The 112,218-nt window shown below is 48.2% G+C and overlaps 1 protein-coding gene across 5 annotated transcripts; it reads right to left on the bottom strand.

Annotated features, from left to right (window-relative positions):
• Positions 1-3,737: 3,737 nt before the first annotated feature.
• On the bottom strand, positions 3,738-92,184 carry LOC127581276 (forkhead box protein N1-like). 5 transcript variants are annotated; one of them, XM_052035496.1, is made up of 10 exons: positions 92,129-92,184; positions 91,719-91,921; positions 51,480-51,651; positions 39,024-39,202; positions 27,393-27,521; positions 24,749-24,873; positions 21,679-21,775; positions 14,180-14,387; positions 10,821-11,264; positions 3,738-4,131 (listed from the first exon to the last, which is right to left on the bottom strand). In XM_052035496.1, exons 3-10 carry the CDS (start codon positions 51,532-51,534, stop codon positions 3,878-3,880), a joined length of 1,491 nt encoding a protein of 496 aa, XP_051891456.1. In that variant the 5' UTR covers positions 51,535-51,651; positions 91,719-91,921; positions 92,129-92,184; the 3' UTR covers positions 3,738-3,877. The 5 variants fall into 5 exon arrangements, with proteins under 5 accessions (XP_051891456.1, XP_051891461.1, XP_051891457.1 ...); XM_052035501.1 differs by lacking the exon at positions 27,393-27,521; XM_052035497.1 differs by lacking the exon at positions 91,719-91,921 and having other exon boundaries at positions 92,129-92,145.
• Between the last annotated feature and the right edge of the window lie 20,034 nt (positions 92,185-112,218).

The following is a 112,218-nucleotide window of genomic DNA, read 5'->3' as shown; positions in this document are numbered from 1 at the left end:
ACTCCCACCAGGGGAGGTGCTCCCCACCCCAGTGGTCTACATTCTCTCTGCTTCATTTGGAACCAGTTCCCTTCCCCTCCACATACTGCATGGACCCTGCCAACTGTGCTGAGAAACGTCACCAAACACCAATTTACTACAACATAACTCAGTTCCAATTTTTATTGAAGAAAATTTTATTAGCTACCAGGAAATAAAGTTCATACCATTAAGGTGGACACTCCTCCACCCCTTCCACTGTTGGGAACACCTGGCCCACAAATGACCACAGCTCAAAGGGGACATTGTTTTCTTTGCTTCTTGGATTAATTAAACAAAGCAGTGTTCTCACACACCTTCTGTCTCACATACCTTCTGGCACAGTAGTGTAGCGGTTAGTGTAATGTTATTACAGCGACAGTGACCCAGGTTCAATTCCTGCCGCTGTCTGTTAGGAGTTTGTACGTTCTCCCCGTGTCTGCATGGGTTTCCTCCGGGTGCTCCGGTTTCCTCTCACATTTCAAAGATGTACGGGTTAGGAAGTTGTGGGCGTGCTATGTTGGCGCCGGAAGCGTGGCGACACTTGCGGGCTGCCCCCAGAACACTCTACGCAAAAGATGCATTTCACTGTGTGTTTTGATGTACATGTGACTAATAAAGATATCTAAAATCAGCTCCAATCAAGCTGGTCACCACAGTAACCCTTTACACACCGGGGGTTTCTACATTGTATGTTGCATCTCCCACAACTTGTTGTTTAATGAACAAGGTAAGCTGGAAAGAGTTCAGAAAAGATTTACGAGGATGTTGCTGCGACTCAAGGGACTGAGTTACAGAGAGAGGTTGGGCAGGTTGGGACTTTATTAATTGGGGTGTGGAAAATCGAGGGGTGATGTTATAGAGGTGTGAAATCAGGAGGGGCATCAACAGGGTGAATGCACACTATACTTTTCCCCCAGGGTTGGGGAGTCAAGAACTAGAAGGCACAGGTTTAAGGTGAGAGGGGAGAGATTTAATAGGAACCCGATGGCAGCTTTTTCACCCAGAGTGCGGTGGGTATATGGAACGAGCTGCCAGAGGAAGTGGTCGAGGCAGGAACATTATCAACATTTAGAAGACACTTGGATACATGGACAGGTCCATGGATGGGAAAGGTTTAGAGGGATATGGGCCAAATGTGGGCAAATGGGACTGGCTTAGATGGGAATCTTGGTCGGCATGGACCAGTTGGGCTGAAGGGCCTGTTTCTGTGCTGTATGACTCTATGTCTAAGGTAGAATGCACGATATCTAGCTGTGGGGGGCAGTAATGGTTGGTGGGACAATAATTAGCCCTCTGACTTGTTACTGCTTGCACAAGTTGGGTGCTGACATGTCCTTGTGTCGGAGAAGGAGGCCGTTCATTGTGTGTAATCAGACCCCTGATATCGGCCGGGGATAGCGTGCTGACAGTGGTTTGTCTCTCCTGCCAATGGACTTCTCGGTGGTTTGAAGAACAAAACAGTTCTCTGCTGCGTCCTGCCCGATGTTCATCTCTCAACCGCCATCACTGAAACAGGCCTGATTCTGAGATTGGGACTCCTGCTTCGACACTCCTCTGCCAGGGGAAACACCCTCCTCCCCTCAGCTCCGAGAACATTGTGTTTCAGTGAGGTCACCTCTCATTCTGCTAAACGCTGCAGAATGTCAGCCTGGCCTGCTCACTGTGCTTGTACCACAGACCTGCCATCCCATGAACCAGTCTGGTGAACCTTCACCGTCCCTCTCCGGAAGGTGGAGTCATTCAATCAATGAGTCACACAGCAAGGAAACAGGCCCTTCGGCCCATCACTTCCATGCTGACCAAGCTGCCTACCCGAGCTGGTCCCATTTGCCTGTGTTTGTCCCACATCTCTCTGAACCTTTCCCATCCACGGACCTGTCCAAATGTCTATGTTGGAATGTTACCGCCTCTAGCAGCTCCTCTGGCAGCTCGTCCCACGTACCCAGCACCCTCTGTGTGAAAACGTTGCTGCTCAGGTCACCTGTAAATCCTTCCCCTCTCACCTTAAACCTACACCGTCTGGTGTCAGACCCCCCCCCTTCCCCGGGACAACAACCGTGACCTCTCACCCCATCTTTTTTAACTTTCCACTTTAGCTTTATTGCAGTCGGGGCAGTCGTGTGCTCCTCCTGCAGGATGTGGGAAATCAGGGAGATGCCCCGTGTCCCTGGTGACCATCCTGGGGGAAGTGTGTCCGGCTGCAGCTCCTGACTGACCCCATCCAGCCGCTGGAGCTGCAGTTGGACTCACTCAGGGGCATCCGTGATGCTGAGGGTATCATAGACGGGGCTTTTATGGGGGTACAGAGGGTGTAGGGAGGGTGGAGGTGTAGGTAAGGGAGGGCGAGCTGTGTTGTAGATCAGGGAGAACATCACGGCTGCACGTGGAGAGGACATCCCTGGGGGATCATCCAGTGAGGGTGTACGGGTTGAACGGAGAAGTAAGAATGTGCTGAGATCTTTAATGGGATTGTACTGTAGGCCCCCCAGTAATCAGCGGGAATTAGAAGAGCAAATACGTAGTGAGATCACAGAACAACAGGGTTGTTGTAGTCGGTGATTTTAACTTTCCAAACATCGACTGGGAATGCCATAATGTTAAGGGTTTGGATGGGGAGCAATTTGTTAAGTGTGTTTACGAAACATTTCTCAATCACTGTATGTGTGGGATGTGAGGCACCTCGGTTACTGGTCCCTGCACCGTGGCCCCCACACTGAACCTGCCCATGGTGGAGGTGGAGACCGGGACCTTCCCGGGTCCCCGGAGCTTGACACCGGCCACCTGAACAGGTTGACCAGCCCCTCACTCACTGCCGTGTCAGGGAGGGACGTCACCTCCAGAGGTGCTGCAGTAATGAAGCCAGGGAGCTCACGGCCAACTCCTTCTGCAGCTGGGAGCGAAAAACTGCAGACATTTCATCCAAGAACATTCCTCATAAAACCCTCAGTCAGCTCCCTCGATTGGCTGTAAATAAGGAGCTTGTCCTGCACCGTGATTGGCTATGTTCAAACACCGTTCTGCATCTTGATTGGCTGTAAGGTACTTGTCCTGCACCGTGATTGGCTGCGTCTCAGCATTGTCCCGCACAGTGATTGGCTAAATAGAAGATTCTGTCCCATATCCATCCCCGTTGTTGCAGCCTCGGGGGGCGGGGTCTGCGGGAGCTGACGGTGCCGGCGGGGCGGGGCGGGGCGGGGCGGGGCGGGGCGGGGCGGGGCGGGGCGGGGCGGCGGGTCGGGTGCCGGCGGGGGGGCGGGGCGGGAGCTGACGGTGCCGGCGGGGGGGTCTGATGGTGCCGTCGGGGGGGTCGGGTGCCGGCGGGGGGGCGGGGCGGGAGCTGACGGTGCCGGCGGGGGGGTCTGACAGTGCCGGGGGGGGTCGGGGTCTGCGGGAGCTGACGGTGCCGGCGGGGGGGTCTGATGGTGCCGGGGGGGGGGGGGTCGGGGTCTGCGGGAGCTGACGGTGCCGGCGGGGGGGTCTGATGGTGCCGGGGGGGGGGTCGGGTCGGGGTCTGCGGGAGCTGACGGTGCCGGCGGGGGGGTCTGACGGTGCCGGGGGGGGGGGGGGGGTCGGGGTCTGCGGGAGCTGACGGTGCCGGCGGGGGGGTCTGATGGTGCCGGGGGGGGGTCGGGGTCTGCGGGAGCTGACGGTGCCGGCGGGGTGGGGGGGTAGTCTGACGGTGCCGGCGGGGGGGTCTGACAGTGCCGGGGGGGTCGGGGTCTGCGGGAGCTGACGGTGCCGGCGGGGGGGTCTGACGGTGCCGGGGGGGGGGTCGGGGTCTGCGGGAGCTGACGGTGCCGGCGGGGGGGTCTGACGGTGCTGGCAGTGGCGGGTCTGCGGCCGCTGTGTCACCACATTACACCAGTGCTACGGGGGTGCAGCCGGTGTGAGTGAGCTGGGAGCGCGACTTGCTCCCTGACCCGGGACAGCCGGCGCACATCTCCGGCAGCCGGGGGTCGGCCGGGCCGCTGTCGCTACCCCGGGACTGAGTGACTGCAGCCATGTCTGTCCAGCAGAAGGGAAGCAGCGAGGGGCTTTGGGGTGACATTGCCGCCGAGACCAGCGGGTCGAGGGTTAAACTGTCAGCCTTCAGCACCTCCCACAGGTTACCTGCAAAAGATATCACAGCTTAAACATAGGGACGTTTAAGAGACTCTTAGACACACGAATGATAGAAAAATAGGGGGCTATGTGGGAGGGGAGGGGAGGGTTAGATAGATCTCAGAGCAGGATAAATGTTGGTACGACATCGTGGGCTGAAGGGCCTGTACTGTGCTGTAGTGTTCTATGTTCTATGAATCGGCAAAGTTGGTGATACTGGGAGTTTCCACAAAATCCAGTAGTGCAAATGGTTCAAATTAACATCAGTAAAGGTATTACGATGAGATGGACTCTGACTTCACGATCTGCCTTGTAACCTTGCACCTCAGTGACCTGCCATTCACTGTACAAGTCCTACCCTGGTCTGACTGTCCAACATGCTTCACCTCACACTTGTCTAAATTGAAATCCATTTGCCATTCCTCAGCCCATCTCCCTAACTGATCAAGATCTCTTCGAAATTCATTGTAACCTGCGTCACTGTCAACAAGACCCCCAAATTTAGTGTCGTGCCGTGTACATTCATATCCAAGTCATTTACATACATAATGAATAACAGAGGTCCCAACACTGACCCCTGAGGCACCCCACTAGTCACAGGTCTCCAGCTGGAAAATCGACCTTCAACCATCACCCCCTGCTTCCTGTCATCAAGCCAATTCTGAATCCCATGTGACCTAACCTTCCAGATCAGCCTGCCATGCAGGACCTTCCATACAGACAACATCCACTGCCCTACCTTCATCTATCCCCTTAGTTACCTCTTCAAAAAAACTTCAAAAGATTTGTCAGACATGACCTGCCATGCACAAAACCATGCTGACTATTCCTGACCAGGCCTTGACTATCCAAGTGATGGTAGATCTTGTCCCTCAGAATTCCCTCCAGTAACTTCCCTACAACTGAAGTCAGGTTCACCGGCCTGTAGTTCCCTGGCCTGTCCTTGCTACCCTTCTTGAACAATGGAACGTAGACATTAAAAATGTCAGCCGTCTCCTTCGGCTCCACACATAGGCGGCCCTGATGCTCCTTAAGAGAACCTAGTCTCTCCCTAGTCACCCTTTTCACCCATTTTAAACCCAAATTAACCTATCCGTACATCTTTGCAATGTGGGAGGAAACCGGAGCACCCGGAGGAAACCCACGCAGACAGTGACGGGAATCGAACCCCGATCGCTGGCACTGTAATAGCGTCGTGCTAACCGCTACGCTACCGTGCCACCACACTCTGCCTGCTGAATCCATCTCATACCCTCTTTTTGCCCTCCTGATAAGCCTGGTCTTAAACTTTTTATATTAGTCGAGGGATTCATTCGTACCCAGCTGCCTAAACGTGACGTATGCTTCCTTCTTTTTCCTGACTTGATATATCTCCTCAGCCAGGGTTCCCTGAACTTGGTATGTCTACCCTTCACCTAACAGGAACATGCTGCCCCTGGACTCTTGATGTGACCCTTTTAAAGGCCTCCCACTTGCCAACTGTTCCTTTGCCTTTAAATAGACCACAGCTAGATCCTGCCTAATGCCCTCAGAGCTGGCCCTGCTCCAGTTCAGGACTTTAACCTGTGCACCTGTTCTATCTTTTCCCATAACTATTTTAAAACTAATAGAATTGTGGTCCCTGGACCCAGAGTGCTCCCCAAATGCCACTGCAGTTACTTGGCCTGCCTCGTTCCCTAGGAGGAGGTCCAGTGTTGCTCCTTCCCGAGTAGGTTCCTCTATATATTGCATGAGGAAACTGTCTTGTACGCACCGCACAAATTCCTCCCCATCCAGGCCCTTTGCACTCTGAGATACCAGGAATATTGAAGTCTCCCACGAGCACTACCCTACTATTCTCACAACTATGTGCAATTTCTCGACACATCTGCTCCTCAAGTTCCCGCTGACTATGGAGGGGGTCTACAATATAGCCCCACCAAGGTGACCATCCCCTTCTTATTTCTAAGTTCTACCCAAATGGCCTCGCTAGATGATCCCTCAAGAATATCCTAAGCACTGCTGTTATGTCCTCCCTTATCAAAAAGGCAACACCCCCTCCACTCCTACTGTTCCTGTCACACCTAAAGTATTGGTATCCCGGAAAATTGAGCTGCCAGTCCTGCCCTTTTCTCAGCCATGTTTCTGTTATGGCCACAATATCCCAGTCCCTAAAGGCAATCCGCGCCCTCAGTTTGTCCGCCTTACCTGTTAAGCTACGTGCATTGAAATAGATGCAGTTTCAAGCAGTGGTCCTATCTGCCCTGTTACAATGAACATGGCTATCCTGATTGCTGGGCTTATACTCTTTGGTTGCTGCACGTACCCCTGTCTTCTCACTGACTTCGCTCTCTCGAGTCTCACCCCCCTGCCAATCTAGTTTAAACCCTCTCTGGTGGCAAAAGCAAATTTCCCCACTAGGATTCCCCCCTCTGGTTCAAGTGGAACCTGTACCTTTTGTACAGGTCGTCTCTACCCCAGAAGAGATCCCAATGACCCAAGAACCTGAATCCCAGGTTCGCCCTCTCGCCCCCTTTATTCGCAGTGTTCTCTCTGGCCATCAGTTGCTGGGTTTACACAGCTGCTTCACCAGCACCCTGCATCTCCTTTACACACACTCAGTCACCAGTCTCCATGTTCTCCAGTTGCAGTTGGGGGGGGAGGGGGGCGGAGCCAGCAGATTTTTTTTAAAGTTGTGTGATTGGTTGAGTGTGTGGCAACTCAGCCAATGAAAGGAAGGCAGGGTAAAGCCGAGCGGCCATTGTGAGAGTGGGCCAGTGTTGGAGTGACCATCTGAGGCTTTGGCTCAAGAGGCTTCGGCGAGGAGGCACAGGCGGGTAGCAGGTAGGAACAGGTAAGGATTTTTGTAGTAGTTAAATAAAAAAACATCAGATTATAACTAATTAAATAAAGTAGGGATGCAGGATCAGGTGATGTGTTGTAGCTGCATGATGTGGGAGCTGGGGGACCCCTTTGTGGTTCCTGGTGACCACATCTGCAGCAAGTGTTGGTTGCTCAAGGAACTCAGGCTCAAAGTTGATGAGCTGGAATCTGAGCTTCAAACACTGCGACGCATCAGGGAGGGGGAGAGTTACCTGGGCGCTGTGTTTCAGGAGGCAGTCACACCCATTAGATTAATTACTTCAAATTCGGTCTGTGGTCAGGGACAAGAGGGTGTGACTGCGAATTAGGCAGATTGGGGGGATCCAAGAGGTGGTGCTGGAGGAGCCTCAGCCCTTGAGCTTGTCAAACAGGTCTGAGATTCTTGCTCCCCGTGCAGATGAGTTTGGGAGCTGCAGGAAGGATGAGCAACCGAACTGTGGCACTGTGGTTCAGGGAGTCACTCAAAAGGGGGCAGGGAAGAGAAATGTAGTTGTAATTGGGGATAGTACAGTCAGGGGAATGGACACAATTCTCTGTCACAAGGATTGAGAGTCCTGTGTTGCCTGCCTGATGCCCAGGTTCGGGATATCTCATCCGACCTGCAGAGGAATTTGGAGTGGGAGGGGAAGGATCCAGTTGTCGTGGTCCATGTGGGTACCAATGACGTAAATAGAACAAGGAAAGGACATCAAACAAAAGAATATCAGAGATAGGAGCAGGAGTCGGCCATCTGGCCCATCGAGCCTGCTCTGCCATTCGATAAAATCATGGCTGATCTGGCCGTGGACTCAGATCCACCTTCCTGCCTTTTCCCCATAACACTTAATTCCCCTACTGTGCAAAAATCTATCTAACTGTGTCTTAAATATATTTAATGAGGGAGCCTCCACTGCTTCCCTGGGCAGAGAATTCCACAGATTCACTACTCTCTGGGAAAAGCAGTTTCTCCTCATCTCCATCCTAAATCTGTTCCACCGAATCTTGAGACCATGTCCCCTAGTTCTAGTTTCACCTACCAGTGGAAACAACCCTCCTGCCTCTATCTTATCTGTCCCGTTCATAATTTTTTATGTTGCTATAAGATCCCCTCTCATTCTTCTGAATTCCAGTGAGTATAGTCCCAGACAACTCAATCTATCCTCATAGGCTAACACCCTCATCTCCGGAATCAACCCGGTGAACCTCCTCTGCACCGCCTCCAAAGCCAATATATCCTTCCTCAAGTAAGGAGACCAGAACTGCACGCAGTACTCCAGGTGTGACCTCACCAGTACCCTGTACAGTTGCAGCATAACCTCCCTGCTCTTAAATTCAATCCCTCCAACAATGAAGGCCAACGTTCCATTTGCCTTCTTGATAACCTGTTGAACCTGCAAACCAAACTTTTGCGATTCATGCACAAGCACTCCCAAGTCCCTCTGCACAGCAACATGCTGCAATCTTTCACCATTTAAATAATAATCTGAGGTTCTGAAAAAGAGGTTCTGCTGATGGAATTTGAGCAGCAAGGGACTAAATTAAAAAGCAGAACCAAGAAGATAATCTCTGGATTACTACCTGAGCCTAAATTGGCACAGGGTCAGTAAGATCAGAGAGTTAAATGTGTGGCTCAAAGATTGGTGTGGGAGAAGTGGGTTTGAATTCGTGGGACATTGGCACCAGTATTGGGGAAGGAGGGAGCTGTTCTGATGGGAGGGGCTCCACCTGAACCATGGTGGGACCAGGGTCCTGGCGAATCGCATAACTAGAGCTGCGGATAGGGCTTTAAACTTAATAGTAGGGGGGTGGGTTCAACAGGTTGGAAGAGTATGGATAAAGTAAAAGGGAAGGAGAGTGCAGGAGAGGTTACTGCAGAATAAAAAACAAGTCAGAAAGTTTAGAAAGGGATAAGAATTTAACTTCAGGCAACATGGAGACAAATTTGAGAAGAAGGGTGGTGAATACAGGACTGAAGGTGTTATATTTGAACGCATGCAGTATACAGAGCAAGGTAGATGAGCTTATAGTGCAGTTAGAAATTGGCAGGTACAGCATTGTGGCCGAAAGAAGATCACAGCTGGGAGCTAAACATCCAAGGATATACATCCTATCGAAAAGACAGGCAGGTGGGCAGAGGGGGTGGGGTGGCTCTGTTGGTTTTCAAAAAAAAGAAATCAAATCCTTAGCAAGAAATGACATAGGATCAGAAGGTGTAGAATCCTTGTGGGTAGAGTTAAGAAACTGCAAGGGTAAATAGACCCTGATGGGAGTTATATACAGGCCGAATAGTAGCCAGGACGTGGGGTACAAATTACAATGGAGATAGAAAAGGCATGTAAGAGAGGCAATGTTACGGTGGTCATGGGGTAGGGGGGATTCAATATGCAGGTGGACTGGTAAAATCAGGTTCTCACTGGATCCCAAGAGAAGGAATTTGTAGAATGCCGACAAGATGGCATTTTAGAGCAGCTTGTGGTCGAGCCCATTAGGGCAAAGGCAATTCTGGATTTCTGCAATGAACCAGATTTGATTAGGGAGCTTCAGGTAAAGGAACCCTCAGGAGGCGGTGATCATTATATGATAGAATTCACCCCGCAGTTTGAGAGGGAGAAGCTAAGATCGGATGTATCGGTATTACAGTTGAGTAAAGGTATCTACAAAGGCATGAGAAAGAGGAGCTGGCCAAAGTTGATTGGAAGGTGACCCCAGCAGGGATGACGGTAGGACAGTTCCGGAGGACTGGAAAATCGCAAATGTCACTCCACTCTTTCAGAAGGGAGGGAGGCAAAAGACAGGAAATTATAGGCCAGTCAGCCTGACTTCAGTGGTTGGTAAGATGTTAAGAGCCCATTATTAAGGATGAGGTGTCAGGGTACTTAGAAGCCATGATAAAATAGGCCAAAGTCAGCATGGTTTCCTTAAGGGGAGATCTTGCCTGACAGATCTGTTGAAGTTCTTTGAGGAAGTAACAGGCAGGATAGACAAAGGAGAGTCAATGGATGTTGTTTACTTGGATTTTCAGAAGGCCTTTGACAAGGTGCCGCACATGAGGCTGCTAAACAAGATAGGAGCCCATGGTATTACAGGAAAGGTACTAGCATGGATAGAAGATTGGCTGACTGGCAGGAGGCAAACAGTGGGGATAAAGGGGGCCATTTCTGGTTGGCTGCCGGTGACTAGTGGTGTTCCCCAGGGGTTGGTGTTGGGTCCACTACTTTTCACATTATATGTTAATGATCTGGATGACGGAATTGATGGCTTTGTGGCCAAGTTTGCGGATGTACAAAGATAGGTGGAGGGGCAGGTAGTGTTGAGGAAGCAGGGAGTCTGCAGAAGGACTTGGACAGGTTGGGGGAATGGGCAAAGAAGTGGCAGATAGAATACAGCGTAGGGAAGTGTATGGTCATGCACTTTGGTAGAAGGAATAAAGGGGAAGACTATTTTCTAAATGGAGAGAGAATTCAGAAATGGGAGTTGCAAAGGGACTTGGGTCCTAGTGCAAGATTCCCTAAAGGTTAACTTGCAGGTTGAGTCAGTAGTAAGGAAGGCAAATGCAATGTTAGCATTCATTTCGAGAGGACTAGAATATAAAAGCAAGGATGTAATGCTGAGGCTTTATAAGGCATTGGTCAGACCACATTTGGAGTATTGTGAGCAGTTTTGGGCCCTGTATCTAAGGAAGGATGTGCTGGTGTTAGAGGGTCAGCAACAGCTGGTGTGTGTGCATGAGAGGAGGGCTGTTCTCAGCACAGAACTCCTCTCCCCTTGTGACCACATCTCTCTGTGGGTCCAGCAGCTGGTTTTGAACCTAAGCCTCTTTAACCCAGACATACAATTGGCCTGAAGCAGGAGTTTACCTTGAAGTTCAAAGTCTACGAGGCTGGGATTCAGGGCGTCGATGTCTGTGCCAGAGTCTCCTTCCATGGGGATGTGCTGTACATCCCTGGCCACAGGGTGCTCGGTATGCAGCAGGCTGCTGATGTCAGGAATGCTGCCCACCAGTGGGCTGTGAGCTGACTGGGAAGGTTCCAGAACACCGTCAGCCTGGCCTCTGCTTGGCTGAGGCTGGTGAAGCTGAGGCATGGTTTGGCTCCTCCCTGCGCTGGTGTTCACCTGAGCCCTGCCCTGGCAGTGTGGGTGAGGCCGAGGGTCGGGCGGCAGGCACTGAGGTTGGATGTGGCCCAGACCGGAACGGGACGTGTCTTGGGCGGACAGCAGTGTTTCGAGGTGGACAGGGGGTGGCACCATCACTGGGGACCTGGTTCTGTCAGCTTTTTCTCCAATCAGTCTGTCCAGTTGATCTGTTGAGACAGTTGAATGTAATTGAATTATTACATGCAGGGACACTGTAACTCCCCACTCCCCCTCCTTCCTACCCCCACAGTGCCAGTTACCCACTGCTCACTCTGACCTCCCCATACTGTTCAATTAGCAAGAATGAAGCAGGTTACACACTGGGCTTTATTTCTGGAGGATAGAATTGAAAAGTAGGGAGCTTATGTTAAGTCTGTATTTGACTTTAGGTAAACCTCACTTGGAATGTATAAAATTCCTGGAGGGATCAACTGGCTGGACACAGGAAGGGTGTTCCCCCTGACTGAGGAGTCCAGAGGGGCCACCAGACAGGAGTGATGTCTTAAATTAATATTTCTCATCTGTGTTTACCATGGAGAAGGTTGAGGAAGCTGGGAATTCAGGGAGAACAGTGACGTCCTCAAACATAACAGAAGGGGAAGTGTTGGCAGTATTGAGGCGCATAAAGGTGGATAAATCCCCAGGGCCTGACCAGTTGTATCCTAGGACGTTGTGGGAAACCAGGGAAGAAATTGCTGGGGCCCTGGCAGAGATAATTGCTTCATCGTTGACCATGGATGAGGTGCTGGTACACTGGAGGGTAGCAAATGTTGTGCCTTTATTTAAGAAGGGCGCAAAGAAAAACCTGGGAAGTATAGACCAGTAGGCCTAACATCTGCGGTGGGGAAGTTACTGGAGAGGATTCTGAGGGACAGGATCTGCCTTTGGAAAGGCAAAGACTGATTAGGGACAGTCAGTGTGGTTTGTGTGTGGGGAATCGTGTCTCATGAATTTGATTTTAGTTTTTTGAAGAGGTGACCAAGAGGATTGATGAGGGCAGGGTGGTAGATGTTGTCTACATGGACTTTGACAGGGTCCTGCATGGTCCGGAAGGTTAGATCACATGGGATCCAGGGTGAGTTCACCAGTTGGATACAAAATTGGGTTGGTGGTAGGAGGCAGAGGGTGGCAGTGGACGGTTGTCTTTCACACTGGAGACTAGTAATCGGTGGTGTATCACAGGGATCAGTGCTGGGTCCACTGTTCTTTGTCATCTATATTAATCATACAGGTGAAAATGTAGGTGGTTAGTAAGTCTGTAGATGACACCAATGCTGGTGGTGTGGTGGGCAGTGAAGAAAGTTGTCTGAGGTTACAGCAGGATCTGGATCAACTGGGAGAGTGGGCCAAGGAATGGCAGATGGAGTTTAACTCAGACAAGTGCAAAGTGATGCTTTTTGGAAGTTAAACCAGGGCAGGACTTGCACAGTGAATGGCAGGGTCCTGGGGAGTGTTGTGGAACAGAGAGACCTAGGGATACATGTACATAGTTCCATGAAAGTGATGACACAGGTAGACAGGGTGGTGAAGAAAGCTTATAACATGCTCGTCTTCATTAGCCAGGGCACTGAGTACAAGAGTTGGGACGTCATGTTACAGTTGTACAAGGCGTTGGTGAGACCGCACTTGGAGAAGTGTGTGCAGACTGTTTTCCCTGGAGCGAAGGAAACTGAGGAGTGACCTTCCAGATGTTTACAAAATAATGAGAGGCATAGATAAGGTGGATGGCCACAGTCTTTCTCCCAGCGTAGGGGAGTCTAAAACTAGTGGGCATAGGTTTAAGGTGAGAGGGGAAACATTTAAAGGGGACCTGAGAGGCAACTTTTTCACACAGAGGATGGAGAACGTGTGGAACGAGCTGACAGAGGAAGTGGGTGAGGCAGGTATGATTACAATGTTTAAAAGACACTTGGACAGTTATATGGGAAGGTTTGGAGGGATACGGGCCAAATGCAAGCAAATAGACTAGTTCAGGAAGACAAAGTTGGCATGGACAAGTTGGGCCGAAGGGCCTGTTCCTGTGCTGTATGACTGTGACTCCGTGAGAACCAGGGGTCACAGTCTCAGAATTAGGGGTCGGCTGGTCAGAGATAGAAGTTCCTTCACTTGGAGGGAGGTGAATCTTCAGAAGTCTCTGCCTCAGAGGCTGCGAAGGCCCAGTCACTGAGTTCATTTAAAACAGAGGTAGATAGATTTCTAGATATGAAAGGAACCAAGGGATTGGGCAAGGCAAGAAAGTGGTGTTCAGGTCAAGATCAGCCCAGGCTCGAGGGGCTGAATGGCCTCTCCTGCTCCTATTTCTTATGTTCTTATGGAGTGATGCAGGGGCACTAGAGAGGGGTGAAGAAGGTTTCCAAGGATGACACCAGAAGGGTGGGATCACCCAGATCAGCAATGGATGAACAGTCAGCTAACAAACGTCGTTAAAGGGAGGTGGGGAACAGGACATCCTCTATACCCAAAGACAGTGAGTGTGGAGCTCCCTCACACTGGGAGAGGGGAGTGTGGAGCTCCCTCACACAGGACAAGGGGAACGATGCAGCAACGTGGTGATTGGATCTGCTGGATTTAAGGACAGGTACACAGGGTCCCACTGAGAGGCAGAGGCGGAAGTTGGCAGGGCACTGACAGGGCCCTCCCGGACCAACATCACCACCCTGAGCCCTGCACTGCATTGTCAGCTTCGTTGTACAGGCCCAAAATGCCACTGTGTGCCAGGTCAAGAGGAGAGGATCCAGGAGCTGCTCACGTCCTTCCCCCTGTCCAGCGACTCCCGGGCATGTCCGAAGGTGAAGTTGGACCGTGTGGGGGTGACACTGGAGGCCGAAGATCAGGACACGTGGACCGTGTGAGCACCACCTCACTAAACCACACAGGGGACCTCCTGCCCCACGTGGATCAGTCTGTGGTTCTACTCTGAGGCCTACTCTGAGGCCTACTCTGAGGCCTACACTGGCCTCATCAGCAGCCTCAGAATGCAGAACCAGAGTGGAAGGGGGTCACCCTCAGGCCTGAGGGAGTGCCTGAGCTCGGGAACACTGTGGGACAGGTAGTGGCAGTCTGGCTGCCTGCTCTCCCTTGCCTGGCTTGGCCATGCTCTTCCTGACGGCCGCAGGGTCCTTCCTCCTCCACTTCTGTAGCTCCTCCTGCATCTTCTGCACCTTGCTGGGGTTGAGGGCCCACAGACAGCCCTTCCTCGAGTTGCCCCCAAACTTGTTCTCCACCTTCTCAAAGCACTTGTTCAGGGAGAGGTTGTGTCGCACGGAATTCTTCCAGCCATCCGGTGCGGTCTGCAACAAGCCGGGACACAAGGAGGCCATTACTTCACCGGGCTCAGCAGCCCCCTCCCATTGGTGGTAGAAGCCGGGGGTCAGGGCCACCGCCAGTCACAGGCATCACCACAGTGTGTGCCAACGTCCCCAGTCACAGCCCACCCCTGGCAAGGGGGAGTGAGGGGTCCGCAGCGAGCTGCTCAGCTGACCTTTGAGGCTGGAGGTAGGGTGGGGTTGATCATGGAGGCAGGTGTTGAAGGTGGGGCTGGTGACGGGACAGTTGTCAGACTGTGGGGTCAGGGTTGGGGTGGGGGTAGGTGACAGGACAGTGGGGTCAGGGTTGGGGTGGGGGTAAGTGACGGGACGGTGGGGTCAGGGTGGGGTTGGGGGTCACGGTTGGGGTGGGGGTAGGTGACAGGAAGGTGGGGTCAGGGTTGGGGCGGGGGTAGGTGATGGGACAGTGGGGTCAGGGGTGGGGGTGGGGGCTGGTGATGGGGGTGGAGTCAGGGTTCCATTAAGAGTTGCGGGTTGATTCACTTCCCAGGATCTGGGTGCCCATCCCTCCTTGCCTCACATTAGAAGGTGGGTGTGAGCTGCCTTCTGCAACCACTGGGGTCCTCCCGATGGAGCTGCCCCATGGTGCTGTTGGGCAGGGAGATGCCGTGATGATGAAGGTCAGTGGTACGTTTCCTAGGCATGGCAGTGAGTGACTGAGGGAACCTGTTGGGGTGCTCACAGACTCAGAGAGCACAGGAAGTGACTCTTCAGCCTCTTGTGTCCGGGTCACCTTCCTGTGGAGTGGAGAATGTTTGGGGGGGAACCTGACAGATGTAAGAGACACCGTGGATGGTGAGAAACCTTTCCCCGTGGAGAGGTGTCTAAAACTGGATGGCATAGACTGAGGGAAGGAGGTAAAACTTCAAAGAGGATGTGAGGAAGGGGAGTTGGATTCTGGAGCACCCTGCCAGGGGGAGGGGTGGGGGCAGAGACCCTCACAATGTTTAAGAGGTATCCGGACAAGAACTTGAATCACCATTTCATTGATGGCTGGTCAATGGGCCCGGTGTAGATCTGTAGTTGGTGGTCGGCATGGACAGGATGGGCTGAAGGGCCTGTTTCTGTCCTCTGTGACTCTTACCCAGCTTTAAGCTCACTAAAATGATACCTTCTCTATTTCAATGGGACTTTGTTCTTGAATTCCACCAGCCCCCAGCCTGAATTCTCCAACAACAACTTTCGCTCCACTGAACATAGGTGAGAAGATTCATTCAAGACCTGACGGACCTGTCACCTTCCCTGCTTGTACAGGTCGCATGTTTGGGAGGTTGTGTTGGAGTAGCCCAGTCCTGGACAGTGCAGCCTGTAGATGGCACACACAGCCACCACTGTGCTCCGCTGGTGAGGGAATGGATGCTTGCAGCGCCAGTCGACCAGTTTGCTTTGTCCTGAGGCTCTGAGTGTCTTTGAGTTGATGGAGCTGAATTCACCCAGGCAAGTGGAGAATGTTCTGTCACACTCCTGACTTGTAACTGGTAGAAAGGAGGTGGGTCACTGTCTGCAGGGTCGCTAACCTCCGGCCGGCTCCTGTAGCCACGGTGTTTATGTGGCTGGTTTGCTGGAATTTCTGGTCAAATGGTGACCCCAGGATGTTGACGGTGGGGACTTGGTGATTATAATGACGTTGAATTTTAAGGGTAGGTGGTTAACTCTCTCGGGATGGAGATGGTTGCTGTCTGGCACTGTGGTGTGAATGTTATTTGCCACTAATCAGCCAGTGCCTGAATGTTTGCTGTGTGCAGGGACGGGCTGCTTCACTTGTGGAGGAGTTGTGAATGGAATTCAACATTGTATAATCATCAGATCATCCCCTTCTGATGGACAGAAGGTCGGTGATGAGGCGGCTGAAGATGGCTGGGCCCAGGACACTGCCCTGAGGAACTCCTGCAGTGATGTCCTGGGACTGGGGTGATTGATCTCCGACTCCCACACCCACCTTCCTCTGGGTGAGGTCTGACTCCAGCCCCTGGAGTGTTTCCCCTCGATGACCACTGACCTCAGCTTTACCCGGGGCCCTGGGTGCCACACTGGGTCAAACACTGCCTTGGTGTCCCCCCTCACTCAGCCCCTCACCTCACCTCCACCTCCTTGCTCACGTTTGGCTGTGATAAGGTCTGCAGCCAAGTGGTCCTGACAAAACCCTAACAGGGCAGCAGTGAGCCAGCAGGGAGTCAGCTGTTAGATAACACTGACGGAGAGGGAACAGATTGGGGGGTAATTAGTTGGATTGGCTTTGTCCTGCTTTTTGTAACAGACATATCTGGGCAATTTTCCACGGTGTGAGGCAGATGGCAGTGCTGTAACCGGACTGGACTTGCTCAGCAAGAGGCACAGCTAGTTCTGGAATGCAGGTCCTCAGTACTACATTGTCTGCTCCTGTAACCTTTGCTGTACAGTATATGTGGCTCTCAGCCACCTCACACAGAATGGATCTAACTCTGTGTGCAGTGCTCACACTGTGACCTGAATGGTATCTTATGTAATATCTCTGCTAATAAACCCCACAGGCCTTTTTAACCTGTCCTGATACCTTCTACTGTCTGTGGACACACACTCCAAGGTCCCTTTGTCCCTCTATCCTCCCACTTACTGTATCAGGAAGGAGGAGGATGGAAAGAGGCTTCAGGGGGATATGGACACACCAAGTGATGCAGGTGGGATATGGTGTGGAAAGATCACCTGCTCCAGTGCACAGAAAGAACAGAGTGTATAAGTGGTGGCAGATGCTGACATTCAGACAGACCTGGGTGTCCTTGTACGCAAGCTGCTGAAGACTAACATGTAGGGGCAGTAAACAGGGTACACGGTGAGCTGGTTCTCGTTGTGAGAGGGTTTGAGTACTGGAGTAGAGGGCTCTTACCAAACATACAGGGCCTTGGTGAGACTGCAGCTGGGGGTTGGGGTTCCATTTTGGTTTCCTTACCTCCAACGGATAGAGCTGCCACAGGGAGTGCAGACTGCTTCCAGGGGTGGCAGGATTGCAGTGTGAGGAGAGGTCAAGCAGGCTGAGACTGTGTTCTCTAGAGTTTCGAGGAGATCTCATTGAAACCTATAAAGTTCTTACAGGACTTGACAGGTTGGATGGAGGGGGGTGTTGCCCCAGCTGAGGGATTTAGAACCAGGGGTCAGTCTCAGAATAAGGGGTCAGCTGTTTAAGATGGAGGTGAGGAGAACTTCCTTCACTCAGAGGGTGGTGAATCTTTGGAATTCTCTGTGGGAGCGTTGTGGAGGCTCAGTCACAGTTGTTCAAAACAGCAATCGATAGATTTTGGGTCATGAACAGAATCAGGAGGTAAGTGGACAGTGTAGGAAGCTGGTGCCGAGGCAGAAAATCAGCCGTGGTCTTGGTGGACAGCAGAGCAGCTTGAGGGTCTGGAATACCCTCTCCTGCTCCAACATTTTATGTTCTTGTGCTCATCCTACCCAATTTTCCACACACATCCTGAGCCATGAGCTCTGGAATTCCCTCCCTAAAGCTCTCCATGTCTCTCATTTTCCTTTAAGTCACTCCTTAGAACCCATCTCTGTGACCATTGTCTGTTCACCTGCCCTTCCATCTCCTTATGTGGCTCAGCAATTGTTTGCTAATGCTCAAGCTCTGGTGAAGCTCCTTGGGACCATTTGCCAAGAGCAAGTGATCCATCGGCAGAGGATACAAAAGCCTGAGAACACGTACCACCAGGCTCAAGGACAGCTTCTACCCCGCTGTTGTAAGTCTATTGAACGGACCTCTTGTACCATTTATAAAGTGAACTCCTGACCTCACAATCTACCTCGTTATGAGCTTGCACCTTATTGTCTGCCTGTGCTGCACTCTCTCTGTAGCTGTGACACTTTATTCTGCATTCTGTTACTGTTTTCCCTTGTACTACCTCAATGCACTGATGTGATGAATTGATCTGTATGGATGGTATGCAAAACAAAGTTTTTCACTGTACCTCGGTACATGTGACAATAATAAACCAATTTAAATTCAGTTTATATAGGTGGGTTCATTACTGCTGATCCGAGCAAGCTCTCATCGTTAATTATTGTCAAGTGGACGCAGGGAAACTTGAAACCAAACTGGGGTGTGGGGGGAATGAATGCCCAGTGGTGATTCAGGAGACCACAGCAGCCGGCCATCCTGTGGTTCCACGTTCACCGGGCTAAAGATCATCACCAAGTGGCAATTCAGAGGGAAGGACCAGCTGGGAGCGAGTTCCTTTGCTTGAGGAGGCAAGGCGACTGACACACTGACGGGGGGTGCGGTCGACCTGCCTCTCAGTTGTGGTTGGGCCTGGATGTTCCTCAGTGTGGTAACTGAGCGCTACCTGCTGGTCACATAGAGTCACTGCAGCCACCCTGGACTGACCTGTGAACTACCATACATGTAGTTTGGTAGCACGCATGTCTGTAGCATCCTGAATGTGACTGATAACTGCAGAATTTAGCTGTGGTAACTGAGCTGTGATTAGTTCCACATATAATGCCTGTAAACAAGCTTCAAATCGACAGAGATGTTGAGTGAACACAGACAAGCTGGTGTTGAAGTGTGTCAGGTCCACCACAGGTTTAGGGGCAAATGAGGGGAAAGCTGGAGCAGCCACACCTGAGTCACTCATCTCCACCTATCACAGCCTCCCTTTGTTCTCGGCCCCTACCCTTCCTCTGAAACTTTCACTGTGATTCGAGTCCTTCTGATGACGGTTCATCAGCCTGAAGCATTAACTGTTCCTCGGGAGATGGTGCATCCCACTGAGCAGTGCCTCCAGGCCAGGGGTTTAGTGACGATTTCCAGCCACTGCAGGAGGTGTAAGGCCCAAACGTGGTCAGGGATGGTTTGTAAGAAGTTGGGAGAAATGAAAGATGAGGAGAGATTTAGGCAGAGCTTTGGGCCCAGGCAGCTGAAGGTTCGGCTGTGGGTGGGCCGACTGAGGGTTGTAGGGGTAGGGAGGGGAGGGAGGGGCAAGAGGGTGGAGGGATTTGAAAACAGGATGAGAATCTTAAGAGAGGGAGGCAAGAATGCCTCAAAGTAACCAAGTGAGGAGGTGACAGTGGAATGGGTGAGGGTTTCAGATGAATGAGGAAGGGCAGTGGGAGGGGGGAATGGGGCGGTGGGAGGGGGGATGGGGCGGTGGGAGGGGGGATGGGGCGGTGGGAGGGGGAATCGGGTGGTGGTGGGGATGGGTCGGTGGGTGGGGGGTTCGGTGGGAGGGGAATGGGGCGGTGGGAGGGGGGAATCGGGCAGTGGGAGGGGGAAGTGGGAGGGGAATGGGGCGGTGGGAGGGGGGAATCGGGTGGTGGGGGGGATGGGTCGGTGGGAGGGGGAATCGGGCGGTGGTGGGGGAATCGGGTGGTGGTGGGGGATGGGTCGGTGGGTGGGGGATGGGTCGGTGGGAGGGGGAATCGGGTGGCGAGGACATGGATACAGGATCTAAGCTCACCCCGGGGTGAAATATGACACCATGACTGATCATTCTGCTTGGGCCTCAGACACGTGCTAAGGGGAGGGAGGGGGTCAGATGAGGAATGATGACGCCCCCTTTGGTTGAGCTCTCAGTCGCTGTGATGTGCAAAAGTGCTGATCCTCTGGCAGTGAAGTCGCTTCACTGTCCACCACCAAACCCATTCCTTACTACATCGTGGAGCTGTAGATTCACAGAGGGGTACAGCAGGGAAACAGGCCCTTTGGCCCAATGGGTCTGCCCTGACCATCAGACATCCATTCACACTAATCCCACATTGATCACATTCTTTTATTCTCCCCACATTCCCATCAACTCCCCCAGATTCTACCCCTCACACACACACTGGGAGCAACTTACAGAGGCTAATTAACTCACTCTGGGATGTGGGAGGGAACTGGAGACCCCGGGGGAAACCCGCACAGTCACAGGGAGAACATGCAAACTCCACACAGACAGCACCCGAGATTGGGATTGAACTGGGCTTCTGGCGGTGTGAGGTGGCGGTGGTGTGAGGTGGTGGTGGTGTGAGGTGGCAGTGTGAGGCGGCGGTGTGAGGTGGCGGTGGCGTGAGGTGGCGGTGTGAGGTGGCGGTGGTGTGAGGTGGCGGTGGTGTGAGGCAGCGGCGGTGTGAGGTGGCGGCGGTGTGAGGCGGCGGTGTGAGGCGGTGGTGTGAGGCGGCGGTGTGAGGTGGCGGTGGTGTGAGGTGGCGGTGTGAGGCGGCGGTGTGAGGCGGTGGTGGTGTGAGGTGGCGGCGGTGGTGTGAGGCGACGGTGTGAGGCGGTGGCGGTGTGAGGTGGCAGCTATACAATCTGGGCCACTCTGCCACCGTGATCAGCTCAAAGGCATAGTTTTTCAAATCTTCTCCTTGTCTCTGGCTCCTTCAGGTTTGTTGGTGGTGGTTTGGGTGGGCAAGGACAACTACACGTGTAACCTCCCAACAGTGCTCCCTTTGAATGGGTCAACATCGGGGGACCACTGGGAGCTGGCTCAACCTGTTGAATCCCCATCCACACAGTGATGGGACCTGCTGCTCACCACAGTTTAGTGCAGGGAGGCAGAGCTAAACTCACAAGGGGGGTATAGTGTAGCAGAAATCCAAATGAGATATTGGTGGTGCTGCGGGGAGTGTGGAATGACTGGAACGCAACATGAACTGCAGAGAGAGAGCCTCTGTGTGGAGCAGATTCCCGATGTAAAGTCAAGGAACCTGACAGTAACTTCCTGCTCACCTGACAGTAAGCTGTGTGGTGATTTACCAGACTGGTGAATGTTACAGCAGCTGCTTGGGATCAGAGTTCTTCATTCTCTGAATATTATAACTGCTTGCTTTTTGCCTGATCTGTGCCCCACATCAAGATGTAGGGAAACACGAACAGTTGGAGGCTGTAATCTCACTCCACGCTTTGTACAATACTCTGTGGTTGCTTGTCCTTGCTGAGGACCCTCCTGTGGCTTCTGTCTGACTCCTCACACATAACCTACCACAACCGGCTGAGTTGAAATGTTTTTGGAAACCAATGGCTTGGATTTCAATGTAATTTTCTACTGTAAGACAGTTATCTGTGGCACTCACAGCCCATTGCTTGTGTCCTTGAAGGTCACTGCAAGGGGAATTGGCACCCAGGGCTTGGGGGTAAAGCTTTGCTGATGAGTTAATTTAGAAAGTTAAAACTGTTTTGTCAGATCAGAAGGTAAGGGGTGGAATCTCATCCTCTGATCAAAGAGGAAAGATGCTTCATTGCTAACACGCTGTGATAGTGGAATTCTCACAATTAGAACTTGGAGCGCGATGGTTCACCTACCTTAAAGTAAGGGAAATGCTCCGTCATGAAGTTGTAGATTTCACTGACAGGCAAGCTCCCTGTTTTACTGTTCTTCAGAGCCATGAAGATCAGAATGCTTGAGAGAAAAGCAAGGCAGCGCATGTTATTACACAGGACACACCCCCGTCCCAGCTCTCTGGTTCCCTCCCAGAGCCTCCTCCTGCACTTGACCCATAGAGCAACTGAAGAAACAGTGATGGGACTGACATAGAGACTGATCAGCCCTCTTCACAATTCCCACCACTCAAACACTCCAACCTTTTGACCAATCTGGTCCTTTCCTGAAAGTGCTGACCCCCTAACAAAGTGCTCCCTGGTAAGGTGTTCTCTCTGACACCTTGTTCCACCTTGATTAACATCGTCTGACCCTGTCATTATTGTATGTCATAGAGCTATACGGCACGGAAACAGGCCAACTCACTTATGCCTAACTGAGCTACTGCACTTTGTCTGCATTTGGCCCGTATCCCTCTAAAACTTTCCTATTTGTGTACTTGTCTAAATATCTCTTAAACACTGTAATTGTTCCTGCCTCTGCCACTTCCTCTGGCAGCTCGTTCCATATACCCACCACCCTCTGTGTGAAAAGTTGCCCCTTAGGTCCCCATTAGATATTTCAAGTCAAGACAAGTCGAGTTTATTGTCATGTGAACAAGTACAGCACAACGATGAGGTACAGTACGATGAAAAAGCTGCCCGCAGCAGCAAGTTGACCCTGGAGACAGGCCACGCTATTCTGGCAGTGGGCTGTAGAACACTCCTTATATGCACATTCTGAACTTTTAAATCTTTCCTCTCTCACCTTAAATCCACACCCTCTAGTTTTGGACTCCCCTACCCTGGGCACCTGTGGGGCGGCACGGTAGTGTAGCAGTTAGTGTAACGCTATTACAGCGCCAGTGATCAGGGTTCAATTCCCGCCACTGTCTGTAAGGAGTTTATATGTTCTCCCCGTGTCTGCGTGGGTTTCCTCCGGGTGCTCCGGTTTCCTCCCACGTTCCAAAGACATACGGGTTAGTAGGTTAACATGGGTGTAATTGGGCAGTGCGGGCTCATTGGGCTGGAAGGGCCTGTTACCGTGCTGTATACATAAAGTTTTAAAAGACCGTGACCATCCACCTTATCTTTGCCTCATGATTTTAAGAACCTCAGTAAGGTCACCCCTCAACCTCCTCCACTCCAGCCTCTCCTGATAACTCAAGCCCTCCAGTCCCAGCGACATCCATGTGAATCTTTACTGCACCGTCTCTGACTTAATCACATTCTTCCCATAGTGTGGTGACCAGAAGTGCACACAGTGCTCCAAGTGGGGTCTCAGTAACATCTTGTACAGCTATGACGTGATGGCCCAACTCTTATACTCAATCCCTTGTCCGATGAAGGCCAGCGTGCCAAACGCCTTCTTCACCACCCTGTCTACCTGTGTCACCGCTTTAAGGGAACCATGTACCTGTACCCCAAGGTCTCTCTGTTCTACAGCCCTCCCCAGTGCCCTGCATTCACTGTGCAAGTCCTGTCCTCATTTAATTTCCAAAAATGCATCACTTTGCACTTGTCTGAGTTAAATTCCATCTGCCACTCCTTGGCCCATTTCCCAGTTGACCTTCTGCCCACCACACCACACCACCAATTTTGGTGCCATCCACAAACATACTAACCATGCCACCTACATTCCCATGCAAATCATTAACACAGATGACAGACAACAGTGGACCCAGCACCGATCCCTGTGACACTCCACTGGTCACAGGTCTCCAGTCTGAAAAACACCCCTCCACTCCCACCCTCTGTCTCCTACCACCAACCCAATTCTGTATCCAATTGGCTAGCTCATCCTAGATCCCATGTGATCTAACCTAGAGCAGTCTACCATGCAGGACCTTGTTGAAGGCCTTGCTAAAGCCCATGTAAGCAAAATCTACCACCCTGCCCTCATCAAGCCTCTCGATCAAAAACCTCAATCAAATTCCTGAGACACAATTTCCCACACACAAACCATGCTGACTGTCCCTAATCAGTCCCTGCCTTTCCAAATGCAGACAGATGCTGTCTCTCAGAGTCCTGTCCAGTAACCTACCCACCACTGATATTAGACTCAGTGGTCTGTAGTTCACTGGCTTGTCCTTGCAGCTCCTCTTAAATAAAGGCACAACATTAGCCACCCTCCAGTCTCCCACTACCTCATCTGTGGCGAACGATGATACAAGTATCTCTGCCAGGGCTCCACCAATTACTTCCCTACCTTCCCACAATGTCCTGGGACACACGTGTCTCACTGTACCTGCTGCTGGTCCTCAGCCCAAGCTGTCACCTGAGATTCATCCATTCCAAAGTTCCCCTGGCTGCTCACCCAAAGCTCTGCCTGCACGTTAGCCCACACCTCGACCCATCAGGTACTCTGTGGTCCCACAGGGGAGGAACTCTGCTGTCTTTGCCCTGCAGACCAGTGTGTGACTCCAGATCCACCCCATGTGATAAACCCTAAACTGCCTTCTGAAGTGGCCGCACAAGCAGTCAGTGGGGGAATGGTCCTTTAGTGCTGACCCTGCTGATGATGCCAGATCCCTTGAAAGTATAAAAATGACACCAGCTGCCTTCTCCTCATCCCTGTGTCTCTGACCCACATTGGCTCCCGACACAGCGGTGCTTTGACATTAAATTATTCATCCTGTGTTCAAATCCCTCGGAGCCTCACTGATCCCCTTCTTCAGAACTTCTCCAGGGGCAGAACCTCAGAAGTGAGGACGTGCCCAAAGATTTGTGCAAAGTTATGGATTTCATGGAGCATCCTAAAATTGGCCTCCATCCTGTCTGGAAAACGTTTTTGAGCCTGTGAACTCATGGTTTAAATGCTGGTTCCTTTCCATTTCTTACACAGGCACTGGTCATACTGAATATCCAGCAAAGGAACAGACCACTTGGCCCACTTTGCCCATGCTGTCTCCTGAGGGTCAGCTTTCAGTCTCAGATTAGAATCAGTTGTTGCACAGAAGTCATTTGAACACAGTGACGGGCAGAAGGGTAGGTCGATCACTGGTGCTGACTTTACCTGTACGAGTAAATGGGCTTAGGGTAGAGCAGATGGTGTGGATCCGGGTTAATGTGAGGCGCAATCCTTTGGTAGTGGTACGGAACAGTTGGGATGCCCCCAGAGTAACCGGTGATGGCCGGGTACTGAAAAACAAAGACACAGACAATGATCAGAGTGTGGACGCAGGTAAATGACTGCCCTGGGTCTGCGTAGATCAGTGAATCTCTGGAACAAGAACGTTGACATCCTCACCTTGAAACTTGAAGTGGTCATCAATGACTTTGTAAACCTGATACTCTATGTTCCAACAGTCTTCTGGACAGCTTCCACTCCTTCCCGCAAACTCAGCCACTCTGCTGCCTGTATCCAAGCTCACACCAGGCCCCATTTGTCACCCCCCCCCACCACCACCACCATTTCCTGACCTTCATTGGCTGCCAGGCAAGTACGAACAACACTTTTACAGTTCTCATTTTTATCTTCAAATCCCACAATGGCCTCTTCCCTCCTCCCTCTGTAAACTCCTCTGGCCCCAAAACCCTGCGCAATCCCTGCTCTCCTCCATCCTGGACTCTGGTGTATCCCAATTTCCAATCCGGCACTGACAGCCATGCCCTCAGTTCCTGAGGCTCTAGGCTCTGGAAATCCTCCATTACTCATCTAACCCCCTCCCCCCCCCACTTAAAAACATGCACTTTGACCTGATACTTATTTATATGGCTTGGTCAAATCTTAATTGATAACAATCCTTAGAAAGGCGATATACAAATGCAAGTTGTTTCTGCTCCTGTGAACCCAGATTCCAGACAGGTATCTGAGAACAAGCAAACACAGTGTTGGGTTTAATGCAGTGGGCGCCTGATGCCGGGGTGACTATATTCCATTTCTCTGCTGTAATTCACAGCTGTAACTGTGCTCACAACAACCTCAGACTCCAGTCCCAGGTCAGCAGCCACGAGGAAGCAGGGGAAACCAGACAGCTGCCCTGGGATCAGCAGACTGGGTTGGGAGCCAGAACTGGGCCTGCTGGTCTCATTGCAAGCTGTGTGTATGAACAGGTTGGGATCCACCTCACCAATGAGGCCCAGAACAAGAAGGTCCGAGATATCAGGGGCTCCCAGCTGGGTCCTGGGCAGTGGGACACAGGCTAGAGGGAGATGCTTCACATTAAGATGCACAGGATCCATGGTGACTTGGTCGCTTGGATTCAGAACTGGCTTGCCCACAGAAGACAGGGGGTAATGGTGGAGGGGTGTTAATCTTGCTGGAGGTCTGTGACCACTGGTGTTCCACAGGGATCCATACTGGGACCTCTGCTGGTTGTGATGTATATAAATGACCTGGATGAAAACGTGGATGGGTGGGTTAGTACATTGGCAGATGACACAGATTGGTGGCGTTGTGGACAGTGTAGAAGATTGACAAAGGACACAATGGGATATCGATCAGTTGCAGACTTGGGCGGAGAAACGACAGATGGAACTTAATCCGGACAAGTGTGAGGTGTTGTAATTCGGAGATCAAATGTAAAGGGACAGTACACAGCTAATGACCGGACCCTTAACAGCGTTGATGTGCAGAGGGATCTTCATAGTCCATAGCTCCCTGAAAGTAGCTGCACAAGTCGATTGGGTGGTAAAGAAGGCGTATGGCATGCTTGCCTTTATTGGTTGAGACATTGAGTTCAAGAATATTGCAGCTTTATCAAAATCTTATTAGGCCGCATCTGGAGCACTGCTTTCAGTTCTGGTCACCCCATTACAGGAAGGATGTGAAGGCTTTGGAGAGGGTGCAGAAGAGATTCATCAGGATGCTGCCTGGATTAGAGAGCATGAGCTATAAGGAGAGGTTGGAAAAACTTGGGTTGTTTTCTCTGGAGTGACAGAGACTGAGGGGAGACCTGATAGAGGTTTATAAAATTATGAGAGGCACAGATAGAGTAGAGAGCTGGTATCTTTTTCTCAGGATGGAACTGTCTAATACTAGAGGGGATGCATTTAAGGTGAGGGGGTGAAGTTCAAAGGAGATGTGCAGGGCAGTTTTTTTACACAGAGAGCGGTGGGTGCCTGGAATGTGCTGCCGGGGTTGGGGTGGAGGCAGATATGATCGAGGCATTTAAGAGGCTGTTGGACAGGCCCATGGATGTGCAGGGAATTGAGGGGTACGGACCATGTGCTGGCAGGATTACTGTAATTAGGCAACGTTAGTTTAATTAATTCGAGACAACTTTGTGGGCCAAAGGGCCTGTTTCTTAGCTGTTCTGTTCTATGCTCACGTTAAAGCAGGTGGCAAAGGTTACTTTGTCCCTTGACACCTCCAGCCACTGCTGTAAGGACTGGGATGAGGTTGCTGCAGAGCTTGGGAAACTGGTTGGAGTTTGCAAATCACAGGCATTGCCTGGTGCCTGATCGATCTCAGGCAGAGGTCTTCACACAGATGAAATGTCCGAGCAGCTCAGCACCTGTTTAAGCGAGGGCAGCTGATGAGCAGCCGGAAATGTTGCCCCTCTGAACTGTACATCCTGTCCGTGTTGCACCTGACAGTTGACCAGTAGTAGGGACGACCTTTCTCATGGTCCAACCCCGGGCAAGGCCACAGCTTTCACCTGACCATTCCCCAACAATGTGATGGGCAGAGCTGGCTGTGTTAGTGCTGGGCATACCTGCTGCAGAGAGGGAAGGGAACAGTAGCCGTGTTGTGCTGGAGACTGATAGTGCAACAGCTCACAGTGCACCGTCTGCTCAAGGCTGTGCCCAGCGAGCGGTTTGGTCTCGTACTTGGACTTCTGCACCTGGAAAAGAGGCAGAATGAGTGACTCAGTTGTGGTCCCCTCTGGAGGAGGCAGTGATTGTGGGCTTCAGGAAGGGGGAGTTGGGAGAACACACACCAGTCCTCATTGAGGGGTCAGCGGTGGAAAGGGTGAGCAGCTTCAAGTTCCTGGGTGTCAACATCTCAGAGGATCTATCCTAGGCCCAACACATTGATGCAGTCATGAAGAAGGCACACCAGCGGCTGTAGTTTGTTAGGAGTTTGAGGAGATTTGGTCTGTCACCAAAGGCAAATTTCTACGGATGTACGATGGAGAGCATTCTGACTGGTTGCATCACCGCCTGGTATGGAGGCTCCAATGCTCAGGATCACAAGAGGCTGCAGAGGGTTGTAGACTCAGCCAGCTCCATCACGGGCACAACCCTCCCCACCATCGAGGACATCTTCAAGAGGCGGTGCCTCAAGAAGGCGGCATCTATCACTGAGGACCCTCACCACCCGGGACATGCCCTCTTCTCGTTACTACCATCGGGGAGGAGGGACAGGAGCCTGAAGACCCACACTCAATGATTTAGGAACAGCTTCTTCCCCTCCGCCATCAGATTTCTGAACGGTCCATGAACCCATGAACATGACCTCGTTATTCCTCTTTTGCACTATTTATTTATTATGTAATTTATATTAACGTTATGTCTTGCACTGTACTGCTGCCACAAACCAACAAATTTCACGTCATCTAAGTCAGTGCTAATAAATCTGATTCTGATTCAGATGGCAGCTCAGTCACACCCACACTCTGTGTCTATGACAGCCTCCAAACAAAGCCAGGAGAGCTTACCCTCTCCGCTGAAACATCTCGACTCAGAACCTGCTCCTTCCTGGTTTCAGGAAGTGAAGGGCTGAGAGCAATGCAGGAAAAACAAGAGACATGAAGTGGAGCCTAACCCTGGCAGTCCAGTTTCACAAGTGATTCTCTTTCCCCTGCATCGCAAGATGGCCCTGCCGCCGCTCCTTGTGGCTGCAACACTGCCTGGCCACTTCACCCCTGCGCAGCTGCTCACTTGTTCAACCATCTCTCTGCTGTTTCTTCTCCATCAGCCCGACTACTTGTTTGCCGGCTTACAAAAGCCTCCCGTTTTCGGTGTAAGCTGCCTTTACGTAGCAACCTTTCTGCCGGCTCTCGAACCTACGTGCTTCACTGTAATAGGCCCGGCCACGAGGAGGAGGTGGGTCCATTGGAATCTCTCTGGGCTCTTCAACAAACCTGTCCCCATTGGCTATGGACCTTGGTCACCACAGAAGGAGCAAGCTTGCCTGACGTCTCCCTGTTTGTGTGACTATGGTGACCAGCAGCTGGTGATGAGCTGGCTCACTTTGTTCAATTTAAAAATTTGTACTGGAATTACCTGGGATGAGACCACACCTGGAATATTCCTGTCTGGTCAGGTCCAGTCCGGTCTGGTCTGGCCTCCCTACCTAAGGAAGGCGATGGAGGGGGTGGCAGCAAAGGTTCATCAGGTTGATACACCAGGGGTAGCACAGTGGTGCAGACAGTACAGCCACTGCCCCACAGCTCCAGAGACCTGGGTTCTATCCTGCCCTCTGGTGCTGTTTGCACGTATTCCCAGTGATTTTTTGTTCTAATTGTGTTCTTTCAAAGATCGTGTATATTTTAAGTTTAATTAATGCTTTTCTTGTGAATGCTGCTTCTCTGATGCTGTGTACCTGTGATGCGTTGGTTTTTCATTGCACCTGTGCACACATGGACTGTGCAGATGGCAGTAAACTTGACTTTGACCCAGGAGCTCCGGTTTCCTCCCACATCTCAAACATGTGCAGGTTGGTAGGTTAAACTGGCTGCTATAACTTACCCTCAGTATGTAAATAAATGGTAAAATCCAGGGGGGAGGGTGTGGGGTGAGAACGTGGGGAGAACAAAATGGGATTAATGTAGAGAAACAAAGGTCTGCAGAGGCTGGGATCTGGATGAAAAACTCGATGATGCTGGAGGAACTCAGCAGGCCAGGCAGTGTCCGTGGAGAAAAGCAGGTGGTCAATGCTTTGGGTCTGGACCCTTCTCCAGGACTGAAGATAGGAAAAGGGGAAGCCCGATATATAGGAGGGAAAAGCAGAGCAGTGATAGGTGGACAGAAGAGGGGAGGCGGGGTGGGCACAGGGTGGTGATAGGTAGATGCAGGTAAGAGATAGTAACAGGCAGGTGCAGAGGAGGAGGGGAGCGCAGACCCACCAGGGGATGGGTCACAGGTAAAGAGAGAAAAAAGGGGGGGGGGGTAGAAAAAAGAGATAGAGGCTGGGAAAGGGAAGAAAAGAAGAGGCCTGGGGGTGGAGGGGTGGGGGGGGGTGTGGAGGGGTGGGGGGGGGTGGGGGTGGAGGGGTGGGTGTGGAGGGGTGGGAGGGGGTGGGGGTGGAGGGGTGGGTGTGGGGGGGTGGGTGTGGGTGTGGAGGGGTGGGGGTGGGTGTGGAGGGGTGGGGGGGTGGGGGTGCAGGGGTGGGTGTGGAGGGGTGGGGGGTGGGGGTGGATGGGTGGGTGTGGAGGGGTGGGGGGGTGGGTGTGGAGGGGTGGGGGGGTGGGTGTGGATGGGTGGGGGGGTGGGTGTGGAGGGGTGGGGGGGTGGGGGTGGAGGGGTGGGTGTGGAGGGGTCGGGGTGGGGGGGGTGGGGGTGGAGGGGTGGGTGTGGAGGGGTCGGGGTGGGGGGGTGGGGGTGGAGGGGTGGGGGGGTGGGTGTGGATGGGTGGGGGGGGTGGGGGTGGAGGGGTGGGTGTGGAGGGGTCGGGGTGGGGGGTGGGTGTGGAGGGGTGGGGGGGGTGGGGGTGGAGGGGTCGGGGTGGAGGGGTGGGTGTGGAGGGGTGGGGGGTTGTGGATGACTTAAAATGGGAGAATTCAATGTTCATGCCGTTAGGCTGCAAGGTTCCAAGACAGAAAATGAGCTGCTGTTCCTCCAGTTTGTGCTTGAAATTCTCCCGGCAGTGGAGGAGGCCGAGGACTGACATATCTGTGATAGTGTGGGAGGGGGAGTTGAAGTGACTAACAACAGGGAGATGCAGATCGCGGTTACAGACAGAGCACAGGTGTTCTGCAAAATGGTCTCCTCGTCTGCGTTTGGTCTCACCAGTGCAGAGGAGGCCACACTTGGAGCACCAAATGCAGTAGATGATATTAAGGGTGATATTAAGGGATTAACGTAGGGTGAGTGTAAATGGGTGGTTGGTGGTCAGCACGGACTTGATGGGCTGAAGGGCCTGTATCCCTGCATCTCTCCAGGACTCTGTGATCAATGGGACGGGGAGAATTGAGCTGTGAGGACAGGGTAAGAAGACCTCCTTAATTTGGAAGAGTGAGAGGTGATCTCACTGAAATGCACAAAGTTCATACAGGGCTTGACAGGATGGATGTGGAGCTGATGTTTCCTCAGGCTGGGCTGGTAGGACCAGGGGCTGCAGGCTCAACGTAACAGGATAGAGGGGAGAAGAAATATCCTCATCCAGAGAGCAGAGAATCTTTGGAATTCTCTGCAGAGGAGGCTCAATCACTGGGTATATTCAAGAGAATGTTTGATACTCAGGGAATCAAGGGATCTGGTGTTGGTACACAAGGTGATGCTGAGGTAACAGATCAGACATTATCTTTTTGGCAGGACAGACATGAGGGGCTGAAGGGCCTACTCCTGTTTCCACTTCTGATTTGCTGTGGAGACCCTCCTGAGGTTACAGCAGCAGAATTGTCCCTTCTCCCCAAATCTCACGTCCTGTCTCTCTGGTTCAGTCTTCACTCTTCAGCAAGTCTTTAGCAAGGCGTTTGATAAGGTACCCCATGCGAGGCTTATGGAGAAGGTGAGGAGACATGGGATCCAAGGGGACATTGCAGTGTGGATCCAGAACTGGCTGGCCCACAGAAGGCAAAGAGTGGTTGTTGAAGGGTTGTATTCTGAGTGGAGGTCGGTGACCAGTGGTGTACCTCAGGGATCTGTACTGGGACCCTTACTCTTTGTGATTTTTATAAACGACCTGGATGAAGAAGTGGAGGGGTGGGTTAGTAAGTTTGTGGATGACACAGAGGTGAGGGGTGTTGTGGATAGTTTGGAGGGCTGTCAGGGGTTACAGCGGGACATAGATAGGATGCAAAGTTGGGCTGAGAAGTGGCAGACGCAGTTCAACCCAGATAAGTGTGAAGTGGTTCATTTTGGTAGGTCAAATATGATGGCAGAATATAGTATTAATGGTAGGACTCTTGGCAGTGTGGAGGATCAGAGGGATCTTGGGGTCCGAGTCCATAGGACGCTCAAAGCGGCTGCGCAGGTTGACTCTGTGGTTAAGAAGGCATATGGTGTATTGTCCTTCATCAATCGGGGAATTGAATTTAGGAGCCGGGAGGTATTGTTGCAGCTATATAGGTCCCTGGTCAGACCCCACTTGGAGTATTGTGCTCAGTTCTGGTCACCTCACTACAGGAAAGATGTGGAAGCCATAGAGAGGGTGCAGAGGAGATTGACAAGGATGCTGCCTGGGATGCGGAGCATGTCTTATGAAAGCAGGTTGAGGGAACTCGGCCTTTTCTCCTTGGAGAGACGGAGGATGAGGGGGGACCTGATAGAGGTGTATAAGATGATGAGAGGTATTGATCGGGTAGATAGTCAGAGGCTGAAATGGTTCAGAGGCTTTTCCCCAGGGCTGAAATGGTGGCCACAAGAGGACATAGGTTTAAGGTGCTGGGGAGTAGGTATAGAGGAGATGTCGGGGGTAAGTTTTTTACAGAGAGTGGTGAGTGTGTGGAATGGGCTGCTGGTATTGGTGGTGGAGGCGGATACGATAGGGTCTTTTAAGAGTCTGTTGGATAGGTACATGGAACTGAGAAAAATAGAGGGTTATGGATAAGCCTAGTAATTTCTAGGGTAGGGACATGTCCGGCACAGCTTTGTGGGCTGAAGGGCCTGAATTGTGCTGTAGATTTTCTATGTTCTATGTTCACTTGGTGTCAGCAGGAGGAATCTCCAGTTAAAGTGAGGGAGAGAGAGAGACATGGGGGACCTCCCACTTATCGGTTTATCCCGGCTTTGTGAGGCTGCGAATTGATTGGCACACACATCTGGCCCCTTGGGAATAGTGAATTCCAAGCCAAGCAACCGCAACCTTATCCTTGGATTGCCTGGAACCACTTGTAGAAATCTATCCCTGGAGATTAGGTGACACACATTGTAGCCTTCTACAATTTACTTTCTAGCCAACATTTGCTGCAGTTGTCTCTGTAACCTGAATCTCTATCATCTCTCCTGCATCTCAGCAATTCAAATGGAAGGACTGAGAATGAATTCATTCACAGCCTCATTGCTCAGAGGCAATGTGAGTGTCTCACTGTACGACGGCACACAGCAGCATCACACCAGCTCATTGGCTCAGGGGATGTTGTGATTTCCCTTCGCTGGATCTGGATCTGACTCTCTCTTTTACTGGATTATCTCTGATTTTGTTCATTGAACCTTTCCTGCAGAACTCTAACCTGCATGGCAGATGTAATTTGTACTGGACATTACGCTTCTACATTGCAAAGGATGAACTCTTTGGTGAGTTTGCTGTGAGACCAAGAAGCTATTGACAGAGCACCTATGGATATTATGTTGTTAATGCAATTGATTAGAGCCAAAAAGGAAACCACCACGTCAGTGGAGTATTTATAGGCCAACGGATTGTGAGAGGCAGATTTAGGAGCAAGTATTCAAACATGCAGAACTGCAGAATGGTGATATTGGTGCACTATATCCTAATCAATTGGGTATCAATGTCAGAGAGAGGGGTAAAGGGGGAGACATTTCTGGCTTTTCAGGAGCTGGGCAAGTGCTGCTCACAGTCTCAACGCTTCCTTTGGACTACTTGAGTCAGCAACTTCCTGACAGAAGGATAAGATAAGACAAGATTTCTTTATTAGTCACATGTACATCGAAACACATGGTGAAATGCATCTTTTGTGTAGAGTGTTCTGAGGGCAGCCCGGAAGTGTCGCCACGCTTCTGGCGCCAGCATAGCATGCCCACAACTTCCTGACCTGTACTTCTTTGGAATGTGGGAGGAAACCAGAGCACCCGGAGGAAACCCATGCAGACACGGGGAGAATGTACAAACTCCTTACAGACAGTGGCTGGGACTGAACCCGGGTCGCTGGCGCTGTAATAACGTTACTCTAACCGCTACACTACCGTGACAGAGACACTCTTGATGCTTGTTCGGAAAGTTAGTCATGGGGTGACCTTCCTGTGGAAGGCAAGTGGTGACTGTCAATAAATGTCAGCTTTACCATTGCTACAACAGTTCCTCACCCACAGGATGATACACTAGACATCAGGCCAGCTACCGCTAACATTGGATCGGGTGTTCCTTGTAAATGGGAATACTGCCTCTATTTACTTTAATTATTTGGAATTATCCACTACCTTAACAGATTAAAGTTACTGCTAAACCAGTGAGGTGAATAGTGAACATTCCCACTACCCAGGCACAGCCCATGGCCTGGGTTACTGGGGCTGGCATTGTGCTCAAGCTGGTGGGTGAAATCCCTCTATACATTTGAGGCTCTGGCTGTTTGCCCATTCACAGCTCACTGGCAAAATTTGACTCACAGAATTGATCCTTTAAAGGTACTTGGTAATTAGAGAAATAGAAAGAATTTCATTTCTGGAGCATATTCACATCCCAAACCACTTTCCAAAAAATGAACCACTAACTAGAGGGGAGAGGATGTTTAATAATTCAAGAGGAAATAAGAGCACAGGATGGTGAGGGGGAAGCTAGCAAGCAAAGTGTGACAGGCTGGGGCAGAAAATAGAGACAAAAGTTTGCAGCATAGAGCAAATCCAGAGTTAGTAAGAACTATAAAAAAATCAAAGCTTAACTGTTTTTATTTCAATGCATGTAGTATTTGCAATAAGATGGATGTTAACAGCATAATTAGCAAGCTACGAGTTTGATCTAGTGGCTGTTATGGAGATGTGGATGCAGGTGTGGGACTTCTGAAGAACGGGGCTGGTGAATTAGTAACAGGAAACAGAAGTGGCAGATATGTTAGCTCAATTGTTTACATCAGTCTTCACCTTGGAGGATCCTGCAAATATCCCTAAGATAACAGATGGGCTCATTTCAAATAACGGAGGAAGTTGTAAGTATCCCAATCACAAGGGACAAAATGCTGGAGAAACCCCTGGGACTAAAGGTTGGCAAATTGCCAGGACCCAACGGCCTGCACACCATTGGTTGGAGTGTTTCAAACCTCCGGGAGGACACCAGAGGGTTGCAGAACAGTCAACATGACTCCCTTGTTCAAACAACGGAGGAAGACAGAAGGCAGGGAACTACGGTCCAGTTAGTTTAATATCCATGGTTGGCAAGATGCCAGAGTCAATAATCAAAGGGGAAATAACTACTGATTGAACATAGAACAGTGCAGGCACAGGCCCTTCAACCCGCGGTGTGCGTGCTGACCAGGATGCCAACTTAAACGGCACATCTGCCTGCACATGGTCTGCACCCCTCTAATCCCTACCTGTTCGTCTGTCTGTCTTAAACGGATTCCTCACTTAGGAGAGCTATACATAATCAAACCTACTCCACATGGTTTTATAAAAGGTAAATCATGTTTGATGAATTTGTTTGAATTCTTTTAGGATGTAACAGGGAGAGTTGACAGAGGGGAACCTGTAGATGGAGTGTATTTAGGTTTCCAAAAGGCATTTGACAAGGTGCCACATAAGAGACTGGTGCATAAATTAAGCTCTATAGAACTCTGGTTAGACCGCACTTGGAGTATTGTGTTCAGTTCTGGTCGCCTCATTATAGGAAGGATGTGGAAGCTTTAGAGAGGGTGCAGAGGAGATTTACCAGGATGCTGCCTGGATTGGAGAGCATGTCCCGTGAGGATAGGTTGAGCGAGCTGGAGCTTTTCTCTTTGGAGAGAAGGAGGATGAGAGGTGACTTGATAGAGGTGTACAAGATGATACGAGGGATAGATCGAGTGGACAGACAGAGACTTTTTCCCAAGGCGACAATGGCTAACATGAGGGGAGATAATTTTAAGGTGATTGGTGGAAGGTATGGGGGGGATGTCAGGGGTAAGTTTTTTACATAGGGAGTGGTGGGTGCGTGGAACACACTGCTGGCAGAGGTTGTGGGGGCAGATACATTAGGGACATTTAAGAGACTCTTAGATAGACACATGAATGATAGAGAAATGGGGAGCTATGTGGGAGGGAAGGGTTAGATAGATCTTAGAGCAGGATAAAATGTCAGCACAACATCGTGGGCCGAAGGGCCTGTACTGTGCTACAATGTTCTATGTTCTAAGAATCCGTGGTATCAGAGGAAGTGTGTTAGCATAGATTGAAAACTGGCTGGCACACAGAAAACAAAGTTGGAATAAGTGGATCCTCGCCAGTCTGGAGGGATGTAACCAGTGGAGTTCCCCAGGGATCAGTTCCTGACCCTCAGTTGGTCACTTTCTACATTAATGACCTGGAGCAGGGAACAAAGCGTAAGGTTTCCAGGTTTGCAGATGAAATGAGAATAGGTGAAGGGCCTGTTGTGATGAGGACACTGTGATTCTGCAGCACACAGATGGATTGGATGAGTGGGTGAAAACCTGGCAGGTGGAGCTTAATGTGGACATTGGTAAAGGAAATAAAGGCAGATTATTATCTACATGGGGAGAGACTGCAGATGTGTGAGCTTCAGAGGGATCGAGGTGTTCTGGTGCATGAATCACAAGAGGTTAGCTGGCAGGTCCAACAGGTGGTTAAGAAGGCAAACGGCATGTTGTTCTTTATTGTGAAGGGTTTGGAGTTTATGACCAGGGAGGTTGTGCTCCAGGTGTACAGGGGGTAGGTGAGGCCATATCTGGAGAACTGAGCACAGATATGAACCCCTTGCCTAAAAAAAGATATAGTAGTTGGGGACAGTCGGAAGCAGATTCCCCGGCAAACTATCAGCAAGCATGTAGCTGAAGTCCAGGAAACCAGCACATTTATAACAGCTCAGACCTGAGGAGTCCCTAATGCGTTGAAGATTCAGGACACATTTGTTCTCAGTTCAGCCATATCTTGAGGGGAGAATGGAGGAGAAACATCTGATACAGAATCAAAATTGTGACACACGCCATTCAAACATCGGGATACAGTTTGTGTGTTAGCAGCACCGAGCAAAGCTGACCTTTGGAGACAGAATGTTTGAGGGATACTGTAGGGAACTACAGATCAGTAATCCTGTCATCAGTGATGGGAAAGTTACTGGAGGAACTCTGAGATACAGGATCTACCTGCATTCGGAAAAGCAAGGACTGATTAGGGATGGTCAGCGTGGCTTTGTGCATAGGAGATCGTGTCTCACAAACTTGACTGAGTTATTTGAAGAGGTGACCAAGAGGATTGATAAGGGCAGGGTGGTAGATATTATCTACATGGACTTTAGCAATGTCTTTGACAGGGTTCCGCATGGTCTGGAAGGTTAGATCACATGGGATCTAGGGCAAGCCAGCCAATTGGATACAGAATTGGGTTGGTGGTAGGAGGCATAGGGTGGGAGTGGAGGGTTGTTTTTCAGACTGGAGGCCCGTGACCAGTGGAGTGCCACAGGGATCTGTGCTGGGTCCACTGTTGTTTGCCATCTATATTAACGATTTGGATGACAATGTAGGTGGTGTGGTTAGAACGTTTGTAGATGACACCAGAATCGGTGGTGTGGTGGGCAGTGAAGAAGGTTGTCTAAGGTTACACCAGGATCTAGATTGACTGGGGAAGTGGCCAAGGAATGGGTGATGGAATTTAACTCCGACAAGTGCCAGGTGTTGCATTTGGGAAGTTAAACCAGGGCAGGATTTACACAGTGAATGGCAGGGCCCTGGAGAGTGTTGTAGAACAGGGAGACCTAGGGGTACAGGTACATAGTACCCTGAAAGTGATGACACAGGTAGACAGGGTGGTGAAGTAGGCGTACGGCACACTTGCCTTCATTGGTCAGGGTACTGAGTACAAGAGTTGGGATGTCATGTTACAGCTTTACAAGTTTTTGGTGAGAGCACACCCGGAGCATTGTGTGCGGTTCTGGTCGCCCAGCTACAGGAAGGACGTCATTAAGCCGGAGAGGGGGCAGAAAGATTCACAACAATGTTGCCAGCATTGGAGGGCCCAAGGAGAGACTGGAACTGTTTCCCCAGGAGTGAAGGAGGCCGAGGGGTGACCTTACAGAGGTTTCTAACCAGGTGAGGGGCATAGATAGGGTGGATGGTCGCAGTCTTTTCCCAGGACAGGAGAGTCTAAAACTAGAGGGCAGAGGTTTAAAGTGAGAGAGGAAAGATTTAAGATGGACCTGAGTGATAAGTAGAGGGTGGTAGGTATGTGGAACAAGCTGCCAGCGGCAGGTACAACTACAACATTAAAGAAAGACACGTAGACAGAGAAGGTTTAGAGGGATATGGGCCAAACGTGGGCAAATAGGGCCAGCTCAGGTAGGCACCTTGGTCGGCACGAACGTGTTGGGCTGAAGGGCCTGTTTCTGCGCTGTGGACGCAGAGTAATCAGGACAAAGAGAGGTCTTGTGAAAATAGGAGGCAGAATCTGAAGTGTATACAGAAACACTTAATTCCACCGAGAGGAATGGAAGGAGTGTCAGGGAGTTCTGTGACGGTGTCTGTATTACAGAGGCTGATCCACTGGAGCCATGCAGAAATCACACAAGACTGATGAACTGAATCAAGAAGTGACACCTTTCTCATGTCATGAACTGAATGCACTGCCACCACCGACAGGAAGATCAGAGAGGCTCAGAAAACCAGTGACTGGTTTGTCACAGTGCAGTACAACATCCTCCACAGGGCAGTGATCGCTTGGCACTGCCCAACTACAGTGTGTGCTCCCTCAGGTCTCTCCTGGGGACAGTGTGTGCTCCCTCAGGTCTGCTCTGGGGACAGTGTGTGCTCCCTCAGGTCTCTCCTGGGGACAGTGTGTGCTCCCTCAGGTCTGCCCCGGGGACAGTGTGTGTGCCCTCAGGTCTGCTCCTGGGACAGTGTGTGATCCCTCAGGTCTCTCCTGGGGTAGTGTGTGCTCCCTCAGGTCTGGGCTCAGGGTTTCCGTGTGTCCAACATGTGCTCCTCCCCTCTGTGAATCATGCACCCATAACTCTGTGACTGCAAAGTTCTGCCCTGTGAACCACGACTGATGCAGTGAATTACTGGCTCAGATCATCATTGTGAACTGCAGGCTTCACAGAGTCACAAAACCAGATCATTTCCCCTGAACGACACCAGGTCTGGAACAACATGGGATACATTTTGAATGAACAAGTTCTGAGCTTCAGTTCCCAGTGTGGGGCTGCATTTGTGTTGGGGAGGGACAGGGTCTGAGGACTGGTCCGTCCCCGGCTGGAGAGGAGCTGTGGGATTGGAGGGGGTCTGTGGGTGCTGGATACACGGCTGCTCCCGAGGTGCCGGCCGGACTGGGAATGCCCTCATGTGCAGATCAGAAGTACTCACAGTGTGTAGAGGATGCCGCGGTGTCCCCACTGCTGCCGGTTGAGGGTCACCTTGCTGCCGGCTCACGAGGGAGTTGTCGTCCAACGACCCTGCCAGGTAGCTGATGTCTGTTGGACCATGGCAGACAGCACCATGCACGGACATCTGCTCCACCTGGGCAGCCGGGCTCACGACAAACCCTGCCGATAAACAAGCAAGCTTTATTTACCCAAATGTTCTGCCAGAGCTTTCTCCCCTTGCCCAACACATCCATTCATTGCTGCAGCACCTATCTGTGGGCACTAAACCCTCTGGGCACCAGACCCTCTGGGCACCAGATCCTCTGGCGCCAGACCTTCTGGACACTGGACACCAGACCCTCTGGACACCAGACCCTCTGGCACCAAACTCTCTGGGCACCAGACCCTCTGGACACCAGACCCCCTGGACACTGGACACCAGACCCGCTGGACACCAGACCCTCTGGCACCAGACCCTCTGGATACCAAACCCTCTGGGCACTAGACACCAGACCCTCTGGGCACAGACCCTCTGCCCACTGTCACCATGGAACCATGGAGATGTCTGTCACTCAGCCCTTGGCATCCATGCCAATCAAAGCAGGACTGTGGATGTTTCACCTCCAAAATCCCCATCCATTTCCCAACAGGTTGTGGCCCTTCTGGTGCTCCTCCGGGCCCTGTTTCCATGTGGGGGGTGGTTCTGGCTCCACCACCCTCTTGGGCAGTGGGTACCAGATCTCCAACACTTGTTGAGGGACATAATTTTTCTCAGCTTCCCTCTCGTCCTCCGTCGCTGCCCCTGTTACTGACCTCCCTGCTGAGGGGAGTAGGTCCTCACTGTTCCTCTTGTCCAGGTCTCCTACAGTCAGACCTCCCCTCAGTCTCCTTTGTTCCAGACAATAATACCCCCCCCTCCACAGCTGGGACAGTCTCTCCTCACACTGTCGGCCCCCAGGACTGGTCCCTCTCTGGTGCATCACCTCCCTCCCACAGTGCAGTGCCCTGACCTGCGCACTGTGCTCCGCTGTGCCCTAACCACTGACAACTCTGGCATGACCTTCCTGCTCCTGTGCTCTTTGCAAGTTTTCCATACACCACCATCCAGCTTCTGTCCGTCCTGCAACTTCCAGGGATTCAGGGACGTGGACTGTGACCCTCCTGTTCCTCTACACTAATCCTGTACTCTCTCATTATTTCCCCTCCCCAAATATTCCAGCTCACACCTCCAGACTGGATCCCGTTCCCCCACTGGTCCCACGGACCTCTTCCTGCAACCCAGAACCGCTCTCCTCACTGACAACCACGTTGCACATTTTAGGATCATAGAAACTTTTTAACTGTGGCCCCTCCATTCAGTCCAAGTTATTTACATGTACCACTGAAAGCCAGGGACTTAGGACCAAGCCCTGTGGAAAGCCACAGCCGGCAGCCCTCCAGTTACTCGAGTTCCCCGTGACCAGTGACTGCTCCTTCCTTTCACAGTTAAAACTTGCTGATGACTCCAATGATACATCTTTAGATCCAATTCCCCTCGGATCCCATGGGCTTTCTTGATCAATCTGACGGGCAGGATTTTGTCAGAGCCCATGTAGACTCCGTCACGTGCCTGCCCCTCACTGATGTTCCTTCTTACATATTCAAAAAATTCAACTGTTAGTCAGGCGGGTCTCTGCTTGAACAAATCCATCCACGCGGACTTTCCAAATCTGAGCGAGCCTGTCGGGAAACACAAATGGACACTGGGTGGGAACAGATCCCTGCTCCATTATTTACCTGTGTGGAGGGTTGTAACAGAGTTCAGGAGATAAAAGCAGCCAAGTGCGGGACGGAGAGGTGGCGGATGGAGCTTACTGCTGAGAAATGCAGAGTGTCACGTCTGGCAGGAAGGGTGAGGACAGACGATATACACAGGAGGGCAATCCCTAAAAGGTACAAGAAGAGAGTGGAGACGGCAGATGCTGGGATCTGGAGCTAAAAACAAACTGCTGGAGGAACTCAGCGGGTCAGGCAGCATCTGTGGAGGCAGAGGGGTGGTTGATGTTTCGGGACTGCTATTCTGCAGAGGCTGGGTGGCAGCTCTTGGACACCTCCTCAAACCTACCCTTGGACCATGACCCCACCAGGCCACTGTCTCCAAACCATCACAGATCTCATCACATCAGGAGATGTCCCCTCCACAGTGCTCCATCCCCGTACTACCTGCTTCTCTCTCCTCCCCAAGATCCACAAAGAGGACTGCCCTGGTAGACCCATTGTTTCCCTGCTGAACTTATCTCCTCCTACCTTGAATGACCTGAAATGTTGACTACCGTTTTGCCTGGCCCACTGGATTCCCCCAGCAGTTTGTCTTCTGTACAATAACAGAGAGAACTGGGGTTGTCTGTGCAAAGGGTCATAGAGCAGGTTGAGAACGAGCAGGTAGGGCAGGTGGACACAGCTCAGCAGGTCACGGAAACCAGCCTCTCCTCCACTACACTTCTTGCTGCCGTGGTAAAGCAGCTGACATAATCAAAGCCCCCACCCACCCCGGACATTCTCTCTTCTCCCCCCTCCCATCGGGCAGGAGATACAAAAGCCTGAAAGCACGTACCACCGGGCTTAAGGACAGCTTCTACCCCATTGCTGTAAGACTATTGAACGGTCCCCTAGCACAACAAGATGGACTCTTGACCTCACAATTTACCCCATTATGGCCTTGCACCTTATTGTCTGCCTGCACTGCACTTTCTCTGTAGCTGTTACACTGTATTCTGCATTCTGTTATTCTTTTACCTTGTACTACCTTGATGCACTGTGTAATGAATTGATCTGTATGAACGGTATGCAAGATAAGTTTTTCACTGTACCTCGGTACCTGTGACAATAATAAACCAATTTCCCAGTTTACCAAAGTGGTCAATGGATATGGGATTCTGCACGGCATAAACCAAAGATAGAATACATGAGCAAGGAAGTGACCCTGAGTCTGCAGGGCTGTGGGAGGGGAATCACTGGATTGATCCATGTCGCACCAAACCTGATGATTGGCTGAGTAGTGCCATGACTGTTCTGTGACTTCACCTACAACACAGCCGGTAGTTACTCTCTTTTCAAACACAGGCACTGGATAAGCAGCTTTGCAGACCTCCAGCATCACGACTACGGCCCAGGAGCACTGGGAAATGATGGCCTTTCTCTTGGGCTGCTTAGTTCCTCATAGAAAAACCCAATGAACGAGCAGCATCAACGTTACGTCTTGCGGGCTGCCCCCAGAACATTCTACACAAAGGTGCATTTCACTGTGTGCTTTGATGTACATGTGACTAATAAAGAAATCTTAAAATACAGATTTTGTCCAAGAGGAGGTAACAGATCACTCCTTTAGTTATCCAGTTAGTGCTGGGTTAGCTGAGGACAGCTCACTATAGCTGGTCGTGGGTCCTGGTTCCAAAGGTCTGTGCTTGCTGAGTCCTGGTGTATGTGTGCTGGTTGGGACCTGGACGAACATTCTCTTAAGTTCAAACATCCTGCTGCTGCTGACAAAGCTTGGCCTCTGGGATATGGCAGGAGAGAGGTCTGACCCATCGAACTGTGGGCAGCCTCAAGAAGGGCAGAGCGACTGTGGTGTGATGTGAGGGTGACCCCTGCTGTAAAAGGTCACACTGTCCGACCCATCAGCACCCTAATAGTCATCAGTGGATCTGCAGGTGAGACAGCGCACTGGTTTCCGCACTGCTCTCTGCCGTCACCTGATACTGTGCAGACTGACGAACACTTCATAAAACGTTTGCAGCCAGCCTAACCAAACACCAGGCTCAGTCTTGGCTGCACTGTGACGGAACTTGCTGTCAGGCGCAAGGTGTTGCCTTTCTGAGCTCTTGACTTGAGACCAACTTGTAATGCAAGCCCTAGGCCTTAATTAATTTTACTGGGACATGCTATTTACTTGATGTCAGTTCTTTTAGTGTCCCGTCAGGAGGATTAACACGGCAACTGTTCACCACCCTCTCTCGTCACAGGCAGAATAACGGAGTGAAGTTAGATTCCTTCACCCTGATGCAGGTCCAGACCCGAACAGTTAATCAAATGAAAGCTCAGATTCAACTATAGCTTCAAATTACTCTTATAGAAGCACAAGATCATAGACTGGCACAGTACAGGAGGCCACTCCGCCCATTGTGTCTGTGCCAACTCTTTTAATGAGCAATCAGATTACTCTCACATTACCACTTCCTATAACCCTGCAATGTTCTCATTTACCACTATTTCTCCACCAAAGGCCTCGACTGCTGCACCAGGTCCATAAAGAGCTTTGTTCTCACGCTAACCCCACCGTCTTCCACCAATCACTTTCAATCTGTGAATACCAAGCCTGGCACAGAACGCAGAACACACAGCAGTGCAGCACAGGAGCAGGCCCTTCGGCCCACCACGTCTCTGCTGACCACAATGCCAAATTAAACTAAACCTATCTGCCTGCACACAGTCCATCTCCCTCCACTCCCTGCGCATTCATGTCCCTGTCTAAATGCTGCTTTAATACCACCATCGTATCTGCCTCCACCCCTGCCCCTGGCACCACGTTCCAGGCACCCACTGCTCTCCGGGTAAAAAAAACTTGCCCCACACATCTCCCTTAAACTTTCCCCCTCTCACCTTAAAACTGTGCCCTCTAGCATTAGACGTTTCCACCCTGGGAAAAAGATCCCGGCTGTCTTCTCTATCTGTGTCTCTCATAATTTTATAAACCTCTATCAGGTCTCCCCTCAGCCTCCGATGCTCCAAGTCTGTCCAACTTCTCCTCATAGCACATGTCTTCTAATCCAGGCAGCATCCTGGTGAACCTCTTCTGCACCCTCTCCAAAGCCTCCACATCCTTCCTGTAACGGGGCCAGGTTTTTCCAGCCTGTCCATGTGAACCACAATTCTTTATCCTTGGGAACGTCCTGATAAATCTGCTGCAACTTCTGTAAAGCCTTGGAATTGTTCCAAAGGTGTGGGTGTCCTGCTGGGGCTGAATTCATGCTTTATATGGGTTTGGCATAATTTCCAGACTTTTCTGCTCTGAGCCTAGTGTCAGTGCATCAGGTTTTTTTAAACTATTTTGATTAAGACTCAGTCTAAATCTGTTGTGGCTGCTCAGGCAACATGTAGTGGCAGTGATGTTGCCTGATCGTTTACAGTGAGCTCTAGGGGTGGTTATACAATGGTAGCAAGTGGGGATCTATCGGTGGTCTCTGGGAAAGAATACTGCATCAACCCACCATTCACCCCTGCTACATCAGGTCTGTCCTCATGCTGTTAGGTTGTATCCAGCTAGATAAGAACAGCCACAGTTTAATGCAGTCAGCTGCCTCCAGAGAAGGACAAAATACAGCCAAGTGAATTCAAAGGGCTCAGTGAAACACTCAGACGTAGGACAGATTCAACTGGCAGCCGAGGACCGACATTATCTAACGTGTCAGATCAGTAACTGGGGGCGATTATCTGGCAGTCGGGACACAGGGTTTTGTTACAGTCACGTGTCACTGCTGTCAGATTAACTTTCCAGGCAGCTATATATTATGGCATCTAAAACTTTGTTGAAATTTGCAGGCTGGAAATGACATTTGATTAGTGTTTGAGTGTTTGGTGAATTAGGCTCCATTTCCTCCGATACTTTAACACAGAAACTACTCAACTGTTTTCAAATGACCTAAAAAACACAATGCAACAGTCCATCAGGAAGCCCTACGTCCTTACGTCTCTTTAACAAGAGGGCATAGGTTTAAGATCAGGGGCGAGAGATTTAAAAGGGACATCAGGGGCAGATTCTTCACACAAAGGGTGGTGCGTATTTGGAATGAGTTGTCAGAAATAGTGGTTGAGGCGGGCACATCAGCAATGTTTAAAAGCCATCTAGATAAGTCCATGGATAGGAGAGGTTTAGAGGGCTATGGGCCAAATGTGGGTAGATGGGACTAGCTCACTGGGCTGCACAATCGGCATGGACGAGTTGGGCCGAAGGGCCTGTTTCCATGCTGTATGACTCTATGATTCTATGGTCTCTCAAAATAGGAAGGATGTGGAAGTGTTGGAGAGGGTGCAGAGGAGATTTACCAGGATGCTGCCTGGTTTAGAGAGTATGGATTATGAGGAGAGTAAGGGAGCTGGGGCTTTACTCATTGGAGAGTAGGAGGATGAGAGGAGACATGATAGAGGTGTACAAAATATTAAGAGGAATAGATAGAGTGGACAGCCAGTGCTTCTTTCCCAGGGCACCAATGCTCAATACAAGAGGGCATGGCTTTAAAGCAATGGGTGGGAAGTTCAAGGGAGATATCAGAGGAAGGTTTTTTACCCAGAGAGTGGTTGGGGCGTGGAATGTGCTGCCTGGGGCGGTGGTGGAGGCAGGTACATTGGTCAAATTCAAGAGATTACTAGATAAGCATATGGAGGAATTTAAAATAGAGGGATATGTGGGAGGAAGGGGTTAGATAGTCTGAGGCGAGGTTTAAAGGTCGGCACAATATTGTGGGCTGTAGGGCCTGTAATGTGCTGTACTGTTCTATGTCCTATGTTAAATTGGGACGAGTTCGAAATGTCCCTGCAGCAGAGTGGAGAAATGAGGCTCAAGGAACAGAGGTCATCCCACCAGGAAAGGGCTTTGATGTAGTAGATGTGGAGAAGCTCAGGAGGAGATTAGAACTAAACGTCCCGCTGTCTGGAACTCAGGAGAGCGGCAGGGATATGCAACTCACTCCCACAGCGGGGCTGGGGTGAGCTGAAGAGAAGGCTTCAGGTAAAGCTGGATAAATGCTGGGGAGAAAGGACGAGAAGGAAGTGGTGCCACGAGATGATGGTGGGAGCCTTGCTCAGGGTCCGAGTAACTTAGTAGGTTACTAGTTCATCCATTGTCCACGTGACGTCTGTGTACGTTGGAAGCTCGTGAGAAGGACCAGGGAGAAAGGTGCTGAAATGGGAGAGTTGGGGGAGGGGGCAGAGTTCAATCATTAATGTCATTCCAGTGGGTACTCAACACATCAGCTGAAGATAGTGAGCCACAGCTTAAGCCTGCGTGTGTCGTGCGTGGGGTGTTCAACACGAGACGACAGTGTGAACGCGGGATGGCATGTGAACACAAAGAGGTCGACCAAGTTAGAGTGCACTATAGAATCATTCAGCACTGTAGGAAGGACATGATTGTGCTGGAGAGGGTGCAGAGGGGATTCACCAGGGTGTTGCCTGGGATGGAGTGGCTCAGTCACAAGGAGAGACTGGAGAGGCTGGGTCTGTTCTCCCTGGAGCGGAGGGGGTTAAGAGGGGACATGATTGAGGTATATAAAACTATGAGGAGATAAATAGGGTAGACTGCAGGGAACCTTCCCCTTTATCGGACATAGGTAAGATTAGAGAACACAGATTTCAGGTCGGGGGAGAGATTTAGAGGGGACCTGAGGGGGACCTCCTTCACCCAGAGCACGGGGAGTACCGGGAACACATTGCCCGAGTTGCTGACAGCATTTTGGAAATGTCTAGGCAAGCACCTGAAGAAGGGTCCTGACCCGAAACGTTGATCGCCTGCCTTTCTCCACGGATGCTGCCTGGCCTGCTGAGTTCCTCGTGTTTTTCATCTAGATTCCAGCATCTGCAGTCCTTTGCTTCTCAAGCACGAATCGCCCGGGGCAACCGAGGGCGATGGGCCAAGTGCTGGAAGATGGGATTAGTACAGGTGAACGAGCTGCCAGAGGAGGTTGGGAGACACAGGAGATGGCAGATGCTGGGATCTGGAGCAACAAACACTCATCAGGTTGAGCAGCGTCTGTGGGGAGGAAGGAACCGTCGAAATTTCAGGTCAAAGCCCTGCATCAGGATGGTGAAATGTTGACAAATCCATTGCCCCACAGCTGCTGCTCAGCCTGCTGAGTTCCTCCAGCAGACTGTTTGTTCCAAGGTTTAAAAGGCATTTGGGCAGGTAGTTGGATAGGAGGGGTGCAGAGGGACACAGGCCTAACGCAGGCAAATGGTTTAGCATAGACAGGCATCACGGTCGGTACGGATGAGGAGCGCTGAAGGGCCCGTTTCTGTCCTGTACACTTCTGTGATTCTATTTCTGGCCTGAATCCTTAACTGTTGAATCTCTAGAACAGTACAGCACAAGAACAGGCCCTTCGGCCCACCATGTCTGTGCTGACCATGATGCCAATCTAAACTAATCCACCTACCTGAACATATCTTTTGTCTGTATCCCCCCATTCCCTGCCTGCTCGTGTGCCTGTTAAATGCCTCTTGCACGTTGCTGTCATATCTGCTTTCTCCACCTCCCCTGCAGTGAGTTCCAGGCACCCATCACTCTCTGTGTAAAAAAATTGCTTCATAAATCTCCTTTAAACTTTCCCCCTCTCACCTTATCACTGTGTCCTCTAATATTTGACATTTCAACCCTGGGAAAAACACTCTGACTGTCTACTCTACCTGTGCCTCTCATAGCTTTATAAACCTCGATCAGGTCTCCCCTCAGCCTCTGCCGCTCCAGGGAAAACAGCCTAAACTTGTCCAACTTTTCCTTATAAGATATTTTTATTAGTCACATGTACATTGAAACACACAGTGAAATGCATCTTTTGCGTAGAGTGTTCTGGGGGCAGCCCGCAAGTGTCGCCACGCTTCTGGCGCCAACATAGCATGCCCACAACTTCCTAACCCGTACGTCTTTGGAATGTGGGATGAAACCGGAGCATCTGGAGGAAACCCACGCAGACATGGGGAGAACGTACAAACTCCTCACAGACAGCGGCCGGAATTGAACCCGGGTCACTGGCACTGCAATAGTGTTACACTAACTGCTACACTGCCAGCATAGCTAATACACTCCTGTACAATGTCCTGGGAATGTCTCCCACACCCTATCCAAAGCCTCCACAACCTTCCCATGGTGTGGTGACCAGAACTGCAGACAACATTCCAAATGCAGCCTAACCAAAGTTTTATACAGCTGCGACGTGACTTCCCGACTTTTATACTTAGTGCCCCTACTATGAAGGCAAGCACACCGTATGCCTTCTGTTGCCACCTTCAGGGAGCTGTGGTCTCGCAATGGACAACCTTCTCTTCTCCCTGTTACCATGTGGGGTTCCTCCAGGTCCCCAGTTCTCTCCCACATCCTAAAGATGTGCTAGTCAGTTCAATGGCCACTGTAAACTACACCTAGTGTAAGATGATGGCAAAATGAATCAGAGGGAAGTGGGTGGGCATGCTGAGAGAGAAAAGAACTTGCTGGACAACAAGGAGATAAGCAGAGAAAGCAATGGAACTAATGGGTCTGTTCCCCTTGGAGCCAGCATGCAACTGGCGGGCTGAATGGCCTCCTTTAGTGTCATAAGATAAAATATATTCCCTTAAAAAAGCAGTGGAGCAAAGGTCTGCCTTGCTGTGGTACACGGTGCACGTTGTGGCTCCAATCACCGACTGAGGAGCAGAACGGGCCTGAACTGACCGCTGCGTCTGTCAGCTCGGATTCACATCTTACACTTGGCGGCAGGGAAGGAGAAAGCCAGCCTTGCTCACCTTGGGCAGCAGCACACACGCATTAAGGGCACACTGCAGACTGCACACACTGACATCCTCACCTCTCCAGGTACCGTTGGCGTTTTGCTATCCTTTGCTGCGGGATACTTGTTGCTCACTACCCTCTCAATTTAAGGACATACACCTGACTGTTCCGATGGTTCCTGGGCAGCACCCATACTTCAGCTCACCGAGCCGTCCCCCGACGTCCCCTGTCCCTGCTGGGACTTTGTCCGTTAGTTCCCAATGCTCAGCTTTAAGTTTCTCGTGCTGATGTTGAAATCCCTCCATGGCTGGGGCTTCCCTCTCCTCCAAATCCTTCCCGTCCTCCATCACACCCACGATTCCAGCTTCCCAACCAGCTCCCTCAGCCCAGGCCCTGAGCTCTAGCATTCGAGCCTGTCCCTCTCTCCACCTCTCTCCATCTCTCTCCGTTCAACCCACCTCTCTCCACCTCTCTCCATCTCTCTCCGTTCAACCCACCTCTCTCCGTTCAACCCATCTCTATCACTGAGTTTTTCATTACTCTATGACATTTCCTCTGGAAGCAGTGCATGTATTTTTGCCTCTGTGAAGTATCTGTGGACTCGTTTATCTCCCATTAAGAGCCGAGTGTTTTGCTATTCAGCTCTCTGCATTTAATTCTATTCCTTCCTTTATAAATGATACTAGAAATGCTTGTGTAATGTACAACTTGGTTTTATTTGGCCTTTGATAGCTAATTGCAAACTCTTGTTAGTTAGATGTAGATAGACAGATATTTATTTATTAGTCACATGTACATCGAAACACACAATGAAATGCATCTTTTTGTGTTACTGAGGGTGTTCTGGGGGCAGCCTGCAAGTGTCGCCACGCTTCCAGCACCAACATATCATGCCCACAACTTCCTAACCCGTACATCTTTGGAATGTGGGAGGAAACCGGAGCACCCGGAGGAAACCCACACAGACACAAAACGTACAAACTCCTTACAGACAGCAGCCGGAATTGACCCCGGGTCGCTGGCGCTGTAATAGTGTTATGCTAACCGCTGCACTACCATGCCTGCCCTATTGATGCAGTTTGGATTGTGAATTCACTTGGTAAAGGTAGAAAATAACCTGTAAGTCTTTTGATGGCCTTAATAAAGATGAGCATTGCGATGTATTCTGTGGGCCAGACAGTGTAATGAGGACCACTTCATCGGTACTTGACAGATTTAGGCAGACTACACAAAGCACATTGCTGGGAGACAGCTGAAGGGAAGGATGAGCAGTGTTAGACTGAGAAAACGGGTAACAATGGCTGTCAGGTTTGAACATAAACTCTGATCCTGGACATGCTCGAGAATAAACCAGCGACTGTCCTGTTCCTGTCCTCTGCTGCCTGCGAACTTTGTAGATCTGGAGTCGCATATATTGGACTGGTTCGCACTGTACTCCAGGCACATACAGGGCAGGGCAGGGGGCACGACCATGGCTTCTTGATGGTAACTCTGCTGACGTTAACTTTTACTTTGAGCACTGATATTGATGTAAAGGAGGAAATGCATCTCCACACAAAGGCCGTCAAAGGTCAACGAGTTCAGACAACCTGCTCCATTAACAACGTTGAGCGCAGTGTGGAGTGTTTAACGTGACACCAGTGAGAGTCAAAAACATTAGGCTCTTGGCTTTGTGCCAACTGTTCATCGTAACCATGTGGACAAAATATTGAACGATTCCCGTTCGGGTGAGGCAGATCCTGCTGTGAATTCTGTTGATGCCGTGGGATGTACAAGCCTCAACACAACTTGTATTTGCATATTGATGGCCGGGAGCTACCCTGGCCACCTCCCTTTCTCACTCATAACAAAAAGAGGCTATCAATGTGCAGGTAACTGAGCTACTAATGTGTCATCCTGAGAAACAGCACTTCAACAGGAGATACATCACAATGATTCATCTCTGTTACATTTCAAGAGATTTATTCTGCAGGTGTCTCTGTGGTCAAGAGTGGAACAGGACAGGAACATTGTCTTTTAAAGAAACATTTGTCTGTCAATAATATAAGAACATTTCAATTGCTGAAAATTCACCTTGGAGTTATTAATATGAACATGATTCATCCTATATGAGGGAGGATTCCATACAGATTTGAAGATCTAAATTTGAACTCAACCACTTTTGCCAAGCTGCCTAAACACATCTCATCACTTACAATGTGTTGTTTTCAACACGCGGTGACTTGTTGTGTAGGCAAATGAAGCAGACACTTTGCTTACAGCCAAATCTCACAGACTGCATGAAACTCCTTGACCAGTTGATCTATGTTAAGTGGAGTTGGTTGAGGAAAGAATATTGGCAGAACTTGCCTGCACTTCCAAACTGGGGTGGGAAATCTCAAAGTGGCTCCAGAGGAGTGGTCCTACCTCTGATAAGGGGATGGAGGTTGAGACAATTGCAATGAATGGCTGTACTCAGTCTGTGCAGTGGTATTCCCCAGCACTCGGTATTGCGACCACTACCCTTTTACGTATCCATTAACAACCTGCACTTGTACACATAGAGCATCATTTCAGAGCAGACACAGTTTAACACAAAGAAGTTTCAGAGGAAGACTGAGGGAAGACAAAATGAAGCAATTTTAAAGGAGAGTGTAGGAATAGAGATCCACAGACACTTGGGGATGACAGGGCAAGTTGAGACAGCTATTAAAGAGCACACAGGATTCTTAGCTTTATTATTTGAGGAGCCTTTATAAATCACTGGCTTCAGCTGGAGGACTGTGTCCTGTTTTGGGTTCCACACTTGAAGAAATATCCCAGCATCTGAAGAAGTTTTAGCAGAACCTCCCCGGTGGAAAGGTCAGTGGAAAGTTGGGAGAACATTGGATTGTTCTCTTTACCTTACAAAAGACAAGAGAGATTTCCGAGAGATGTTTAACATCATGTGATTAACTGTTGTACCTGTCTGTGGGACGTGTTCCTGCTCCAGGTCGTACTTGCAGTTGGGAAAAGCCATCTCGCTCAGTGCTGGAGACTGAATGTGGCAGAGGGTTCAGTGATACACGGCTGCCAATCATTCCATGCTGAACACAGCCTTGGCCAAGGTTTTCACCCCTTCTGATCTTACTCAATCCTGCAATGCAAATACAACAAGATGTGAGATTCTGCCACAAGGAAACATCATCTCCCCATCACCCTGTCAAGACCCCTTGAGATCTTGCTTCTATCAAGACCACTCTCACTCTTCTGAACACAAATTTGGAAGTGGAAATGTAAATCAATTTTGATTAAATGGAATTAAAGATCAATAAAATAAACTTAAATTTGTATTTAACTATAAAGCAGAGAGGTAAAAAAGTTATCATATGGAAAAAGGGCTTTCCATGTTACCAGGACATCAGCAAACACCTCACTGTCAGGTTTTGAAGTGCAGCCACTACGTTACTACAGGGAAGGGGACAGGCGATGTCCACTTAACAAGCTCCCACAAAGCCATATAGTGGCCAGCTCCTCCAACAGTGCTGCACTCTCTCTGTACTAGTTATTCAGGATTCCCTTTCACAGAGAATTGTGGATGTTGAGTTGCTGGGTATATTCAATAATCTTTTGGACACTGGAGGAATCATCAAAATGGGAGATCAGGGTGGAACCTAGAGTTGAGGCAGAGGGTCAGCTGCGATCTCACTGAATGTTGGAGCAAGGTTGTGTGGCTGAATGTGCCCCTTCGTCCCCACACCCCTGTTCCTTCTGCTTAACTCTTCAGGTTTACCCAAGACCTTTACAAAGGCCTAAATTTTTGGAGGAAGTATTTTCCTTCACCAAAAATCAGAACTTATTTCCATGACCACAATGTGTCCACCACCCAGGGTTATACTGTGGGCTTTGCTGATGGGCCAGAATGTGAAGCCTCATGCGCTTTGCATCACTGAGGGTTATAATTCGCATGTTTGTACGTCAATGAAACCAAACTCAGGGTGAGTTATCTCCAACATTCTCCAATTCTCAGAACAAGTTTGAAATTATCCTTACCCCTGGGGTCATTCTTAGTTATTTATTATAACACAAGAGGCCTTTTGGCCCATTGTATCTACACTAACTCCCAGCAGAGCAATCCCTCTCGTCCCATTCGCCTCCTTCCCTGTAGCTCTATGACTTACTCCCTCTCACATGCTCATCAACACCACTGACTAACACTAAGGATTCGTTTACCGCAGGCAACCACCAGCAGGTCTTTGGGACGTGGGAGAAAACTGGAGCAACTGGGGGATACCGAGAGAGAGTGACAGCAGTCACGGTCAGGATGAAAGCCCCATCCCTGACCCTGCCACCATGCCAGCCAGACTCCACACTGCACCACCTCCCCTTCTCCACAGATCGATCAGTGGGTGACCTGCTTCTTGAACACACGCACGAGTTAGGGGCAGGAGTAAGGTCCTGAGCCCCTGCTGCTTTCATAAGGTCATGGCTGATCTGACCTCCGGATCCCACCTACCACTCTAACCTTTCACCTCCCTGCTTATCTACCGACCCCTCCCATAAAAATATTCAAAGACTCTGCTCCCACCCCCCTTTGAGGAAGAGACTGCGAAAGACTCACCACCCTGCTCTGAGAGAAGAAAGGGTGTTGTCAGAGCCGAGAGCGTATGGCTTTGAAGAAAGACTGAACAGAGAATATGAAAGGAGGTTAAAAATGATGGAAGGTTGTGTAGCAGGTAACATCCAGAAGATGCTTCTGCTTACGGGAGGAGACCAGAGAGCAGGGAGGATCTGGAACGTGTTCCCATAGGGAGTTGAGGAGTAGCAGGGATATGTTGAAGGGAAACACACAAGGGGGAAAGAATAAGGAAAGGTATGAGAGGAAGCTGGTGGGGTTTAACCATCTGCACAGACCCCTTGCGCTGTGTAAATTATGTGACCCCAATCTTATCCTAATGGCTAGTCTGCATGTCAGAAGGCTGGTAAGGGTGAATTCTAGGTCCTTTTTAAACTATATTGAAGAATTACAATCATTTGTGAAGGTTACAGCAAGAGGGGAGTGGAAGAACTAGGTGTGGAGTGAACAGTCATGTCTTCGTCAGGGCCACACCATTGAAGGCGGGAGCCATGTCAGAAGCTCCAAGACCCACACACCGTGTCTGCCTTTCAATCACCAATTAATTTTATGCTGGCTTTATTTTACCTCAGTTTATCCGAATCTAAATGTTAAAAAGTGTAGCAGATTAATCCAATAATTGAAATGTCATCAGGTCTGCTACGACACATCCCTTTCCCTCTAAGAACTAATAAACCACTGTCTGGGATAGTGTGAGGTTGGAATTTACAGCCAGGCTGGTGCAGTGTTGTATTCAGATGTATAAAGTGAGTCACGAGCTGTCGTACCTCCCAGTGGTGAGAGAGTGGAGATTCTGCAGAGACGTGATCTATTCCTGGGCCCTTTCACATCGTTGCATGATCGGACTCTTCCGGCACTGCACATTAAGAACAATACCAAGGATTGAGGAAGCGTAGGGAGAAGGGAGCAGGGTGATGCCTGAAGTTTCTGGAACTTTCCATAAGCCAGGGCTGATAGAGGTAATTGGAAGCTGGAGCCCTTTCTACTTAAACCAGAGGATCTAGAAAGATGATACTGTGAAACATTGGGAACGGTGACATTGGTCAAATCAAGGATGACGGCAGGTATCATCAGGTAATCCAGGAGCTCTTAGCTTTCAAGACAATAAGGAAATACCTGCATTTCTATAGCACCCTGTGTGTCCCTTTCATGTCAGCACAAAGCACTTTTCAGCCAATGAAGCACCTTCTGAAGTGTAAGTGGCAGTATATTGAGCCAATATCAATCGGGTTATGAAGGGATGTGGTGACTTTGACCAGCTCAACACCACCCGCCCCCAACCCCATTCCCACTCCCAACTGCATTTCACCCTCACAAACTCAATGACTTGACCTTTGGTGCTTCTCAGAATTGCAGATTTTCTTGTCCAAGTTTGACTTTCTGACGCTTGGAAGCCGGGAGATCGCAGGGTGTACAGTACATTCCACGTTAGCTTCTACACCCCTCAACACTGCGGCAAACTACCCAGTCCAGGGATTGTATAAGATAATGTTCTGGTTTAGTTTATTAATGTCTTGCTGTATAATTCATTGTTGTACAGCTGGCACCTCCGTAGGAGCCAGGCAGTTCTGCGAATGGACACGTAGACAGTGGACCAGAAGGGTTACTCGATAAGACAAGGTGGTCGCAAGTTCTGGATGTGCTGCAGCAGTGGACAGGTAACTCGGACAAGGGGAGTGGTGATTAATCACACAGGGACAAGTTATCCTTGCCCCAGTAACAGTTTCCAGCACAAAACCTTCATAAGGAAATGTCTGAGGATGACACTGACCAAATGTAATGGGGCTTCAACCTCCAGGGTGGGTGAGACACCAGAACTGCCCACACTCCGAGCCATGTCATTGAGGCACGAAGTAACACAGGCCTGCTGACTCATCTCATCAACACCAAAGTACTGTACATTACAGCGGGTAGAGCTGCTGCCTCACAGCTCCAGAGACCTGAGTTCAATCCCGACCTCGGGCACTGTGTGGAGTTTGCATGTTCTCCTTGTAACCGCATGGGTTTCCCCCTGGGTGCTCCGGTTTCCTCCCACATCCCAAAGACATGGATTTCCAAGTTTAAATTTGACTGCTTTTGGAAGGGCACTTTAAATGTGCAAGAATTCTGCATGTGCATGCAGTTGTAATGTGCTTAATTAACGACTTGTGTGTGTGGTGTGTCCTGGCCCCATCCTGACATGTCCTACAGAGTTCATCACACTGTTATAGGGCTGGAGTCACACAGAGGCCAATCTGGGCAAGTACAACAGATTTCCTTTATCGAACAATTCACAATTCCTGGGAGTAGCTGTTCCGATTCCAGATGATTTACAACACAGAGCAGTGCAGCACAGGAGAAGGCCAACCACGATGCTCAAACTACACATCTGCCTGCACATGGTCTGTATCCCTCAATTCCCCACTGGTTCATTGTCTGTCTAAATGTTCTTAAATATTTCTACCACATCTGCCTCCACCAGCACCCCTGGCAGCCCGTTCCAGGCACCCACCGCTCTCTGTGTAAAAAACTTGTTTTGTAAATCCTCTTTAAACTTTCCCCCCTCACCTTAACCCTGTGCCCTCTAATGTTTGATGTTTCTACCCTGGGAAAAGACTCTGGCTGTCTATCCTGTCTATGCCTCACATCATTTTCCAATTAACTGAATTTAAATTCCCCGGGTGGGATGAACTCAGGCTGCTTGTTCAATGGTCCAGAACTCTGGGTTGGTACCACAGGTGAGGCCACCAATATTTCCCCATGCGGAGCTGTTGACCATTGCGAGTTGTCCCAATGTGGAGCTTAGGTGAGCTGTGGCCTTGCAGTAAGCACAGTCCTGGTTCACACAAGAGCTGCTGTCTCCCAGCTCCAGCAACACCAGTTTGATCCTGACCTCAGGTGCTGTCTGTGTGGAGTTTGCACGCTCCCCCTGTGACCAGGTGAGTTTCCTCTGGGTGCTCCGGTTTCCTTCCACATCCCAAAGATGTGCAGGTCGGTGGGTTAACTGGCCCGAGTGTGTTGGTGAATGGGAGAATCTGGGGGGAGTTATTGGGAATGTGGGGAGGTTGAAGTGGGATGAGTATCAATGGGCCTTGTGATTGTAAACCGGATGGACGGCAGATCCCGTTTCTGTGCCGGAAGGCTCTATAACCAACAGTTGCTTCAATGCAATGACCACAGCAGCCCACATCACAGTCACTGTGGTAGGCAGGCACTCTCTGCCCTGGGGCACCCACAGTACATCACTGTTAGGATTCACTACAACCCACGTCGGCCCATCTGGTCTCTGCTGCCTCACAGAACAGTCCCATTCCCCACTAATTCTCCCTGTAACCTATCTGCCCACACTCCCCCTGGGTCTCTACCCCTCAGCCACACTCTAGGGGCAACTTCCAGCAGCCAGTTAACCCACTGATCCCACATGTCTTTGGGATGTGGGAGGGAACGTGATGACAGGGAGAGAGTGCAGACTCCACACAGACAGGACCTGAGGTCAGGACTGAACCTGGGTCTCTGGGGCTGTGAGGCAGCAGCACTACCCGCTGTGGCACTCTGCAAATATAATGACAAACACAGAACATAGCATCCTTCTTTATATCTACCATTAAGTAACACTTCTGTGTAATATTTAACACTTTGACGGCTTCTCTCAGCCCTGACCGGACTGACGACTCAAACTTTTTAACCCCCAACCAAAATCCTGCAGATGCTGGAAATCTGAAATAAATGGTGGAGAACACTCAGTGGGCCAGGCAGCATCTGTGGGGAGAGGGACAGAGCTACGTTTGAAGGTCGGAAGCGGGCGGGAGTTGTGGTGGTGAAAGGCCACCAAGCTATTTCTCTCTCCGCGGACGCTGCCTGGTCCCTGCGCACCCACCGCGACCCCCTCGCCCATTCCTGTCCCACTGACTGCAGACCAGAGCAGGTTCTTCATGGAAGGAGCCGCCGCACTGCAGCGAAGCTCCCGCTGGGGACCTCCAGGAGCTGGGAGGTTTGGCGGACAGCGGCAGCTCGCTGAGCTTCACTGGGGTGGTGGGGTGGTGGGGTGGGGTGGTGGGGTGGGGGGGGGAGTCACTCCCACAGCGCCCGCACAACCCACCTGCCCCCCCCCCCCGATCAGCTGGTACAAACTGCGCGCTGCCGGGAGTCACTTATTTACCCGGGATTGCAAACTTACTGCGATCTCCGTGCGTGCGGTCAGGCGCAGGGCTGCAGCGGTGCACTGGGGCCAGTGAGCGCTGGGGCCAGTGTCCAGTGTCCAGTGTGCGGACCCGCGGGCTGTCCCCGTCCGTGCACACTCGGCGGGCGCGTCCCCGCAATGCTCCCCTCCCATACCTGGCCGCTTTTATACTGAACACCAGCGCCGAGCCAGTTTACTTTGGCTTGGGTTTCAGCAACTGCAGAGCAGGTGAAATGTGAACGTTTCCTCCCACCTTTTAGCCCTGACCCCAGTCGGTAACCGCACACACCGCGTGAGGGGACGCGGTCGGCAGCGTGCAGGCTGCATGTCCGTCGGCTGGGAGGGCAGCGGGGGCACCGGGCCGTGTGCCCGCGGCTCAGCTCAGCGGGGCAGGGGACAACCCCGCGCCGGCCCCGCACCCCCAGCCATGAAACTGTGTCCCTTCCACATGCCTGAACGCACCCGACCAACCCTGGTCTCAACCCCCACCCACTTGTACAGGACGCTAGTGCGGCCGCACTTGTAACATCGTGCTCGGTTCTGGTCGCCCCGCGACGGGAAAGATGCCACTGAGCTGGAAAGAGCGCAGAGGAGATTTACATGTAGGTTGCCGGGACTCGAGGGACTGACTATGGAGAGAGATCAGGCAGGCAGGGACTTTATTCCTTGGAGCGTTGGAGACTGAGGGGTGACCTTACAGAGGTGTATAAAATCATGGGGCATCGATAGGGTGAATGCGCTCAGTCTTTTCCCCCAGGGTTGGGGAATCAAGAACCAGAGGGGACAGGTTTAAGGTGAGAGGAACCTGAGGGGCAACTTTTTCACCCAGAGGGTGGTCCGTATATGGAAGGAGGTGCCAGAGCAAGTAGATAGAACATAGAACAGTACAGCACAATACAGGCCCTTCGGCCCACAATGTTGTGCCAACCTTTAAATCTCACCTAAGACTATCTAACCCCTTCCTCCCACATATCCCTCTATTTTAAATTCCTCCATATGCTTATCTAACAATCTCTTGAATTTGACCAACGTATCAGCCTCCACCACCACCCCAGGCAGCGCATTCCATGCACCAACCACTCTCTGGGTAAAAAAACCTTCCTCTGATATCTCCCTTGAACTTCCCACCCATTAGTTTAAAGCCATGCCCTCTTGTATTGAGCATTGGTGCCCTGGGAAAGAGGCGCTGGCTGTCCACTCTATCTATTCCTCTTAATATTTTGTACACACCTCTATCATGTCCCCCCATCATCCTCCTCCTCTCCAAAGAGTAAAGCCCTAGCTCCCTTAGTTTCTCCTCATAATCCATACTCTCTAAACCAGGCAGCATCCTGGTAAATCTCCTCTGCACCCTTTCCAATGCTTCCATATCCTTCCTATAATGAGGGGACCAGAACTGGACCCAGTACTCTAAGTGTGGTCTAACCAGAGTGGGTGAGGCAGGTACATTAACTACATTTAAAGGACACTCGGACAGGTCCGTGGATGGGAAAGGTTTAGAGGGATATGGGCCAAACGCAGGTGAATGGGACTGGCTTTGATGGGCACCTTGGTCGGCATGGATGAGTTGGGCCGAAGGGCCTGTTTCCGTGCTGTGACTGTGTGACCCACAGCCAGACTGTTGTGGGCTCAGCTCCCAGCACAGAAGCAGCTTGGTTATCTCAGCTTTGCCCTCTAGGTGCTCAGGAAGCCCACACCCGTCCTCTCCAGCATCCAGACCGCCGGCTCCAATCTTAGTCTCCCCGGCCCTGCACTCCTGATAACTTTGCAGTGAGTGTCACTCGTCAGGAGCCGAATGAAATTAGCACCAGTGAAGAATGGTATCGGGGAATCAATGGGACTGAAAGGTGATAAATCCCCAGCACCCGGATCCCGAGGCTTTGGAAGAGGTGCACCAGTTATCATTGTCCAAACCTCCAAACCATTCCCAAAGATGGGAAGGTAGCAAATGTAACCTGACTGCTGAAGAAAGGAGGGAGAGAGAACTGGGACCTGTCAGGATGGTGAGAGGGGAATTGTTGGACGATGTCAGTGAGGAAGTGGGAAGGGACTGGGCAGGGTCAACATGGATTCATGAAAGGCAAATCATGGTTCACAAGACTATGGGGTTAGATAGTCTTAGGCATGGTTTAAAGGTCAGCACAACGTGGTGGGCTGAAGGGCCTGTACTGTGCTGCATTGTTCTATGGTTCTACGGTTCTATGGTAAAGCTGTTAAGGGATTTTGAGAGAGTAACTGGAATGTGAGGAGCCAGAGGATGTGGTTCAATTGGACTTTCAGGGGAGATCTTTGCTAAGGTGCCACACAGGAGGTCCCTGAGAAAAGCGAGAGCACGTGGATTGAAGGTAATATACCGGCATCAATGGAGGGTTGGTTAACTGACAGAAAACACAGAATAAATGGCTCAGTTATGGGTTGGGGGGCTGTGCCTTGAGGGGGTTGAGGGAGCCATGGAGATCGGTGCTGGGCCCAAGCTATTCACAGTCACAAGGATTTGGTTGAAGAACTAAGTGCAATGTATCCATGCCTGCTAATGACACAAAGCTGGTGGCAGTGTGGGTTATGAGGAGGCTGTAGATAAAGGCTTCATAGGGTTATAGAGCAATACAGCACAGATACAGGCCCTTCAGCCCAATCACGACCATGGTGCCCACCCAGCTAGTCCCAATTTCCTGTGTTTGGCCCATATCCCTCCAAGTCCTGCCCCTCCATGTACCTATCCAAGTGCTTCTTAAATGATACTGTTGTACCTGCCTCACCCACTTCCTCTGGCAGCTCGTTCCATACACTCACCACCCTCTGTGTGAAAAAGTTGCCCCTCAGGTCCCTTTTAAATCTTTCCCCTCTCACCCTAAACCTATGCCCCCTAGTTTTGGACTCCCCTACCCTGGGGAAAAGACTGTCACCGTCCACCTTACCTATGCCCCTCATGATTTTATAAACTTCTATAAGATCACCCCTCAGTGTCCTATGCTCCAAGGAATAAAGACCCAGCCTGGTCAACCTCTCCCTATAACTCAGGCCCTCGAGTCCTGGCAACATCCTCGTAAATCTTCTCTGCGCTCTTTCCAGTTTAACCATGCCTTTCCTATAACAGGGCGACCAAACCTGTCCACAGTACTCCAAGTGCGGCCTCACCAACGACTTGCACAACTGCAACATAATGTCCCAACTCCTATACTCAGTGCCCTGACAGATGAAGGCCAGTGTGCTGTTTCACCACCCTGTCTACCTGTGACGCCACTTTCAACGAACTATTCACTTGTACTCCGAGGTCCCTCTGTTCCATTACACTCCCTAGTGCCCTACCGTTCACAGTACAAGTCCTACACTGGTTTAACTTTCCAAAATGCATCACCTCACACTTCTGTATAAATCCATTTGCCGCTCCTCAGCCCACTTCCCCAACTGATCAAGATCCCCTGTAATCTACAATAACCTGCTTCACTATCAACAACACCTCCTCATTTTGTGTCATCCGCAAACTTACTGATCAAGCCTTGTGCATTCCCATCCAAATCATTGATATAAATAACGAGTAACAAGGGTCCCAACACCGACTCCTGCGCCACACCACTGGTCACCAGTCTCCATTCCAAGAAACAACCTTCAACCACCACCCTCTGCTTCCTACCTCTGAGTCAATTTTGAATCCACTGAACTTGCTCTCCCTGGATTCCATGCGACCCAACCTCCCAGACCAGCCTATCATGTGGGACCTTGTCGAAGGTCTTGCTAAAGTCCCAACGGACAACATCCACTGCCCCACCCTCATCTATCTTTTTTGTCACCTCTTCAACAAAACTCTAAAAGGTTTATTAAGCACAACTTTCCACGCACGAAGCCGTGCTGACTCCTCCTGATCAGACACTGTCTATCCAAATGCTGGTAGATCCTGTCCCTCAGAATTCCCTCCAGTAACTTCCCCACCACTGATGTCAGGCTGACCGGCCTGTAGTTCCCTGGCTTGTCCTTGCTTCCCTTCTTAAACAGCTTCAGGTGGATATAGACAGGTGAAGTGAATGGGCAAGGACATGGCAGATGGGAAAGCATGTGGGAGAATGTGAGTTCATCCACTCTGACAGAACAGAAACGCAGAGTATTTTGTAATGGAGAAAGATCGAAAAGTGTTGGTGCCCAGAGCGACCAGACACCCTTATACATGAATTACTGAAAGGTAATGTGTAGGTAATACAGCAAAGAAGGAGATATATGGCTATGTCAAAAGGTCTCCGACCTGAAATGTTAGTTATTGCTCTTTCCACAGACTCTGCCTGAGCTGCTGAGTGTTTCCAGCATTTCTGCTTCTGATGACAAGAGTTAAGCCATCTTCCTCCAGTTACATGGGGTCCTGGTGAGAATGCAACTGAATACTGTGCACAGATAAGATAAGATAAGATACGATAAGATAAGATAAGATCTCTTTATTAGTCACATGTACATCGAAGCACACAGTGAGATGCACCTTTTGCGTAGAGTGTCCTGGGGGCAGCCCACAAGTGTCGCCACGCTTCCGGCACCAACATAGCATGCCCACAACTTCCTAACCCGTACGTCTTTGGAATGTGGGAGGAAACCGGAGCACCACTGCCTACCTACCTACCTACTTTGTGGAAGAATGTGAAGTGATCATACACATTTCTTATCGGGCTTGCAGGATAGATGCAGACATGATGTCTACCCTGGCTGGGATGTAGAGAACCAGGGGGCACAGTCTCAGAATGATGGGTTGGCCATTCAGGACAGAGAGGAGGAGAGATGTCTTCACCAGGGGGTAGTGAATCTGAAATTCTCTACCCATGATGACTGTGGAGGCTCTGTCAATAAGTATATTCAAGATAGATGTTGATAGATTTTGGAAAATTAGGTAATAAGGGACATGAGGTTAGTGTAGAGAGAGTGGTGCTGAGGTAGGAAGTCAGCCGTTGAGTGGGGGAGTGGGTGCATGGGGCCCAATGTTCTACTCCTGGTTCTATTTCTTCTGTTCCCACTCACCCCACACACTGCTCTGTGCTGATGGACAAGGGGACGCAAGTTAACAACGACAGCCTGTGAATGCGTATGCCAGAACCACCACCCCCAACCCCTATGCCTTCTCCCTGGCCTATTGTCCAGAACTGTCCAGGGGGGGTGAGGATACTGACTGACCAGGCTCCAGAAACTCTTGTCCTCCTGCTTCAAACACCAAATGCCACACTTACTGGATTTTTCATGTCTATGATCTCTACCTGTCTTGTGCTGCCCCTGTCCTCGGAGAGGGAGGCTTACTCCATACCCAATCCATGCTGTCCATGCCCTGGCAGCGTCTGTCAGGGAGCTTTACTCTACCCAATATGTGTTGCTGTGCCTGTAGGTTTGTGATGGGACAGTGTAAAAGCATTTTGCAGTTTAAAAGGATGAGGGGTGATTTGACTGAAACATGTCAGATCCCTCAGGGCAGGACAGGGCAGGATGTTTCCACTAATGGGAAGGTCTTAAACAAGAGGACATGCAAGTTTAGGGGGTGGTCATTTAAAACTGAAGTGTGTAGACCTTCTAACAGGGGTGGCTGAATCTCCAGGATCCTCACTCCCGACGGTTGAGGAGACTGCTTCATTGGGTGTATTTAAGAGGAGGGAGGTGTATTTTTGAAAAGTCAGAGAAATGAGGCGATGGGAAACTAGAACAGGAGATGAGTCCTGGGGCAGTTCAGCCACGATCACATTGAATGACAGGGCAGGTTTGAGGGGCCGAGTGGCCTACTCCTGCTCCTATTTTCCTATGTTCTTACACTGTGTCTAACCTTGCTATACCGGTACGTGTTTGGTAGGAATACTGTGGATGGGTAGGGGAGGGTTTCCGTTTCGGAAGATATTCTTGATTCTAAATTCTTCCACTCCTCTTGCCTCCTGGTCACTTAATTACTGTTCTAACCAACATAGACCAATAGTTGTTCCATCCCCTCAGCCACAGTCCTCCTCTGCTTTCCAAATGCAGATAAGCACCCTTGTTTAAAGACAGCATCTATGGCTGATCACCTGCTTTGTTACAGTCACATGCTCTAACAACTTTCCCACGTTGACAGCCACGTGGACCATGTTCCTTCCCAAATTCTTGCTCCACCCTACAATCTATACATTTTGAAAGCCATTCAAGTAACAGCATGATGGGGCTTGCTTATCTCCTCTTCTGACCTTCATTATATGGCATGACCCTTCGCCCAGATTCCTCAACATAAGATGTTACAAACCAGTCCCTGTACATAGTGTCTGAGGCAGAGAGAAACTGGGCAATAGGATCAAGGAGCCAGGAGATGGTTAAAAGGATGATGTAATATGTTAGATCTGAGGAAGTACTTAAGTGGAGAGAGAGAGAGCTTGATGGAGATATTCAGTGAGGGAATAGCTGATAGATACAATGAGATAGGTGACAATTCTGCCAGAATTGGTGGGGGCGAGGAAAGATGCACAAGAGCCTCCAGTTGGGAGGACGAAGATCTTGGGCAAGTGACAGAGGAAGAGTGAAGCCATGGAGAATTTTCAAATTCAATCAAGGATATTTGAGTTCATTGCACAGAGAGTTAGAGACCAGCCTCGATGTATGAGGTATGGGAAGTTGGCAGATGAATTTGGATAAATCTCTTCACAAAGTGGGGAGACCAGATGTTAGAAATATGACATAAAATGCTGGCAAAAGCATGTCATGGGGTTACGTGTGAGAGGGGTGTGGACGACAGGGGGATAATGTTGCTGCGTAGGCAATACTTACCCATCCTTGGAACTAGACATATACATGACAGCAAAGCAGTATTGTAAATACTGTAAGATGTAGCCAGTAGAAACTAAATACAAAGTCCAATTGATATCAGATAGTGAGATGAGCAATAAAAAGAAATGATCTGTGGGATGTTTAGGAAGGAGAAGAGTACAGGCATGCAGCCGTCTCCTGAGCTGCTCTCACAGGCAGAGAGAGTGACACAGGTTTGATCCCAATGGCTGCATCAGTTAATTTCAACATTTCATACTTTACTGCGTCTGGCATTACAAGGAACTAATGGCTTGCTTGACATGTTGGAAGCTTCCACAGCTGTCTGAGTGCAGGATAGAATATACAGAGGCTTGGAGCTTGGTTGCATTAGATTCCAATTTACAAACATTACATCAGAACTCAAATGATTTTAATGTACAACAGACTCTTAATTACCTCATCATCTGCTATCCTTTTAGCTCTTGGGCTGACAGATGGAAAGGAGACTCCCCTCTGCCTCATTCTATAGGGGCTTTATATAAAATGACTGTGTAATGTCAATCCAGTTCCAGTGTACATGGGTGCACAATGCAAAGTAGATATTCCCCCAGGATTCTGACAAAGGGTCTTCAACCTGAAGCATTCTGATTCTCTCTCCACAGATACTTTCTGTATTTGTTCTCCAGGGATCCTTTGCTTGGACCATGTAGAGGGAGCTTTTACTCTATAGACATTCTTTTTATATAACATGTGTTGTCCCTGTGCAGGGAGTGTGTGATGGGACAGAAAGGAGGGAGCTTTACTCTTTGTCTAAAATTAAAACAGAAAACGCTGGAAAAACTTGGCAGGTCAGGTCAGGCAGCATCTGTGGAAGGAGAATCAGTTCATGTTTCATGTCAAAGGCCTTACATCAAAACTGAGACCAAGAGGGAATAAATCAGTCTAGGTTGCAGAGGAAGTGATGGAGCAAAAGGGAGCATCTGTAATAGGGTGAAATAATGTCACCAGTAAATGCCCAAAGGCCAGGAGTGTGAAGCTGAAATGCAACCAGTAACAATGGTAGGTTGTGGTAAATGGTTGATTTTTGGACGGGGGGGGGGGGGCAGGCAGGGGGCGGGGGTTGGGGGGAGTGAACAGTTGCATCCCCTAGTGTTGGGTATTCAGACCATTGCTTTTTTTGATCAACATTAATGAGACAACTTGGGCTTTTTTGGATTGATCTCAATGAGTGAACTTGGGGATGCAGTCACGCTTTCGAAATTTGTGGATGATACAAACTTGGCAGAATTGTGAATTGAGTAAAGTCTGCAGCAAGATATAAAGAGGCTGGCAGAATGGGCAAAGAGGTGGCAGATGAAGTTCAATGCGGAGAAGTGTGAGGTGATGCATGTTGGTGGGAAGAATGAGGAAAAGCAGTCAGATAGGTTAAAGGACTCTGTTCTAAAATGGCTGCAGGGGTGGACCAACCTGGCCCAGACCAACAAAGGTGGCAGAGCAGTAAAGCAAACATGTCTGGGCTTAGTCTAAAGAGGCATAAAGTACAAGAGCAGGGAAGCTAACCCTTTACAAAATTGTTATGGGAAGGACATAGATGTGTTGGAGAGAATCCAGGAAAGATTTACAACAATGGCTCCTGGGATGAGGACGGCAGTTCTGAGGACAGATTAGTGGGGGTGTTTGTGAAGAGAAGGTTGAGGGAGATCTGACAGATGTATAAAGTGGTGGAGGGGTGTGGACAGAGAGGGCAGTGGGAAGTTGTTCCCATGGTGGAGGGGTCAAGGACCAGAGGTCACAGGGAAGAGAAGTAAGAGTGACATGAAAGATTGTTTTGACGTAGCGTGTGGTTGGAAGCTGGAGTGCACTGTCTGCTGGTGTTGTGGAGGCAGCTCCCACTGTGGCCTTCAACATGATGAAGAACAATGTGCTGGTGGGTGTAACCGGAGAGGTGGTGTGATAGAGAGCTGGTATGGATACATTGGGATGAATGGCCTCATTCTGTATTGTGGCCTTTCTATGTTCAGTCAGCTGAAAGTGCAAAGACTGAGACCTTCTTCAGCCGGCACCCCCAGTGCACCGGGCCAAGCGAGTGGGTGGGGAGGGAGTTTAGCCACTGTGAAGGATGGAAAACACTTCATCTTCCCTGTTGAACAGGCAGCTCCACTCTCAAGATATTCCAGCCTCTTCTGCCTCCCTGGCATTGTTCTTATAACCAGCACCAAACTTTTTAAGCAAATAATTTTCTTCTTTTCCAAGAGTAAATTCTTTCCTCTTCTCTTTCAACAGAAAAATCAGCCTCCAGCCCCAGCCAGTGACCCACTGACTGCCGCAGCTTGGCACACTGAATGAGCAGAGCTGTTTCTGCCCCGGGAGTGTGTGATGGGACGGTGTAGAGGGAGATTCACCCTGTGTCTGACCCCGGGAGTGTGTGACGGGACAGCGTGGAGGGAGCTTCACTCTATGTCTGACCCCGGGAGTATGTGATGGGACGGTGTGGAGGGAGCTTCACCCTGTGTCTGACCCCGGGAGTGTGTGATGGGACAGTGCAGAGGGAGCTTTATCCTGTATTTAACCTGTGTTTTTTATTGACCAGAATTGGAACATCACAAGAAGTTTGCTTCTCTCACATGATCAGAGTTGAATATTGTTCAACATTCGTGGAGTTCCTCTCCATACTGCGTCAGACTGCAGTCCTGCTCCATTCAACACTTAGTCCAGTTTGACAAAGCCAGTGTCTTTGAGTAAGGATCCTTGAGTCCTCGTTGTCCACGGGGATGGTGCCGGAGGATCGGAGGGTTGCGAGTGTCGTCCCCTTGTTCAAAAAAGGTAATAGGGATAGGCCAGGGAATTATAGACCGGTGAGTCTCATGTCTGTGGTGGGTAAGCTGTTAGAAAGGATTCTAAGGGATAGGATCTATGAACACCTAGAGAATCATGGACTGATTAGGGACAGCCAGCATGGCTTTGTGAAAGGAAGATCTTGCCTCACAAGCCTGATAGAGTTCTTTGAGGAGGTGACCAGGAAGATTGATGAGGGCAGTGTGGTGGATGTGGTTTACATGGATTTTAGTAAGGCGTTTGATAAGGTTCCTCATGGTAGGCTTCTTCAGAAGGTCAGAGGCCAAGGGATCCAAGGAAGCTTGGCTGTGTGGATTAGGAATTGGCTTGCATGTAGAAAGCAGAGGGTTGTGGTGCAAGGAGTGCCCTCGGATTGGAGGGCAGTGACTAGTGGTGTCCCGCAGGGATCGGTTCTTTTTGTGATATTTATAGATGACTTAGATGAGGGGGTAGAGGGCTGGGTTAGTAAGTTTGCGGACGACACTAAGATTGGCGGTGTTGTGGATAGTGTGGAGGGCTGTCAGAGCTTACAGAGGGATATTGATAGGATGCAGAGCTGGGCTGACAAGTGGCAGATGGAGTTCAATCCGGAGAAGTGTGAGGTGGTACACTTTGGAAGGGCAGAGTACTGGGTAAATGGCAAGGTACTTGGCAGTGTGGAGGAGCAGAGGGATCTGGGGGTTCATATTCACAGTTCATTGAAAGTTGCCTCACAGGTGGATAGAGCAGTTAAGAAGGCCAATGGGATGTTGGCTTTCATAAATCGCGGGATTGAGTTTAAGAGCCGCGAGGTGATGATGCAGCTTTACAAAACTCTATTTAGGCCACACTTACAGTACTGTGTTCAGTTCTGGTCACCTCATTATAGGAAGGATGTGGAGGCATTGGAGAGGGTGCAGAAGAGATTTACCAGGATGCTGCCTGGTTTAGAGAGTATTGAATATGAGGAGAGGCTTAAGGTGCTAGGGCTTTATTCACTGGAAAGGAGGAGGATGAGAGGAGACATGATAGAGGTATATAAAATATTGAGAGGAATAGATAGAGTAGACAGTCAGCGCCTCCTTCCCAGGGCACCAATGCTCAAGACGAGAGGGCATGGCTTTAAGGTTATGGGTGGGAGGTTCAGGGGAGATGTCAGGGGGAGGTTTTTCACCCAGAGAGTGGTTGGTGCATGGAATGCACTGCCTGGGGTGGTGGTGGAGGCAGATACATTGGACAGGTTGAAGAGCTTGTTGGATAGGCATATGGAGGAGTGTGGGATGGGGGGATATGCGGGAGGAAGGGGTTAGGCAGCGTGAGGGTGGTTTGATGGACGGCACAACGTGGTGGGCCGAAGGGCCTGTTTTCTGCTGTATTGTTCTATGGTTCTATGGTTCTATGGTTTTTGGTGACCTTTCTGCAGTACTGGCATCACGTGCTTAGGCTGTGTGAGTCCACCTAAGCTCACCAAGTGACAGCCCTGCCCGTAATTCCTGAGGTGAAACCAGTACAGCTGCTGGTGACATATCTGGTCGAACCTGAATGAACTTGGTTGGGCCCACCCCACCCCACACTCTTGTTTCCTCATCAAAACCCACTGTGATCGGACTTCAGGGGGCTTTAACCATAAGCCTCAGTGAGGTGGCTTGCCCCTCCCCATGCAGTCTGTCCCTTCATTTGGCCACCATGACGGCCCGACTCCCCACTTCCACCAACTGAAACATCCTGTGTTCTGAAATGGCCCTGGTAAATGACAGGCGGCTCCCTTAGAACAGTGCGGCCGTTGTCTGCTGCTGGGAGCTGCATGTTTCCGTGATGGAGCAGCAGACAGACAGATACTGGGGAGTAGTGGGGGCGGGGGGTGGGGGGCAGAGGTAAGTATATCAATTTATCCTTCATTGCATGCACTGACTGGACAACAGAGCAGAGTCTGTGCATTGACCTCTGTTTCTGAAATTCGCTTTCATTGAATTCAAGCACCGTGCTGCTCAGTTAACACATGCTACCCAGGGCAAACCTTTCCACCTCAAGGCAGAAACACGTCCCTTTGCCCAGCACTTGTTTTCCATGGGTGTTCAACACAAAAATTCGCATGAAATGAAGGTAATATAGAAGAGGGATAGCATCCTGCCAGTGAAGTGTGACACACTCATCAGTGGCGAGGTCCCAAAGCCTTTCAGCAGTCATCCATCAATGTAATTCCAGCACTTATTCCTCACCTGTCACAGCTCAGCTCTCATTTTATTAAGACAATGGTAGGCCCACTTCTTTTTAAATTGACACTAGGGAGTAAGTAAAAGACTGAAATTTAATCTCCAGCTTCCAAAAGTATCAGTAGACAATTGATGCAGTATTCTGAAGGTGGCTCTTTCGGTCTTTTTTTATGGTATGTTGAGCACTCTGGGGATTATGTTGACAATGGTGACAGTGTAAAGCAGGTGGTGTGGGCTCAGTTACTGCTCTTCCACCAGCCACTGGAAATAAAACCAGGGCGCTGTTGCACATTGTACACAGACTCAGGCCCTGTCCCACACCTCACCTTCCCTGACCCTAAGGACCATCTGGCTGCTGCTTTGTGGACTTGCTCTGATCCTGTGAACTTTGTCGTCTGTTCCCTCAACCTTCCCTCATGGGGGCTCATCCACCCCAGACCCTGCCGTCTGCTCATGGACCTCTGTTGTTGATGGTCTTTCCAGCCCACCCAATCCCACACTCCGATGCAGGATCTCGACATGAGATGTTGACCATCCCTCTGCCCGACCTCCTGAGTTCTCCAGTAGTTTGTTTTTCTTTGCTCCAGATTCCAACATCTGTAGTCTCTCGTGTCTCCAAATCCCACAACTATTGAGAGAGTCAAAAAATCTGCAAATGCTGGAATCCGAAATAAAAACAGAAAACGCTGGAAAACCCAGCACCTGTGGAAAGTGAAACAGTTAATGTTTCAGGTCAAAGACCCCTCATCAGAACTGGGTCCGTGAACCACGGCTGTTCAAAGACACGACGGATAGTCATGTGTGCCCACAGCGGAGGGGCATTTCCCTCCGGGTGATCACAGGGAAAGTATTCTGAATGTATTGAGCAAACCTCTGAGAAACCCTTGCCTGAGAGTGAATGTAAATTCAAGAGGGGAAGGGAGATAACATGTTCTTATTGCCATTCAATAAAATTCAGAGAATTCAACACAGAGACCATCATTTGGCCCAGCCAGCCCACGGCACCATTTCTGTGCTACTCGAGCTGCTTTGCTTCCTTCCAGATCTAATGTTACCAGCATGTCCCTTCCCCTCATTGTGTAAACTATCACTAACAGCCAGCAATCACTTTTAGTTTTGGTCAGGATTCACTGCAGTCTGAGTCAAGTGAGGGGTTCAGGGCTGATACACACAGCACTGAAACCACTGTGAGGGAGCACAACAGCATCAGAGGACAAGGGACTACACAGAGACACAATTCACTGAGTGGTGGAGAACACAACCTGCTGCCAATATCACCAAAAACTGTTGGCTTTGTACACTTGCTTACAAACTGTGAATCCCAGTTCCCAGAGCAAGTGACTGTGGGTTAATTCATGTGTATAGGTAGTGGATATAAATGGCACATCTTTCTTTCTGTTCATTGACCTGACCATGTAGACTTTGATTAAACCCACAATACAAGTTTGAGTTGGGAGAGTGGGATGAATTGTGTTACTCTGGAGCACCAAAAACAACACCCTCAATTAAACATAAGAGTGTTTCTCACAGCTTGTTAACTGCACACGTACACTGCCCTCAAGCAGTTTCTGGGGACAAACCTGATTCTAGAGGCATAAGCACATGGATTTAGGCTGACAATTGAGTGTGGCACTAAGGGAGCACCACCCAGTTAGAGGGACAGCACTGAGGGAGCATGCGTAGTAGGAAGGGTGGTGCTGAGGGAGGACTGCACTGTAAGAGGGACGGTGCTGAGGGAAAAGTGCCAATGAAAGGCTTAACCTATGAGGAGCGTTTGATGCCTCTGGGCCTGTACTCGATGGAGTTCAGAAGGATGAGGGGGGATCACATTGAAACCTCCCAGATACTGAAAGGCCTGGAGAGAGCAGACATGGAGAGGATGTTTCCAGTAGTGGGAGAGTCTCGGATCTGAGGGCACAGAATAAAGGGACATCCCTTTAAAACTGAGATAAGGCAGAGGGTGGTGAATCTGTGGAATCCGTTGCCGCAGCGAGCTGTAGAGGCCAAGTCATTGGGTGTATTTAAGGCAGAGATTGACAGGTTCTTGATCGGTAAGGGGGTTAAGGGTTACGGGGAGACGGCAGGAGAACGGGGTTAAAAAAAATCAGCCATGATTGAATGGAGCAGACTTGATGGGCCGAATGGCCTAATTCTGCTCCTACATCTTATGGTCTAATGGTCTTAAGGAACACCGCACTGTGGGAGAGGCAGTACTGAGGGAGGGTTGGTCCACGGGAGGGGCATGAATGAGGGAGTATCATTTTGTCGGAGGGGCAGTACTGAGGGAGCCACACTCTCAGAAGATGCCATCCTTCAGATGAAAATGTTTCATCTGTTTAGCCAGTAGTGAAGCAGAGCAATTCTCTATTTCCTGGTGGTATTTTTATGCAATCAATATGACAAAAACAAATGACCAAGTTGTTGGGGAGCTTGGTATGGTGCAAATTGGCTGTGATGCTCCTTATAATTGCGACTGGACTTGAAAAGCTCTTGAGTTGTTGTAAAGAGATCACAGAAGGCCCAAGGTGTGTAAGTGTCGACTGATTGTTTCACTGGAGCTGCAGTATCACCCAGCTCCTGCTGGTGGCTCTGCTGAGTTTCAGCTGAACCTGTCTGGAGGGAACAAGCCATGGGAATCTGCTGACAGTGAGGTATCTCCAGGATGATTGGCTACATCAGTGGCATCAGCCAGAGAATCTGAGAAAATTCATAAGACAAAAGGAGTTCGTTTGGCCCATCAAGTCCATGCTAGTCAATAAAAAAAGAGAGCTCCCCGTCTTCAGAATCAGAATCAGGTTTATTATCACTGACACATGTCGTGAACTGTGTTGTGTTGCGGCCGCAGTACAGTGCAAGACATAAAGACATAAAAATTACTATATGTTACAAAAATAAATAAATAGTGCAAAAGAGGAATAACGAGGGAGTGTTCATGGGTTCATGGACCGTTCAGAAATCTGATGGCGGAGGGGAAGAAGCTGTTTCTGAATCACTGAGTGTGGGTCTTCAGGCTCCTGTACCTCCTCCCCGATGGTAGTAACGAGAAGAGGGCATGTCCTGGGTGGTGAGTTTTAATCCCACTTTCCAGCACTGGGTCTGTAGCCCTTTAAGTACACACTCAAATACTGTTTATACATGATAGGGGTTTCTTCCTCTCCCACCCCCTCAGGCAGTGAGTTCCAGACCTCCACCCCCTCTGGTTGGTGGGAGTGGGGGGAAGGGAATTTTGTCCTCTCTACTCTCCCCTAATCCTTCTACCAAGTATTTCCAGCCTACCGCCGAAACAGGTCCAAGGCAGAGCCATCTCCCTGGCCCTGCACTCATCTCCGGAGCATCTGGACAGTAAAGACACATACGTTAGACTACAGTTTATTGACTACAGCTCTGCCTTCAATACTATAATTCCAAGTAAACTCATCACCAAACTCCGAGACCTGGGACTCAACACCTCCCTCTGCAACTGGATCCTTGACTTTCTGACCAACAGACCGCAATCAGTGAGGATAGGCAGCAATACCTCCAGCACGATTATTCTCAACACTGGTGCCCCACAAGGCTGTGTCCTCAGCCCTCTACTCTACTCCCTATACACTCACGACTGTGTGGCCAGATTCTGCTCTAACTCCATCTACCAGTTTGCAGATAATACCACTAAAATAGGCCGTATCTCAAATAATGATGAGTCAGAGTACAGGAAGGAGATGGAGAGCTTAGTGGAATGGTGTCATGACAACAACCTTTCCCACAATGTCAGCAAACAAAAGAACTGGTCATTCACTTCAGGAAGGGGGGCAGTGCACATGCTCCTGTCTACATCAATGGTGCTGAGGTCGAGAGGGTTGAGAGCTTCAGGTTCCTAAGAGTGAACATCACCAATAGCCTGTCCTGGTCCAACCACGTAGAAGCCATGGCCAAGAAAGCTCACCAGCGCCTCTGCTTCCTCAGGAGGCTAAAGAAATTTGGCATGTCCGCAATGACCCTCACCAATTTTTATAGCTGCCCCATAGAAAGCATCCTATCTAGATGCAGCACGGCTTGGTACAGCAACTGCTCTGCCCGGGACCTCAAGAAACTGCAGAGAGTTGTGGACACAGCCCAGCACATCACAGAAACCAGTCTCCCCTCCATGAACTCTGTCTACACTTCTCACTGCCTCGGTAAAGCAGCCAACATAATCAAAGACCCCTCCCACCCCGGACATTCTCTCTTCTCCCCCCTCCCATTGGGCAGAAGATACAAAAGCCTGAAAGCACGTACCACCAGGCTCAAGGACAGCTTCTATCCTGCTGTTATAAGACTACTGAACGGTTCCCTAGTACAAGATGGACTCTTGACCTCACAATCTAGTTTGTTATGACCTTGCACCTTATTGTCTAGCTGCACTGCACTTTCTCTGTATCTGTGACACTTTATTCTGCATCCTGTTATTGTTTTCCCTTGTACTACCTCAATGCACTGATGTGATGAAATGATCTGTATGGATGGCATGCAAAACAAAGTCTTTCACTGTACCTCGGTGCATGTGACAACAATATACCAATTTACTTTAAATCTCTGTCCCCTGGTTTCTGACCCCTCTGCTATGAAGAGTCTTGACCCAAAACGTTGACTGTCCATTTCCCTCTGCAAATACTGACTGACCTGCTGGTTCCTCCAGCAGTTTGTTTTTTGCTCCTTCCTATTTACTCTGTCTAGGCCCCTCATAATTTTATACACCTCAGGTAAGTCTCCCCTCAACCTCTTCTTTTACAAAGAAAACAACACGAACTAATCCAATCTTTCCTCGTTGCAAACTTTCCAGTCCTGGCAACACCTTCATAAAATTCCTCCACCTCCCTGCCCCCCTCCAGTGCAATTACATCTCTCCTGTAATGTGGTGGCCAGAACTGTACATGGTGGCCAAGCTGCGGCCCAGCTGGAGCTGGGTACAGTTCTAGCATCAACTCCTGGCTCTCATGCCTTAACCACTTTGTTGACCTATCCTGCTGGCTTTCTTCCTAGGCAGTCCCTTGGGGTTGAGCATGACTTGCTTCCAATGCAGTTCTGTGGGTTCCGAGGTGACCCATAAAATCAATACAGGACCTTCAGGCTCACCTCTGGCAGGGTACAAGGCGCTTGACGTAGTTTGAAAGGTAATGTACCACTACATTTTTGTAGTTCAATAATAAGCTTTGTTCATAAAATATATACAAGAGATACAGAAGAGTGCACGGTGTGGGTTTCCTCTGGGTGCTCTGGTTTCCTCCCACATTCCAAAGACGTACAGGTTAGGAAGTTGTGGGCATGCTATGTTGGCACCGGAAGCGTGGCGACACTTGCGGGCTGCCCCCAGAACACTCTACGCAAAAGGTGCATTTCACTGTGTGTTTCGATGTACATGTGACTAATAAAGAAATCTTATCTTTCTTTCCGTTCACAGAGTGGTCCAGTCTCTACATTCACAGTGTTGTCACGTCACACTGCTGCTTCTGCTGGGCTTCCATGTGCTCCCAACACATGAAGTTCTCAGTGCCATCCCAAATGTTCCTCCTCCACTGTGGGTGGTCGTGGTCAGGGATTGCCGGAATGTAATTAAGGAACATTGTGCCTTCTGTGTCCTCTACACTGACTGTTTACTTAGTCTTGTTGAATTTGTCAGAAATTTGACTACAAGCTCGGCGTTCTGTTGTCCATGAACTGTTTGGAGTTCTTTGTCCACTCCCAAAAAACAGATTGTCCCTGTTTTGTTCTTTTATTCAATCCAAAAATCCTCATTTGATATAAAAACAGAAAATGCCGGAAACACTCAGCTGTCGACCTGCATTAGTAACTCTGTTTCTTTCTCCTCAGATGCTGTCCGATCTGCTGAGCATTCCCAGCATTCAGATTTCCATTTTCACTTGATGATCCGTCCAACACAGCTCCCTTCTCACAGCTGTAACTGTTATTTAACTGACATTGCCATGCATTCTCCTTTACTGGTCATTCCTGTCTTATCTGAAAGGTCTGTAACCAGGAACATTAAGCAGCCAGTCCTGCCCTCTTTAAGCTAAATTTAGGTAATAGCTAAAATATCACACTTCCACATAGCTATCAGTGCCTTCAGCTCATTCTCCTTGTTCAGTAATTCCTTGCATTTAGGTAGAGAAGCGTAGCTGCGCCCCTGGCTGTTCCCAAACCACTGTGCTCACTGCCTTCCAAATTTTCTGCCTCTACATCCAATCGTCTTGTTGAGAATTTGTTGTTAAATGAATTACATGTAGCCTATTTAACCAATTGCACTATATTTTGTCTAAAAATACTCCCTTTAAATTGTTTTAATAGTTTTTGTTTCCAATTGTGTATTTTTCTGTTGTAATCCATTTCTCTAAACTAATATTTAGTAAAGGTTGAAAATCATCAACTGCTCCTCAGAAGATGTAGATGCAATAGAACAAGCCAGTGCTCACTCAGAGTTTGCAGTGCTGCATTCCAGCTGAGATGCAAACTCTCACCATTATTTGCATAATGCAACCCAGCCCTCTGTGTCTTATCACCTTGCAGTATCTTTCGAGACTCTGTGTGATCCTGACTGGTGATTACCGCCACAACTACATGCCACCTTTATTTCCAGAGGTCCCTCCACTAATCATATACCTGTTTTTGTTTCCTTCAGTTGCTTGCAATAACATAAGAACAGGAGTGGGAACAAACCGGTCTAGCCCACTTTGACATTCGCCAGGATCATGCCTGATCTGGCTCAGTGGTATTTTCCTGTACTGTCCCCACATCTCATTTCCTTTAATGTCTAGGCATCTGTTGATCTCTATTTTGAATGAACTCACTGACTGAGCATCCACAGCCCTCTGGCGTAGAGAACTTCAAAGATTCACCTCCTTCCGAAGGAAGCAATTTTTTCCTCATCTCAGTCCTAAATGGCCAACCCCTTATTCTGTAACCCATGGATCTGAAGTCCTCAGCTCAGGAAAACATCTTCCTTGTACTCAATTGGTTGAATTTTGTCAGTTTCAATGAGATCCCCTCTCATTTTCCCAAACTCTACAGATAAAGGCCCAATCGACTCAATGTGTCCTTATGTGGCAAACCTGCCATCCCTGGAACCAGTCCAGTGAGTCTTCACTGCACTCCCCCTGTGGCAGGTGGAAGGAGGAAATTACAGTTCTGGAAGTGATATTTGATTCCTCCTTAGTATGTGCAAAATTGTGCATAGAGAGATAGTTTCTGAGTACTTTCTGAAGTGGATTGCTATACCTGCTTGTCCTGGCTGGATGTTAAATAATTGGTCAGTCTTGTACTGTGCCGTATGCACTGTGGTATCTTCCCTCCCTCTCCCTCCCCTCGTCCTGCTGTGTGCTTGCTTAGGAAATTTACAAGCTGTGAGGACAAATTGGCTGCCTGATAACAGTGAAAACCATGTTTTGCTCCAAACCATGATATCTCTGTTTTTGTGTCTAGGCCAAAAGGTCATAAGAGATAAGAAGGTGTCACCTGGTACCAAGGAAAAGTACTGGGATAAGGGGTTTTAAGGGTATAAAAAGGCACAGGGGTACCCTCGCTTTGTGACCAGACCTAAGGGTAGACTTACAGAGAGGGGGGGGGATGGCGAGAGAGGTGGGGGGGGAGAGAGGGGGGGAGAGAGAGAGATGGGGAGAGAGAGAGATGGGGAGGGAGAGAGAGAGAGAGAGAGAGAACAGCAGAAACGGCTGTCGAACATTTGGGGTTCCCTCCGGCACTGTGTAGAGTGGTTCACTGGGTGGTGGACAAGTATTCTTTGTGTTCTACCCTTCAGTAGTTTTTTGAAGTGGTTGGTAAATGGTTCTTATATAATTTTAATAAAGTAGTTTCTGTAACCTTTCTTGCCCGTATAATTGCCTCCTCAGTGTGCGAATACTTCTTGCTGCTGAATCAGAAGAACAAGGAAGGAATTTTAAATATTTTCATTACGGCAAGTATATCTGTTTTCAACTAAGAAGACCAAAACTGTACTGATTTATTTTGCATAGAAACGGTTTTAAATAGAATTCAAATGCTTCCATTCTATTGAACCTAACTACCATAAACTTTCTCATTAACCTCATGGCAAACATCCAATTCAATTGGGTGGAAGCTTGTTCTCCTTTCCACCTTTAGTGGTTGCTGAATAATGCCATGTTTAGTTTTGATATTAGTGGAGGTAAATTGATGTGCCAAATTAACCATGTCTCTATTGAATCTGGTTAAGCATCCACATGAGTCTGACTAAAACCAAGTAAACAAGATCCTTTGTAGGGTTGGATTAGAATTCAAACTCCACAGGTAAAAGGGCCATCGACCTTGGCACTTAGTCTCTTTGTGATGGAGAGAATTAATACAGTTCGAATATATCATGTCTCAAACCTAGGAATTGCTTCATGGAGAAAACCCTTGGGTAGTGTCAGTAATGCAGCTAACCTTATCATTTGGTTATTGCACGTTAAATCACATAAAATCACGCAAGGGAAGTCAGATCAACCTATCGTACTGTGCCAGTTCTATAAAACTATATCATTCAGTTTATAATGGCTTTCCTCACACTCCCAAAATGCATCCCCCGGCATTTTTCGGCATTATATGTCATCTATATATCTGTTCACTTCACCATTTGCCTCCTCCCGCAGCCTTCAACACTTCTTTGCTGTTTGTCATACTTTGAGTTTTGTCTTCTCAGAAAGCTTTGAATTTATGCCACTCATACCAAGCTCGTTCATGCAGTATACTTCCAAAGGAGCAGCGGTCTTCAAGCAGACAGCACCAGGTTCATCGCTGCATCCTTCCCTCCAGCTTGGAAAACACCTGATCACCACTGTTTTGCTTCCTACCACTTGGCCAGTTTTCTATCCGTGCTCCCACTGTCCCTTTCATCTTCAGGCCTTCAATTTTGCTAATTACATTATGTGACTTCTATCAAAGGTAACATTGTCCATTGTCATTTTAACTGTTATTTCATCAAAGAACTCAATCATTTACTTCCGTCAATGATGGATTTTCTTTGTTCCTTTGAAAGTCACTGAAAATGTAATTGTGTTTCTCTTGCCACAGATCTGCTGAGTACTTCCGTCATTTTCTGTTTTCATTGTTTTGTTGACTGCCATATTGCAGTGGCTGGTGGAAAATTCTGCAGGATCAGTACCGTATCTTTCATCCCTTGGGTATCGGCTGAAAAATCAGTTGCACAAGTCACATCAGATCTTCCTGCATGGGACCCAAATGGGAAGTGCACTCTGACAGCTCCTCCCTCAGCTAGAGCTGGACAATCATTAACCGTGTGCGTCTGTAGTACAAGTGAATTGCCAATGCTAAGTACAACGACATCTAAAACCCCAGCATCTTCCTCCCCATTTGCTTGTGATAAGACATGCTATGTGCCGCAGAAATATTACAGTTACTCTATTAACTTGAATGTTTGTTAACTTTAATAAGCCTTTATAATCAGAATGATTTCCTACATATCTCTGAAATCAGAGTGAAACAATCTCAGCCAACTCTAAGTTGACTGGACAGTGGATGATCCATTTAGGGGTAAGCAAAGAAGCCACATTCAAAGGGAGCCCAAATGAGATGAAGTGGTGGTATTGACACCCTGATTCATGGAGCCCTCAAATGTAGAAATGCTGACTTGCCTCCAAACTTTCCTCAACTTTTCACATCAGGATAAGCAACATGGTTGAGGTTCCAGGACCAATCCTAAAGATATCCCATTTATCCTAACTCTCTGTACTCCAACCTTCAACCACACTGCTATTCCTAACTCTGGATATCCTAGGTTTATTTAACAACATTTTATTTAATGACTCTATGACTCTGACATTTGTTTGCATCAATGGATTTACTGGATTCATAATTCAGAGGCATAGATAATTAATCCATGGTTTTCCTAAACTTTATGTAGTAGCTAGTTACTATAAGTGAGAACTGCCACCCTTACAGCTTTTCCCCAGAGGTAAGTGAATACCCAAACCATCAAGTAGACTAGCCTCATAAATGGCCAGGGCATTAAGTTGCGTTTTGAAGGAACCAGGGCTGGACAATAAATGCCTGCTGTGACAATAAAGACCACATTCCAGGAATGAAAAACAACTAAGTCACAATCCTGTGACTCTGGAAAGAGGCTTCTTTTGAAACATCAAATGCAGACTCAGCAAAATTGATATCCATGGTCAAATACTTCAGAATCAGAAACAAAATCAGATTTATTATCACTGATTTATATGACATGAAATTTGTTTTGCAGCAGCAGTACAGTGCAAAGACACAAAATTCTATAAATTACAAAAATAAATAAATAGTGAATAAAAAAGGAATAACGAGGTCGTGTTCATGGGTCATGGAACATTCAGAAATCTGATAGCAGAGGGGAAGAAGCTGTTCCTGAAAGGTTAAGTGTGGGTCTTCAGGCTCCTGTACCTCCTCCTCGAAGGTAGTAACAAGAGGAAGGCATGTCCCGGATGGTGAGGGTCCTTAATGATGGATGCCGCCTTCTTGAGGCACCGCATCTTGAAGATGTCCTAGATGGTGGGGAGGGTTGTGCCCGTGATGGAGCTGGCTGAGTCTACAACCCTCTGCAGCCTCTTGTGATCCTGCACATTGGAGCCCCCATACCAGGCGGTGATGCAACCAGTCAGAATGCTCTCCATCGTACATCTGTAGAAATCTGTAAGAGGCTTTGGTGACATACCGAATCTCCTCAAACTCCTAACGAAGTAGAGTCGCTGGCGTGCCTTCTTTGTGATTGTGTCAATGTGTTGGGCCCAGGATAAATCCTCCAAGGTGTTGACGCCCAGGAACTTGAAGCTGCTCACCCTTTCCACCGCTGACCCCTCAATGAGCGCTGGTGTGTGTTCTCCCGACTTCCCCTTCCTGAAGTCCACAATCAAGCCTTGCTGATGTTGAGTGCGAGGTTGTTGTTGCGACACCATTCAACCAGCTGATCTATCTCACTCCTTTACACCTCCTCATCGTCATCTGAGATTCCGCCAACAACAGGGGTGTCGGCAGTGAATTTATAGATGGCACTTGAGCTGTGCTTAGCCAAACAGTCGTGTGCGTAGAGAGAGTAGAGCAGTGGGCCAAGCACGCATCCTTGAGGTGCGCCTGTATTGATTGTCAGTGAGGAGGAGATATTGCTACCGATCTGCACTGACTGTGGTCTCCCGATAAGGAAGTCAAGGATCCAGTTACAGAGGGAGGTACAGAGGCCCAGGTTTTGAAGCTTGTTGATTAGTACCGAGGGGATGTTGGTGTTGAACGCCGAGCTGTAATCGGTAAACAGCAGCCTGACGTATGTTTTGCTGTTGTCTAGGTGCTCGAAAGCAGAGTGGAGAGCCAGTGAGATTGTGTCCGCTGTAGACCTGTTGTGGCGGTAGGCAACTTGCAGCACCTATACCCTCTACCATGGTTCATGCAGGAAGAATATAGTTCATTGACATATCAGAGTTACTAGCATCCATTGCTCTGTGGCCCAGTGAAGGGCCACAATTTCACAAGTGAAGGTCTAATATCAAGAAAAAAAGTGGAAGAGAAGGAAATGAAAAAGACGGCAGAGAAAAGTTTCAGAATGGGTACTGCACAACCGCCATAATGGCTCATTATTATATTTCAGAAGTTGTTTTCATTCACTCTCAGGATATGGCAATCTCTGCCAAACTCCGCACTTCTTGCCCATCCAAGCAGTGGCTGCTGACTACTTCCTTACCCCTTTTAATCTCATCTAACAGTGGGCAGTAGCCAATCTCTCCCACAGACAGTTCTAATATCATGTGTGTAACTCTGCTCTCTGCCAATAACTCAGCTCAATGAATTATTGGATCTGCCTCTCACCAGGGACAGCTGGGATCTGATAGTACAGCATAAGTTGCCATAATAAATGGAAGTCTATAAACTTTCTTTTGAAAACACAGCTGCCTGGAAACAGACCCATTTGTATGTATTATTATGCGGGATTTGTGCATGTTAGATCACACCAGTGCTAGCAATCACTGATTAGCTACCACTGGGAAATTGACCCAGACACAATGAGAATACCTGACATTTTCTGGCATCTGACTCACATCTAATGGTCACAGAGGATCTCTGGCCCACAGCCGCTCAAAATGGAGAAAGAGCATTCGAGAAGCTTGAATCTTTGCTCTGGGAGGCGGAAGAAGTACACCGCCTCACCGACCACCCACCCGCTTGCCCCATCTGAGGAAATGTTTACAGTTTCCCCCTTGGTCTCATCAGTCACCTCAGAACACACAACACCGGACTGCTCAAGAAGAATGGAATTATCATCTCATGTCCAGCAGCCATTTCTGCTTTTACCAACAGAAACTGGCTGTTAGTGCAATCTACAACTTGTGTTTCACTCTCACAGTGAGACAAAGAACAAGCAGCAAAGAGGCATGAATTAAAGGGTGCCCACTGGTATGGTGATGTTTTACCTCTAGCTTCTGCCAGACTCTCCCTGCTTCATGTTTGTCCACAAGCATCATTGATAAAGATGGTAGTATCTCTATATTTTACACCTCAGTGAAAGATACTATGGTCATTTGCTCCTTTATGAGCTTATAAAACAGGAAGTGGCCACACAGCATGGGAGCCCACTGGGCTAGACCATCACGTGGGAATCCCAGACCCACTGGAGAGTGCCATGTACCCTGCTCCCTGAGTACTTTCCCTGGCAATTTTTTATGCTGTATACAGTGGGTACCATGGATCATGTTCCTTTAAGAGATTACTTGCTGCTTAGCAGTTAGGGTGGGTGAAGATGTGGCAGCTCCAAGCTCTGCAGGCTGCGGCATCAGGAAGTATGCAGGAAATTTTGTCTTTTACACATGATTGCAGCTGAAAACCACTGGGTTTTTCACCAGTTTTCTGCTTTTTTGCAGACCATTTGATTGAAAGCTGGCATTAATTCAGCATTGATTCAGCACTCCAAAAGTAGAGTGAATGCCAATTTCTAGACAAATGTAGTTTGTTTACAAATAAAATTAACCTGACCCATTAAATAGTACTTTATACTGGCATTAACTTCATCCTGTAAAATGTGTTGAACTTACCCTTATATACTAGGTGATATTTGCAAAGCTGAGGGGAATGTTCTCCTGCATGCTGAGGGGAATGTTCTCCTGCATGCCTTTGGTACTGCTACGTTCGTTATTTCCTCCTGCCTATTTCATCACACATTCTGTAAACCTGTGCTCATCAAGAGCATTGCTGCTGGTGTCCTAACTTACTCCTCACTCAATCCCCCTGTGCTGGCTCCAATGTAACAGGCCTTGATTTTAAAACCATGGCCTTGTCCTTGATTACCTCCATGATCTCCAAAGACAAGTTTTTTTTACTGTACCTATAAGTAATAGGTACTGTACCTACAAGTGACAATAATAAACCAAAACCAATACCAAAGTGCTGAAATTCCCCCCTTAAACATCTCTGCCTCTCTTTCTGTCCCCTTTAAAATACTCCCTAAACCCTGTCTTTGACCAAGCCTTTGGCCTCTTATCTTTTGTAGATCAATGTCAAATTTTGTTTGATAAGGACTTCTATTTTTCAATGTTTATTTTGGTAAATAAATCCAAGCTTTTGTTGTGGGTTTTCTATCTGCCAAGGTAGGAATGTGACCCTGTACTACTATTATCTTTCAGTGGTGCTGGGTGTGTGGCAGTACTGTGGTTTGTTTGAAGCAACAGAAAGTGCTCTGAACTTGTGAATAATGGAGGAGCTGCTATTAGACATACCTCAACAGCCTCTTCCAGATGACCTAGCACTGTACAGTCTCTGGAGGTAGCCCAGGACTGAATGCCAGATCGTACTGGAACCTCATTTAAGTTTCAACACTAAACGGTGGTTTCCAAGCCAATGGATTTTGCAGGTTTTTCCTACCTAGCTTCTCTGTTTCTAAAGCTGATGACTAATACTGTGGAACGGTGACAGCAGTGTCAATCAATGTGGAAAAAAGTGCCATATTGTTTAACTGTGATCTTTGCTATTTAATCAGGAAGGCATTGCAGCCAAAGGCAGCCAGAACCATCAAGTACAAGTGCAAAGGATACAAGATTACAGTAAATCAGAAGGTAATGTTCCCATCCTTCCTCTTGGTCTCCAGAATGGAATGAGCTTTATTTCCAATCTATGTGCAATTTAAAAAAGACTATACTGGCGTGCTGAAATTTGATTAGTTAGGATATGCATTAATAGTAGGAATAATGAAAGAGAAAAAAAGAGTAATTATCTACATTTGTGCATTGCCTTTCATGAACTCAGTACTTTTGATATGCAACCCTATTATAATGGAACTAACACAGTGATTCATTTGTGAACAGCAAAAAGAAAGTAAATGGATTATCTGTGCTTAGTGGTGTCAGTTAAAAGATAATATTAGCTAGGACAGTGGGAAAACTCTCAGCTCTTTTTCAAGTAGTGTATATCACATATCAAGCAATGTGATATTCAACATCCTCTTGAGAATGACTCCAGAGATGAGGGATACAGGGCTAGACTGGAAGAGCTGGGGTTGCTCTCTTGGGGCAGAAAATTTTGAGAGGAGATTGAATAGAGGTGCACAAGCCATGATGGTTTCTGACAGGGTAAACAGAGAGAAGCTACTCTACTACCAGATAGAGCAAAAGCCAGGGATGGATTCAATGGGCTGAATAGCCTCCTTTTGTGCTGAATATTCAATGATTCTAGAGCCCATGAGGCATCAGCTTACTGAAAGAATATACCTTCAGCTGTTTAGCACTCATGGTGAAACATCCACATACATTATGCGAGCAAGTTGCTGAGGTGGGAGTTTTGATTCCAAGACAAGGATGCTGTCATATAGAACAAATAGTGTGTACACTAATTTATTCTGCATCATATTCTCCATAATAGTTCCCTCTCTGACATGACAGTCCAAACTAAAACTGAAGCAACAAATAGTGAATTAGAACTAAAAGTAAGAAACGTTACTGCTTTTAATCTTCCATATTGTAAGAATGCAGAAATTCTTAAAGGATGTAAAGAAAACCACATATCAAGAAGTGATTATAAGTTTTACCTAACTTTTCTTCTTAGTCCCCTGCTACTTAAACCTGATATTACCATGAACATTAAACCCAGATGAATTTTGATAATTGTCTTCATAGATTTACATGGAAATTACAACTCAACAACAGGCACATGAGCCCAACCAACCACACTGATGTTCCCTCATTTCCTCAACCACAGACGTGGCATTTAATGATAACATGGGCTTTGGCTTTAGTCACTAATTCTGTTCACAAACCTCTGTCCAAAACATTCTGAATTACGTGTATTTATTCCCTCAGTAGATCCCCTTGTAAGGCACGGTAGTGTAGCGGTTAGTGTAACACTATAACAGTGCCAGCGACCTGCGTTCAATTCCCGCCACTGTCTGTAAGGAGTTTGTACGTTCTCCCCGTGTCCCCGTGGGTTTCCTCCAGGTGCTCCGGTTTCCTCCCACCTTCCAAAGACGTACGGATTAGGAAGTTGTGGGCGTGCTATGTTGGCGCCAGAAGCGTGGTGACACTTGCGGGCTGCCCCCAGAACACTCCACGCAAAAGATGCATTTCACTGTGTTTTGACGTACATGTGACTAATAAAGAAATCTTATTTCTAATTTTTCAACTCCTCCCTTATCAGATTAAAACCTTCAGTGACCACTCCCAACTATAACCTACACTTTTATAATAAAAACTTCTAACTTTTCCAATGCATTTTTTATTATCTTATTCCCAAATACCAATCAGTACCCTGATCAATATGGGTTGTATCTTATTAACTCAACTGCATTCCTATTGGTGTGAAGCCTAAAAGCGCACACAAGATTCCAGTTATAGTGTTGAAATTTAGAACATGGAACAGTACATCACAGGAACAGGCCCTTCGGCCCACAATGTCTGTGCCGACCGTGATGTCAAATTAAACTAATTCTATCTGCCTGCACATGGTCCGTATCCCTCTATTCCCTGCCTGTCCATGTGCTTGTCTAAATGCCTCTTAATACTGTATCTGCTTCCACTACCTCCCCTGGCAGTGCTTTCCAGGCACCCACCACTCTCTGTGTTAAAAAGAACTTGCCTTGTAAATCTCCTTTAAACTTCTCCCTCTCACCTTACATCTATTCCCCTTGGACAATACCACCCTGGAAAAAAGACTCTGACTATTTACCCCATCTATGCCCCTAGTAATTTTAGGTACTTCTATCGGGTCGCTCCTCGGTCTCCGACACTCCAGAGAAAACAATCAAAGTTTGTGCAACCTCTCCTTGTAGCTAACACTCTCTAATCCAGGCAGCATCCTGCTGAACCTCTGCACCCTCTCCAAAGCCTCCACGTCCTTCCTGTGATGCGGTGACCAGAATTGCACACAATACTCCAAATGCAGCCTATATCTTATATCCAGTATCAATAAGATATATCCAATAGCTCAGTGAGTGGATGAGTGAAATGTACCGTTAGAATTGCTAGTTATGAAACTGTAAAATTTGGATGCCACACCCGGTCTGGAATCAGATCAGATCAGATTTCTTCATCAGTCACATGTACATTGAAACACATAGTGAAGTACATCCTTTGTGCAGCGTGTTCTGGGGGCAGCCCGCAAGTGTCGCCACGCTTCTGGCACCAACATAGCATGCCCACAGCTCCTAACCCGTACGTCTTTGGAATGTGGGAGGAAACCAGAGCACCCGGAGGAAACCCACGCAGACACAGGGAGAATGTACAAACTCCTTACAGACAGCGGCCAGAGTTGAATCTGGGTCGCTGGCGCTGTAAAGCATTACACTAACCGCTACACCACCATATCTGCCAATATACCAAGCACCCGGTTAGATTCCTGCCAACTTAGATAACATGTCATGAGACAGCAATGAATGTGATTCCATGGAGATAGTACGTGATGGATCAATCAAAGTAGCTTTGGATTTCAAGGTAAGTAATCTAAAGAATGGAGACAATGGAGGGAAGAATTTGCACTTTATATTAAGCTGGCTTTGGCAGATAAACCAAAACAGACAAAAGTTAAGGTGTTTTTGTATCTTAGGATCCCATGCATGAAGCAAGGGTAACCAATAACATTTCAATTTAACTGGGAGCAACATGTAATGACCTCCCAAAACATGCAGTGCAGCTGAAAACAACCAAAAGTGTGCTGTTGATCTACAACAATAGTGCACCGAAGTCTGCTGGCAGATCCTCTCTGAGATGGTGAACCCAAAGAATTGAGAGAGCTACGATGTGGCTACAATGAGCTACACTGGTATTGGTATTGGTTTTGGTTTATTATTGTCACTTGTACTGAGGTACAGTGAAAAGCTTGTCTTACATCCGATCGTACAGGTCAATTCATTACACAGTGCAGTTACATTGAGTTAGTACGGAGTGCATTGAGGTAGTACAGGTAAAAACAGTAACAGTACAGAGTAAAGTGTCACAGCTACAGAGAAAGTGCAGTGCAATAAGGTGCAAGGTCACAACAAGGTAGATCGTGAGGTCAGAGTCCATCTCATTGTATAAGGGAACTGTTCAATAGTCTTATCACCGTGGGGTAGAAGCTGTCCTTAAGTCTGGTGGTACGTGCCCTCAGGCTCCTGTATCTTCTACCCGATGGAAGAGGAGAGAAAAGAAAATGTACCTCATACCTGTAATCGGAAGTATTGCAGTTCAGCAGATGGAACTGATGATGAGAGGATCATAAAGATTGCTTCAATATAAGTAAGCATTTCAGCCCCATAGAACAGGAAAACCAGAAATGCAAAGAAGGTGCAGGAAGGATTATGTAAGCCTAGATAGGCATAATGCTACAACAGAGGTGCAAAAGACCTGCCACTGTTAAGGGTTGGTGACACACAGAGAATGAAGCCTGCATCAGTCTGTTAGTTGTGCCAGAAGGCAATGGTGATGACACATGACATACTTCAGATCACAAGAGGCCATGACAGGGAAGGGTGTCACATATCAGAGGAATGTGCCTGGAACCATATGTGGAAGGACAGTCCATTGACATGAATATCTAGAGGACTTTTTGCTAAAGTAAAACACACAGAGGCTAGGCAGTTATTTTGGGTATTTTAGCTTCATTTTATCATGATGAAAGGAGAGGTACAACATGTGTATTATTGATTGGTCAAAAAGCAGAAACAAAGTGCTGGAAAGCTGAAATAACAACAGAAAACACCAGGTCATCTTCTCACAGCTACCATCGGGCAGGAGGTACAGAAGCCTGAAGTCCCACACCACCAGGTTCAGGAACAGCGACTTCCCTTCAACCATTCGGTTCTTGAACTGACCGGCACTAAACCTTAATCACTATAGTTTAGCAACACGATGACCACTTTGATCATTTTGCACTGAAGTGGACTACCTGATTTTTTTTGTTTTAATTGTTTTCTTTCTTGTAAAATTGTACATAATTTATGTTTAATTTATGTTTTTCTTGTGAATGCTGCTTCTCCGATGCTATGTGCCTGTGATGCTGCTGCAAGTAAGTTTTTCACCTGTGCACACATGTGCATCTGACAATAAACTCGACTTTGTCTTTGACTGACTTGTCAGGCAGCATCTGTGAAGAGAGAAACATTTCAGGTCAATGATCTTCCGTCAGACCTAGGAAAAGTTAGAAATCAATCATGTTAAGTTGCAGAGCACGGGATGGGGTGCAGAGGACAAAGGGAATGTCTGGGACTGAGACAATGCGAGACTGACTGATACGAAGGTGGTGGTGTCAGATGAGAGAGGGTGATGAAGGCTTGTTAATTGCAGCTGATCTATTTGGAGCAGATGCAGGTAGAAGGAGATGAACGTGGACAGTGGAGAAAGAATAAACAATGCTGGAACTGTGAGATGTAAAACACTGAGATCTGAAATAAAAGAGAATGCAAGTCAGGTAGCATCTGTAGAGAGAGAAAAATGAATTAACATTACAGACTGATGGCTTTTCATCAGAACTTGCCAGCTCTGACACAAAGTAGAAAGACTGGTTAGCTGAAATTGTTGCACTCATGGTTGAGTCCTGAGGCTGTAACATGCCTAGTTGGAAGATGAGATGCTTTTTACACAAAGGGTGGTATGTATGTGGAATCAGCAGCCAGAGGGAGTGGTTGAGGCAGGTACAATAACAACTTTTAAAAGACAGTTGGACAGGTAAGTGGATTGGAAAGGTTTAGAAGGTAACGGGCCAAACACTGGCAAATGGGACTAGTTTAGATGGGGCACCTTGGTCAACATGGACCTGTTTCTGTGTTGTATAACTCTATGATTCTATGCTATTCCTCAAGCTTACATTGGACCTGTGGGGACACAAGAGATTGTAGATGCTGGAACTTGGAGTAAAAACCAAACTGCTGGAGGAACTCAGCAGGTCAGGCAGCATTTGCAGAGGGAAATGGACAGTTGTCATTTTGAGTGGCCACCTTTCATCTGCACTAGAAGGGTCTCGACCTGAAACATCGACTGTCCATTTCCCTCCACAGATGCTGCCTGACCTGCTGAGTTCCTCCAGCAGTTTGTTTTTTTACATTGGATTCAGTGTGAGAGGCCGAAGATAGAGGGTTCAGACTGAGAATGCGATGGAGAAAGAAAGCAACGGGCAACTGGAAAATCAGGCAGAATGGAAGTGCTCTGCAAAGTGGTCACTCAATCTGTATTTGGTTTCTCCCATGTAGAAGATGCAACACTGTGAGGACTGAAATACAACACCACTGATTCAGCAGCAAACTCCTGAAGGACTTATCTGAATGCTTGGGTCGGCTGTAGGTAATGAGTGAGCCTACATGATAGATAAAACTCCTTGACCTCATCCTCACTAACCTACATGTGGCAGATGTATTTGTCCATGAGACCACTGGCAGAAGTGACTACTGCATAGCTCTCATGCAGAGAAAGTGCCATCTTCACACCAGTGTGTAATGTGACACTGCAATTGTGTTAAATTGCTAACCTCAGGACAGATCTGGCAACTCAAAGCTGATCATGCTGTGTACTGTTGGCAACAGCAGAAATGAACACCACCATAATCTACAACCTCACGGCCCAGCACACCCCCAGTTAGTCAAGCTATTTCATGCCAGGATCAGTATCCTAAGGCATACCTAAAAATGAGGTGTCAGCCTGCTGACATTGCAACACATCGAAACACATCCCTACTAAACAGCACAAAAAACATGCAGCAGAGAGAGGTAAACTGTCCCATAGGCATGGGATTAGACCAAAGCTCTGTAGTCCTGCCATATCTGGTCACGAATGGCAGAGGAGAGCGAAAGAGCTAATGAGACAAGGAAACTCCAAGAACATTCCATCCCCAATGACAGTGGGGGCCATCATGCAATTCAAAACAAGTACCTACAACCACGTCCAGCCAGAAGTGCCGAGTGATGATTCATCCTGGCTTCCTCCTGGGATCCCCACCATCACGGAATCTAAATCAATTTGTCACTTGTCATGATATCAGGAACCAGACAGCACCCAGGCTATAACACTGAAGATCTGTGAGCTTCACCTCTAGACAAGCTGTTCCAGTATAGTTACAATAAAAGGCTCACTTGACAATGTGGAAAACTGTCCAGGAATATGCTGTCAAGAAAAACTGGACAAACCCACTTCTGCTAATTATCACCCAATCAATCTACTCTCAATGATCGGCAAAGTGACAAAAGGCATCATTGACAGCACTACCAATCGGCACTCACTCAACAGTGCCCAGTCTAGGATTTGCCAGGGCTACAGCTCCAGACCTCATCACAGCCTTGACCGAAATCTGAACCAAAGAGTTGGATTCCAAAGATGAGGTCAAGGCAGCATTTAACCAAGTGAGACAGCAAAGAGCCCTGGTAAAACTGAAGTCCATGGACATCAAGAGAAAAACATTCCAGTGGTTGAAGTTGTACCTCGCACAAAGGAAGTTAGATGGTTGGTGTTTTTGGAGGTCAGTTTGGCTACAGTATGTATCATCTACAAAATACACTATAGTTATTCACCCAGGCCATAAGCACTTCCCAAACCCCACCATCTATCAAACAACACCACCACTGCAGGTTCCCCTCCAAGTCACACACCATCCAAGGACAATTAGGGATAAGCAACAAATGCTGGCCCTGCCAGTGAAACTCAGATCCTAAAAAAAAAGCAGTGCTTATAGAAAGTATCCATGCGCACCCAACGCATGTGTCTTTACTGTCCAGATGCTCCAGAGTTGAGTGTAGCGCCAGGGAGATGGCGTCCGCTGTAGACCTGTTTTGGCGGTAGGCGAATTGCAGTGGGTCGAGGTTGTCTGGGAGACTGGAGTTAACGCATGCCATGACCAACCTCTCAAAGCACTTCATGATGGTTGATGTCAGAGCCACCGGTCGGTGGTCATTAAGGCATGTTACCTTGTTTTTCTTCGGTACCGGGATTATAGTGGTCTTTTTAAAACAGGTGGGAACCTCAGATTGAAGCGGGGAGACGTTAAATATGTCCGCAAATACCCCTGCCAGCTGATCAGCACAATATCTGAGCACTCGGCCAGGGACACCATCTGGGCCAGATGCTCTCCTTGGGTTCACACTCCGGAAGACTGATCTTATGTCCTCAACGGTGGCCATGGGTTCAGGTGCATTGGAGGCTGTCAGGGTGGGTGATGAAAACCACTCTCTTTCTGTTCAAAACTTGCATAGAATGCATTAAGCTCATCAGGAAGGGATGCGCTGTTGTTGACTATGCTGCCCAATTTTGTTTTGTAGCCCGTTATAGCATGTAAGCCCTGCCACAACTGATGGCTGGTCTGGGACTTTATTTTGAACCGATATTGTCTCTGGGCATTCCTGATAGCTTTACGGAGGTTGTATCTCGATTTCTTGTAAAGGTCAGGGTCACCTGATTGGAATGCAGCCGTCCTCAACTGCTAATCTTCCATCTCACCTCCACATTCTACCATAAGCCATCAATCATAGCGAGAAACTATGTTTATTACATTAGATATAATGACATAATGCATCATGTTAAGATATTTTCAATATACTTCCCTTTTTATATCCTGTTCTGAATCATTTAAAATGAGTGATGTGCAATGGAATCTCACAAGCTTAAATAAATGTAGTTTCAGCATGATCTTTCCTGTACCCTGGCCACATTTTTCTTCAGTCCCACTCTGTCCAAATTGCTATGGCAGTCATTTTTACAGGGCACAGTTTTACAGGCACCCTCCAGTAAGTGGTTGTGCCTGTTTTTCCCCTGCGAGTCTAATTAGGCTGTAATTCATGTCAGGTCCCGCCCAAGATTAACATGCACTCTGCAACAGTGGTCAATATTGAGAAGGGGGAAAGACGGGCCATTTCTGTCCTCCACAACCCACAAACATTGAAGCAAATTATGATATAACAACAGTTGAAACTAGACATTGAGGCACACTCCTGGAATAATGACTGGTATTTTTTGCTGTTGTGAGTATTGTACCTTCCCTTTTATTGTACCTACATACTTACACAATCGTGAGGTGAAAATGTTGAGAAAGCTCACATGACAACCAAACTAACTACTACACACTTCAACAGATTTATCTGAACCTCTGAGTTAAATAATAGACTTAAAACTATTACATAATGCAGCTTTTGTTGAAGAGCTAACTTGCACAATGGGCTAACTGCTGCAGTTCTTAAGATTACTAATATTTCCTCCATGACAAAACTGCTTGCATAGATAGGGAATATACCTTACTTGATACTGGCTGAAAGGACGTTGTAGATGGCTGTCTAATTCATGTTTGCATGTCATCTTCAATCATGTCCTCCAGGAGCAGTGATCCCTCTGAAGCCGCATGTCTTTGAAAATCTATAACAGTCACTATTATGCAGCACTGATGGTCTGGTTTTCTCAGTTACTAGTCCTGAGGAACCCTTTTCATTCACTCAAACCACAAACTGTAGGCAAATCAGAGGTTGCAGCAATTTCAAGTCAGTATAATGTTTCCCAAGAAAACAAGCCCATAAAAATATTGATTCACAAAGAAAACAAGTTTCTCACTTCCTGGATTCCATTTCAATGGCGATTATTACTTTATCAGGTATGGAAGAATGTATTTATCTTATTTAAAAATCAATCCAATTGGTTTTACCTCTAGTACTTACATGCCATACGAAGTGAAGCCAGTCCCTCTCCAGTCTCAAGAAGACGTACAGCAGGAACAAGTCAACAATATTTGTGACAGATTATTTTGCAATCACCCTGAGGGATTATGCAAAAATAAATCTCATAAATATGAGTTACATCATTTTTTTCAGATATCCATATTACTTCCTTGCCTCAACTCATGGCATTTTATCCTCTCTGAAATGTTTAAAATAAATGCAATTACTGATCAATAACTTGAAACCATGTCATTAATACAAAATAGGGGAGAAAAGTCAGAGTTCCCTCCTCCTCCTCCTCCATTGTGTTTTGCTCCTGCATTCTACTGTGCCAGCAACACTGCTCAAAAAGATTTGAATAAAAGGTTAATGTTGTGAGACAATGTTTGTAAAATTGGTCTCCATAAAGCCTGTCATTTGGGTACCTTGGGTGCTAGTTTTCTTTAAATTTATAAACAAATGGCACATAGCTGTCTCAGGGGGGACCTGGGTGTGCTCGAACATAAATTACCCAGAGATAACATGGAGATACAGCAAGCAATTAGGAAGACAAGAGAATTTGAGTACAGGACACCTTACTGCAATTATATAGGACCACATCTAAATTATCATGCATCGTTCTGATCTCCCTACTGAAGGAAGAATATACCTGCGATAGATAAGTGTAACGAAGGTTCACCGGGCTGAGGATGAAGGATTATCCTAAATGGAGAGATAAAGGGAGAAGAAATTTCTTAACTGAGAGCCTGGTGAATATTCAGAATTGTCTATGAGGGAGTGGAGGCTCAATTGCTGAGTATCTTCAAGGTACTTGCATTTCAAGGGAATCAAAGGACATGAGGTTAGTGCAGAAAAGTCACACTTAGGTAAAAGATCAGCCACTATCTCATTGAAAGATGGAGCAGTGACCACTGCCTCTTCTATTTCTTACATTTTAGTATAACTTACATTGTCTGACATGTTAGTAAGGGTAGCAGCATATGACATTGTTCTTTTGGAGCACTTATTTGATGCCATTTTAGACTGATGATCTAGCTAATCCTTATCTTAAGCATCTTAAATCCATAGCTCCCTGAATGTGGCGACAAAGGTGGTTAGGGTAGTGAAAATGGCCATGACATTGAGTACAAGAGTTAGGATGTCAAGTTGCAGTTGTACAAAACATTGGTTGGGTCACACTTACAGTGTTGTCACCACACTACAGGAAGGATGTTGCCTGGCAATGGAGGGCTGTACTTATAAGGAGAGTCAAATCCAGAACTAGAAGGCATAGGTTGAAGGTGATGGGGAGAAATTTAAGGGAGATCCAAGGGGTAAGTTTTTATACAGAGAGGTATTGGTACTGGTATTGGTTTATTATTGTCACTTGTACCGAGGTACAGTGAAAAGCTTGTCTTACAAACCGATCGTACAGGTCAATTCATTACACAGTGCAGTTATATTGAGTTAGTACAAAGAGCATTGATGTAGTACAGGTAAAAACAATAACAGTACAGAGTAAAGTGTCACAGCTACAGAGAAAGTGCAGTACCATAAGGTGCAAGGTCACAACAAGGTAGATCGTGAGGTCAGAGTCCATCTCATCGTATAAGGGAACCCGTTCAATAGTCTTATCATAGTGGGGTAGAAGCTGTCCTTGAGTCTGGTGGTATGTACCCTCAGGCACCTGTATCTTCTACCCGATGGAAGAGGAGAGAAGAGAGAATGTCCCAGGTGGGTGGGGTCTTTGATTATGCTGGCTGCTACACCAAGACAATGAGAGGTAAAGACAAGAGTCCAAGGAGGGGAGGCTGGTGTCCGTGATGCGCTGGGCTGTGTCCACAACTGTCTGCAACTTCTTGCAGTCCTGGGCAGAGCAGTTGCTGTACCAAACCATGATACATCCAGATAGGATGCTTTCTATGGTGCATCGGTAAAAGTTGGTGAGAGTCAAAGGGGACAAACCAAATTTCTTTAGCCTCCTGAGTAAGTAGAGGCACTGGTGAGCTTTCTTGGCTGTGGCATCTACGTGATTTGACCAGGACAGGCTGTTGGTGATGTTCACTCCCAGGAACTTGAAGCTCTCAACCCTCTCAACCTCAGCACCATTGATGTAGACAGGTGCATGTATGCTGCCCCCTTTCCTGAAGTCAATGACCAGCTCTTTAGTTTTGTTGACATTGAGGGCAAGGTTGTTGTCATGACACCATTCTACTAAGCTCTTTATCTGCTTCCTGTACTCCGACTCATCGCTGTTTGAGATATGGCCTACAATGGTGGTATTATCTGCAAACTTGTAGATGGAGTTAGAGCAGAATCTGGCCACATAGTCATGAGTATATAGGGAGTAGAGGGATGAGGATGCAGCTTTGTGGGGCACCAGTGTTGAGAATAATCGTGCCGGAGGTATTGCTGCCTCTCCTCACTGATTGCGGTCTGTTGGTTAGAAAGTCAAGGATTCAGTTACAGAGGGAGGTGTTGAGTCCTAGGTCTCGGAGTTTGGTGATGTGTTTGCTTGGAATTATTGTATTGAAGGCAGAGCTGTGGTCAATAAACAATAGTCTAACGATTATGTCTTTACTGTCCAGATGCTCCAGAGCTGAGTGTAGGCCAGGGAGATGGCATCCACTGTAGATCTGTTTCGCCAATAGGCGAATTGCAATGAGTCCAGGTTGTCTGGTAGGCTGGAGTTGATGCGTGCCATGACCAACCTCTCAAAGCACTTCATGATGGTTGATGTCAGAGCCACTGGTCCATAGTCATTGAGGCATGTTACCTTGTTTTTCTTTGGTACCGGGATGATAGTGGTCTTCTTAAAACAGGAGGGAACCTGAGATTGAAGCAGGGAGAGGTTGAATATGTCCGCAAATACTTCTGCCAGCTGATCAGCACAAGAGCTGAGCACACGGCCCAGGACACCATCTGGGCCAGGTGCTTTCCTCGTGTTCACTCTCCGGAAGACTGATCTTACGTCCCCACTGTGATCACAGGTTCAGCTGCGGTGGTGGCTGTCAGGGTGGGTGGTGACAATCCACTTCCCTTCTGTTCAAAACGCACATAGAATGCGTTAAGTTCATCAGGAAGGGATGCGCTGTTGTTGGCTATGCAGCCATAACTGGCGGCTGGTCAGGGACTCTATTTTGAGTTGGTATTGTCTCTTGGCATCCCTGATAGCTTTTCGAAGGTCATACCTCGATTTCTTGTACAGATCAGGATCACCAGATTTGTGTGCAGCAGTCCTCTCCTTCAGTAGGGAGTGGATCTCCCGGTTCATCTATGGTTTCCTGTTTGGGAACACCTGTATTGTCCTCTTTGGTACACAGTCCTCCACACACTTGCTGATAAAGTCTGTGATGGTGGTGGCACACTCATCAAGGCTGGCAGCTGAGTCTTTGAACATAGACCATTAGTGAATATCTGGAATGAGCTGCCAGTGGAGGTGGTGGAGGCAGATACAATTGCAACATTTAAAAGGCATTTGGACGGGTAATTGGATAGATAAGGCAGAGAGGAATATGGGCCTAATGCAGGGAAATGGGATTAGCACAGATAAGCATCACGGTCAGCATGGACAAGGTGGGCAGTCAGGGCCTGTTTCTATGCTGTACGTTTATGATTCTATCTATTATTCTGTGAAGCACAGTGAAGCCAAGGATGAACACCAGGAAGAACCCCAACACCTGTGCCATTTTGGACACACGTGGGATCGGCCCATTTAGTGAGTGCCTCTTCGAAATTTTCATATGGCTCATCCATATTGTTTACTACCTATCTCCCAGCCACAACCGTGAGCAGTTGTGTAAGGACTGGTAAAGGTAACATACTTGAGGTGTAAGGACCTGTCTATTGGAAGGTGGCTACCAGTGTTCCTGGATATACCAGGTATTTTGGGGGGTGGGGGTGGGTGTGGGGGTCAGATATCAGTTGGGTGTTACTTGATCTTGATACACAGTTTGAAATTTGGTTATATGGCTTCTTGTTCTTATTCACCAAGTGTTGCGTCCCTTCATCAAGGAATATGATTGCCAGTCTATCAAACAATAGTTTAATTTACCATGATTACATCATTTGATGGTGTTTTGTTACCAAAGTTGATAGTATTAACCTTAATAATATCCCCATACATACGTAGAATACATATGTATGGGATGAGGAAATGCCACATTGCACATCCATAAACATTAGGCGATGGTTTTAGATCTTGCTCCAGAGCTGCTTGATTTTGAGCTGCTTTGGGGCCACATGGCCTGGCTTTGAACTGCACACCTCACCATGAACAGTAACAGTGTGGACGGCCTGGTAAACGGAGAATAAGGACTCTGGTGGAATAGCAGGTGGTGGAAGACAAATGAAATGCAATCATCCTAAAAGGTTCATGCTCTATGGACCAATCCCAACCTGCACTTATGATCAAACCCCTCAGGTAACAATCACTGTATCCTACATGTAAGTACAGAGACATTATTCTGGTTAATATTAAGGAAATTACCAATCCCACTGAGCTGCTGAAGGACAGGTTAATGGAGTGTCGTAACAAAGCCTCTTTGAGCACTGTTATCTAGAGCACAGTAGAGTTTACATAGCAGTCCTTCAACTTTCCACAGCAGCAGATGTCACTCACTTGTACTGAGCCATCAGATGTTGAATGACATTTGATTTCATAAGTGTTGCAAGGAACTGACCAATTGCAAAGGACTAGCCCCAGGTTCCAAACAATATACAAGGTAGGGCTCTCTCATGGTCCTTGATGTTTCATGCACGTTGTCCAGTGTCCCTACCAATGGCCCATGCTGTACATTTTGCATGTGTATAGCTGCCCCATTAAATTCCTCAAATGAGTCACTGTAACAGAACTTGTGTTTAACATCACCCACTGGAGAACAAACAACTGGGCTACTCTGTCCCTACTGCTTATCTCTCAGTCATCATTTGCATGCTGGAAATCTAAAATAAAAACAGAAAATGCTGGAAATACTCAACAGGTCAGGCTACATCTGTGGGAAGAGAACTAAAGCTAATGTTTTAGGTCATGAACCCTTCATCAGAACAGGGAAGGAGTCAAAGGAAACTTGTTAGGCTGTAGGGAAGGGCGATGTCTCAGAAAGAGTGAAACCTGGGTGACCATGGGCCCAACACAGTGATCCAATCATGAAGAAGGCACGCCAGTGGCCCTACTACATGAGGAGATCTGGTCTGTCACCAAAGACTCCCTTGCAAATTTCTACAGATGTACAGTGGAGAGCATTCTGACTGGTTATCACCGCCTGGTATGGAGGCTCCAACGTGCAGGATCGAAAGAGGTTGTAGACTCAGCCAGCTCCATCATGGGCACAACCCTCCCTGCCATCGAGGACATCATCAAGAAGCGGTGCCTCAGAAGGACATTAAGGACACCAATCAGGACATGCCCTCTACCATTGGGGAGGAGGTACAGGAGCCTGAAGACCCACACTCAACAATTCAGGAACAGCTTCTTCCCCTCCGCCATCAGATTTCTGAACGGTCCATGAACCCATGAACACGCCCTCGTTATTCCTCTCTTGCACTATTTATTTATTTTTGTAACTTATAGCAATTTTTATGTCTTTACGTCTTACACTGTACTGCTGCCACAAAACAACACAGTTCACGTCATGTGTCAGTGATAATAAACCTGATTCTGATTCTGAGGTGGACATGTCTGACAGGTCAGGCTGGGCATGAACCACTACCACCAGAGGCAAAAAAAGGGAAACAAAAATCAAGCTGAGCCAATATCAAATATGGGTGACTGATACAGACAGAAACATGCCCTTTGGCCCAACTCAGGCATGCTGACCAAGATGCCTATCTACACGAATCCCATTTGCCTGCATGTGGCTGATACCCCTATACAGCTTTCCTATCCATGTACCTCTCCAAATGTTTTTTAAACGTTGTAATTTTACTTGCCTCTACCACCTCCTCTGGCAACTCTTTCCATATACCCTCTACCCAATATGTGAAAGGCCTGCCCCTCAGATCCCTTTTAAACCTTTCCCCTCTCACCTTAAACCTACACCCTCTAGTTTAAGACTCCCCGACCCTGGGAAAAAGACGGTGACTTTCTACCCTATCTATGCTCCACATGATTTTATAAACCTCCATAAGTTCACTCCTCAGCCTCCTTCACTCCAGGGAAGACAGTCCCAGCCTGTCCAGTCTCTCCTTATAACTCAGGCCCTCCAGTCTGTGTAACATTACTGTGAATGTCCTCTGCACTCTCCCAAGCTTAATCACATCCTTCCTATAGCGTGGCAACCAGAACTGCACACAATACTCCAAATGTCACAGTGTACAGTATCTTGGCCAGGAACTGCAAATCTCAGGGAGGATAAAGGAAATGTATAGAAGACAGAGGGTAGTGGTCGATGGGACTTATTCTGGCTGGAAGTCTGTGTCTAGTGGCGTTCCACAGGGATCAGTACTGGGACCTCTGCTGGATGAAAACGTGGAGGGGTGGGTTAGTAAGTTTGCGGATGACACAAAGATTGGTGGCGTTGTGGATAGTGATTGACAAAGGGTACAGCAGTATATAGATCAGATGTAGATATAGGCAGAGAAATGGCAGACGGATTTTAATCCAGGCAAGTGTGATGTGCTGTACTTTGGGAGATCAAATGTAAGGGGAAAGTATGCAGTTAATGGCAGGACCCTTAACAGCGTTGATGTACAAAGAGATCTTGGAGTCCAAATCTGTAGCTCCCTCAAAGTGACTGCACAAGTCGATAGGGTGGTAAAGAAGGCATATGGCATGCTTGCCTTATTAGTCGAGACACTGAGTTCAAGAATCAGGAAGTTATGTTGCAGCCTTATAAAATTCTGGTTGGGCCGCATTTGGAGTATTGCATTCAATTCTGGTCACCCCGTTATATGAAGGATGTGGAGGCTTTGGAGAGGGTGCAGAAGAGCTTTATCAGGATCCTGCCTGGATTAGAGGGCAGGTGCTATAAGGTGAGGTTGGACAAATAGGGTTATTTTCTCTGGAGTGTTGGAGGCTGATAGTTTATAAAATTATGAGAAGCATAGCTAGACAGCCAGTATCTTTTTCCCAGGGTCGAAATATCTAATACTAGAGGGGAGAGGGGGCAAGTTCAGAGGAGAAGTGCGGGGTAAGTTTTTTTTCACACCGAGTGGTGAGTGCCTGGAATGCACTGCCAGGGGTGGTGGTGGTGGAGGCAGACACTATAGAGGCATTTAAGAGGCCCAGGGATAGTCACATGCAGAGAATGAAGGGATATGAACCATGTGCAGGCAGAAAGGATCAGTGCAATTAGGCATCATTAGCTTAATTAGATCAGCTCAACATCATAGGCCGAAGGGCCTGTTCCTGTGCTGTTCTGTTCTATGTAAAATGTGGCTGCTACCACCTGCCCAGGTGAAAATTTTGTCTACTTTAAAAAAGAATGACATGATGTGAGGTAAGCAAGTAAGTGGTGCCTTTACACCTTGTAATGCAGAATTGTGGGCTATGGGGGATGTAGAATGTAAGGAGGATCAGAAGTAACCATACTGTCAACCACAAGGTTCTCTGTGTTAACACTGACCTCAAGATTCTATTGTAGTCACTTCAGAAATAACCATCCATGTGTCCTCAAGCAAGGTGAACTCGTCACCCACCTGTTTGCTATCGCTGATGAAGTGCTGTCTCTTCTCGCAAGGGAGAGGGATTGTGGGTGGTGGACCTGCCACAGCTGAAAGCTGCTGGTATATGGAAGATGTGAGATATGGGTGTAGGGCTTGGAATGTGGGTAAGTATCTTGGGTTATGGAATGTTAGGTATGAATCATGATTGATATACATTGTTGGTGAGCAGTGATCATGGAACAGTGATTGAGCATAGTGGTATGTATTGTGGCATTTAATGAGCTATTATTCACTAATGATAACCATTTTGTCCAAGTCCTTAAGCCTAATTCCTCATGTTGACCTTGAATGCTGCCTCTTAACTATGTGCCTAGAGGTCCTTCCTAACCCCCTCTCTCCTGCATCTTGCTTACTAATGACTAACTCCACTTTGGAAAAATCTAGATGCCAACTATCACCATTGATTGCCCATGGCTTCCAGAAAATTCCAAATACTAATTGCAGCCTCAATGCACTTTTCCTTTACGTATGCATGAATGGATTTAATCATGACTAATGTAATCTGGTGCTAACCACTCACAAAGTTAGGCCCAGTTGGTATGCATTGCCAGTAACGGTGCAGTTACCAAAGGTTGGTCCCTGAAATGACATTAATGAAGAGTACCACAATTTTTTTTTGGTGCTCTTCATTATTGTCATTTCAAGGACCAAGCCTGTACATAGTCAAACAGATGCAGATCAATTGCAACCACCTTGTAGACATTTTGTAGCACTATCCAACTTAGTCTGAGTATGGTTAATGGTATGACAGAGCAAGGATAGAAACCATTCAGACCCCCAATGGATCGCTACAAGTCTTTTAATTAAACAACCAGTTAGTCCCATGTCTGAGTTCTTTCCTCAGCCCTATAATCATTCTCCCTTCAAGTAGTAATCCAGTAACTTTGAAAATCCTTATTGAATCTGCCATTATTACCTATTTAGGAAATATAGTCTAGCTCATAACCAGCAGGAGAAAATAGATCTCACCTCCTTCATCAATTTACTGGGGACAACCTAAGCTGAAATGATTTTATATTGCTGATCAGTGTCTCCATCTCTGTTCAGTCTATCAGCCTCTTGAGTACAAAATTGTGGTACCCTTTTCCCCCCCCTCCCTCCCCCTCCCCTCCCCCCCTCCCCCCCTCCCCCCCTCCCCTCCCCCCCTCCCCCCCTCCCCTCCCCCCCCCTCTCCCCCTCCCCTCCCCCCCCCCTCCCCTCCCTCCCCCCCCTCCCCCCCTCCCCTCCCCCCCCTCCCTCCCCCCCCTCCCCTCCCCCCTCCCCCCCTCCCCTCCCCCCCCTCCCCCCCTCCCCCCCTCCCCTCCTCCCCTCCCCCCCCTCCCTCCCTCCCCTCCCCCCCCCTCCCTCCCTCCCCTCCCCCCCCCTCCCTCCCTCCCCTCCCCCCCTCCCCCCCTCCCCCCCTCCCTCCCCTCCCCCCCTCCCCCCCTCCCTCCCTCCCCTCCCCTCCCCCCCTCCCTCCCTCCCCTCCCCTCCCCCCCTCCCTCCCTCCCCTCCCCTCCCCCCCCTCCCTCCCCTCCCCTCCCCCCCCTCCTCCCCTCCCCTCCCCCCCCTCCTCCCCTCCCCTCCCCCCCCTCCCCCCCCTCCCCCCCCTCCCCTCCACTGACGGGTACGTTTTGAATCCTGAGGTAACCAACTGACAAAGCGCCAGACTGGCGCGCCGTAGCTATGATATCGTTCCTTTTATTTGGGAATATATTTTAAAATTACTATCCACATAGTGTTGGGTATTTGTGAAATCTGATATAATTTGCTAATCTCCTGAAGAAAACAAACCTCTTGCATGGAGGGGCGCAAGTCGCGGCCTGTCGGGAAATGTAGTTTTTACAATGGCGCCTTGCCGTCGGGAACCGGAAGCGAAGCCTGTAATGAACTACAAATCCCATAATCCATCACGCAACGCACCTCTCCCGCGCCCTTCCCCGGGGAGAATGGTCGACGTTAGCCGTGGGCAATACTGCCGCCGACTTCACAACGTCCCTTGGAGAGAAAGAGCCAGGATGCAATTTGAGTCAAGGTGCAGTCAGTCCCAATCTAATATTTTTATATGTTTTGAGCACGTGGAAGGAGGTCATTCGGCCCATGGGGTCTATGCAAGTGTGAGGAGTAATCTCAGCAGTCCCATTCCTCTGCAACCTGTTCTCTGTGGCACATCAAATCCTGCCCTGCCCGTTCGACCTGCCACCCATCCTGGGGGTAATTTACAGTAATTAGAGAAACAAAGGACTGCAGATGCTGGAATCTAGATGAAAATTTTAGGTAATCCCCACAACACCCCGCCCACCACCACCACCATGTTTCTTCTCTTCTTCCCTTTCCTAGCCTCTTTTTTTCCCCTTTCTCACCTGATGTTCCACCCATCCCCTGGTGGATCTACTCTCCCCTCCTCCCCCACACCTGCCTATCACTATCTCTTACCTGCATCTACCTATCACCATCTTGTGCCCACCCCACCTCCCCTCTTTTGTCCACCTATCACTGCTCTGCTTTTCCCTATGTATCGGGCTTCCCCTTTTCCTAGCTTCAGTCCCAAAGAAGGGTCCTGACCACCTACTTTTCTCCATGAATGCTGGCTGGCCTGCTGAGTTCCTTCAGTGTCATCATGTTTTTCATTTACAGTAACCTACCTTCTTTGGAACATCTGGGGGAACTCCACTGTCACAGGCAGAGTGTGCAAACCCAGGGTCAGGACCGAAATGGGAGCTGTGAGTCAGTGGCACCACTTATGTTGCCAGTTCCTGTGTCATAGGGATGGTGTTTGGGAAATTTCTGAAGACCTGTAATGAGCATGGTGTATAAGAAACAGAAAAAGGATAGGAGATTTGGCCCCTGCACCATTCAGTAGGATCATGGGTGATCTTTTACCTGAGCACAACTTTCCTGCACTAATCCTGTATTCCTTGATTACCTTAATATTCAGAAATCTATCAATCTTTGCCTTGAAAATATTCAGCAATTGAGCATGAGTAGAGAATTCCAAAAATTCACAAGTGTCTGAAGACATTTCCTCCCAGTTCTGAAGGCTGACCCTTTACATGGAAACTGTGACTCCTGGACAAACTAGAGCCAATGGATGACATGTAGTTGGGTTTCAAAAAAAGTATTTGATAAAGAGCTACATAAAAAGTCAGTTTGGGGAAATATATTAAGACAGGTTGAACGTCAGCTAACTAACAGAAAAAGGTCAGCGTAAATGGGTTATTTTCAGGTTGGCAAGCTGTGAGCAGGGATCAATGCTGAGCTCTCCAATACTTGCAATATGAATAACAAATAGTGACCAAGTATATTTTAGCTAAATTTGTGATGATACAAAAGTAGGAGGTAAAGCAAATCGTGCAGAGCTTACAAAGAGCCATTCAAATGGATATGGGTCATGAAATCATGGAAAATTTGTGACACATGAAGCCATTTGGCCCCTTGCTGGTCAAGAAGAGCTGTCTGACCTAATTCTGCTCTCCAGCACTGGATCTGTGGTTCCAGAGGTCATGGCTCTTCAAGTACACATTCAAGTTTTGTTATAGGCTGACAATTTCTGCATCTACCTAAGCAAGTCCATCATTCTGCAGTCTTCAGCTCTCAGTAGCTGACAGAAGGCTCCCTTATTTAATGCATAAGATAAACTGCTGGAAGGACTGTGTCAAGCAGCATCTGTGGAGGCAAAGGGATAGCTGACATTTTGGGTCGAGAACCTGCAACAGGACAGTTCCCTTATTTTACCTTATCCTCTCTGCACTTTCTCGTCTAGGAGTCTCTAGACCTGGCAGTCCCAACCTTTTCCTTATTTACTTTGAACCTACGCAAAGCAAGATGGACAGCAAGGGGGATGGGTTCCACTTGAACCAGCGGGGGGAGTCCTAGTGGGGAAATTTGCTTTTGCCACCAGGGAGGGTTTAAACTAGATTGGCAGGGGGGTGAGACTTGAGAGAGCGAAGTCAGTGAGAAGACAGGGGTACGTGCAGCAACCAAAGAGTATAAGCCCAGCAATCAGGATAGCCATGTTCATTGTAACAGGGCAGATAGGACCACTGCTTGAAACTGCATCTATTTCAATGCACGTAGCTTAACAGGTAAGGCGGACAAACTGAGGGCGTGGATTGCCTTTAGGGACTGGGATATTGTGGCCATAACAGAAACATGGCTGAGAAAAGGGCAGGACTGGCAGCTCAATTTTCCGGGATACCAATACATTAGGTGTGACAGGAACAGTAGGAGTGGAGGGGGTGTTGCCTTTTTGATAAGGGAGGACATAACAGCAGTGCTTAGGATATTCTTGAGGGATCATCTAGCGAGGCCATTTGGGTAGAACTTAGAAATAAGAAGGGGATGGTCACCTTGGTGGGGCTATATTGTAGACCCCCTCCATAGTCAGCGGGAACTTGAGGAGCAGATGTGTCGAGAAATTGCACATAGTTGTGAGAATAGTAGGGTAGTGCTCGTGGGAGACTTCAATATTCCTGGTATCTCAGAGTGCAAAGGGCCTGGATGGGGAGGAATTTGTGCGGTGCGTACAAGACAGTTTCCTCATGCAATATATAGAGGAACCTACTCGGGAAGGAGCAACACTGGACCTCCTCCTAGGGAACGAGGCAGGCCAAGTAACTGCAGTGGCATTTGGGGAGCACTCTGGGTCCAGGGACCACAATTCTATTAGTTTTAAAATAGTTATGGGAAAAGATAGAACAGGTGCACAGGTTAAAGTCCTGAACTGGAGCAGGGCCAGCTCTGAGGGCATTAGGCAGGATCTAGCTGTGGTCGACAGGTGACTCTGTTTAAAGGCAAAGGAACAGTTGGCAAGTGGGAGGCCTTTAAAAGGGTCACATCAAGAGTCCAGGGGCGGCATGTTCCTGTTAGGGTAAAAGGTAGACATACCAAGGGCCACCTATGTGTGGAGCCGAAGGAGACGGCTGACATTTTTAATGTCTACGTTCCATTGTTCAAGAAGGGTATCAAGGACAGGCCAGGGAACTACAGGCCGGTGAACCTGACTTCAGTTGTAGGGAAGTTACTGGAGGGAATTCTGAGGGACAAGATCTACCATCACTTGGATAGTCAAGGCCTGGTCAGGAATAGTCAGCATGGTTTTGTGCATGGCAGGTCATGTCTGACAAATCTTTTGAAGTTTTTTTGAAGAGGTAACTAAGGGGATAGATGAAGGTAGGGCAGTGGATGTTGTCTGTATGGAAGGTCCTGCATGGCAGGCTGATCTGGAAGGTTAGGTCACATGGGATTCAGGGAGAACTTGTGAGGTGGATTCAGAATTGGCTTGATGACAGGAAGCAGGGGGTGATGGTTGAAGGTCGATTCTCCGACTGGAGACCTGTGACTAGTGGGGTGCCTCAGGGGTTGGGACCTCTGTTATTCATTATGTATGTAAATGATTTGGATATGAACGTACATATAAGGCAAAACCTAATGGCATAAATGGCAGTGATGCTTCACTCCCTAATGAGCTCAGTGTCTTTTATGCACACTTTGAAAGGGTGAATAACACTACACCTGTGCGAATCCTCACAGAATCTGGTGACCCTGTGATCCCTGTCTTGGAGGGCGACATCAGAACATCCTTCAAAAGGGTGAACCCTTGCAAGGCATCAGGCCCAGATGGTGTACCTGGCAGGGTACTGAAAATATTTGCCAACTAGCTGGCTGGAGCGTTTAAGGACATCTTCAACCTCTCCCTGCTGCAGTTGGAGGTTCCCACCTGCTTCAATAGGGCATCAATCATACCAGCGCCGAAGAAGAGCAGGGTGAGCTGCCTCAATGATTATTGCCCGGTAGCACTGACATCTACTGTGATGAAGTGCTTTGAGAGATTGGTCATGGCTAGAATTAACTCATACCTGAGCAAGCACCTGGACCTGCTGCAATTTGCCTACTGCCATAACAGGTATACAGTGGACACAATCTCACTGGTGCTCCACTCGACTTTGGAGCACCTGGACAACGGAAAAACATATTAGTCTGCTGTTTATCAATTACAACTTGGCATTCAACACCATCATCCCCTCAGTGCTAATCAACAAGCTTCAAAACCTGGGCCTCTGTACCTCCCTCTGCAAGTGGATCCTCAACTTCCTTATTGGGAGACCACAGTCAGTGTGGATCGGTAGTAACATCTCCTCCTCGCTGACAACAGGCGCACCTCAAGGATGTGTGCTTAGCCCACTGCTCTACTCTCTCTACACTCATGACAGTGTGGCTCGACACAGCTCAAGCTCCATATATAAATTCGCCGATGACACCTGTTGGCAGAATCTCAGACGGCGATGAGGAGGTGTACAGGAGTGAGATAGATCGGCTGGTTGAGTGGTGTCACAACAACAGCCTCTCACTCAGTGTCAGCAAGACCAAGGAATTGATTGTGGACTTCAGGAAGGAGAGGTCTGGAGAACACACACTGGTATTCATTGAGGGGTCAGTGGTGAAAAGGGTGAGCAGCTTTAAGTTCCTGAGCATCAATGTCTCAGAGGATCTATACTGGGCCCAGCACATTGATGCAGTCATGAAGAAGACACAGTGGTCTGTCACCAAAGACTCTTGCAAATTTTTACAGATGTACAGTGGAGAGCATTCTGATTGGTTGCATCACCACTTGGTATGGAGGCTCCAATGTGCAGGATCGAACGAGGCTGCAGAGGGTTGTAGACTCAGCCTGCTCCCTCATGGGCACAACCCTCCCCACCGTCAAGAATGTCTTCAAGAGGTGGTGCCTCAAGAAGGCATCATCCATCATTAAGGACCCTCACCATCTGGGACATGCCCTTTTCATGTTACTACCATCGGGGAGGAGGTACAGGAGCCTTAAGACCCACACTCAATGATTCAGGAACAGCTTCTTCCCCTCTGCCATCAGATTTCTGAACGGTCCATGAACCCATGACCACTACCTTGTTATTCCTCTTTTGCACTATTTATTTATTTTTGTAACATGTAATTTTTATGTCTTGCACTGTATTGCTGCCACAGAACAACACACTTCACAACATATGTCTGTGATAATAAACCTGATTCTGATATTAAATTTGGGGGACCTGTTGATAGTGAAGCGGGTTACAATGAATTGAAAAGAGATCTTGATCAGTTAGGGAGATGGGCTGAGGAGTGGCAAATGGGTTTCAACTTAGATAAGTGTGAGGTGATGCATTTTGAACATTCAAACCAGGGTAGGACTTATAGAGTGAATGGCAGAGCACTGACAAGTGTTGTGGAACAGAGGGACCTGGGAGTATAAGTGCACAGTTCACTGAAAGCGGCTGTGTAAGTAGACAGGGTGATGCAGAAGGCGTTCAGCATGCTGGCCTTTGTTAGGGCATCGAGTTTAGGAGCAGGGACATTATGTTGCAGTTATACAAGTCTTTGGTGAGGCCGCACTTGAAGTATTGTGTACTGTTTTGGTCACCCTGTAATAGAAAATACATTGTCAAGCTAGAGAGCGTGCAGAAGAGATTTACAAGGATGCTGCCTGGACTAGAAGGCCTGAGTTATAGGGAGAGGTTGGCCACGCTGGATCTTTATTCCTTAGAGTGCAGGAGAATGAGGGGTGACCTCATAGAAGTTTATAAAATCATGAGGGCTATGGATAAGGTGGACGGTCATAGTCTTTTCCCCAGGGTTGGGGAGTCCAGAACTAGAGGGCACAGATACAAGATAGGAGGGGTGAGATTTAAAAGAGACCTGAGATGTTACACAGAGGGTAGTGAGTACCTGCAATGAGGGGCTTGAAGGGTTATGGGCTGAACACGGACATCTGGGACTAGCAGGGAGGATGCTGTGGCTGGCATCGACCAGTTAGGCCAAAGGGCCTTTTTCTGTGCTGTATTACTCTATGACTCTATAACCTCTTGACTCTCCTTGACTGTGTCCCATTGCTCAAGACTGTTCCCAGTCCATGTTTGCTGACTCAATGCTGCCTTGCAAAACTGACCTCACCCCAACTTAGATCATTTATTTAACTTTATCTCTGTCCTTTTCTGTGACTATACTAAATCAAATTGAGTTATGATCCCTACCATAAAAATACTTTCCACTAATTCTCCTTCAATCGGCCCAGTTTCATAATGGCAACACAGTGGTGTAGCGGTTAGCGTAACGCTTTACAGCGTCAGCGACCCAGGTTCAATTCTGACTGCTGTCTGTAAGGAGGTTATACGTTCTCCCCGTGTCTGCGTGGGTTTCCTCCAGGTGCTCTGGTTTCGTCCCACATTCCAAAGACGTACAGGTTAGGAACTGTGGGTGTGCTATGTTGGCGCTGGAAGAGTGGCGACACTTGCGGGCTGCCTCCAGAACACTCTCAGTAACGCAAAAAGGTGCATTTCACTGTATGTTTTGATGTACATGTGACTAATAAATAAATATCTTGTGTCATTCCCTAAAGCTACATCCAGAATTTCCCCCTCCTTCAGTTAGGCTTGGTGCTTACTGACTGAAAGGGCCATCCTCACTCTTGTGCTTGTCAGAAGTTTGAGTGCAAGTTTGCTTTTCTATCTCCCTAACTATTTGGAACTGTATGATGCACTCCTCACAGTGGAATTGCCCTTGTTCTTTTTTCCTTCTTATTTACCATCATTTGATGATCCTTCCTACATATTACCTCTTCTCACAGCTGTGATTGTTCTTTAATCAATATCGTCTCTCCCGTCACAATCTTGATGCATACTGAAGAAAACATGAGGGAAATGATGTCCTTTAGAAGATTAAAATTGTCACATACACGCAATATATAAATTAGGAACAGGAGCAGGCCACTCATCCACTCGAATATAAACTGCCATTTAATGTCATGGCTGATCTGATTGTAACTGCAACTCCCCTTTCCTGTCCACCCACTGTAACGTAGAACATAGCCTGTCCAGTGCTGTACTGTTCTATTCGGCCCACAATGTTGTGCCGATCTTGATGCCAATTTTTACCAAATGGACTGAAATAGTGCTGCACTATCAGAGTGACAGTTCTGACGGAGTACCACACTGTCAGATGTTCTCTACTGAGGGAGCACTGCACTGTTGAAGGGGCAGTACCAAAGAATGCTGTACTCATGGAGGGCAATACTAAGGCATTGCTATATCATTGGTGGGGCAGTTATAAGGGAGCATTAACAATCAAAGGTTCAGTACAGAGGGAACATCATGCTGTTAGCGGTTCTATATTGACAGAAGGCACTTTGTTGAAGGGACAGTACAAGATCACAAGACAAGGGAGCAGAGGTAGGCCATTCGCCCATCGAGTCTGCTCCAAGGAAAAGGGGAAAAAAGAAAAAAAAATGAGAAATTGGGGGCGGGTGGGGGGCAGATGGAAAAAAAACCACACTATTCTAACCCCAATTTCCGGCCTTATCCCCTTATCCCTTGATATCCTGACTATTTAGATATATGTCTATCTCTTCCTTAAACGCCTCCAATGATTTGGCCTCCACTGCTGTACGTGGCAAGGAATTCCACAAATTCACCACCCTCTGGCTAAAGAAATTTCTCCTCATCTCTGTTTTAAACCTGCACCTCTAATTCTAAGATTGTGCCCTCTGGTCCTGGACTCACCCACTAAGGGAAACAGCCTAGCCACATCTACTCTGTCCAGTCCTTTCAACATTTTAAATGTCTCTATGAGGTCCCCTCTCATTCTTCTGTACTCCAGTGAGTACAGTCCAAGAGCCAACAAAAGCTCATCATACGTAAGCCCTTTCAGTCCAGGAATCATCCTCGTAAATCTCCTCTGAACCCTCTCCAACATCAGCACATCTTTCCTAAGATATGGGGCCCAAAACTGTGCACAGTATTCCAAATGAGGCCTCACTAGTGCCCTGTAGAGCCTCATCAACACTTCCTTACTTTTATACACTATACCTCTCGAAATGAATGCCAACATAACATTCGCTTTCTTTACCGCCGATCCGACCTGGTGGTTAACTTTTAGGGTATCCTGCACGAGTACCCCCAAGTCCCTTTGTACTTCTGTACTTTGAATTTTCTCTCCTTCTAGATAATAATCTGCCCGTTTATTTCTGTTTCCAAAGTGTACAACTGCTCATTTCTCAACATTGAATCTCATCTGCCATTTCCTTGCCCATTCTCCTAAACTATCTAGGTCTCTCTGCAACCTTCCTGTCTCCTCAATACTCCCTACTCCTCCACCTATCTTGGTGTCATCCGCAAACTTAGCCACAAAACCATTTACTCCATCATCCCAATCGTTAATGTACAAGGTAAAAAGAAGCGGCCCCAACACCGACCCCTGCGGATCACCACTAGTAACTGGTAGCCAACCAGAACAAGATCCTTTTATTCCCACCCTTTGCTTCCTGCCAACCAGCCAACGCTCCACCCATTCTGTTATCCTACCTGTAATTCCATGAGCTCTCATCTTATTAATCAGTCTCTTGTGTGGCACCTTGTCGAAGACCTTTTGAAAGTCTAAATACACAACATCTACTGCCTCTCCCTTATCCACCCTACCTGTGATTTCTTCAAAAAAACTCCAATAGGTTGGTCAGGCAGGATCTTCCCTTCACAAAACCATGTTGGCTAGGACCTATCTTGCCTTGCACCTCTAGGTATTCCATAACCCCATCCTTGAGGATCGATTCCAATAACTTTCCCACCACTGATGTCAGACTAATAGGTCTGTAATTTCCTTTATGCTGCCTCCCACCTTTCTTATACAGCAGAAGTACATTTGCGACCCTCCAGTCCTCAGGAACCATGCTGGAGTCTATCGATTCCTGGAAAATTATCACCAATGCCTCTGCTATCTCTAAAGCTACCTCCTTCAGAACTCGGGGATGCACCTCATCTGGTCCAGGAGACTTATCAGTCTTTAGCCCATTTAGTTTTCCTAGCACCTTCTCTCTAGTAATCTTAACTGAACTCAGTTCCATTCCGTGAGACCCCTGACTATCTGGTATATTGCCGATGTCCTCCACAGTGAAGACCGATGCAAAATACTCATTTAGTTCTTCTGCCATCTCTTTATCATCCATTATAATCTCTCCTGCACCGTTATCGATTGGTCCTATATCAACCCGTGTCTCTCTTTTACTCCTTGTATATTTAAAAAATCTCTTAGTATCCTTTCAAATGTTATCTGCCAACTTCCTTTCATAATTCATCTTTTCTTTCCTAACGACCTTCTTAGTTTCTTTCTGCAGGTTTTTAAAAGTTTCCCAGTTTTCTGTTTTCCCACTAATTTTTGCTTCCTTGTATGCCCTCCCTTTTGCTTTTATTTTAGCCTTCACCTCTCTCATTATCCACATTTGTGCCTTTTTTCCTTTCAAAACTTTTTTTTTTTGGAATATATCTATTCTGCATTTTCCTTATTTCTTGTAGAAATTCCTTCCATTTCTTCTCTGCCGTCCCTCCAGCTAGCTTACTCTTCCAATCAATTTGGGCCAACTCCTCTCTCATACCACTGTAATTTCCTTTGTTCCGCTGAAAATCGATACACCAGTTATCAGCTTCTCCTTCTCAAATTTGAAACTGAACTTAATTATATTGTGATCACTAGTTCCCAATGGTTCCTTTGCCTTTAGTTCCCTAATCACCTCCGGTTGATTACACAGCATCCAATCCAAAACAGCCGATCCCCTGGTGGGCTCATCAACAAGTTGCTCCAAAAAACCGTCCTGTAGACATTCCATAAACTCACTCTCCTGAGTTCTACTGCCTTGCTGGATTTTCCAGTCCACCTTCATGTTAAAATCCCCCATAATTATCTTAACATTGTCACTCTGGCACGCTTTTTCTATTTCAAACTGCAACATATCGTCCACATCCTGACTGCTATTAGGGGGCCTATATATAACTGCTACTATTGTCCTTTTACCCTTGTTATTTCTTAGCTCCACCCATAAGGATTCCGCCTCTTCTGACCCAATGTCCTTCCTTTCTATTGATTTTATATCACTACTAACCATCATGGCCACCACCCCCTCTGCTTACCCGCCTATCCTTCCTATACACTGTGTACCCCTGGACATTCAGTTCCCAATCACATCAGTCATAAAGCCATGACTCGGTGATTGCCACAATGTCGTATTTTTTAACCTGTAGTTGTGCCACTAGGTCATCTACTTTATTCCTAATGCTACGTGCATTTAAGTATAGTAGATTTAGTCCAGTATCTGCTATTGATTTTGTTGTACTTCTTTTGTTCAGCAAATTATCCTGACTTTTCAGCTGCCTGTCCTTCTTACCATCCTCACTACGCACTATCTTAGACATGTTTCTATATACCTCATCCTCTATCCTAACATCGTGTATCCTAACATCCTGATTTGTTATACTTCTATTGTTCAGCAAATTATCCTGACTTCTCACCTGCCTGTCCTCCTTGCCATCCTCACTGCACACTGTCTTGGACTTGTTTCTATAAACCTCCTCCCTTACCCTAACATCTTGTATCCTAACATACTGGTTTCCATCCCCCTGCCAGATTAGTTTAAACCCTCCCCAACAGCT

Source organism: Pristis pectinata, chromosome 21, assembly GCF_009764475.1.
Source record: "Pristis pectinata isolate sPriPec2 chromosome 21, sPriPec2.1.pri, whole genome shotgun sequence".
Classification (NCBI taxonomy): Eukaryota; Metazoa; Chordata; class Chondrichthyes; order Rhinopristiformes; family Pristidae; genus Pristis; species Pristis pectinata.
Note: the sequence above shows the minus strand (reverse complement) of the source record. Positions and strands in the feature narration are given on the sequence as shown.

Bases quoted from the DNA above. Each gene is read 5' to 3' on its own strand.
- LOC127581276 (XM_052035496.1), bottom strand. From the start codon at position 51,534: ATGGCTTTTCCCAACTGCAAGTACGACCTGGAGCAGGAACACGTCCCA. The intron at 24,874-27,392 runs GTATGCCCAGCA...TTTGTTTTTCAG, and splicing joins CCCTTCCCTCTCTGCAGCAG to TACCCGGCCATCACCGGTTA. The intron at 21,776-24,748 runs GTAAAGTCAGCA...TTTTCTCTCAAG, and splicing joins AAGCCCATTTACTCGTACAG to CATTCTGATCTTCATGGCTC.